The sequence below is a fragment of the Amblyomma mixtum genome, chromosome 9, assembly GCF_055824585.1.
Source record: "Amblyomma mixtum isolate Tamu chromosome 9, ASM5582458v1, whole genome shotgun sequence".
Classification (NCBI taxonomy): Eukaryota; Metazoa; Arthropoda; class Arachnida; order Ixodida; family Ixodidae; genus Amblyomma; species Amblyomma mixtum.
In genome coordinates, this window is record NC_143020.1 from 46,589,892 (window position 1) to 46,714,466 (window position 124,575).

Sequence of the window (124,575 nt, forward strand, 5' to 3'; positions counted from 1 at the left end):
TGTCGACCAGCATTTCCGCACTAAAAGCGGCATCTTGATCTGTAAGTCTTTTCCAGGTTGATTTCTCAACGCTTCTTCTCTGGCCATTAGCTTAGCCCTACTACTAACTGCAGGATGATAGGCAGTGGTGTACACTGACCTAAGGCCACTCAGCTGTAGAAAAGGTTTCATTTCTTCGCTTCTAAACGCTGTTTCATTATCAGAGACGATAAACTCGGAGCAGCATGCGTAGCAAATAGGTTGCAAGTGCAAGGACCACTGCCGACGTCTTCAGAAATTTGTTGCAAACTGTGGGGCATTACGTACAGAAGGGACAAAGAGATTCTGTTATTTCGTGGATGGGATTGAATCCCAGTACTTGGCTGATGAGAAGAGCGCGCCAACAACTGATCCACCACGTGGTTTAAAATCATTAGTGTCAAACTTTCCACTTCTTCCGTGTTTGAAACTGCAACCATTAATCAAAAATCATTAAATTTGATTCGCTTCGTGAAATGAATGCCAAGAAAGTTCCACTACTGGCCTTGTTTGACACAGAAATTCCCACGTGGCTTTCAATGTCTTTGACAGTTGCTTTGCGACGTATCACGGTTGAGAAAAAACTCTCAAATTCTTAATACAACTTTGGCTACCACATCAGCGGTCTTGGCGACGCAGTTATTGAAATATTATTGTAAATAAAAAGGTGCGGGATATTTTTTTCCCGCCTAAGACGTCATAACTCTGCTCCCAGAGAATTAATGCAGTCGCCTTGCAAGGGCAGTTCTGTTCTCACAGCATGCGCTCCTAAGGTGTTATTTAGCTTCACTGAAGGTCATTCGATTAAAGCCAAGTCTAAGACACAGGAGTGGACTTGATTCACATTCCTGAGCTGCCCGGTGGCCAAAATGCGAATCGCTGAATAGTTGACTGCGTCTTGAGGCAAGATGTGTTCTTGCGGAAGCGGTTTACCGTCGTGACCGGGAACCGAAAATCGATGCAGTACGCCAGTGTTGCCGTTTTGTGCCCACGGACGGTAGTATATTGTGTACTACAGTCGGACACCACTCAAGAAAGAAGCGCAACAAGCCCCTCTAAGGAAGACTTCCGGACAATACGGGGTCGACCGATTTTGTGACACCAAGGTTTGTCCGATTAACACGGGGTTAGCTCCTTTTCATCTGTCACACCCTGCATTTCACGCTAGCAGGCCCAGGAGATCGGTCAAAGGGGATCATCAGTCAACGGGGAGAGTATCGCAACGCCATTGACTGAAGCTGCTCTTTTGTTGGCCTCTTGCCTCTTCGTTCTTGAGTTGTAGCAGACTATGGCATGGCGCCTCCAGCAAAATCAAGAAAGGCCTACCGGGTGAAAGTAGAACTGCTCTGAGCGTCATAGTAAAGACCGTGCCAGAAGCGTTATGTGATACGTAAAAACTGTGAATGACCGCCCTGCCAAGTAATGATGGAACTCCTTGCCGTGATTGCGTTGCGTGGACCTCGGAATAATTTTTGATGGTCATATTCTATTGCAATTTATCTCTAAAGGAGGTCATTGTTGGCACTGCAGTCAAATTAAAAAGCTTTGTGTGGGCTTGACAATATAACTATGTTGCTGCTTGGAGTAGCTCGCAGTCGATCAGGGCGACCCCTTACTGAGTGCTCTTTGCCGCCTATACACGGATGACGTCAGCGGACACTCTGGGCGGGCCTTCTCATTGGTTGCGCCCAGGAAGCGAGAGCGGGATAGGGCTAGATGGAGCATGGAGCGGTACATTCCCGTCTTTTCTTTTCTTTTATTATTTTGGGGTCTAGCAGTCTGTGAGCTGCACCGGGAGAGCAGAAGCATAATTTTATAGCGCACCTCTTAAGCGCCAGTTCTTGGCTTTACCCGCGTCGCTGCCGCCAGTGTAACCAAGCTGAACAATAAATAAAAGAAAAGGAGCATTGATGGGACAGGGGTCCAAACCCACGAAGCTGCGAACAGAGTAGCGTCATTGACCGCTGCACTAGAGCACTAGGTTATTGTCGTAGTCGATAAGCCCGTAATAAACTGCAACACACTTTCGCGCTGTGCATTGCACATCGTCATCTTCATCAAGTAGCACTAATAGTTAACTGATATCGTCGCTAGGCTTGCCAATGACCCACTAAAGCAAAAAAGAAATTAGCATACAGTGCCCGAGACACCTACGGTGCTGCGCTGAAATTTCTCTTTATGGAGTATCGCAGCATTCCTCAAATCTTTTAACCGATGATATCTTTGGTGTTGATAAAACTAGCTTAAAAGTTTTCTGTTGCCACGACGATTACCAGTCGCATCAAGCCAAACGCTGCTGCCGCTGCTGAGCATGACGCCTCATTTCATACCGCAGACAAGTGAAGAAACTCAAGCTGAAATATTTCCTGGAACACCAGTAAGCACTGCCTGGCGATAAAGCACAATTCGCAACACGAAATTGGCAGTTTTGCTAGTGAGCGACTGCATTGGACAAACAAAAAATATATATTTTGTTCGTACACTTAATTCAATGTTCCGTGTCAGCCGAAGAAATAACACGGTGTTAAATAGACAATGCTTTTGTGAAGAGCATCACTGGTGATCTTTTTTGTTTTGTAAGCAAATGTTCACTTGCGTCTGCAAAAATAAACCCCCATTGAACGACGATAAGCAGGTAGACCCGAGAACTGCTGGTTACTCACAAAGCCGCCATAGTAAATAATAAATTATTATACCGGGTGTTTCAGCGAACACTTTCAAAAATTCTCATAAGTAGAATTTTCTTGGTAAAGATATGGCTTTTGCAGCATAGTATTACCAATGTTTGCGGACACCAGAAAACTGGTGAATCATATTAGGTAGTAAACTGGTTCACTAATTTTTAATAATTAACTTTTTAACTATTACAGTTAGGCGCCTAGTCGCAATTAGATATTTGTAGCCGGTTGTTAGTAATAGCCATATCAGTTTTTAGAATTTCGAAAACGCAATTACCCTCACCGCTGTGGCTCGACAAAGGTTGGCTGCATCGGGCGAAAAATACATGCGCTATCGAAAGCATGCAGGCAAAGCATCCCCTCCAGTGCACGTAACTAGTCGAAAAAGCCAAATTTTGTCGAGCCACAGCGCCGAGGATAATCGCATTTTCGGAATTCTAAAAACTGATATGGCTAATATTAACGACCAGCTACAAATTTCTAATTGCAACTAGGCGCCTAACTGTAACAGTTAAAAAATTAATTATTAAAAATTAGTGAACCAGTTTACTACCTAATACGATTCACCGGTTTTCTGGTGTCCGCCAACATTGGTAATACTATGCTGCAAAAGCCATATCTTTATCAAGAAAATTCTACTTATGAGAATTTTTGAAATTCTTCGCTGAAACACCGTGTATATGGGTGCAACGGTAAAGCACGCAATTTTCTTCGGGTCACAGTATTGATACGAAAGAAAGTGTACTGCCCTCAATACATTACTTATTAAAGCATTTCGCAACTTTCATAGGGCGTTTGCCGAGAACGCTGATCTCTTTTCATTTTGCAGGTTTTTTTACTTGACCCAGGATTCTGGAAGGCCGAGCAGACGACGGCACAATAGTCCTGCATATTAAAGAAGGTGTCACACTGAATCTAAAAAAGAGCTCCATACTTGCAAAGGACTTTGCCATCGTGTCATCTAAGGGCACGTACTTCGGCACAGCAGTTGTAAGCCACTGAGTGTGTCTTTAATACTGGCGAGGAGAGTGAGGGTGGCTTTATAATTAAATGAGCAAATAATAGCCGAGATATTATTTCCACGTTACTCTTTAATTATGATAAATCATGTACTAAACGAAACGTTATTCTTCAGGTTTTGAAGCTTTCCATTGTAATGACGTAAGGATCACGAGGTTAGAAAGAGGCAGTTTTTGTGAAGCGCGGCCATAAATGAAGCCTTAGCGGAAAATTACTTTAAAAAAGGAGTTATGTTCTAAATTTTTAACAAGGAGTGGATCTTCTTCGCGCAGGTACAGGGAGAGACCATCATGAAAACTCGAAAAAAGGCTTTGCACGGCAAACACAGCGCAAACAGGGCATGGAGAGGCACGCGTTGGGAAAGAGACATACACTGATGTGGCACAGCGGGATACGGTGGAACCTAACACAGCTCATCAGCTTGTAGGTGCTCGCAAGTGTCGCTGAGCCGCACGAGGCGGAAGCTTGTGCTCTTACTCTGTAACCCCGTGTATCTTACCAAACGGCTTCTTAAAACTCACAGTACGGTGCTGACTTTCGGCGCTAGGTCTCTGAAGGCTCGCGATACCACCAGACAGAAGTCCTGGTCACTTGGACGTTGTTGGGTGCCCGACGAAGAGGTATAGTGCTTGAGAAACTGGCGATTTGCTATGAGGTGAACCGAGTCCCCCTCATTGCTGTGGCCCCACGAGGCAGCGAAGTAGGGAACGCGAATCTTGCACTGGGGACGGCCATGCAACTTCACTCCAAAATCCGAGCCAATCTGTCGACTTCGTCGCGCGTACCATATGCAAATCGAAGTATTTATGGCTGGCCCCACCACTTCGAGAACGGTGGTGCGAGAAACAAGTCACATAGTAGGAATGAAACAAAGATAATCTAATCGCTTTTGTGGAACTCAAGATGAAAAAAAAAAGAGACGCATATCCAAAGTTCCAAACGCAGCCCGTGTAGCCTTAATTTACAAGCCTAATCATCATGCAATAGTTTCGAAGCCGTGAACACCTACCCAATGATCAATAACTATCTCCAGTTGGTTTTCCGCTGCAAGCAAATAAAGTCACTTTTCATATACTGCCCTGGGCATTATCTCTCAGTACTATATTAGTGATATTATTTAGATTGTGTCTTCTCAAAAGTCCTCTACTACGCATTGCACAATGCGCTCCACATGTAAGTAATGGCTTTGCACTGCAGCTGCTCCGGTGAAGCGGTGGTCCCGGGCTCGAAACCCGGACCAGGACGAGTTCCTCTTTAACTACGAAGTTTGTGAGAAAGCTGTATAGCTTTCCTTTGTAGCCGTAAGGCTGCGCTCGGGTGGATATCAATGAGGAATTACTCCCTTATTAAGAGTGAGAAGTAAGGATCTCTCAATTTTTTCACTGCCTCCCCCTTTAATGAAGTGAATAGCACAATAAGAAATTTAGTAACATAGACAAATTGAATTTGGGGCCAGCGATGAAAACTCCTTGGGGCGCTATGTTCAAAATTTGCAACACATTTAGCGAAATATTGACAAGCGAATGTTTTCTTGTGATGAAATGAAACAATTTGGCGACTGAAGTTGTTTCCGTTGCGAATAGTGATTTATTTTTGTACGCTTTTATTCGTGTATAAGTTCTGTGCCGTAGTGTATTGTTTAAGTTGATTGCTCTCTTCTGATTTTCTGTCTATACTTTTGGGTCCCCAGCGTTATTACCCAAAGTGAAGCAGGCATTCAACAGGAAAGATGCATTTTCGCTTTGTCGAAAAAAAGCAAAGCCGCATTAGGGCTGTATTTCACGTTGAACAAAGAGACAGACAAAATTATTGATCGCTTGTATAGCTTAGTAAGGCCAAAGAATTTAAGACTGTGTGCAGTGCGACTTTTGTCACCCAGGTGAATTGAATCTGGCACCTTTCCTCTTCTTCCAAATTTTATCTCGTACCTAATTCTGTAACATTCTATATCCCTAAAAATCTATGTCCTATTATCAATCTAAAAATTTTCTTGCTTTCTCTCGACCAGCTCAGTGGACCTGAAGTTGAAAAGAACTTGTACGTGGACACGCATCATCGTTCATCTGTTGTTTTGAATATAATGAAGGACAGAGTGGAGGTTGTGAGTACAGTTATGTGCAAGGATAATTTTAAAAAAGAAAGGATTTAAAACTAAACTTGTATAACGAAGTTCGGCGATAGTAGGAAAAAGTTGCCTTCAATAATTCAATAACTTCCGCGTCGCCACAATTGCTCAATCATTATGGTGCTTGGCTGCTAATTTAAAAGACGCGGGTTCGATCCCTGCAGTGGCGGTCGCATTTCGATGGAGGCAAAATGTATAGACCCGTGTACTGTGTGATGTCAGTGCACCTCAAGGAACCCCCGTTAGCCGATTTCATACGGAGCCCTTCCCTAGGGCGTCCCTCAAAGCGTGAGTCGCTTTGGGACCTTAAACATCATTAAAACATGCATTAAACCAAACCACTCTATCAACATCTATTGTTGCTAATTGCCATCATATCTGTAGTGGATTGTTTACTGATTGGTACAGCGAACTTCCGCACAATGTTTCAGCGCTTTTCGATAAAAATGGTTGAGGTTTGTGTGAGGAAGCTATGAGCAAAAAAGGGGCCCCAATGCGCGACTCTCAGCCAGTTGTAAAACATTTCTTTTCTCTCTTTTCTTGGCAGGTATTGGTGGAAAAATAGAAAGATATCGGTTGGATAAAAGCTTTTCCGCGTCACTATTCCTTCCAGTTCTACTTTCGCATAACTTGGACTAGCCTAGATTGAATGACCGAAACACTGGCTGTGTATTTCTTAAATGCCAGTGGTTGAAATTTCAGGGACAGTAACATAAATTTGCTAATAGCTTTATAATGCGATTACATTATCTGTCGCATTTTAGTAGTATTAAAACTATTCTACATTGTTTCATATTTGGGGATTAAAGGGTTTATTTTTAAGGCGCCTTCGAATAAGTCTGCCCTCAAAAGTGCTTCGTGCAGTTAAGTAGACAATCTACATGCATGTAGACAATTTATCTTTTGGAATGCAACCTCTCTTTATTTCTGGAAACAGGGAGGCAGTCGTCGTTTCAGAGCTAAGCCTTCTTGCAGACATTTTCCAAAGGTTAAGCTTCTGCTGAAAGTTCAAAAAAGTGTTCACGTGATTTTTCTTAAGCCAGTATCACATGAGCACTTCAATGAACTGTGCCGGTGAACATATGCCACTCGACTGGAAGATCGCTGAATATATGTGCGGTCACAGTAGCATTTCTACTCCTGAAAATGTTAACGCCTCGGAATGACCGCCTCTTTTTGCAGCGTGGCATGATCAATCACGAATTAAGGATTGCTCCGGTTGGAGCCTCCCGGCGTTCCGATGGCTCGGGAGCTCTACACGAAGTTGTGAAAGTCACTGGGAGAACGCAGCATGGTCTCTTGGATGCGCGTAAGCCATTTACCTGTTTAAAAATTCAGGGGGACATTTTGTTGATCTAAACTGCGGTGAGGCGAAAGCCTTAAGCGCGGTGTTGCCGCTTGTGTCACTGATGTGCGCTTAAGATGTTAGGTACACAACTGTTTGAGAATCTTGAATGCTGGAGACACTGGAGGGTGTTTGGGAGGCATCCGTCTAATTCGATGCCTTTCTGCAAACTCTCCAGCGTTATAGACAAGGAGAACTACATATGCGTTGGCAGGAAGTAGCGTAGCCATTAGCACGCTCGGCTGCGGAACGGAGGGATGGTATTTCGAATCCCATCGTGCACAAGGATATTTTTCTGGTCTGACTAGAAAAAGCGCGACACCACAGCTGACAACCTTCTGTCGGCAACGATAGGGCATTAAAGGCTTTCGCCTTAAAAGGGCTTGGTGCCTGCCAACCCGTTTCGAGGCTCCAGGCTGGTACTTTGTGCGGTGCCTTTACGTCGCCGGCTTAGGTAGGCTCTAGAATACCTTGTACAAATACTGTAAAATTTCGAAGAACGCAACGCGAAAAGCATTCTCTTCTGCGCCAGCTCCAATACTACACTGAACACGATAAAGGCTTCAGAGCACGACAACGCCATATTGAAATTACACTGGTGACAAAATTTACTCTCTAAATTTGTTTTCAGTAAGTCACGACTTGTAAATGCAGCATGGTTGAGAAATATAAATTAAAAAAAAAGGTTTTTCAGAAAAATTTGCCCTACTTGCTGGGGAATGATGACTCAGTAATTTGTGATTATGTGTTCAATATAAATTCAGGCAGCGAGATTAAAGTGCGATAACATGTTCATTGAGTGTGATTGGTGCTGTCCTTGCCTACGTCTGTTGTTTTCAAGGTTTCGTAGCCACCGTAGTTCTTTCAGTATGACTTCTTCAGTGATCGTGCTTAAACCTGCCGTGCTTTTCATGAGTAGCATGCATCCACAATGAAGCATTAAAGGTCAGTTTCCAAAAAACAAAGAATATATTAGCAGTGCTTCAAAACCTGATTTCAGAAAATGCAACAATCGTTCAAATTCTGTTTCTCGTGCGCACGTTATTCCGCACTACATTTGCATTGCTTATTGAATATAACAAAAGTAACAAATACGCTCCTTTCCAGACAATTGTCGTCAATATTAGAATATGTTTTTTTCTTCACTGACGTGTTTACTTTAGTTTTGCATGCTTTCCTTAGATAGATGTGTTTTCTTTCAATTTCATGATTACTGTATGTTCACGCTGTATCGCTTTAAATGAAACAAAACTAGTTATACTTGAGCGCTTGGGTTTATATTTCGATTACACATGCGCAAAAATTCTGGAAGAGTGCGTTTTTCGACGAAAAATTGTCTTTGAGCGCAATTTTTTCTTGTACCGCGAGTTTCAGTTTAAAAATTATACATGGATGCTATCGCCAAAATTTTATACATTGGTTTTCTACGGCAGTCTTATCTGCACGTTGCAGCAGATGGACAAAATTTAAAAGTTTTTGTTGCCCACCTGAAGAATGGTACATTACCTTCAATATTTCCATAATATACCTTACAGTGCTACACATTCGCTTCACTGGTGTCCAGGAATTCTGTACTTACGGTTCTCGTAGACGGCTTGTTCTGACAGTGTCTTTGCAACATAGTACGCTCTTTAGTCAAAGAAAAAGTGTTAATGCAGCTCGATTGTCACTACTTGAATACAGGACACAAACAGATTTTGTTTGGCCGGCAGCAGTGTAACTGACGAGAATCAGAAAATAATAGCTTTGTCGACAAAGCCCAGGTCCACCCCGGAAGCCGGAGAAGGTTAGGTTGTAAATTAGGGACGCCGTTAACATAGGGCTTCCATCAGGGATAAATTTTTTAAGATGTTTTTTAAAGTGTCGTAGAGAAGGTTTATTCGATTGATCACGACGCAGTAGAATTTAACTGGAAAATAGAAAATCGTTGTCCAGTTTTTTGGTCTGTATCTCGTTATTTAATTGTTTGTGTGTACATGGACACAAAAAAAATCATTGTGTATCTTTAGTGTAACAAAGCAATTTGATTATATAATTATGGTTACAACTTCCGCGGTCAGGGGAACAATACTCCAGGCTCAATGGTCTGTTCTCTCCTTTTTTAGTGTATGCAGTGAAAGAAAAGGGGAGATCACCGCACGTTAACTCTTCTTCTTCCACAGGTAAGAATTCAGAAAGCACTCGCTTTTCTATTCAGAAATACTTCGCCGACATGAAAAAGACAGAGCGTGGCCCTAACATGTCAAACACAATGTATCATGCATGCAGGAAATTTTCATGCGAGGAAAAGGCGCAACATTATAGCTTTTCCAATCGTAGCATACTGTTGGGCATAAGTAAACACATAGTGATATCAAGTTCCAGAAAAAGGGCATTTATTGGCTGATTGAATAATTTTGTTCCCTTGAGAGACAGGCACCTAACATGTATTTTGACATCTGTCGGCTTTGTAGTTGCTAGTGCGAAAGAACCTATACTCTCAAGAATGTCGACGACGAATCTCGCCTGCGTAAATACTATCAGGGACAAAGTTAGTATACTCAGCGCAGCGGGAGCCGGAGCAACGAAAAACTACCGTTGCAACGCCATGTACACGCGGAATCTGGGATCGAGACAGCCAGTGCGTGACCATTATTATCAGCCGGCATGTCGCTAGGATTGTTTCAATGTTTCCTGCTTTAGCTCGCGAAAATGTCGCAGTTTTCTGTAGCTCCGGCTCCCGCCGCGTGGAGTATATTGCCACGTTTCCACAAGCTGCCGCTGGGCGGCTGCTCTTCGCAAGTCGCGTGCACCGGCGAGTGAAAGAAGAAGAAGATCGGTTCCGGCCTGCTCTGGGTGCTCTTGGCTTCTTCTGCCGTCCACGTGCCGTCCACGTCAACACCCCATTAAAGCCTTTCGGTTACGAGCCCCAACGGCTACGTAACACTGGTGGAGGTGGATTCAAGATCCCATGTCCCGGACCTCTTCTCGCAGCGGTTCATCGAGTCCCGACCGACTCCCGCAGGTGTCTACGCCCGTGCATCGCAGCAGCCGCCGCATCCACGGCCTCTCCCCCGAGTTCGGTCTCCTTCCCGGCCGCCGCCCCGTTGAGCTTCATCCCATGGCGCAGGCGAGTTCCCCTCATCTAACGCTCCAGCAACCCCGTGTACCGACCAGTTTCCATGGTGCTCCTGCTGAAAACGTCGACGACTGGCTTGAGCAGTTTGAACGTATGGCCAACTTTAATCAGTGGAGTTCTGCCATGAAGCTGCGCAACGTATACTTCGCGCTGGAAGACGGCGCCAAAACATGGTACGAGAACCGACTTCCTGAAAGCGCGTACTACGGAAGTACCCCGTCCCTTCGCCAGAACGCACTCCTCGTTTTGTCTCCTAAACGACGTGCTGTACGAGATCAACTTTTCTCCAACGGGAAAGGATTATCTCCTCGTCGTGCCAGAGACTCTCCGCGACGAAGTCATGCAGGCATGTCATGATGAGCCCACCGTCGGTCACCTCGGTTATGCTGGAACTTTGGCTCGCATTCAAAAGAGTTTTTACTGGCCCAAACTTGCGGCGGCAGTGCGTCACTATGTACGAACGTGCCACGATTGCCAGCGACGGAAAATACCGTCTTTAAGGCCAGCTGGTTTACTGCAACCTGTCCAAGTGCCCAGAACTCCATTCGAGCAGGTTGGCATGGACTTGTTGGGTCCTTTTGCAACTTCCTCCTCGGGCAACCGGTGGATAATAGTCGCTACCGATTACCTCACACGCTATGCTGAAACAAAGGCCCTCGAACGAGGCACGGCAGCCGAAGCACCGAAATTTTTCGTCGAGCGCATCGTCCTCAGGCACGGCGCCCCGTCAATTGTCATAACGGACCGCGGCACAGCTTTCACGGCCAAGCTGGTGGAATCCGTCATGCAGCTGAGTGGCACTACCCACCGTAAATCCACCGCCTACCATCCACAGACGAATGGCCTAACCGAACGTCTAAACAAAACTCTCGCCGACATGCTATGTACGTGGATGTTGAACATTGGTCTTGGGATGACATCCTACCGTACGTCACATTCGCGTACAATACGGCGCAACAAGAGACCACGCGCATGACGCCCTTCTCTCTGTTGTATGGCCGCGAGGTGTCCACCATGCTAGAGGCCATGTTGCTCCATGACGGCCATGACCCCGAAGTTGGTACTGTTGGGTTTGGGATGCCCCCCCCCCCCCTCTGCCTGTGTGGATTAAGGCAGCTCGCGCTCACCTCCTGCCTAAGTGGATTAAGGCAGCGACCTTCCAGGACCGTGGGACCACGGTGGTAGCGGCGAAGGTCAAAGACCGCCGAAGGCCGTAGATACGGCGACGATGGCGGCGTTCCGTGGCCGAGTCGACCCTCGGGTCAACGAACAGAGTGGTGGTGTGCTGAGTGAAAGACAGCAGTGTTTAATTACTGAGCCTCTACCCTCTCCCATCAGCCGAGCTGCGAGAGTGCCCCCACGGCCCAGCGCCGCCCCTGCCGTGGGCGGTATCAACAGTATCCACAACGGTCCGTCTGATTGAACACGTCATTCTTCGAACTATTCCCCAGACAGGGATCTGGGGAATCCGTGCGTTATTTAACGGCTGTTGTTGTGAGACTCCAGAGCACTCCTGTTGACTCCTGAAGACGTTCTCTTTCACTGAGAATCCCTCTCAGTTACCCTTTTTGTAAATAATGTAAATATTCCTGCATAAACTTCTTTCTTCCTTGTTTTCTACTCGTAACCCCGTCTCCCACCTTCCTCGTCCCTTCTCCGGCCCGACCACGCTCACCCGATCCTAATAGTACCGAGGAATTTACTCAGCGCGCCGAAGAAGCACGGCAGCTTGCGCGACTGCGCATCCGGAACCAGCAAGGCCGAGACGCTCGGCGTTACAATCACCGCCACCGAGTAGTGACCTTCGAACCGGACGACAGGGTGTGGGTGTGGACTCCGATTCGACGCAGAGGACTTTCCAAGAAACTGCTAAAGCAGTACTTCGGTCCCTACAGAGTGGTCCGTCAACTGAGTGACGTCACCTACGAACTTCTTCCCGACGGCTCTTCTACTACTCATCGCCGCCAACAGAAGCCCGAAGTCGTAAACGTGGTGCGAATGAAGCCGTACTTTTCGCGCGGCCTCCGCTAGCGGCCTACCACCACGCCATCATCGCATCCTTCTTGTGTTCATTTTCTCACCATCCTTGTTTGCGAACTGCTTATTTTCCTCCATGTTTTTGTGAAATGCTTTTCTTACCTTCTTTTCTTACGAACGCATCGGGTCGATGTTTTTTTTTTTTTTAGGGAGGGGGGTAATGCCACGTTTCCACAAGCTGCCGCTGGGCGGCTGCTCTTCGCAAGTCGCGTGCACCGCCGAGTGAAGGAAGAAGAAGATCGGTTCCGGCCTGCTCTGGGTGCTCTCGGCTTGTTCTCCGGTGCCGTCCACGTCAACACCCCATTAAAGCCTTTCGGTTACGAGCCCCAACGGCTACGTAACAATATCACTTTCGTCTCCCATAGTACGTTCACCGTACCCTATTGTGCCGTTGGCTAGCAACCCGATTTGCTCCCCGAGCTTACTCGAATTAGTCTATCGAGCTTGGGTTGTAAATCGGGTAAGCTCGGGTAAGTTCGGAGGATTTTGCGGCCATTGCGTGACAGGTTGCTCGGAAAGAGCAACATGGGTCGCACAATGCCTGCCGGTGGCTGTGACAAAAACAGGCACCTGCCAGTGCAGTGGAGCATCGCTTGATCGCTGCGCCACTGTGGTGGTAGTGGTACGAGTACTTCCCGACATCTGTGAATGTTAAGTAGAGAATGACCAATTATATATACATGGTCACTGATCTAATAAAAATATCACGTTATACTCTTAAGGAGGAACTTAAGTGCTCCCTCAAATTTAAAATTTAACGCCAGCATTCCCACGTGCACTCAGTTTAACTAATTTAATCTTCAAACAATTTTTTGTTCTCAATTAACGTCCTACATTTGTATGATTGATAAGGGCAGAAACTTGGGCAAGTCGCTATCAGGGATGCAGGACACGGGGATTAGCGCAAACCAAGAAGAGGAAGGAAGACGGAACGCGGAGCACATATCTTGGTTTATTGCGTGCCTTTTCTTTTTTTTTTTGTAGTTTCAAATAGCCACGACCACCCAAAGGAAGACTGCAACGAGACAAAGTCGAGTACTGGTAAGCATCCCTATCATTTTCAACTTTCTCTCTAAAATATCTTCTTTAAGATGGAGGCTAACCAATGTTGCAGGTAGGCGGCTGTTGCACTTTGTTAGCGCTTTGGACACGGCCTGAACCGGTCCCCATATACTGACTGACCAAGAACTTGGAAATACTTTGTGTAGCAATTAAGAAAAAGCTGAGCGTGTTTTGTGTCACAGTGTGCGTACATCAGGAGACGTACATATGTTCGTCTAAGTGATGTAGGCCGCTTTTGTTGTAACCATCGCCAGCAGATGAGTTGTCATTTATCGGGTAGTGGTGAGAATGTGGTCCGAATCGCTTGATAAAGGCACGATCTTTCACACCAGTCAATTTCCTTTAAGTGTTTTAGCTCTGCAGAGCTCCCGAGAAGGTAGGCCGGTAAAGTAAAATCGAAAAGGAGGCGACATGCTCTGCATACCTGATACTATAATATATTGCAACGGCTCCCTTCGTTTTATCTTCATTTGATCCTTGCCAATCGTAATTTCTCCCAATGACATATGCAAGGGGGTATGACGTCACGGTGATCCTTCGAGAAGCACTCCCATGATGACACTTACTTTTATAAACGCGTCCCACGCACAAACTTAATGAACTGGAAGCAAAATGGAAAGTTGCAGAACGATTTCCCTGGCCTCAGATTTGTGGTCTGCAGTGCCGCACAATTTTGGCATTTATGGGCGCCCTGGCTGACAACAGATGATGACAGGTAATCAGTGGTAACGGTAAAGTGCATAGCTCTTCACCGGACTCGATGGACATTGTCACAAGGATAGAAAGTGTCCGTTTTGTATATTTTTAAGAAACTTGTTTGCCTTCCTTTGTTAGCTTACAGCGTCAATTTATTTCCGGTTATTACCTTGCAAGCTTTCTAGAAAGTTCATATTATAGAAGGCATGCAGGCGCGATTTGAATGAATGAATGAATGAATGAATGAATGAATGAATGAATGAATGAATGAATGAATGAATGAATGAATGAATGAATGAATGAATGAATGACTTAAAAAGGTAGCTGGTACGTAGGCCTAATTAACTAAAATTTCACCGTGGACTGTGCTACTTTTCCTGGCGAGAAACCACCTTGTTAGCGTTTTCTTTTCCAGGCCCGTACCGTACATATATAACATATCAGTTCCCTTAGAATGCAGAGTTAAGCTGGCCGCGGCGCGTCAGTGCTTCTTCTGACGCAAATGATTTACAAGCGGTGGATTATTCGCGGTTTCTTCTTAAAGCTGAATGACACCAGCATACTGGCAGTGATCCTTTTGTTGCGCACTTCCTTGCTTTTTGATCGTTGTGTGATGCAGCTTCAATAGACTTGGCCGTGAGTGGGGAAGAGAATGAACTGAAAAAAATTTTTTTTTTTATGTCGTATAATCTGGCTCACAGCATCTGTCGGTTCTAGAGAGGGGAGCTCTGCGTTTGTGAGGCGAAGCAGATATAAGGAAGGCCGTTTGCTCATCCTCGCGGTTTACTTGAAACTTCACTTCCGGAGAGTTTACAGACGTGAAATATTTAGAGACGATTTTTTGCATCCTGCCAGTGAGCCGCATTTAGTTTCAATTTTGCTACTGTAAGCGCTCAGGACTGTTCGCAGAAAGCAGCGCTTAATTTATACGGACGTTACGCGGAAAGGGAGATGACTAGGCCGTACGTGTATTTCGTTCTGCGTTTATTTCAGACGGCAGAATCCCAAACAATTTGTATAGAACACGTTACAGAAAGAGTTCTTAAGTTTGTCCTCAACCCTACGCAGCACTTTCTGCCATTTCTGTTCTCATTAGTTGAGCAGTTGAATTCTTGAATTACCTCCGAGGCGAATGGAGCATGGCTTGAACCAAAGTGTTGTAACCAGCATCGTGCATATTTTGTGAACAGGTCTGTCGAGCGGTAAAAGACACGCCAACTGGCTTGATTCTTTGCCTGGCATGGGATGCCATTCTGTGCTTGTCTCGCTGTCGCACAGAGTTTTCATACTGGTGAATAAATTATAAACTATCATATGGCAAGCTGGCGTCATTTTTCTCTAAGCTCGTTCCTGCTGAACAGTCGATGTCATGAAGCTCCAAGCATAAATGGGAACCCCAGGAAAGGATGGTTTATGGTTTATAGGAGTTTAACATCACAAAGCGCATCACGAAGCGACTAAGGCTATTCTCGCCGTAGTATGTCTGGACAAAGAGATGTCGAAAAGGCGTGGCCACCATGCGCTGATCCGTGGCGATGGTTACGTTGCCAAGCAACTATCGTATCTCTTTGAAGATAGCACCAGAAGAAGCGGCATTTGACAAGGCTATATTGCGACAGCTAATGATGAAGCTGTTACGAAAGAGAGCCTCGAGCCTGTGACTGAGAACATACGTGAGCTTCTGCAAGTGACACCTGATGAAGAAATAGCATACTGAGAGAGGAAAGGCCACTTTTGAGTGCTTTATTATCCATGCGAGGACGCTCCTTGTATGGCTTCTTAAATCTATCTAAGCTATTAATGGCTGTGTCGCTGCAATAGATATCCGTCTCAGTTTAACAAAGACACTCAATTTGCCTTAACCTAACGTTAATATTATATGGACTCATTAAGATTGCCAACAGAACCATACCACATTTGGTATGGAATGGTGGGAACTTACGCTGAACCTTCTTTCACAGGGAGAACAGTCCTGCAATTTCGAAGTTAATTTCAAACTAATATGTTTCTAAAGCTTGCAACCAGTGATTTGCGTCAACTTTGCCATTTTTGTAGAAACACCGAAGAAAAGAAAGGAGCGTCCTGACAAGTTCATCGTGGAAGTTTGCTTTGTGACAAGTATTGAATTCACGTGCTCGCTTAACACAACGAGTGATCTAATACTATATCTTGCGACCTTCCTCAATGCGGTATGCATTTAAGCCACCTTCTTTCATTTTATACAATATATTGCTGACTGCATATGCAAAAACGCACACCACAAGTGTTAAAAACGTGATCCAACACTCCCCAGGCTGGTAATTATAGCGAGGAGAGCTTGTGGTAATTTATTAGTAGAGTCAAGCAACAAACATAGTAATTAATTTTTTTAATTTTTTTACTTCTACTGAAAAAGAAGGCTTAGGAGATATAGGAAAGGAAACTTTTAGAACAATGATCATCAGCAGCAAAAAGAAGATAAATAGATAGTAAGAAAAGTAAAATACATAAAGATAATTAGGTATTAGAGAAGAGAAAGCTGAAAAGAAAAAGGAGGCGCAGTCCTGGCTCTATTCTACTAAGGTCAATGAAAAAAAAGCATCAGATTTTAATAAAGAAACTACGAACTTGCAGCCACATGATCAAAATAATAATATTTGGTGATTAAACTCACAACACAGAAAAATAAGAAAGGTAAAGATTTGAAACAAGCTCTCCTGTACCAATATAGCGACCAGGCCTTGTATTAAGCATGAAATGCCCTTAGATGCTGAAGTTGTTTGCACGCTGTGGCTGACTTTGCCCCCAGAACGCAGGGAAAACAGGGCGCTAAACCTAAATGAAGTTGTGCCAAACTTTAAGTCTGCCCACTGGTGTGTACATGCTGCGCCACTAATGGAGCACACTTTCGTCAAAACGCTATCGCAGTCATGTGGTGTGTGAAGCCTGAGCTCAGGGCTATGATCTTAAGCTCTGTCCTGAAGTCAGAGGGGAGCACGAGCAGTCCTGATGGCTCGTGTTGGGTCCATATGTATCAGCAGCGCGAACACAAAACAGCAAGAAAATGGAGAAGAAGGAAGGTTGCCTAAGCACCACATCTATCTTACTATCTGAAAAAGAAATCACCTTTCTCCCTATTTTTATCTGATTTTACCTGGCTTTTAGAGGCACACTTCACATGTTGCATTTTCGTTCTAGCCGTGTTAATTGTTGGCGCTCATCTTTCCTACCGCTAATCTGGTTACCGTCTTCTTGCCTTCTCATGTTTTTTAGCCAAATTCGCGCCCTCAACTCTGTTTTTCATTTTTTCCAGCTTTTTGTGATTCGCGCACATTCAACCCTGTTTTTTCCATTCTATTTTTTTTTCTCTATGTCATTCGTGCTTCATTACATAGAACTCATTGTATAGTGTAAGTCGTATCTTTTGATGCCCTGGACATCTTGTGGGTCCCATTTTGATCGCTTCTTGATGCCTTGATTACTCCCCCTGGTGGGCTTTCACCTCGTGTGTGTATATAAGTGGAGGTTCAGTTTTGTTCAAATAAAAGTTTGAAGTTCAGCGCTCTGCACTATCTTCTGCTTTTTATTCCTGTTTTGTTTTCGCGCTGCTGATACATATGGATCGCAACCAACTAGCCGGGCAGATGGTGTTACTCGATGAGTGAGGAGACAAAGTGGCTTCAGTTATCGTATTTACATAATGCGTCTACCTAGATGCGTCCACCTGGCTTCAGTTATCGTATTTACGTAATGCGTCTACAGTCTAATGCATCTAGACGCACTTGGAGCAGTCATTCTACAATTACGTTGTAATTATTATAAGCAGGAAAAATATGTCGCCGGTTCAGAACACGAACGTGAAATTCATCGAAGGAATGATGCAGCACATTCTGGAACTCCCGCCGCAGATTCTGCTTCCAGAGTTGCGCGCATTCCTCGGCTGGTTCAACGTTGGCGTGGAGAAGCAAAGGGCGTTGACCTTAGTGTAGAGCGCTAGCGTTCAATGGAACTCGCAGAACGATGGCCCTGCGACGCGTACTGTTTAGCGGTGCTAAGCACTGTTATTGTATAAATGCTCCACGTCTGTTCGTTGTTAGCCATAAGTTAGGGAGCGCAAAAAAAAAATCTTGATGCTTGAATGGACGGTCAGCTCCGGCGGGTGCGTAGCTTTCGATATGTGTGGAGAGTGAATAGCTGTAGCACGCATACACCAATACCCTTTCGCAGGCAACTCGCACAATTTCAGCAGTAATTCTAGGACTTTAAAGACCTGTACGACACCCCTGTTCATTCAACTTGTGCGCGACTAGGTGCCATACGGATGAAAGGTTTTGGAATGCTGCGCCTTTTGTTAAGTGTCCAATTGTCTGCGCTTTCCGGATGATGGTAGCCTGAATCCGCCGTAAATGGAATTTAAAACCATGTTGCTTTCAAAAATGAAGCCAGCGTGCAGGTTGCCGAGAGAGCCAAAAAAAACTGAGAAAGAACGAGCGGTACATGATGAACCCTTTCAGGGGAGAAGGCGGTGGTCACTTTGATGGGTAGGCTAAGTGCCAGCATTATTATTTCTATTATTTGCCCCGAATACCAGCCATCTGATATGTATATATCAGATGGCTGGTAAAAGCCAAGGACATTTTAGTCGACGCTACCAACACTGCTGCTCTTGTATGTGCAACGACAGTATGTGTGCCAATTTATCTGCTATCTTCGCTGCCCATCAGTTTACGCAAACGAAATTTGCGCCCGAGTAGCGTGTCTTACAATAGGGTTCTTTTTTATTTTGCAAACCAAGCTTATAAACCTTCATAATTCCTTAGAATCTTTAAGGGTGGCACCAGGAATACTTGCAGCAAAGTATACAAAATTATAATTCGGATAGGTAGGCATGGTAGAGCAGTTGCTTGTTCCGAATATTAGCCTAGTTTTTGTGTAGCGTTGTCGCCATTTTGTGTAACATTACAGAGAAAATTTATTGTCCATACTTATATAGCTGTTAGATATTGCAGTGTATATCTGATCAAAAGCAATGAATAAGCCTCCAGAATATATGTACTACATCTAGGTAGGTGGAGCTTTGGCGACCATATTTAACCGCCTATCTCAGCTGTATTAAGTATATACCACTTTATGAGCATAGCCTGAAACGGCTGAGATCGTAGTGTGGTTATGTGCGCAACATCAAGATTTTACGTTTGCCTCTAAGTAACAGCGCGAAAAAGTATTTCAAGTATTGTTTATTAAGTAGGGCATTATTGATTGTTTTGTTGCGGGATTAACACTGCGTGCCAAAATGCGCATGGGGCAAACTGCTATTACTTATTTTAAATATACGGCACAGTTACAAAATGTGTTATTAAAAGGCCACTTCTTTGCATCTTTACGCAGACTAAGTTTAGTGTACTTTGTTTTCACAGAGCAAACATTGCATTTTCGTGCCTTTATTGTGTGGCACTAATAAGCCTGGTATACTGATTTCGCAAAATTTTTTAATGTCTGATGCGATAAATGAAACAAGTCTTTATCTGTGAAGGATTTTCTTTTTTTTGCTAATGAGAAGGCACAGCTGACCAGCTCGTTACGATCGAAATTTAGCTTATTCATATAGCCATTCATGATTTTGACAGTATCCAGCTTCTGAACGCAGCTGGAAGTTCCACAAAAAATAAAGTTTTGAAGCATGCTAATTCATTGCGAACAGAAAATTGCGTTTTTATTCTTGCATCCATTATGATATTTCTCTAACAAAAACTAGTATTTTCGCTCGTTTACATTTTCGCGACTCTGTTTCTGTGTCGAACAGTTCACAAGAGCACAAAAAATAACAAGTCTTTTTCCGGACAGTTGTAATAGATAACCAAGAATGCGTGTAAAGGTGTTGATTAGACAGCGTTTAATTCATGCATGATTAACACTGTGTACTTTTGCATGCTTGAAGGCGGCACTCGCATTCCATGACATGACCCACCCAAAGATACGACTGCAACTGAACCAAGTCGTGACGAATGTGGTAAGCGCATTTTCATCTCAACAGCGTAAATACTACTGAAGGCATTTACGCTTGCCGCTTACGCTTCTTAGTGCAAAAAAAAAGGCAGGACAGGCAAGGCATCTTCTTGTGGGCTTTCTTGCCTATCATGCTGCTTTGAACTATCCTTCTATCTGGTTAACAACAATGGCGGGCGTTCTTTCATGCTCAGAAGTTAAGGTTCTTGGTTGTATACGCAGACCACATGCCGCAAAAAGCGCCTTCACTGATTTAAAATCCGAAACATATCTTATCAGGACCCATCGCGGTGGCTCAGTGGTTACAGCGCTCTGCTGCTGACCCGAAAGACGCGGGTTCGATCCCGGCCGCGGTGGCCGAATTTCGATGAAGGCGAAATTCTAGAGGCCCGTGTGCTGTGCGATGTCAGTGCACGTTAAAGATCCCCAGGTGGTCGAAATTTCCGGAGCCCTTCACTACTGCGTCCCTCATAGCCTAAGTTGCTTCGGGACATTAAACCCCATTAAACTAAACTAAACTATATTCTATCAGCCTAACCTAACAAAAAAAATGCCGGTTACTGACTTGACTAAGTTTACTGCATGCATTGAACAAAATTATATTAGTTTGCAGGAGTGAGCATTAGCAAATTATTCAGTGGCAGAACAGGTCTTGTAAAATTAGAGTTATCGTGAAATTAAATAATGCGGAATCATAAATTGGAACATAGATATTATACCTTAGGTCAGTTTTAGGTAACAGTCGCTGTCGAGAAAACTAGGAAATCTGCAGATAGTTGCAAGCACAAAACTACACTAACTCACAAATTTTCAGCGTGGCGAGTCAGTAAACATTTGTTTTCCGTGATCCTTACTGTTATTTTCAATAAGCCGCATGACATGTTCAAAAATAGTCTGATTGTGTTATTTTAATTTTTTTTCGTACTTTCAAATCTCATGCTTTACATTGTTGACAAGATGCATTCTTTTGGTTTTATTTTTCTAGAGTGATCAAGTCATTAACAAGACTGAAAACGGAGTGGACATACACACAGCTTTGTACAGTATGGAAGCTCTGGTACACAAAGGTGTCTTCAATCGCTGCGACGTTGGTTTTCTTCTCTCAAGGTTAGGCCTCATCATGCAAGTTTAAGAGATTTGCTTATTTCTTTTTTGAGGGCAATGCACAAGAATGTTCCTAGCAAATGAGAGTGTACCCCGCAACAAAAACCTTTGTTTGCTCTTGCTGAGCAGAAATTTGTGGGTAAGCTGCCAGGAGATAAGCCTGTTGGCTGCTTCACGTGATATTTGTAGAGAATGCAACTGTCAGTGTCGGCCGTGAAGCAAGCTACTAACTTTTGCAGTGCAACGTAAAGGCACACATACTCTCACAACATCGGGAAATTTGAAAAGTAACACATGTTTACGCTTAATCAGGTACACAGAACTGTGGCATGTTCCAAGATCTCGCACGAATTATGGATTTCAGATGGTTCAGTCTAGCATTCCACACATTTTAAATAAATACCACCTCACAACAGAGAAATTGCGCGCACTTTCTAAACTTGACTTGTATTCACTTTTCGTATAATGCTTGCTAATACTTCACTGTTCATTCCAACTCCTTATGTAAAAGAGTTGTTTGAATTTGATGTCTATTGTTTGCAAATAGCTTCGTAGTCGTGATATCTGTTGCGTAATACTGTGCTACTCACCTTTGTCAAAGCGTCCGCTGTGAGTTGTTGGGAGGAGGGGCTAGTCAAGCTACTAATGTGTACCTTTTTCCCACCTTCCCTACCACATCTCATGTATTAATTTTTGCTTTGTGGTAAAATAAACTTCAAACTTCAAACGCATCAACGCATCTCTGGATGGTTGTGGAAAACAAAGCGGACAAAACTCGGAATGGCTAGTCTCGACGCAAGTGCAGACGTAAAGGAGCCGTTATGTGGAGGTTTCTAAGGTCTCTGTGTTTGACCCGATTTGTGGACCAGCGGTGCGCTGGATCTCTTCACTGCGGGAATTCTTTCCACAATAAGCCAGGCTTTGCTGTCTCTAGAAATCCTTCCAAGACGCCACGATCACGGGAGGCCCCAAATGCATGTCTACAAGATTGTCATATGTCGACGCCTTTTGACCTAGACTAGAGCGCAACAACTTCGCGCTGCACCTATTTAAGATAGAGGAAGAATCCGAATATGCGAAGCGCGATGCCGCATGTATTGCGTTTGACGTTGCAGCTGGTTGTTTGTATGTTCTCGACAGTAAACGTGGAAATAGATGATGTTGTTTGTACTGAAAGCAGATGATGAAAAGGTGATGCGTTAGCTATCGAGACACAATTTCGTTGCGCTCCCACTAAGTAATCATCTATATCACTAATGCAAGCTGCTCCAACCTCCCTCCAATGTTCTCGTCCTCGATGCATCCGACTGCCATGAAATACAGCATACGAAGGAGGAAGATAAGCAGGGGCTTGTCTTTCTATGCAGAGGTTGCAAACGCCTACTTAGCCCTCACCTCCTCCCCTCTTATCTCAGCAATCCACGGTGAAATACTTTATTCAGGGACTTCAACTCGCTGCTGCCTGGAAGAGCAGAGCACCTGATATTAAATTCTGAGGCTCCCTATTTGGGCGGTGAATATTATGAGGGTCGTAGAATTCTTCGGTGGTCTTTGTCAAGGGTGCTGGTACGGTTTTTTTTTGCTTTCCTTCCGGCTTCTTCTCCATTCCTTCCTGCATTTTAACTCCAGTGGGTTAAAGTTCCGTAGGGCCGAAAATCCGCCGTCGTGACGGTCGGCCTTGGTGTAGTCCGCGTTGTCATCGTTGTGAGCGAAAAGTACCTGTAGAAGCAACTATGAAGCCACCTACGTCACGAGACCTGTGACGTCATCATAATCAGCCCACCGAATTGTGATCAAACTGACCACAGTAGCAGGTGCCAGCTAAATTAAAGATTGATCAATCAGGAAGAGCAACCCAGGCTGCACAAGCCACACCGGTGGCAACGCCTGCCATCGCATAGCAGTGGCGCATTACTTAACTGCTGCACCACTGTGCCAGGAGTGGTATGATGACCCCCAGGGATTTATGAATGTAGTGTGGAGAAGTGCCAGTTCCGCATATATGGGCATTAATTAACTACAACGCTATCACGTCTTCCCTAGATGATGAGCTTAAATATATCTTCTCAATTTTTGCTTTCCCTTTGAAGCCTGGACGTGGCGTTCGCGGAAAACTTCTTCGTATGTTTTCCTTGTGAGAAGAGCGTGGCGGTGATAGAAGCATGCGGTCAGCCGTATTGTGGGTTCGCCGCGCCCACATCCTTACTACAATTCGTGTTTACCGGGAACCATGGCCCTAAGATTTAGCGCTCTAAGTAGTCAGTTTCAGTTTACAGTAGGGTGTGCAGTATGCTTCAAGCAAAAACATGCATTGCGCTTGAAAATGCCTGATGTAGCCTAAACATCAGTAATTCCTCTTAATAAAATTATTCTGCAGGGCAGTTATAATTTCTTTAACTTTCTACCTGCGGCGTAGTTCACAGTGCAATTTCACGAAAGTTGCTGCTGCGGTTTTTCACCTGACAATAATTAAAACAAGAAAAAGTCACACAAGTTTACGGCATCTCATTAAACATGTTCAATGAATGCTGATGACAAGAAAACATTTTGAAGAACTATTTTGGGCCTCTTTTTTTCGCATACAGTGGAGTATTTCGACAATTTTTTTTTTCTGAAATCAAGCAAGTGACAAAATTTCTCCCACGTTCTAAATGACAAGTATACTATTAGGTCTCACTGCTTGACAAAAATTTCGGTTTTCTTAATTTTGTCGTAATTTATGAATGCTAGAAATCTGATGCGTGAACTAGAAAATTAGAATACATTTCGACCTAATGCAGGGCCTCAGAACACTGTTGCGTATGTGGTCACACATACAGCTGAAGAACTTTCTGTGCTGGCAATTCTCAGCTTGATTTGTGTTCACTGTGCAGATATCAAATGCACCTTTTATTGAAAAAAAAAACACATGTTAAGGAGAACAAAGTTTCTTAACAACCGGGATTATGAACATAACCCCACAATAAGTGCAGTAACCAGGCCACTAGCCTGTGCATTCCATCAGTGCTTATGAAATATTTTTTCATAGGGTCACCTAAATTTATACTCATACTAATGGCTTCGATTTTCTTGGTGGAAAACTGTATAAATATGCATGCGATTAAACATAGCGCGTCACAGCGACAAGCGAGGGCGGGATAAATACTCCTTCATGGTGGCGATGTTGAATTTATTCTTGTATCTTGATGGAATAATGTTAACACGTGCCAGAGCTTTATAAAAGTAACCTTTAAAAAAATTCTCACAAAGTGTTTTGCTCAAATTTGGTTTTTCAAAAAAAACTGCCCGAAGAGTATGTTTTAGAAAACTGTAGGGTTCGCAAAAAGTTTGTTATAGTTATACAAACGCTTTAATTGTTCGGTTTTACTAAAATTTCTACGTTCAATACATCGTCATGAGCCGAAAAAGAAAGTGTAAATATTAGAATTCGTTAGTACAAAAGAGGCTCAACTGTAACGCAAAAGGCGCACTGCGCGACTGTATTTCGCGTTGATTTCTGACCCGGAAGTTAAAGCGTGAACTACAGAATGCTGCCCGTTTCTTCCTGGAACCATAGAAATCTTAACCTTGGCATCGTTGGTTTATCGCACTGTAACATCAGTGGTAAAAACATAATATGACATTGCATTTCACGGGCAGTGAGTGTTCCAAAGTCAGCAGCACCTTCTTCAAAAAGCCGTTTGCATTACTGCTTTTTTAAGCATGAAATGCTTTTAGCCCCCGTTGTCAGCAGTGTGGTGACGTCACGCCGAGACCGAGAGCCATCATCCGGGCACTGAATTCCAGTCATCCGGGCTCTGAAACGAGAACATCCGGGCACCGTACGAGACTTAACGCGATTTAACGAGACTCTCTAAGCCCTCCTACGCGACCGGCATGCAAGCGCCGGTTGGTCTCCAAAGGAGTCACAAAAAATAACTGCTGCCAGTGCCTTCTCAATGTTTATCAAGATATCAGTCGCTGTGCGTTTGATAATGCACGGAATTATAATTTCCGATTTCTAATAACGCGTGCAAAAAGCACATAAATGCCACGATACACTTCGTTGTCATACGTGATCTCTTAGGGGCTTCGCGCATCGAAGCAAAGCCGCGCAGGCGCACAGGGGCCCGGGGGAGAAGCGCTGCGTTCAAACGGCAAGGTATCGCGCCGAACGGGTGGTGGCGTTCCTCCCTTCCATTACGGTGCGGTTCGGGTGTCCACCGAGATGGCAGACAATTACTGCGCCATTTCCTTTCCTCAAAAAACCTTGCGTTCAAATGGCAAGGCATCGCGCTGAACGGGTGGTGGCGTTCCACCCTTCCTGTACGGTGCGGTTCGGGTGTCCACCGAGATGACATTAGGCCCGTAAACATTTCATGCTTACTCTACTCTCGGTTACGGGAGAGGCAGAGATTTTTTTATATTTGTCATTTAATTCTTGTCGCTAATTTTCCTTTCCTTTTTTTTTTCTTTTATTTCACGCAGCGAAGAAATGTTTCGTGTTATACGCAACACTTTTATTGAAAGCCGAGTCATGGGTAAGTCTCGGGTTTTTTTTCGCAAATCGTAGTACTAAGAATAATACCTATTAATAGCGGTGCAAAATGTCTTGCCTCACCGTCTCTAATCACCGCAGAACACATATTCTTCTTTGTGCCCCATATTTTGGGCGAAAACACTGCTTAACGAGGTCACACGCTGCCAAGAATCTTGCGTGAAGCCTTGGAGCAACTCGGGTAAGCTCGGGTTAGTTCCGAGGAGCGTCGCGGCAGCTGTAGCCGATGGGAGGATGGCGTAGCGCCAGCTGCCGCCGAGTGGAGAGAGCATGTGAACCTTAACAGCTAGAAACAGGGCTGTGTGCAAATGTAGATGCCAGAAAGAAGAGGCGAAGAAAGAACAGATGCTTTCATCCGTCTATTCGGTTTAGCTACGTTAAAACCTTACCACATTTTCGTTGACGGCTTGCGACTGCTTGCGTCCGAACTGATGACATATTTTTAAAATGATAAGGTATTAGCTTACTTTTCGGGAGGGCGTTGATTCTTCGGCTTGTTAACATCAGTTGTAAGTCCAAGCGAATTGAAAACTTAATGCAGTCGAAAAGGGGAGGCGGTGGCGGTGGGAGTGGAAAAGATTTATTTAGGGATAGTTACAACAGAGATTGGGGACTGGCCTTAAGAGCCAGATCTTACAAATTCTAGGAGTGGTCCCTAGTCCGGGACCGGTGTGGGTTCCGCAGCAGCTCGTGCCCTAGCGACGAGGGCTCTCTGGCTCTCTAACGTAGAGCAGCAGAGCAGGGCGGTCTCTCAACTATCTCAGGTAGCTGAGGCGAAAGGGGGTAAGCAGGGTTAGAGGGGCATGCCCGCACCATGTGGCACACCTCCGAGAACGCGCATCGACAATGCGGGCACTCTCCGTTGAAAGCCGGATTAAAATATTGCAGCACTACCGGGCACAGTACCGCGTTGAAATATAAGCGAAGGAGCCAACGCTTCTCGCTTTTGGTTAGCCCTTTCGTATGGGGATGAAAGCGACTATGCTGCGTTTGATAAAATTGAATAATTTGTTTGTAGGTTCTGATTCCTAGGATTCCTAGGTTTGTAGGATTAGGTTCTGATAGCTCAGGCGGCGAGTGCCGAGGCGATGCCCGGCGGTTGAGCGCGGGCTGAGGCGCCTGCAGCCTCGTTTCGCTCGAGTCCCGCATGTGCTGGCGTCATAATGACGACACGTGTGTTTGGGCGGTCCCGGTACTCGCATCTATGCGTAAAATGTTGGCGGGCCGTTGAGATACGCATCCTTGTAGATTTCGACATTCGACAGGCTTCCCGGGAGTTGGTAATGATGACCACGGAGTCTGGTTCTACAGCAGCGAGTGCTATGGCAACCTACTCCGCGTGTGTAATGTTGGGGGCACGGAAAGTGAGTACGTACGTATTGTGATGGGTTAATGTGGCCATAAACCATCCCCCGTGGTGTGGGCTAGCAGCATCCGTGTAGAAGACTCCGTAGCGAAAGCCACAGCGGTCGTTTAGGGCCGTCACGCGCGTGGTTCGACGGCCCTCGTGAGTCTCCTTTGTCATGTTCTGTGACAGAGGTAGGACCAGTAGCGCATGGCACCACTCCTCTGGAACCGTGGTTTTTTTCCTCTGCATGCGCAGTGTACCCGGCTGGTTAAAATTGCATTGCCCAGCCTCAGGGCATGCTTGCATTGTAATCCCCCTCCCCAGTTTGTTAGATACGCGGCGGACCATGCGGCCCGCCTGGTCTCCAATCTTGCGGGTCTTCAGGAGGGTTGTATCTATCTTGCGGCTGCGGTGAATAAAGAGTCCCAACACTCTTGCCTCATCGTGTTCAGGAATAGGGCCGCTAGCAAGGGAGGGGTCAATTTTGGTGATTAACTTCGAGTTGGACCGAAGGTGCACGAATTCCGATTTGGTCGGGGAGCATTCCAGGCCACAGCGCCGAGCGTATCCATCCAAGATAGTTGTCGCTTGTTGCTGGTTGGCCGCAATCTGTCCCAACGGCCCATGTGTTGCCTAGAGCGTGATGTCGTCGGGATAAAGGGCATGCCTGATGCCTGGGACATCATTAAGCAGTGGGGGGAGGTGAGCCATGGCGAGAATAAAGAGGACAGCTCCCTGTGGAGTTACTCTGGTACCTAGATGGCACGGGCCAATCTCCTGGTCTTTGATACGTATATAGGTTTGCCGATCACTGAGAAATTGTCTGATGCACCTACACGTCTTGTGGCCACAGTTCGTCTGTGACAGACGTGTGACGATGATGTCGTGGCTGATGTTAACACACGCGCCCTTGAGATCAAAGGAGAGGACCACCTTGTCGTCACTGGGGTGTTCGACCGCATCAAAGTCTTCCTTGTGTAATTGCAGCAGAACATCCTGCGCGTATCGGTGTGTGCGGAATCCAGACATGGTGTCCCCAAAGGTGTGTTTGGATTCTAGATATGTTGAAAGTCTGTCTCTGACCATAGTTTCCATCAACTTCCACGCACGAGAAGTCAGAGAAACAGGTCGGATATTCTGAATATTGATGGCTTTCCGGGTTTCTATATGAAAGTGACTGATGCGGTTTTCCAGTCCATTGGGAGGGGTGTGCCTCCGTCCTATATGTTGTTAAAGTAGTGAAGGAGGCACAGGTATGCCGGGTCCGGGAGGTTAGCAAGGAGCTTAAGCGCTGCTCTATCCCGTCAGGGCGCTGTGACACACTTCATTTTTGCCAGGGCCGCTTTTACGTTGTAAAGCTGGACCGGTCGGTCCAGCTCCTCATTCTCAGAGCCTGCATATGAGTATGCCGACTCGCGGGAGGCCTGAATGCTGGAGAGATATTTATGTCTGAGCGCTGTAGTCAAATTAGAAGTTTCCCCGTCGAGTTTTGTTGCGTGTTTGACCCGGATCGATCAAGGCGCGAAAGACGCGCCATGTGCTCCGATTCGACATTTTTCGAGCCGCAGTGTTACAGCTGTCCACCCAGTTTGAGTGGGCGATTTGGGCGGCATACACGGCTGCCTCCTGGGTGAGTGCAGCGATACGAGTTTTGAGTTGGCGGTTGTGCTTTTATCGGCGCCATCGGTGGATGAGGCTATGCCGGGCCCCAAGAGTTACAGGAGGTGGTTGTCCATCGCCAGCGTTGCCTCTGACAGCGGCGCATTCATTTAATGCGTAGTGAGTGGGAGTGTGCCATGTACAGAGGGCAAAACGCTTGTCTAGAACACATTCTTTGTCTGTTTCGAGATGAACAAGCGATATCTAGTGACGACATTTGGTTACAAATGGTCTGCATGTAAGCATGGGCAGTAAACTTCATAGGATTCAATCGTCATTATTTGCGTTCCTCATCGCACCGGCTTTCAGATGTGCGGAACACAAAGCTAGGTCGTTATAGATATATGTTTTGCTCTCTGTACTTTCACGTCATCCACGATTTTGGTCTGTTTGGAAGCACGCGTACTCATTCTAAATTTTACGAGCATAGATTACTTCATTGCGGCGGCTTCACCTCGAGCTAGAACAACTTTCAACACCTCTTCGCTCTTCAGTCGGTTTGAAGTCATCCCAGCTTGAAACAGCAAAATTGCAAATAGGAGTGAGCACGAAGTTACTACTTCACGTTATGCTGAGCTGAGAGCCGCTTTTGAAGACGTAGAACGGTGACACACACGCAGTTTCGACTGCAACAAACATAAACAGGAACACTTTTGCCGCTTTACTCTCGGCAAAAGAAATAAGCAAAAGACTCTTGTCAAAACAATACTTTTAGGTAAGTGAAATTAAAGCAAGCTGCAGAGCAAGTATTTCTCAGGATATCGTAATGTTTGCTCTCGTTACGGACTATGTTTAGTCAATGCGCCAAGCACTGTTTAAAACTGAAAACCATGTATTTAAGCACTTCCTTGTCGCCTTAACTGCGTTAAGCTCGAATTTGTTTTCAAATATATTTTTCAACTAAGATGTGGTTTTGCTTGATTCTTTCAGCTACGATACGGAAGCGGCAATGCGCTTCCAAACTAGCCTGGTCATCGTGAAATAAAAATTGTGCGGCTCTTGCTTTCCTCCTTAGAGTCCGTTCTCCTTAATTGAGGCTACTTAATATTTTTACATAAGGCTCTTTTATTCCTTGTTTCTTCATTCTGGTTTTGAGCTTAACGTTCATGATTATTAAAATATACAGCTATGCATTTAAGTTAAGTTTCTAGTGCATTATGACAATGTATTAATTTTAAATACCCCACTTGAGCTTGCCACTTTATTATTTGCTGTTTTATGCACCTGTTCACTGTTGTTTTCTTATCGCTTATGTATCTCGCTTTCTGATTGTTTCCGCTGTTATAATACTATTATAAGATTATATAATATTATAAGCTTAATATTTTTACATTGTTTTAATTGCTAGTCTTCTAGCAAGTGTTCCAGCAAACTTCCTCTCTGCTAGCCAATATTGAGGCGCATTCGGAATCTTTTGGTTTGCCTGTAATATTTTGTCTCAACCCCACTCTCCTTTATAATCCTTCGGCTATGGAGAATGCTGTAAGAAATGATCATGCAGCCATTCATCATACTGGGCACGTAGATGCAGTTCATTTCATTATGTAGTAATATAGCAGAAGAGAGATTGTAAGTGACACATTAATATTTACACGCCGACTACAGGGCTTCTTGTGCCCTGCATCATACGAGCAATATCAATTTCAGCAAATACTGCAAGCATTCCTCGAGCGTTTCTAAGCTTTAAAATGTACCGGACCCTATTCTCTTCGACGTGTAAGAATTGACAAACATTCATCAGGCCTTTTTTGCGCAAACGTCAACTAAAGCGACAACCGCACTGTTTAAAACTGAAAACCATGTATTTAAGCACTTCCTTGTCGCCTTAACTGCGTTAAGCTCGAATTTGTTTTCAAATATATTTTTCAACTAAGATGTGGTTTTGCTTGATTCTTTCGGCTACGATACGGAAGCGGCAATGCGCTTCCAAACTAGCCTGGTCATCGTGAAATAAAAATTGTGCGGCTCTTGCTTTCCTCCTTAGAGTCCGTTCTCCTTAATTGAGGCTACTTAATATTTTTACATAAGGCCCTTTTATTCCTTGTTTCTTCATTCTGGTTTTGAGCTTAACGTTCATGATTATTAAAATATACAGCTATGCATTTAAGTTAAGTTTCTAGTGCATTATGACAATGTATTAATTTTAAATACCCCACTTGAGCTTGCCACTTTATTATTTGCTGTTTTATGCACCTGTTCACTGTTGTTTTCTTATCGCTTATGTATCTCGCTTTCTGATTGTTTACGCTGTTATAATACTATTATAAGATTATATAATATTATAAGCTTAATATTTTTACATTGTTTTAATTGCTAGTCTTCTAGCAAGTGTTCCAGCAAACTTCCTCTCTGCTAGCCAATATTGAGGCGCATTCGGAATCTTTTGGTTTGCCTGTAATATTTTGTCTCAACCCCACTCTCCTTTATAATCCTTCGGCTATGGAGAATGCTGTAAGAAATGATCATGCAGCCATTCATCATACTGGGCACGTAGATGCAGTTCATTTCATTATGTAGTAATATAGCAGAAGAGAGATTGTAAGTGACACATTAATATTTACACGCCGACTACAGGGCTTCTTGTGCCCTGCATCATACGAGCAATATCAATTTAAGCAAATACTGCAAGCATTCCTCGAGCGTTTCTAAGCTTTAAAATGTACCGGACCCTATTCTCTTCGACGTGTAAGAATTGACAAACATTCATCAGGCCTTTTTTGCGCAAACGTCAACTAAAGCGGCAACCTCAGCAATTAATTGTATGTAAAAACATACAGAAAATATTGGAGTGTATGTATCTGTTGCTGGCGTATATTTTTCAGGTATTGCTTTTATGGCTGGCGTTTGCAAAGAATATAAAGTTGCAGTTGGAGAAGACAAGCCACACACATATGAAGGGGTGTTGACGATGGCTCACGAGTTGGCGCATTTGTAAGCTCTCCGCAAACATTTATTTGAATCCAGGAGATGTGACATTTTTCCTAAAAACTGATTTTAAGTAGACTAATTGTTTCTAGATCTACAATCGGGGCTTCAACGCCGTGGTTCTGCCTGTCAGAACCCCAGAACCCTGGTGTGTTGGGTGGCACACCAGCCAAGAACCCTAGGTTCTGAACTCCCGAACGCTGTGGTTATGACAGGATGAAATGTGCGTGGTGTGTTGGCCCAGCAGTGCAGAATCATGTTTTACATACCTCCAGTTTATTCCTGCTCGTAATGAATCTTTGGTTGAATGCCCCACTCAAGGAGGCTTCAATCATCCTATAAAGACATGACTGGAGTTGGAGTTTGGTTGGAAATGAAAATTGCTATTTCCTCTTCTTCAAAGCAAAAGTGTTTTTTTTTTTTAAATCAAGAACGTACCAAGCTGCTCCGTCATCAATCAAAGGTAAAGAAAAGAATGCGACGAGAAAACGTAGCTCGTGAGCATCGAAAACTAGTTAATATTGTGTATATATACTTTACGACATATTCACGCATGATGAGATGAAATATTGCAGATGATGATGATAACATTTATTGAAAGCCGCCATGCCTTAGTTGAAGGGAAGGCTGCAGGGAAAAAAGAGGTTTTTGTTTTTAAGGTGCTTAGCAGGGGTGGCTTTGTAATAGCGCGAGAGAGTGCTTGCGCGCTGCGAAAAGAGCTAGTGCATGTATTGCAGTGGAAAGCAGTGATTGTCTAGCATGCAAATTTAGCTCCGATCATACAGGCTGTCGAGCACCTCTTAAAAAGACTTTATAGGAGCCTTCAACAAGTCTTTTCTTCATGTTAAATGGCGACATAAAGACGGTCTAGGCATCGAATTTAGACGGAGAAGTTGAAACAGTTCTGCTTGCTTTATTCAACGACGATGAAACCTAGAACTTGATAGGTTGCACGGCGCGCTGAGGTGAACCACGCATCTATGTTGCGAGTTGATCTAAGCACCAGCAGCTTGTGGCATTTGCGTAAGGGACTTGTGTAAATCCCACGTGACTGTTGTGCGCCGTGATCGGAGCGCTCTCACAAGCAGAGTTCGTGTAAAATAGACACTTCTAGCGTATTGTGTACCCTGTTACCGATAGCGGTACGGTAGTGCCGGGAGCACCCTCCGTCAGTGCTCATGCGCAGATCGCTATCAGGGCACCAGATGGCGGACACTTCCTGCATCGGGACCAATCAGGTCGTGCGCACTAGAGGTGTCTGTTTCCCGGTAATCCGTAAGCGGTAACATGGTACACGACATTCTAAAGGCTCTAATACCGCGTTCGATGCAGCTGGCATTGTGATGGGATAAAAACAGTGAAGTGGGTGCTGGCGGCAAAAATATAATTAACGCCTCAGATCCGGCAGCATTCAGTGCAAAAAATTTCAGGCGCGCCAGTTCCCGGTAACTATACGCAGAACAAATCAGTGCAGCGCTTCTAGTAGTCGGTCGGGCTTTGCCTCTCTCAGCCCGCAAAAGTTTCCTAAGGAAAGCACTGCCCCGTAATGAAAAGATGCCACATGTTAGGCACAACACACGAAATGCAGCCCCCCCCCCCCCCCCCCGCCTCCCATACAAGGCCAGCGTAGTGTTTCTGCCTGCATATAGCCACCAGTAATTAACGCGCCCAAAATTCTTTATGCGCTGCTGAACGCGGCCAGGTCACAAGTTCTACTTTCAATACAGCCACCCATGGCCACTCTATTGATTTTGCACTGTCACATCAGCAGCATCGTCGAATGCGGGTACGCTGACGAGTTCTGCGTTTGAGAGCGCTGCTGTCGCGGTGCGCAAGCGCGCGGTCACGTCAGAATTTTTCACATTTCGCGCGCTTTCTGCTCAACGCGAGAGAAATCATCTGCAGCAGACATGAAACGAAATACTCATGAATTAGAAGTTTTTTGGCTAGCTCTACGTGTTCGTGTCGGAATTCAAGTGTGAATTTTAGCATGGGCATGTTTTAAAACGTTTGCTTAAGATAGCTGGAAGTCCTTTTATATTACATCTGTAGTAGGCAAGAATGTGCGCAATTCTGGTGTCATTTCTGCTATTGCTTCATTTTTCTTAAAGGAATACCTGTATTAAAATCATTTTTTTTGTTACTGCAGCTTTGTACAATGGCAATTTCAGTTTCAGAACTGTTTAGGTTCACTGCACAGCTCAGGTCTCATCATATATCTGCAATGATGTGACCCTCTGTTCAACAAAATTAAACATATGCGTAATTCTGTCGGATGCATAGTTAGCACAAAATAAGAAATAAATCGAAATCGAAATGTTCATCTATTGTACCATCTTGTTTGGAAAAAAGCGTGACTTTTAAGATACACCCCTAATATTGTATTTGAATCTGATTTTAACAATTTTTCCAAAGACAGTTCCCTCATACATTAAGAGGTTTTAAATGCTTACTTGTTAAGATTACAGTTAGGTGCACAGATTCCAATTGAAGATTGGTCGCGCCAACAATTCACGCTGCTCTTCAAAAAGCCACACGGCGGTTGAAAGTTGTTAAGCAGGAGCGCCAACGGCATTCACGTTTTCAAAATTCTAAAAAGTGATATGGCTTTTAGCGATTGCCGTCTACGCACCTCTAATTGCCGGAAAGAGCCAAGGTGTATTAGTTTAAAAGCTGAATTTTTGCAGTTTTTATGTGCGGTTCAAGGAAACACTACTCACGTTTTTTAAGATGTTTGCAAACACTGGCACTACACAGACGCCGAAACAACTTTAGAGCGAAAATCTCTAGTCCTCCATGCGTAGCCTATAATTCAACTTGCTCTTAGATCTTTCGCTCGGCAGTCAGGTCTGCCGCTGCGTCGACCTCCACTCTGGACGTTCGCTCTCGTACTTGTGGCACTTTAATAATTGCAGTGCTTGCCGACAGATCTTTCGCTGTGTGTATATCCTGGCTCAGCTGAGTTAAGCCACAGCGACTTTTTATGCCTTAAAGCGACTAGGTTTGAACATTTTCGTCCGTCATTGCTGAACCAGGTAGTACTTTACATGTTCTTCATAGCCGCAAGTAAACCAGAGAAGGCATCGATCACATTATTTTGAAGAAAAAATCAAAATAAATGAACTGAGAGCTCAAACAAACAAGGGCGAATATAGCACCCATTTTCCCGCAACCCTGGTAACACCTTCGTCAGGATGCTCATAATGTACGCCCTTTGTTAAAGTACTATACAGGTGATATGTACACCATGCCATTCGGTTTTTCAGACTTGGGGCGGATCATGACAACGCCAGCGGGAGCGATGCAAATATGACGGGCTATCCTGATTCGCACAGCTGTCCCTGGGAGGACGGCTACTTAATGAGCTATATAGGCATCGGCAGGAACAAACACAGGCTGTCCAACTGCTCCAAGGAACAAATACGGTTTGTTTTTAAGTAAGAGAACCTATTCTATTAAATATAACTGCATTGAAGTCAATGTATATTCAGCCTTCAGAGACAAAAATGTAGGGAAGGGGGACAACAAGCTGCTCCCAGAAAATCTCGCATCGGTTCCACCCCCTGGTACTGTAGAGTTCACATCATGATTAATGTTTTCTAATTGATGTCTGGTTGCAGCTTGCGTTACTTTAAAACATTTTTTTACAAAAAATGCACATTGCCGTACACTGCATTGAACTCAGCTCTCCATGACTGCGCAGATTTTTTGTAATTAAAATATTGCTAACTTGCTTTACAAGAGGACGACACAAATGTAGACGGGACAGCCGCTAATTTGCAACTTTAGTTTAGAAAACAACGCCACGCCGAATATATTCGGCGTAGCGGCTATAACGAAAACAAAGTCATAAAAGAAAGGCATACATTATAAAGAAATTCATTGTTTTGTGGTGTTTTCTATAAATTTGTACCGTACTGACATATCTCACCAATTCGAAGCTTATCTGAAAGGCTTGCTTGAACACTGTGAAGAGCAAAAATGTTTTTCTTTCTATTGCTTCCATGTTCTAAGTCAGTATTCCCAGAGCACTATGCCTCAAGGCGTACTATAATAATTCAGTGCACAGCTATAGAATGCACCGCACTGACATCTTAACTTTCCTTCAAGACTAGAGAGAATGTGAACAGCCGTGAGCAGTCCTTAATGAAAGAAACATGGTTGCTGCAAGACAGATTTTGGAGAATGGTAGCGCTATGAAAGATGTTTCTTCGTTGGGTTCTTTCTGGAAAAATTATTTACGATCTCTCCATATGGCTTTTTGTGACAATCTTTTACTTGTAAGAGCAAGAATGGAAAACTTGTCGGCAGAAATTTCTGAGCCCTGTGGGCAGACCCCAATATTTGCAACCTTTCGTAACCTCCCTCGTACTTGTGAGAACGCCACAACTGATTCCCATATACGGGCGCCGTCCGCAAAAAGATATGCAATAATCATGGCAGTGTGTCGACAATACAGACAAGTAAGAACACAAATCCACCTTATCCTGGCTCTTTTGAATGTCGGTGAAGCTATATACCCAGGTGGGGGGTGAGGCTTGAACAAGGCCAACGGGTCTGACTACGCAACGTCTCGTCAGAATAGGATTCGGCCACCTAGCCTACTAGTTGTCTCTCACCTCCTAACGAATTCAGAAGCTAATATGCGGCCCTCACTGACTGTTGGTTGCGTAACACACACCCAAGGCGGCCAGAAAGGTGACTCAGGAGACCCTGCTTGCAATCTCTGGCTCCGGACCGGTCGCCTTTGAAAAATGAACCTTCAAAAGTTTGTCGTGTTAGCCTTATCAAGTTAGGTTTTTACAGCACTGCTCTTCGAGGAAATAGCAGGTATGAAATAAGATTTCATGGGCCTTAGCAAGGTTAGTGAGACTCATGAACCATGTAGATTGCGTAGATTGCTCCCGAACAATGCTATCGTGGTTGAGAGGACACTCAAGAATTGGGTGTGGTATTTATGAACACTAAAGACAAAGCTGGCAGCATAGAGATAGTATTAACGCGAAGGCGCCTGTTACTATAATTGATGTGATAAGCAGTGCGAATTGAAGTTCTAACAGACTTACACCCCTATATCTGGACATGACGACCACAGAAGCAAAAGCTTATACCAAGACCTGAAAACAGCAATGACTAAAGTAAAACACGATGTATTCTACTGGTGGGTGATATCAATGCAAAAGTAGGCAAAAAGGAACCTGCAATTCAGGTAGCGGGCAGCTTGTGCATAGGATATAAGAATAGCTTGGGTGCGTAATTAGTCGAGTTTGCATAACGAAATAATTTGCGGACAAGGAGTACGTTCTTCCGCAAGAGGTAGCACCTGAATTTCACCCAAAACAGCACAGATACAGAGATAAAAGATAATGTACTCTTCATATTCTGCACTCACCCTGGCATTGTGAAGGCTCTTAAGGTTCGCTGGATGGTCTGATGGAGTGACCGTTGAATGTTAACGTCTAAAATTATACTAGACTTAGAACGAGAACGGAGAAACTATTAAGGAAGAAGCGTATCAGTATCCTAACTTTAAAAACGAGAATAAAGGAATTGAGGATCTCGCTGCGAACAATTATTCCCCTTTTACTGAAGACGACGACCTTAGCACTTAAGAAATTAACCATAATTTTGAATGTCTCAAAAAGGACTGCCCAATAGAGGTAGGCGGTAAGTAATTTAAATGGTATGCACATCTATCTCTGGAGAGGACATGCATGATTTAGTGCATGAAAGCATCGAACTGAACAGAACAAATAGATCTTGCAGGAATATCAGAGTTTATAAGCTGAAGGCAACAGATATGAGGCAGTAATATATGGAGTGAATCGAGCATAATATAAACAATGGCTGCAGTGAGAAAGTGGTCAAGAGGAAAGTGGGCATTAGAAAAAATGCACGTAAGTGCGAAGAGACAAGGAGAGTAATATCAGTACATCTATAGATGAGATTGTTAAGTTAGCCGACAAGTTCTACACAGATCTATACAGTAGAAGAAGCAATCAGGATGATAACGAGAGGAAGTAGCATAAAGAAACAGGAGGTAACGAAAGAGCAAGTGAAGAAAACATTAAGAGCAATGCAAATGGATAAAAAAGCTGGTGAGGATCACGCAAGAGGAGGTCTGTACAAGGACGGTTGGGGGGGGGGGGGGGGGGGTTATGGTGTCAATAAAACAATCCACAGCCTGAACGCGAAATGCTGTGACTTCGACTGTGTGCGAATTTTCGAGAATGATAACACTATCTTGAACCTTATGAAACGGGACGTCAATGGCTTAGAACATTAAAACACGATAAGCTTACACTGTGCTCTACAACCCAATGACGTAACTGCTAATGAAACCAGAAGAGCCTGACTATTCAATGAACCAGAGGACGAGGTGTACTATCGTAAAGGCGACTGGACCATACCATACTCACAATATAATTCAGCTCATAGGGAAGTGCACAGTACATAACCAGTGCATATCTATATAGCATTCAAGGATTGCTAGGATCAATTTTAGTTCGTCTAAGCCTCAGCCTTCATGCTAGCTATATAGAATGTAGGTGCAGAAGAGCCATATGAAAAAATATTGAAAGGTATGTTAACGGCTGCACAGCTACCTCATTTTCCCATAAAAGAATGATAAAATTCAAACAAGTAAGGTGTCACACAGAAAGGAACAGAGAACTGGAGTGGAAACGGTCAGGAATAACAGTTAACAGAACTTACCTCAGGAAACTGCGATTCACTGATGGCGTTGCCTTGCCTAGTAACTCAGGGGATGAATTGCAAAGGATGACCGATGACTAGAGAGTGACAGAAGAGCAGTAATTATGAAAATATTATAGAGTAAAGTTACACAACTTCTGAAATAACGAGTAGACAACGAAGCAAGCTGCGGAACTAAAAATGATAGGCAGTGGACATAAAGAACAGTAATGAAGCAGAATGTATCATCGAACATGCTAGAGTTTATGGGATCCTAGCCGAAATAAAGAAGAAAAAAGGGGCTTGGGTAGTTCACGTACTGCGAAAGTAGGAGATACCGCTGGTCATTAACGGTACCTCTATGGAATACAAAAGACGGCAAGCAGATTAGAAGGCTTCAGAAAGTTAGATGACCCGATGAGATGTTGGAAGTTTATCTTGGAGATAAGTCTGCCGCAGCTGTCACAAGGCAGGGTTGACAGAAAGATATGGAAGAGGCATTTGTCCTGCAGTGCGCGTAGTCGTGCTGCTGCTGATAATTATCTAGGTTACAGCCGCCATGGAAGTGACTCCAGACGCTATGAGCCCCTATTGAGCTCGGTGAACTTTGAGATCGGGCTAAAGATGCACGTGAAATTTTCCACGACTTGAATTGTTCTTCTTCCAGGCCTGTGAAATATTCTCAGCCAAGGAATTGTTAAATATTTTTTACAGTTAACTTTCCATGCTCCCACATGTTTGGCAGGTCAATGCCTGTCGAAAGACAAGTATTGTTAAGATATTGAGAAGTTGCGATCACTCCAGTGGGGTTCTATATCCGAAACGAATAGTATGCTGCTGGTAAAGCACCGTTAGGTGAAAGCAAAGTCCAGACTCTTGCTGTTAACAATCCTCTTATACATGTTCCAGGGTCATCATTAAGGCATACGTAGTTCTCTATACCACTGAAACTCCAGCTTCATTGCTTGGCTACTTAAAAAAAACTACTTCTTGGGCGGGGAACCGGATGGAGCGCATAGTAAACCTCCCGTCGAATGTAAAAAAAATATTTGTCAGTATTCATGGTGCGTGGGAGACACAAATCTGAGAGTTAGATTACCTTCTGTAGGTTCAAGTGTCCAGTACATACATCAGAAGCTATATTAATAAATGCAATGTGGTATATCTGTGTCATCGAAAATTTCGTCCGTAGGTATATCAAATAATGCGAGAGGCTTTCCTAATTTCTCTATGGAACGTTAGGCTTGGGGTGCCGTAGTGTCTGCTACTCATGAGGGGCAACGACTGGGTTTACCGTGTCCAGGCATCCGGATAATAGCCTCCATCTCGGCAGGTTCTCGGAAATAGTCATCCTGTATTATCCCAAAATGATCAGGCAACCCTTAGAGATCATTGGGGAAATCCTTCGCAAGTGCATTTGATATCGTCGGGTAAAACATTCTTGTAATGTTCACTATCGTGTTATTCTTTTGTCAGAAATACATGGCGTTATAAAGCAGCTGTTAACGTATGAAGGCATTAAGCTAGCACTGAAACCCCTTTAGTTCCCGGTTCTTGCACAGTGATATGTTTATATTTCAATACGTGCGAGCCAAATCTGTAAGCAAGACTTCTGATAACGAACAATACTTCATGGCAAGCTGTTGATGAGTGATGTGAGTGCCGAGCGGCATCTTTTTGTTGTTTTTGGCGAATCTTTAGTTCAGATGAAAAGGTGTACTGAAGTTCCGGCAGTGAAGTCAAGCATGTATGATGTTACGCCACTATCGAACAAACATTTGTCGTTGGCCCACAGGTCTTCTAATCCATGCCTCGCAATCAAATTATCTTGCTTTGACTGAAATATATGAGCGGTGCTAAAATCCTATCACAAATTTTTGCTAATTAAGAGAAAAACTTACCCCTGATGATCATAAATGCATTACAAATAGCGTGTCACCGACATATTACGCATAGCGTAGCCTAGCTACATTAGGGAAAGAATAATATAAGAATCCTCAAGACCGCGAACCCTAATTTTTGCGACCGGAGAAAACGTGTTCTTATGCGCCTGCCGATGAACACGTTTTCTACGGAGCATGCCTAACACTTTTAGAACACTTCTGAGAGAATGTAGCGAATATATTAACTGCTTTCTTTTCGCAGAACATTACCGCGGTCTTGCGTTGAAGTGAGCACAGAACCATTAATTACAACTACGTCATACCCCGGACAAAATATGACACGAAGAGAATTCTGCCAAACGATGCACAGAGGACACTTTACTGCAAAGCCATTTCAGGTATGGTACTGACAATACTTGGTAGGAAGAGAGAGCAAAAAACGACAACCCTGTTGTTGTCGTTTTTTGCGCTGTCTTCCTACGAAGTATGAATTACTAACTAGCCCAGCACCATGTGTTATTGAAGAACTGGCAATTATGCTTAATTTTTTTCATGAGCTCTCTCATCGATATGCTATGCCAAAATATGTAGTTTTTACTAAAATTAGCAATTTTTATTCTGTCTGTATAGTCATGGTAAAAGCAAATAATTAAAAACCACCGTCTCTCTCGTAAAGTGTGCTAGAATACTACTTTAAAGAAGTACGTACTACTTAAAAATAGTACTTAGTACAAGTAGTACTTATTACTTATAGTTACTTAAAAGTAACTTTTAATCAACTACTTAAAAGTACTACTTAAAGAAAGCAGAGCTACCTCAGCACCTTGGTGGTACCATAAGTCAGGGTCAGTCGCGCTTTTCGCATTTAACAACCCAAAGGACACTAGCCATCCTTGCCTAACTGTGCATTCGCAATCCATCATTCAAAAATTAGCATGCTGGCAGTCGCAGGGCTTCCCAGAAAAAGGTGGAATACATGTCGGCCTGTCTGTCCAACATGTCTTGTGGTCAAACTGTCTGGTGTGTTTCTAGAATTTTTAACTAGGTTTCATGGAAGCACGCTGAAGTATTTTAAACATGCCCTTTTTTAGCTGCAGAGATAGGTCGTTAGGGCAAGTGTTGTATTTTTTGTGTGTGTTGTGTTGGGTTTAATGGCACGTAGGCAGCTAAAGCCATCATGTGCCATGCACATGTTGTAACTTTTTACAGGCAAGAGAAAACATGCCACAAACTACTAAGCCGATTAACTAGCTTCCAATAGCTATCTGACAAACGCTCACAGTTCGATGCGCGAATCAAATTAGATATTTGTAGCTCCTTCTTAGTAACAGCCCGATTAGTTTTCGTAATCTCGAAAACACGAATATCCTTGTTGCTGTGGGTCAACAAATTTTCGCACTGTCGCACACGCTAGCGAAACGGCGTGACTTCGCCGTGTGCAGAGATATATGTCACAGCAAGGCTGACGTGTTACGTTACCTTCTTTGTCCGGGATCATGCAAGGAGACAAATGCTTGAGCTAAGCTTTGTGGTTTAGTGTATTATTTCGCGAGAGATGATTGGTATCAGCGGCCGGGAGGTCTGGAGGGATGAAAGGTGCTGGTACGGCTATATCAAGGTTGTCCGCAATAAGGGCCCAAAGCAAAGGCGGCAGCTTCGCGCTCTTTCCCACATGCCGTCTTCGTAGACAAGAGCTAATTAAGGTGTCCGTAGCGCGACGACTGCACAAGCTGCTCGGTTTACGGTCGCGGTCGACGGAATCGGAGGCCCAGGTGCGAATGACTACCGCCTGTTTCCAAATAACAAAAGGCTGTAAGAAAACGACGCGGCTTTTGCCAGACGGCACTTCCCTCTATCTGACTGCCGACACGGCCTGGAGGTGGTGAGCATGGGGCGCGCACCGAGACACTCTCGCCGGCATACAAGCTGCTTACATCCGGCCACGATGTCGTCGCGAGACGCGCGGGGGTGAAGGTGGATCACCGGCAGAGCAGCCCACGGATTCGATCACTGGTGCTGCGGAAACAAGAAAGAAATTGCCTTTTAAGGACTCAAACGCCGCTAAGAGGCGTTACTCTCTCCCACTGAACTGGGTTCAGTGACCCCACTGAAGTTTGTCCCCAGGGACTACCTCATAAACCAGAAGGATATAGCGCACACTGTAGAAAGATTAGACAGCCTGGAAAAAGAGAAAGACAGCAAAAAACACATGCAAGAACTGTGTGCATCTTGTGCTTGTGTCCTTGTTTGTATTTTTTTTCACCGCGATAAATATGCATAACTCTCATTAATTCGCCCAGTTTTTGTTGTTGAGATAAACTAGCTATGGGAATGTCATGTAATGTGGCCGGAATTCAACAGACAACGCCTCTTGAAGCCAATACGTTTCCTGTTTAACCCTCTGGGCAACCCAAAGTACCTCTGCCATGAACGTCAATACCAAGCAGAGGCAAAAATCGTAACCCACAGGTTCTCACGTAGGATCGAAATTTCTCCCTCCATATTTTACGACAACGCTTCGTGACTGTCACGTAAAGTGCCTCCCGTATTTTTTCAGTGGTTACCAAAAGAGAGAACGTCGCTTGGAGCGCCCGCCACGAAGTGAACTGCACGCGTGGTCGCTGCTCTGCGCATGCCAAAGACGAGCGGTTTATGACCGGTGCGGCAGAGGGCCACGATTTGCTGATTCACAGCTCCGGAGGTGCCTCCCGATTATGAGTTACAAAGATTAATCCAGCAATTGCTAACGGCTCGCTACAAATCTATGATCAAGGCGGTGCCTTATGGTTTCAATTAAAAAGTAAACTATTGCAATATAGTAACATGCTAACATGATTAAGCTAATTTATTGCACTCCAAAACACTGCAATTACTTTTCAACAAACCAATGTACATTCTTTTAGAAATCATAACTTTAAAGATTAATACCGGGCTCTCCTGCAACACCTGGTATCATATGTACATGCTGCTCTACTGCAGGGATCAAGTGTCTTAGTATTTTGCATTTCCTTGTTAACAGAAACACCACAAGCGCCACAAGAACTGTCAAATAAAGTGCTGCTGGAGGGGCGAAGAAGGTTGGCTTTGGTGTCAAGAGCACACTATGCTAGAAGGGTTAAAATGTGCTCCTGGAAAGGTTGGTAGCGGTGTAACCTAGTACTTTCTTGTCTGCTAGAACCAGCCTTTTTTGTTTTCTGTACGCGGAAATTTTATTTTTCTCTTGATTGACAAACGATCGTTGAGGAGCCATAGGTTTCAACGTTGAATTCGTTTACGCAGTTCCTCAAGAGAAACATAGTTTAGGAATCCATGGTAGAGAGAGGGTGTGGTTGATGGTCCTTTGCGATCACAAAAATGAACAAGGGAGGGGAAAACCTCAGGTTGCTTGAGCCAACGTTTCGACAAGGGGACTTGTCTTCGTCTGGGCAAAGCGTTCATCATTGGCAGGGATTAAATAGGGCCTTCGCTCCGAGGAGGAAGGCCCCGGGGGTGGGGGAAGGAAAGTGGTGTGAGAGGGGATGCGTGTCAGGAAGGGGAGGGAGGTGAACCTTGATTCGTTAAGCTGCAATAGTGGAAAAACTTATATCCGGGGGGTGTGTAATGAACAAAGGCTTTGAAGGGGCTGCGACCGGGGGAGGCGCTGTAGGACCTCGTTGCTAGGACTCGTTGCTAGAGACGTGAATGCAAACATTTTGATACTAAGGAAGCTTGCCCATCAAAAATTAGTCCTCTAACAACATTTCTGCTCTAAAATAAATTTCCTTAGTCAACTTCATGGTCTTTTTTTTTTTACAGACCTGCAGGCGTGGAGTTTGTGCAAGCCATAAGTGGAAATGAAACTGGCCAGGCTGTGAATAGCTTAAGAGCAAGAATTTTTTGCTCATCATACAGGACGAAGCATTCTAAGCACTATAATTCTGCTCAATCGGCATGAAAACATGAAACCGAAAGAAAAGACGGGACGCTAGATTTGTCTGCCGTGTACAAACACGGAAATGGACTCAGCTGATGCAGAAAGTTTTGTGCCATTTTTTTGTTCGCCCTCGCTGTTGAACACATTTCCTTCTTAAGCTGCGATATATGAACAAATAAAGATATTAAGTTTGCAATGAAGTACCAGTTTGTGATATAAATCTGCGCAATGTTGCGAAAAAATGTTTTTAGAAAGAAAGGCTATAGACGGATTGAAAAATTTCAGCATTTATTTAGATATTTCAGAAGCGCACTGACGCCTGCTTCTCCAAATACTCTTGAAAAATCAGAAAGAACTTGCGTCAAGGATGACCTTCACACTTGGGGATAAATATTACCGAGGATGTACTTTTCATGTGCGGTTATTATGTTTGATGAACTTGTGACCGCGTAATTGATGACTTAGGATCTTTGTTAATTATCTATAAATAGAGGTTCTAAACTTTGATGTCGAGGAAAAGGTTGCATCACCCTAATAAATTAGGTTTGCGTCCTCGTTCCGCGTGACAACTGTTATACACCCGCTCGCCTTTCAGTCCTATAAATCATACGAGGGAGAAAACAAGGATCCAAAAATTTATATCTTCTGTCAATATTGCTAAATAATCGAATCAGAGCACGTTAAATGTGTGTAGAAATTTTAAGCATAGACGTTAGTCCTATAAAAATTGGGATAAATTGGAATATGACAAAAGTTGGTTTTGTTTACACTAAGTTACGTGCAGCAACAGCGGGCGGCATGCCTCAGTTAACAGAATTAATTTATGATTCCACCGTGCCAGGTCCAGGGTTGAGGCGACGACATACAGTTTAATGGATTCTTGTCCATTATCCAAAACCACTTGTCTGCGAACAAAAACATCTGACTCTTAATGCTGCGCAATAGGACTCTGCGAGAGACTTCTTTACCTCCATGAGTTAAGCTCCAAAACAGAATAATTTCTGGAGCAACAAAGTGTATACGTCACATGTACTGCGACAAAGCACACTAAAATGCTCTCCTGACACAGGCACTTCTGTGGCTATCATCCCCGTGTGTACAGTTCCGAAAGGAACTTCATGTTTTGGGATAAGCTTGATAGACCTATTCCTATGCAAATCTATCAACAAGTTTTCTCATCACGTCCAGCGTTCACATTTGCCCTGCGTCTTCTCGGGAAGCTTCAAAAATTAGCAATCAGCCAACAAAAAATTTGCGCTGAATCAATGGCATGCAATCTTATACCGGCAGCGCCCAGAATTTCTCCGTGCGCTAAAAATCTTTGCACTGAAACAATACTTATCTTTTTGCGCATAAAGGACGGTATTGAAACGTACGGGCACGTGTTATCGTTCAATTCCTCATGACATGATGAATTCCATGAGGTAGTTTAATCTCAAATTTCTGGCTTGGAACAACTTCCCAGTATGGTAATGAGGAATATGAAGACCATGATACAATAGTGTGGCATTGCGTTCATGCGCAGGCATTCCGGCGCCGACTTCATGCGAGGTTTCTGTATTCAACATTGCCGCCATTTAGCAGAAACTTACGTGAACAGTTCATTCCACGGCAATCTGTCAGCGGTCTTCATAGAATAAATTACCTCGCTTCATCATTTCCGTGATTTGGTGTGCATGTGTATGCCTCCTCTCCACATCTCATTTGCTGAAGACGCCAAGAACACGAGAGTGGCATGACATCGACCTCGAAGGACTCGAGTCCTTCGACTTCGAAGGACTGTAGGCATAACAAGCACGGAATGTCAATGCAAAACGTGTGCGCCTGACCGTTAGCATTCCAGTCGGCGAAGCGAATCGTGAAGTGGCGGGATGCTTCCACGCGCACATTCCGAAAATGGGAACGAGACTGACAAGCAGTTGTAGAATCATACCGCCAGTCGTAGACTGCTAAGATAGGTCCTGCAGGAGCTATCGTTGGCTTAAAAGCCAAGGGTGATTAACAATTTCTCCTTTCTTTTCTACTTGTCGCGGCGTAAATTGCCACTTAACAGTTCATACTTTATAGGGAAATGTTCAATATGCGGTATTTTCAGACCAAGTTAATGAGACATTGCTCGCTTGAAAATTGAAAGAATAAACACGTCAAGCTATGGGCATGACCATGGGAGGGGGGAGAGAGGTACTTGTAGTTCAGGCACAGCCGAAGCTAAAGCTACATCAAACTAGAATGCACGCACTTGAAGATGCGTACTTCACGAAGCAAAATGTGGTCACGTCCACTACTTTATTCAGTGGCACAATAGCCACACAGCCGTCTTATACATATATGAAGCAAGGGGCTAAAGTCCAGGTATGCGACTTTCTACCCTTTGCACGTCGTCTTGCCGACTCATTCATTATCCGACCTTCTGCAGGGCATCTGCTTTATGCAGATGTTGGTGAGTTGCCAAAGTGCGGGTTCCTGAGCCCCGCGGGTTTCCCACAGCGGGATGATGGTGAGCAATGCGTCACCACGGACCTTAGCACCCGCGCTAAGCCGTGCGTGGCATTGCCGTGCCCGGGAAAAGGGGGATCCTGGTGGTTGAGCCGATGCCGAGCGTCGAAGATGAGAGGCGAAGGCCAAGACACTGCTTGTCGGCTCAAATTTGCGTTTATAATGCGAAGTTTGTTTCATAAAAGTGCCCGCCGTGCCCTGAAATCTCTATCTTCCGCCGGTAATCTTTAGCATGTGGAAAAGTTACGGTGGCGGCTGTCACGCGGGCAGTGAAATGCGCTACTGGACGGTAGTTGCCACGCGGCAACACTGGTGTGGCTACCGTGGTAAGTACAGGGTAAAGAGGAAAGTGATCTGTGAATAGAAGCGCAGATAGCAAAAAGGCTTGAGGGCGCCAGATGCCACTCTTTTGTTGTATGAAAGCCACCTAGAAAACTGAGTCTCGATGGATACTGAAGATCAGACATAGAATAGAAGTCGAACTGTGCAAGTGACTGAAGTGTAAGTTGGACCAAGAAGATTAAGTTTGCAAAGCAGACGGTTGTAAAGAACTTTGTGAGGTGTGTCCTGTCATACGAAGCGGCTTTAAAGCCTAAATTTATATATTTCCGTCGGATCAGCCGAATATCGCCAGTCAATGTTTAGTGCGCAACCGCTAGGGCTTCCACTGCGCCGAAAAGCGGCTGCCAATTTTTCTGTCTGATCCCTCCGCTACTTGGAAGAGCTCGATTGGAACCATCTGATTGGCAGGAGGGCCTCGTAGGTATTGTGACGTCATAACAACCTGCCCATCAGATTGGGAGCAAACAGCTCACCATTGCAAGCGGCAATTTTAATTATTGATAGCCGTGAGACGCTCTCCGGGAAAAGCAGCCTTGGTCTCGCAAGCCCCACCGATGGCAGCACCTTTCACCGAAGGGCCTCAGCGCGTCGCTTAAGCGCTGGGTGCTATGAATGGTGAGGATTGCCAATTTTATTGCAGTACAAGAATAAAATGTTGCAATATCACACAAACTTCGTCACATGACGTATCAACTAAGGTGGTAATGTTAAATTTAGTAAGACCATAGGAAGTTAAACAATGCATAAACAGGGATAACCGTGCTACAGCATGAAACTGAGCGATCAGGATAAAAAAAACACGTGTTTTCTTTTTATATACCATATATATAACCATAAACCATATATATAATTAAGAGCCATATATAATACTATAAACCATATATATAATTAAGAGCCACATTTCTCTTCCAAATCCTTCCCAGGAATGCCGCCAGTCTTTGTCCGCATAAAAAGAAGTCGCCTAACTTCAGCAGACCCTACTGCGGCGCTGTTCAGGTTCTCCGGGGCCGTCGTATTCTCCTCGCCGAGTTCCTTGCCATCAACAACCATCTTTTGGAACGGGGTGTAACTAATCATGGTTCCAGCGTTCACGGCAACTGGTGGCAGGTCTCTCATATCAAAATTTTAGCGGTAGGGGAGGGCTCGTATATGTGGAATGGAAAAGATTCGCCCGGGCACGCAGCTTTGCGATGCCGTACGCGCGAACGAAGTCATCCGAGGAAACATCGGGCCAGTTGTGCATCAGTTATGCCTTGGCACAAGTACACATGTGCGTGATCACTTGCGTTTGCAACACCGTCATCTATCGTTCTTGTGTCCCCGAAGCAACGAAAGTAACGCAGCGCTCCTGCCACACAATCCAATGCATCGGGTGAACTGTCCACAATCTGGCGCTTCCTGCACATGGTAGCACCACAAAAACTGGAACCAATTGGGTAGGCGACACATGCCATGCGGCCAGCATGGCCAACAAAGCGTTCAAGCTTTTCAAGTCGTTGCCTTTGTTCGTTGCTTTTGTTCCACGACTATGCGCATTAGCATCGCTTTTGACACTGCCCCTACATCGTGCGCACCGCGCTTCTGTTTCTACTTGAAATGCATTGCCCACCCGGCGAACAGTTGGACAATAATTTACCTCATAGGCCATCGGCTGATAAACTGCACTCAAATTTCGCCTTAGGAAGTAACGTAATCGTCGGCAATTGTTTTCGGGTTTACACGTTCTTTCATTGGCCATTTCGCGGAGCTTAGAGACGCTGTTCGATCACCGTACTTTCTAGAAGCGCTAGGTCTTAAAAAATTCTTGGAAAAAGGGGGTGGGGCGTATTTAGGGCACCTCCATGTTGGCTATGGCAAATTTGTTTGTAGTACCTGAAACGAGTTTTCATTGCCTTAGCATAATTAGAAGTTCGTAATAAGCGAGCATTTGTAGCTTAAGGGGCCTTTATAAGTGGGCTCGACTCTGTATGTAGGTCACCATGCGCGACAGGTATCTGGCTTCGCCCTAGAATAAGGTTACAGTACAGTCAATTGGAGTTGCCATCTGGCAAGGTAGACGAGTTTTACGACGTTATGAGACCACGTGACAAAGGTTGTAGGTGGGCCACCTGCTTCTCCGTTCACAACAGCGCCGCCAACGAAGACAGAGCTTTGGCAGAACGAGAGCGATGACTTTATATGCACGCATAGAAAGACTGCAATAAACAATGTGTCATGTCTCTACTGCGCTTCATCGACGTTATGGAAGCACACACAATACACAGATTATACAACTATATTCACACAAACTATCGTAAATAATAAAGCCTAACCACGATAAAAATTGCAAAGAAATGGACACGCGCTGCCAGCAGACAAAATTCTCATTTGGCCTAACGGCGCAGATCTCCCAATAAGTTTTTATATCCAAAAGAAGGATTTAAAGCACGTTGTAAGTCTTGCGCAAAAGAACTGTCGGGTACTCCGTAAACTTTGAATAAGAAGGGGCGCATGAAATAAGCTGTGATGATTTAATGATGTCTCGGCGAAAGAGCACGATTAGCAAGCATCATTATCAGGTTTCAAAAATCTATGTAGCTAAGTAAATCCACGAGAAATGTCGGTATTTGTCCCATAGCCCACTCCCAAGTTTTCAACTTGCGTCATGGAGACGTCATCAAACCTTTATTATGTTCTATTGTCATCATCAACATCATCAGACTGAATACGCGCACTGCAGAACAAACGCCTCTCCTATGTCTCTCCATTAATCTTATCCTTTGTAATCTGGGGTCACGTATCCCCGGAAACTCATTAACCTCATTCGCCCACCTAACTTTCCGCCGCACCCTGCTACTTTTGTCATCACTTGGTATAAACTTCGTTACCCTTAATTACCTGCGGTTAACTTGCCTTCGCATTAATTGCAATGCCCAAGCCCCTTGATTCTACCTGACTTCGAGTAGGATGTCAACTCACGTATTCTCTCACCCAAACTCTTCACTTCAGTTTTGTTAACGTTTGCACCAATCATTTTTTTTTTGCATTGCGGCCACGGAAGATATTTTTCACGGCTCCTAGCATCAGGAAGCATTCATGAACTAAGCATTAGTAAACATTATCATAAGCTCACAGATGTGAAGAGCCGAGAAAAACATCTTCCAGTGGCACTATAGTAAAAAAATTAATGTGTAAAGTTCAGAGACTGGAAGCGGGCAGTGTTGGTTGCGAGAACACGTGAGTTTATCATAAGCTCATTCGGTCCGCCGCGGTGGCTCAGTGTTTATGGAGCTCAGCTGCTGCCCCGAGGGACGCGATTTTGATCCTGGCCGCGGCGGTCGAATTTCGATGCAGGCGAAATTCTAGAGGCCCGTGTACTGTGTGATGTCAGTGCACGTTAGAGAACCCCAGGTGATAGAAATTTCCGGAGTTCTTCACTACGTCGTCCCTCAAAGGCTGAATCGCTTTGAGACGTTAAACCTCATAAACCATAAGCTCACTCAATATATACAAAAAATGGGTGCGGTTCACTACACTTGGACCTGGTTAGAGAGGCAAATCTATGGCGTATCGGGCAACTATACGCGGCTTGGCGTCTCTAATGTTGACTGCGTTCAAGATAGTGGATAGGTAGCGCGCCCACCCTGCTACCCTGGCAAGTGGCAGTTAATGGTTGATCGCGAGAGTTTGCTCCAGCAATGAACGATGCGGCCTATTGCTGCAGTGCTGCGTGTTTGCCACAATGCTGTCGGTGCTAACGCATGCAGCCCACATCTCCCTCTCTCCACCCCGTGTACCTGAAAGCACGATTCAGTCGTCCGCATCCAGCGAGCCAGTTATGACCAGTTCTTTTCCTTAAAATCATCACAGTCTACAATGTTGTCAACGCCAATGCCAATGAACACTTTGCACGCCGACGGTCTATAGCTTCAGTGTCGTGTTTCTGCCAGGATGTTGTCATTGTTAACGCATCCAGCGCACATCTGTCGCTACCGCCACGCCACGTAGCTTAAAGCACGACTGAGGTGAACACTGACCCAGGGGCCCAGTTGTGCGCCTTTGCTTTGCTTTCAAAGCTCCCTCTCTTCATCGTTTTCGTAACTGTGCGACTGTGTCCATGGTTCCAGGGGACCAGTAATGCCCCTTACCTTTTTTTGCTTTATCTGTTGGTAACGCGGTATGGGCTTTGGTCATGAAGGTCGTTTCAAGGTCAAACTTACGGCCCTGGCGCAACTGCCGTTATCTAGCGAAGTGAAGCTTTCGCTTCCAAAATTGGAGGCGCACAAAACTTCGGTACTAACAATCCCTAAATTTAAGGTTTTAAAAAATTAATGTTCTGGTGTGCGTACAGAACGCGGCTATGGTTTCTTGAATATAACATTAGAAATTAAGGCGAATATACTTGTGAAACATTGTAAGCACTCTCAATGCCATCCCCTCTCCTACTATTCCTCCTACACAGAAGGGAAAGTTCTAATATGTTGCTTATTCCCAACCACCAGAGCCGATTTCAAACACACCTATCAAACTTATCCAGACGAGCCGAAACCACGCTTGAAATGGATGGGATCACAGGAGCGATGGGAATCTGTTCTCCGCGGCCAACAACCAGGGTTACAGCTTCGCATCATGGGCTGGGTCTTGAAGGTCGCTGAAACCAACACTGCCCGACTATTTGGATCTCTCCGGGGCCCGTCATTGTCCTGCTCATCCCCCTCCCTCTTCGCTCATCCTCACCTTATCCACTGAAGTGGGTCCAATAAAGTTTTGACATACCAACCAAACGCTATGTTCCGAACACGGCGCTATTCGGGAAGGTTAGAACAAGAAATATGCGATGGGTCAAACAGAAGGACATGGCCGTCGTCAGTCTCTCGCGGAAATAAAAAGATCGCCCCACATATCTTGTGAACAGAGCACAAAAATATCGCATAAGAGTTTATGATTTGAATTTTACATCGAAAATAGCGTAGCATTGTCGCATTATTGTTGTACTCAACCATGTGGCAAGATCTCGGTAAAATAGCGCTTATTCGTTGTAAGCTCAGCGGGCTTTATTATTGCAGCAACGTTCGTCACGTTTTATTATTGTTTACTCTATCTCCAGTGCAAATTCGATGAGTAGTAGCAACGCGTTCTTCGCATCGTCTCCCACGTGCTTTTTTCTTTTCCCACTAAATGGCGCCATAGCACTTTGCCCCTTTTTTCATGAGGCGGCAGTTATGGCCCACTAAAACATTCATCAGCAAAGCGTACACCATTGTGCCGCAAGAGCTTCAGGTGAGTTAACCAAACTAGACACAGTTGTATGCAGTTTTCTGATTACCGTCTTGCGGGTGCGATTTTTTTTTTGTAGTACGACACTATCGCAACCGCGCAATTATCACCGTTCTCGCAAATCATGACATCCTGCATCAGGATTCAAAAAACGCGCGCATGCACTGATTGCAAAATTCTCCGCAACTTCCAACAATGCTCTTCTGGAATCAAACACCTTAAAGAGATAGCTTTCCGTACTGCTAAAAAATAAGCGCATACAATTCAGTGTTCGGTCCTTTTGAAGGGACCGAACCATGCGTAGAACACCACGGGGGGAACTATTTCAAGAACATAATAAGTACAAGTTACAATTAGTCATTCCAAATACCATTCGTACACTTTCCTTTAGTTTCATCTTGAGAGTAACATATATGACGTATAAGAACGTTCAATGATGACTTTATATTTACATTGTCGAATCCGCTCACAGAATATTTTTAGTAAATTTAACGCGTTTTATTTCAGCCTTGAATTGGAGAATGTTTTAGGAAAATAAGACATGTTTTCATGCTTATTGAGGAAGCTAAGAAATTGTTCATACATATTTATTCTTTTTGTGTGGAGACTTCAGCAGAGGAGAATGTCGAAGAAAACAGCTTCAAACGCTTCTCACTGTTTGAGAAACGGTGCTTTCAGAGTAACACAGCCTTGGGAACATTGCTAAGGTTTTTTAGACGAATAGCTTCAAACAAGTGAGCCCAGCCTGGTCTTCATCACCTATCTTTGGTATTCGATGGCGCAGAGCGTGTCCTGGTCGTGTTCTGCGGATGTATTCCACATATACCCCGCCTGCATGTCTTCAAATAAAAAAAAATGGTGGATTCATTAGCATGCCTTTCCTGAGCGTAAGAAAATTGCTATATACACCGCGCTAGTGCTCCCCCTTCCTCTTAGGAAGTCAAGGAAGGTTTACGATAGGCCGGGAAGAAAGTACGCGCTCGGGAATTTCATTTTCATTTCATAGTGCACTTACAGGGAAATCTTAATTCTTCATTGTGTGATATAATACTGCTAAACAATTTCGTAATGTGTCGAGTATCGGTTGACTGATTTTCTGTAAGTGAGAAAAACCTGTTATTTTTTCTACGTTGATCATTCTTTAAATTTATAGAGAATAATTACACAGCGATTTCTACATAAACGCTCTCAAGAAAGTGCTTTGTAAACAGTTCAGAGAAGTCAGCATTATGATTGAGATTACGTATAAAATTGTATTGATCCATTACTCTGTGAAAATCGTTCACATTCTCTGTGCTTTCGCCATCAGTTTAAAGGACACCGTAATGGTTAATAGCTCCTCACCTTTTCCCCAATGCATGTTAGTCCTTCGGGCATGCTTCGTTCTTGACAGACATTGAAACCGTCAAGGTCGTCCCAGCAACACTTCATTCGGCAGTGTTTAAAATGGTTCTTGCGTTTCTACAGGAATTGAAGGAGAATACGATGAATGCAAAATTAAACGCATACTCTCAAACGTATCGAGAACTTCGTATTTATTCTTCTGGATTAATTAAAAGCTGGGAAGCGGCACATCCGAAGTAAGTCTGAAGTTATTCTCAAATTTGTTGGCACAGGCTATATACAGATAGGACGTCAAATGTTCATGTGTAGCGACCAGCAGATGGCAGCAGTAGCAAAACTCGTATATGAAATATTGGACACCCTGTATTCTTTCTTGTAATCTAACTACTGCCTACACTGGCATCATGTCATTGCCCCCCCCCCCCCCCCCCCCTCCGAGTTCTCGTTTCGCAGTGTGCTTCATATATAGAAATGTCCTTCTAGATTACTGAAATGCTAATGTAGCGAAGTCACCTCCGAGGCCGTCAAGATTCGGTGTCGTAGCCAGGGTAAAAAGAGAGCGGAGCTTCTTGCTCAATCTAGGAATTGAACTTACTAAGCAAGATAAAGTGCAAGCGCGGCATCCGCTACATTTTCCTCCATGGTGAAGCACACATGCCTCGAAAGAAGCTACGTATCATGCAGATCAAAAGCACTCTTCCTTCCTTTCATTTAATGTTTTCAAAGCAAACACTGCCAATTCCGCCAAGATGTAGTGCCTAAGTAACTTTAGGCATGAGCTGGCAATAATGTGTTCGAACGTTGTGCAGTAGAGAGATACAAAGCATATGAATGGCCACATAGTTATCGAACTAAACCAAAAAACTTTTTGCCTTGGGCATGGAACTTAGAAATAGATTCACGTGATCTCAGATCCACATCAAGAACAGAGAAAAATTTGAACCTAATTTGAAAATCCGCTATTGAAGGGATGGAAACGTCGTCTTTTTGCTTTAGGCGTTTCATATATCTTACTGCGACCGCTCTTACCGTCCTGCTGATTTACTTGTTGCACTAAAAAATTATTTATGTAGCTATTTTACGTAGTTTTAACTGCTCGTTAAAGAGGCCCAATCCTCTCTGAGTTTCTAAAATGTCTGTTAGAATAACACCTTATTTTATATTTCCGCTTCGCGATGTTGAAATAATGACTAGCCTACTGCTACTGGCTCTAAGGAAGTCGCGAACAAAGAGGACTGAGGTAAATAGACCAACACCTCGGAAGCAGCCCACGGAGAATACATGTAGTAACCATTAAGGAAAGGTAAAGGGTGAAAGGCAAAGATGTTGAAATTGCACGTGCTTGGCGCGCATTTAAACAACATCGTTTATAAATGGCGCTCCACATTTTTAGGACTACCAATTTCGGTTTGAGACGAAGTATATGTAGCAATCAAAGGGGAAAACATATAATGCATCTTATGTCCGGTTATTTATTCGCTACTAGAGTCATAAGTTAAGCCATCAATAACCTCACTGTGGCCCAGTTAATAGTATTGATTGCTGTTTTTTATCTCCACACTAATTCTCGAGCGTTCCAACCATTCCTGGGTAGAATAAGGAAAGATGGCAAAATATTTTTTCTGCCTCTCCTGCCTCTTCATTAATAAACTCTCATAATTGTTTATAGTTACTACTTAGTGCAAGCGTGCACTCATTAGCACCATGGCCATCAAGGTGAAGCACTAAGCAACTCTGGAGACCAAAACCTAGAATAGCCAAAATTTAGTGTAAAGAAAGCAGCATTAGCCTTGTGAGAAGCTGCTAATATTAACAACGTACGTCAGCTGCCGTCACGTTGGTCTCTTTTGGGTGCATTATTTTGCAGAACTGGTCGGCGGTCATATTTGTCCCCGGCAAAACGTTGGTGGAGTAGATTGATGTTCCATTCACTTGAATGCATGACTGCGGCAGCGTTCTGCACAAAAAAAAAAAGACCAGACCCTATAAGGTTCTTCCTGCACATAAACCCGTGATATAGGTACAGCCTTTGTCAAAAGTTTGAAGCACAGGGGTTTGCTTCTGAGCCACACTGTGTGGTTCGTAATGCATTTCCAGCGCTACAAATTTCCTGAAGGTAAGATGATTTCTGGTCCTGCCTCTTGCATGGGTGGGGCTGCCACGAATGCTTCAGGAGTCCCACTACAAGGCATAGAAGCAAGCCCCCTGGGCTCTAAACTTTTGACAAAGACTGTGCATTTTCATTAGGTCACATACTTATTTCCTTGCATTGTTCTCGAAATAAAAGGTAGTAGAGGCGGTAGCAGCTACAAAATAGCTTATTTAGCTACTCAGTAACATAAACCAATGCCTTTGTTTGCAGTGTCATTTTATCTCCGGTACTGAAAAATATTTGTCCACAGGTAAAGTCAGTCAGGCTACAAGAAATCATTAATTTAAGATTAAGAAGCGTAAATCTTTCGATGCTAGACGTCCAGGAACATTTTTTTCCAAGTTCGACACTAATTTATTTTGGAAATTTTTCGACGGATTTCTTCTTTTGCTCCGACATTTGTGCCAACCTTTCAATTCTGTAAAATGCAGCATAGCACAGGTCACAGAACTAATGTTAGTGCTATTCAGTTTTTTTCTCAGCTGCTTAGAACTGAACATAATATTTATATTGAAAACGAACTGTTCGAACGCAAATAATATAGTTGGTATAGGAAATGTTGCATACTGCCATAAAGAGGTTTTCGCTCCAAAGTAATCAATTCCGTTCATGTGTCTGCAAGAGAGATCGCGTAGTTCAGTTTCTATTGTCATGCCCAACTTTTCGTTAATAGAAAAAAGTTTGTAGACTTAAATCACGCTTCCGTACCTAGGGAAGTGCACTGAATTAAAAACAAATTGAAGCTTTCAGAACATTCCAAGTCCATAAGAAAGAAGTTTGCAGTTTCTTAATGGTTTCCCAAAAGAGACCTATCTTCTGCATTATTTTCTTTTGAGTGTTTCAATAGCTGTGCATATTAAAACTTCGGTATTGTGACTTAGAAATGTGACTTTAAGAAAGTTGACAGCGGAGAGCAATTCCTATCATTTCACGCATAAATGCGCCAGTGAGAAAAATGGACAGTTTCATTTGCACGTGTCACATAGTTGAATCCTTTGCTTACCTGAATAAAAATTGAATTTGGGCTCTAGAGCAGTTAGAAAGCCTGTACTTATTTCTGCCACCCTCCCAGTAGCCCATCAAGTAGGCGTCTTTCCAACGGCAATTCTCCGCACTGGGGTAACACTCGATATCTGGGACATCGTCGTCTCCGTCATGTGCGGCCCCCAACCTGAAACGAAACCGTAGGAGTTGGAAACCACCATGCCGCGAAGAGGTAGTGATATTGCTGAAAATGAATAGTCGCTTTGGGACGTTAAACCCCATAAACCAACCAACCAATAAAAGTTACAAATGATAGACAAAATTTGCGACATTTTCTTCGCAGTGTCTTAATTGGAAAAATTATACTATCCCGAACCACCAGATAGGCCATGCTCATTTAGTGCTCTTAGGAAGACAGGTCGCATTCTTCGCGTAGTCTGGTTCATGGCCTCTCTGAATTGGTCACAACTGTAGCGCCAGACTTGATGGTGGAATGCACAGTAACGCTGATGAGTACTCTACTGTCGTGTAACTTGGAAATTTTTGAATCACAGCTATGTTTATGAGAGATGAAAGACGACGCTTGAAAGCATTGTGCTCATCTTTAGATTCTGGCAAGCCACTGCCTCGAATTGGCAAGGTGCTAGAAGTTAGCGTTCTCTTCCATAACGAAGACCCGCTTTCCATGCCTGGGCCTATTACCAACATTGCGCCGAAGTAGAGAATGTAAGATATGTCTCTAACATAGCCCTGGGCACTGCTGAATCAGTGTCATGAACTTAAGGAGTACACACCTCACCTTGAAGTATTGACCACATCGACGTTCTTTTCGCGTTTCTTGTATTAGAGGCTCTTGCATGTGAAGACGTTCAGCAGCACGTTAGCTGATAAAATTCTGCTTGCCACTCTTTCACCCTTGTGCAGAAGATGAAACCAAGCTAATCAAGTGTTACAATAATAAGCGGCTTTCTGGCATTGTTCCAGAACACTGGATGATCAGCCGCCTGGTACCTTTTTTGTAGCGAAGATTCCTTCCTACATTCCCCCATATCGGCATGTATCGCCAGAAACAATGTTCGCAGTCTAACGGAGCTGATGGTGGTTAGGAGATTTAAATAGTTCATAGATAATAACGGCCTTTCTACGGGCTTTATGATCTGGCTCGGTTTGAACGTTATTCAGTGGATAGTGTCATCGACTTTGTGGACATGACGGAACAAGCAAAGCTTTGGCAACGATTCGTTGCGGCAGTGTGTATAGATATGGGCCGGTTTTACCCATGGACCGTAAGCTGCCTCCGCAACCACTCAGTGTAAGCGGCGATGGCTCGGCCTTGGTTTAGCGTTGTCTACCTGGTCTTCCGCAGTGTTCCATACAGTGGAGTCTTGAATGAAATCTTATTGAGCATTCCCTTGCTTGGTCTTGCGAATGAGTTTTGGGATTACGTCCACATCACTGTATGGGCTGATGAGCTTCATTTCCCGCACACCCGTAAATGCATGCAAGACTGAAACGATGTTCTAAGAGCCGCCGAGATGGCTCAGTAGTTACGGCGCTCGGTTGCTGAGCCGAAAGACAGAGGATTCGAACCTGGCTACGGCGGTCGAATTTTTATGGAGGCCAAAGTCTGTAGTCCTGCGTACTGTGCGATGTCAGTGCACGTTAAAGAACCCAGTGGTCGAAATTACCGGAGCCCTCCACTACGGCGTCCCTTATACCCCGAGTCGGTTCGGGACGTTGAAATCAAACCAATGTTGTAAGGTTGCCTTCACTTAAGAATTATTTTCTCGCTGCTCAGTAGCAGTGACCGGGATGTGAGACCATATGCCGCCCATCAAAGAATCTTGGAAATTTTCATTTATTGTCGTTCAGCATAGTCAAAGCTCGTCGTTGTGTTGAAGGAAAAGTACCCAATATTTTGCCAAGTGTTTCTTAATCTCTAAAGATATGACGGCATCCGCCCTAGTGCTCCTTTCACCTTTTTATGGGAGGCTCTTGGGATTCCGTTATTGCCTATAATCAGCATTTGCTGCCTGCGCGCGTCGGTGAGCGTTCTACTGGATTTTAAGAACATTCCAAGGATTTCGGAGATGTGCGTCTACACAAGGTACATTGGTGACCTTGTGCCTACCTGTGAGGGTCTATTTTACACTATAACCACTGGGAGTGTATTTGGGCCTGCATACCCAAACCCTTTGCCACCCGCTGTTGATCCATCATGATGATCGGAAAATAAGCAGTTTAGCAAGTGCTCCAAGATGCCATCGATCTCATTTTCTCATCAAGGTGTCCTCTCCAACATTATCTCATCAAGCGACTGAGCGGGACGAGAAGTAATTGACTTGCGCATCCACGAAATACTAAGCAAATAAACGGTACCAGCTGATGGAGTAATAAAAGCTAATAGCTCTGGCGTACATATGGTTATAATAAAACAATTAACACAACATTTATGTGAACGGAGCTTTGGCAGTATATTCTGGAAAACAAAATGACATCAACTACTACTGCGTTCGGAGCGATGCGGAAAGCGACTCACCGCATGTTTTGAGTGGTATGTCAACCGTGGTATGTACAGTCTGGGAGTAAGCTAATGCTTCTCATTCGGTAATGCTTTGCGCAATAACGCTTCTACAGATGTTTGGAGGTGAAAGTCGTTGAGTTGTATTTGAGTACTCAAGAAAAAGGCAACTTATTGTGTTTCAGTAGGTCCCTGGACACAGGAGGGTTCACGGAAAGGGGGATGTCAACGTTCTAGCAAAGAGCGCCATAAGTAATGTTCTTCGAGCGATGGTGCAGAATTGAAGATTGGGCCAAATCTGTTTTTTTTCTTGTCTTTTGTAGACCGAAACTGAGGCAATGAGATCAACGAGACACATCTGTGTATCTCAAAGGACTGATCCGACCACGTATTTTTACATCGCACCTAAAATTCTGCGCAGGTATGTTAGCCTTTTCCGGCCACTTAGACTGGGCGTCACTTTCCAGAGTAGTTACTTGCATGTTGTTGGTTTCGGTAACCTTTAAGACTGTTCGGCATGTGGGCCGAATGAGACTGTCAAGCATGCGTTAGCGGTATGCACAGCAAATTCGAGAAAGGTAAAGGCATTTCAATCTTCCTTGGTGCATATCGAAAGTAGGTCACTCTCATAGGTCATTCTATAGACATTGAAGTCGGTGCACATGGCTGGAGAGATGGAAAGTTTTCAGGCAAAACGGACACTTCTACGTTCTTGAGCTAATGAGGACTAGCGATTGAGATTGCGTGGCCTTCTCATGTGGTTGTGTATATTCCAACCTAATTCTATAGACACTGTCACCCACCATGACCCTCTTTCGGCTCCTCTTTTTCTTCCCCTGTGCGCAGTACCGGTTCCGATGATAGTCCTTCAGGCCCACTTCAGTAAAATTCCGTTAAATAAACCTGTATCGCAGATAAAATCTGGTTTCCGGTGTGCAGGCAGACATCTGGCATGAGCTCCACAGAGTGTCGTTAACTAGCGGGCGTTGGTGCGCTTGCCGAGGGCGGGTGTTGTTTGAAACGCACGCAAGGAGGCCAAAATTTGTGAAGCTGCAGCGTCCAAAATTATCATGTTTTCCAAACGGTAAACAGTGATATGGCTACTAATAACAGCAAGCCACTAACCTTCATTTGGAACCACCAGCGCACGGTAATAGTTAAAACGTAAACTTTTGAAAATATGTTGAGTCGATTATTCGACACGATTTGCTTGTTTCCTGTTGTACGCTAATAAGGACGCAAATAATGCAACCGAAACCAAGAAATTACTCCGAAAAGAATATTTTCAATTAATCTTGTTCATCATGTTGTGAGAAAGCGAGTGAAAAAAAAACACACGAGGGAAAAAAGAGAGGGCAGATAAGACGGTTGCGAGCGCTAAGTACCAGCGAGAGGGTAACAGCTAGCGCATAGATGTATGTATACCTTCTTCCCTGCTTTTCCTTCTGCTCCTCATCCTTGAAAGCACTTTGAAAATGCTCACAAAGCGGTGTTCTGTGAGTTTTTTAGCGATACCCTGATAGCACGTGGTATAAGATTAGTGTGCAAGCACAGATGGAAATAGTCGGTTGACTATAGTTCTCTAATAACAAAGGATTTTTTTCCTACAGTTTCGTACAAGAGAGTATTAAACTACAGGAAATTTCTAAGAATCTCTAATCGGCTCCTCTGTTGCTTGACAAATTCAATGGATTGAGAGAGAGACGCTTGCTGGGTGATAGGAAATTCCAAATACACTATAACCCTTCGTTTTTTGCAGGTAGCAAAGGTGACAACAAAATATCGTCCCTCAGCGTAACCGACCCAGCGAGATGCACAGCCAAGGATGAAACAGAGCGAACGCAGAGCCTAGCGGCGGATGAAAAACGGCAGTTGCATTAAGACGGGCTCCGCTTCATCGACCTCAGATGGCGCCAGAATAGCGTGCGGCGCCGACCGTTTCCCCGAGACGTTGGCGGATGGTTGTGCGCGCTGCCCAAGCCGATACCAAGAGCCAAGCGTCTGCTCGGTACTGCGTGGTGCGTATACTGTCGCCTACGCTTCAAGTACCGCATTTCTATTTGCGTGCCATTTCTAATGATGGAGAACTTAGTTTATCGAGGAAATATGGTCTTGTTCTGCTTCGAATTATTGCAGATAAATTACCGAAAAACGCACCCCTCCTACCGTCTGAACGTTGTTTTTTAAAGACGGAACTTGAAGGCATCCTGGTGTAGTTCAGACATTAGAGAACCTAATTAAAAGCAACAGTATTTAGGTCACTCCTTAGAATATTGTTTTGTTTCTTCCTCCTGAATACGACTGTATGTATATTGAAGACATTTAATGAGGAACAGTATATTTACAAATTGAGAAGTTATAGTACCAAACTCACAAGTGGCCGATCTCATGGGCTACTGTCCTCACTCCGTCGTATGTATGTGGCTGGTCGTGGACTACAGCAACTTTGTTTTCGGTGCAAACGCCGGCGAGGAAAGCAATGCCTGAAAAAAAAAACGCACAATTCAGAGCTATGCTGCCTTGAGTCTCTCTTTATGGACATATACGAGCCAAACCTACGATTTCGGTACTTCGAAACTTTCTGCACTACTTTTAAGTAAGAGCAAATAAATGAATACCTTTGTGCTATGTTTCGGCATATAAGCTGCCTCAATCATTTTTATCATAGGAGAGGCTGTAAATATATCTTGATTAGAAATTAACTCTTCGATATCTTCAGCAGTTCACAATTACAGTTTTAGTGTTCTACAGCGAAAGCTCTTTATGGCAACTATTACGCAGTAATAAGCGGTACCTCATTTAACATTTATTATTTATTATTAAACTGATACACGAGACGCCATTCGGCATTAATGTGGGAAGGGGTAAAAATGCAATGCGCTCTTCACGATGGAAGGAAAAACATGTTACGGAACACTTTTTCATCACGAGATTATGACTGCGCTGGGAAAGAAAAAAACAACGAAAACACTACTACAAATGAAAAAACACATGCACAGAAGCATTCAAAACGAACAGAAAAACTGCGATCATATCTAGAACCCAGCAAACGCGCTGCCGTAAAAAGAAGCCAATGTGAAAAAAAATTCGCAGTGGCTTAGCTCTCCTATGCCAGGATATACGTAGCGTGAGGTGAGGGCGAGGTGTCCACATCTCGGTGGACACCTGAACCAGACGGAAGGCGCATAACTGCCCTCTTGGAACCGTGCACACCTCAACCATGCTTTAAGCTAAGTGACGGCAGCGGCAGGTGTGCGCTGCCTGTGTTGGCATTGACAACGTCGTGCCAGAAACGCGGCGCTGAAACCATAGGCCGTCGGTGTTCGTTGTGTTCATTGGCATTGGCGTTGACAACCTTTTATGCGAAGTATACTACTTCAGCTACCACTTCAGCCCTTCACCGTGGTTATGCGCCTCCAAATCACGTGATACATGACGTCACACCACGTGACACGATGACGTCACGACAGTAGAGAAACGGGGGCCCACCTCGCGCCGTCGCTGTGGTTGTGCGCCTCCAAATCACGTGATACATGACGTCACACCACGTGACACGATGACGTCACGACAGTAGAGAAACGGGGGCCCACCTCGCGCCGTCGCTGTGGTTATGCGCCTCCAAATCACGTGATACATGACGTCACCTCCTACCAGTCTCCTCAGGCGTGCCCCAAGGATCCGTCCTTGGGCCACTCTTGTTTCTAATTTATATTAACGACCTACCTGAGAAATTAGATTGCCATATTCGGATGTTTGCTGATGATTGTGTTATTTACAGAACAGTCACTAACACCTTCGACCAACAATCCCTTCAAAATAATTTAACTCATGTGCAAGACTGGTGCAGTGAATGGCTAATGACACTTAACACAAGTAAATGCAAACATATGTCGTTCCATCGTCGCCGTTACCCTCTTCTGTTCCAATACAGCATATCAAACGTTCCTCTCGATCTTGTCCAATCATACAAATACCTTGGTGTTCATATTTGTCATGATCTTACGTGGAATACGCATATTTCAAACATCATATCATCCGCCAACAGAACACTAGGATTCTTAAAGCGACACCTACGCTCTGCACCTCAGCATGTCAAGCTCCTCGCATACAAATCATTAGTCAGATCAAAATTAGAATACGCATCTCCCATCTGGTCTCCAAAGCAAGCATATCTCTGTAATTCAATTGAAGCAGTTCAAAACCGAGCAACTAGATTCATTCATTCATCGTATTCTTTTGATATCAGCATATCATCCCTCAAATCACAGTCCAGCCTACCTACCCTTGCTCATCGCCGCTACATTGCTAGTTTATGTTTGTTTCACAAGTTTTTTTACTCTGAGCTACGACAGGAACCCTATGTCTGCGCACCACCACCACGCATCTCCCTCCGCACCGGCCATCAGCAGCAAGTGTCACGACCTCGCGCCCGCACCACTACATTTTCTTCATCATTCTTCCCCCGGACCGCGAACGACTGGAACGGCCTTCCCCGAAAACTTGCTGCTATCACATGCCAATCATTGTTCATCGAAGAAATCACGCGTGTACTTGCTCAGTGATAATGTTATATTTGTATAACTTTCAACTTATCTGTTATTCATTGTGTTTTTCATTGCTGTGTGCCCCACCCCTTATGTAATACTCTCTAACGAGGGTCTTTAAGGTATTAAAGTGAAGTGAAGTGAAGTCACACCACGTGACACGATGACGTCACGACAGTAGAGAAACGGGGGCCCACCTCGCGCCGTCGCTGTGGTTGTGCGCCTCCAAATTACGCGACACGATGATGCTTCGCATTCTCCAGGCTTAACCAAGTTAAGCCTCAGCCATTTTTACACTCCGGTCATTCTAAGGAAATGAGCCGCCGCGATGGCTCAGTGGTTATGGTGCTCGGCTGCTGACCCGAAAGACGCGGGTTCGATCCCGGCCGCGGCGGTTGAATTTCTTTGGAGGAGAAATTCTAGAGGCCCGTGTACTGTGCGATGTCAGTGCACGTTACAAGAATCCCAGGTGGTCGAAATTTCCGGAGCCCTCCACTACGGCGTCTCTCATAGCCTTAGTCGCTTTGGGACGTTAAATCCCATAAACCAACCAACCAACCCATTCTAAGGAAAGGAAGGCGAGCGCGTGCGGCGAAGCGCGCGAGCTGTGCGCCGTGTGACATCACTGCTCCTCGGGCATGCTCAGCACGGCTCTCCAGGAGCCACGCGAAACTGCTGAACCTCGGCCAGTGTAGCTCACGCTACAAAAATATGCGCGCGCATGGTCACAGACAGCCTACTGCCACGCCTTATACAGACAATAAAAAAAATTAGAAGAAAATCGCAAGGGACAGTTAAGCTCCCCGTTAAGCGTGAGACGTGATAGCATAGTGAGTTATTGCCCATATGTGCCGAAGGTCATTCTCTCCTTTACATTCATAGATCCCTGTGAGTAGTACTAGCACTCCTGGCGAAGTGGTGCAGCGATTAAGCGATGCGCCACTGCCCTACAGTGGCAGGTGTGTGTCCAGGTTACCCTTCACGAACGAAAAATTATTAATTTAACTGCCACCTGCCACTGTGGGCTGTTTTCGCACTATGCGGTGGACACATTGTGTTGACGCCGCAAGACCTCGTGACCCAGGTGGTCTACGTGCCTCCTATGCTGCTTTCTGGGGATCACCTGCCAGATTCATGCTCATGATTTTTCGCTCACAACGCCGATGCCGACATAGAATTTTCTGTTGAACGGGGCTATATCGCTGCGACAGGTGTAAACGCTGTCGCGTTAGAACCTGTCATTTCAGGGCTCTCAGCTTGTACAAAGGAGAATAAAATGCGACACTGGAGGTGCATGCAACGACAGACTAATGCCAATGGTTCCATTCTAGAATTTTTTGCGGGAAAAAGAGCAAAGTAATGATTCAGATTTGAAGTTATAGTCGCGTACTCTCTGGTCGTGATCTACAGGCGAGGACGCATAACGAGGGGAAAAGACATGAATTTCTCCTCTTGCTGCTTGCTTCTATATATGTTACTTGTCAGTAGAATCTCATTTTATCGAAGGTACTAATTAATTTTCTGCCATTCTGGACTAAGTGCTCTCGATTATGCCGCACAGCACGACATAGCACGCATACCCGAAGCATATTTCAAGGAACTATCGATTTCTACACAAATACGAATAGAAAACCTATTCTATTGCGTGTTTTTATGGTTAGGTTTATGGGAATTTAATTTCCCAAAGCGACCCGGGCTATGTCGGACGCCGTAGTGATGCGCTCCTGAAGTTTCGACCACCGGGAGTTCTTGAACGTGCACTGAGATAGCACAGTACACGTGCCTCTAAAATTTCGCCTCCATCAAAATTAGACTGCTACGACCAGTATTGATCCCGATCTTTTGGATTGACCCGATTGACCGCGATCAATCCCGGTCAGCAACCGAGAGCCATAACCACTAAGCCACCACGGCGGCCCTACCTTATCTATGGTGCCATACCAGCCGAAAAAGCGACAGAACCGTATCATAAACGATATATATTTGAAAGTTTGGTTGTAGGTTGAGAATTATCCGTTGTTTAAAATTTTTTTTCTTGCGAACTTCAGTTATTTGTGAAGCACTTCTCAGAATTCTATAATTTTGAAGAACTTTGTGCAGTAACTACTCCAAATTGTGCTGTTACTTTGAAAGTTTCTGTTGTTACTGAAAAATCTTGGTCAAAAACAATTCTTCAAATTTGTTGTGACCACAGAAATTTTTATTTTGCGTTTTACGACCGGGTAGTCTAATGTACTTATGGCGGTAGTCCTAAATAGAACACCACTTTCAATACTAAATGCTAAATGCTGAGTGGGATGCCACTTTCTATTATAACATTGTATCAAAAATGCGGAAAGTACGAAAGAGAAAGACCACCTGCCTATCGACTAGCAAATACTCCGAAAAAATCGAACTAGTAGCTCGTAAAGTTTTCGAATAAAAAAAATCACTTTCGGCCAAAATATTAGACTTTGGGAACGCCAGAGGGCAAAACAGTTAATCTAGTTGCGGTAAATCTACCAACGGGACAAAAATATTGCTAACGTCAAAGCTATTTTCTAAACAGCCGCTTAGTGGAGAAAAACTGACCCAAATAAAAATTTAAACAAGGCGTTGCCAAAGTTTGGTGACGAGGCAGCAAACTCAGTCACTGCTACCAATATTCCCTGCTAAAATAAACCGTTTACGCGGCCACATCACGCTATTTGCAGAGTTTCAGGCCAGCTGCCACATTATCGGATTCGGCAATCCTCAACCTCTAAGCCGCGCCGCTCTCACGGATCGATGGGTGGATGGAAAATATTTCCTTCCCCTTTGGAATGGGGAGGGCGGGAGGTGAAGTTGCCACCATGCTGGAAGTTTTTTTTTCAATTTTGTAATCATCTAATAAACCGGTCTATAAATTCTGTTTTCTTTAAATGCATATTCAATGCTAATTCACCACATTTAACCTTGTGTCACCTCTCTCCGTTTCAGGCACAATTCTTCCAATCGCTTTTCGAGTTCCACCGCAAATTAATTCACATGGCAAATGTTATCTCCAAGCCCTTTGTCTTCAGGGAGAGTAACTGTTCCTGCATTGACATCCGGATGGATATCATCTCATAAGATTATAAGATGTTCAATTTTTTCTAGAGATTTACCACACACTGCACACATGTCATCTTTGTTGAATTCCTTTTTACAGCATCGCGTTCTAAGACGCCCTGATGTAGGTTAAAACTTTAGAGCACTGTCTTTACTCATCGCCGCCACGCGGTAAAAAGGCGAACAAAAAAAATCAAATTGAAATATACCGACCTAAGTTGAAAGCAAAATCGGCATGGAGGGGTTTGAAATTGGTGTTCGCTTTCATTCGTGGGGGCTGGCGATCGTCATTGGACTTGGTAGTGAATTATTAGCCGGCGGATAAAGTCGCCAAAGTGTAAATATTTGATATATTATTCTGCTGCGCATATACCCGCTTCGGGATGGTAGTGTTGAAACGCAGTGGTCATTTTTCCCAATGAACTTGATGTAGAAGCAAAATTGGGCACGCCCTTACTGACTAGTAGGGGGCCCAAGTTATAACAATTTTTTTTACTCGAAAAATTATGCTAAAAAGAACAACCCCATGCTCAAGACTTTCGGTCACGGGACTCAAAACGTAATTACCCTGAACCTTTATAAATAGGAGATTTTAGTACAGCGTTGCGTGATAACGGACCTAAGAAAAATTACTTTAGCGTGGCGTAAGTAGCTTATCACTACTGAGAATTTTTGTATTGGGCTCCGAAAACGTTAAGATCTGCTTTACACGTAAGCGGAAGGCGCTCGTAAATGGTCGCCATAGGTGCTAATCCCGGAAAAGAATATATCCAGAAATCCTTATTTCCGCCAATTAAATGCCCAAGAAAATTGCCTGAGCAAATAAAATATGAGAAGCAATAAACTTAAGCACTGTGCCGTCATCTAGCGAGGGAAATTCAATGTGCAAATCGCTTGAGCAAGTTTTTCCTAACCAAATATGCAATGCTCGAAATACTTATGCAAATTTAAATATATTATCTCTGTAATTAATAAAATTCAGAAATCTCCGTGGCTCAGATCAAAACCTATTTCTATTGCCTTCCGAGCTGTTGAAAATGGTTGGAGCTGAGCGGGAGGCTCCATTAGGTTTGAGAGCTCCCGAATCGAGAGAGTATCTCAAATGCTGGGTGGAATTCCACCTTTTAATTTGTTATAAATGCAAGGTAAGTCATACAGAAGAGCAACCATGCTTCTAGTTATCGTTAAGCTTGCAGACTGAACCGCGAGGGTTGCTTAATCGGCTGGAGCAAGCGCCTCTCGCTTGGATGGACGCTGCTATGTTTTCACACTAAGTCCGCAAAAGCTACGGCGCTATGATCTTAAAGGTTTTTTTCCGTCAGTGATATTTATATGCGCACCCTGGACCCGCTATTCCTCTAAGCACGAAATTATTCAAGGCCCGCTATACAAAAACTCTCCGTTGCCCCGCACAGCCTTCTCTGCCCTGTGAGAAGATGAACAACTGCTACTACCTGGCAGGCATAGATGTACTTAATTTGGATTCTCTCTCTGAAAATACGAAGAAGACACAATTGAATGGCGAACAAGCAGCTGATGCTAAAGAGCGCCTTTCCTCCGATTTCAGTAGGAAATTTAGACTCACCATCTACTTTACCCCAGGCTGGGTTCACAATCTCCGTCTCAACGCTGAAAGATGAAAGCACCTCAGTTAAAAACGTAGCAATTTTTAACGAACAGTTTACTATCCCTTCTAAACTGTCATTGCTTACTCATAACACAAATAATGTCGGACAATTGTGCTTATGTCTGAAATTGTATACCGCTCATTTGAAATAAAAAACAAGTTCGTACTGGTTGCTATCCGGTGCGCAATGCTTAACCACATTGCTTCGAGTTGGTTCAACTGACAGAAAACGTCCATTGGCGAAGCGGGATTGATGGCAACGCTAGTTTTTGAGTAATAACCAAACATGAAAAAACTTTAAAAACTTTTGAGCTGCATTCCTTTGGTAGAAGATACGCTGCATTAATAGTTCAAATGCTTTCACAACTCTCCAATACCACCGCTCATTACGAGCCTGAAGATTTTTTCAAAAACGTGCCAGGAACCACGACACAAGATGATCTTAAAATTACAGTCTGTAAAAAACGCTGGCAATAAAAATGCAATACTTGCTTAATATTGATACATGCCATTGTAAACGAAGAAATGGAGCATGCATTAACAGAGCCAGAAGTTGGTTGGCTTCCTAAACACAGCACTTTTAGTACCTTTGCCACTTTCAGTCACCAACCTCACAGTGTTAGATTTGTTTATTCAAATCAGCAAATCAGCATTCATTTTTATTTATGTATTAATATTAGTGTTTTCTTTTGTTACCTTTTTAACTTTTCACATTATTTTATTTTTAGCGCTTCGAGCACCTGTCAGTAGACGCCTCTGGCTTGGCCAATCCCCCGCAGTGGGCACTCGCCATTATCTTCTTGAGGGCAACATCACCCGCACGCTCGGACCACTTTGGGACCGCGACAGGTTTTTTGCTCTGCTTCGCTGGTTATCCTTCACGTTGTGTGTTATATAGTTTGGTGGAGGTGGTGAGTACGCTTCCCGGCCTGCGAACTTCGTTCAGCATCAATACGGAACTCGCACCGGAACACCATCGACGTAGCCGCCGTCTACGCGGCTGGTCCCCTTAATTTGAGCCCCTTCCCACGTCCTCAACGACATAGCAGCCTCGACCGCTGAGTCTAACTGGCATAGCCACTGACACCAGGCCCACTGCGCCGATCCTGCCCAGACCGCCGAGTCCAACTCTCATGGCCACTGTTTTCCGTCGCCTTCCACATTACAATATAGAGGATGTTTCACCTAATACTTTACACGATTTTTAAAAACGGGCTTTTTTAGCGTAAAAAGCGTGTTTTAGGCATGGAATTTTACGCTGTGTAGTACATCAGACTGCAGCTAAGACTTCCTAACTGGCCAGTTGATTAACTAATAATGAATAACTCACTTTTTAACATTTACCGGTTGGCTCCATAATTATTGAGAAGCCTGTAGCCCACAATATGCAATATCCCTTTCAGATTTTAGATTTTCAAAAACCTGGTTATCCTCGACGCTGTGGCCCAACAAATTTTGGCTACATCGCGCCAAAATTCACCCGCTTTCGAGACACTTGCAGACAAAGCAACCCGTCCAGTGCGCGTAATTCGTCGAAATAGTCAAAATTTGTTGAGCCACAGCACTGAGGGTAACAACGTTTTCAAGATCCTAAAAACGGAAACGATCGAATATAGATACGGTGTGCTCCATGCCTCTAACTAATAAGCATAACAGTTATATTTAAAAGGTAACTATTCATTATTAGTTAAACAGCCTGTTAGCTAGCGCGTCTTTGATGAAATCTCATGTGCTACACCACTGGCAATAATATGCTGAAGAAAGCGGTCTTTTAATTCAGAAAGCCTGTTGTTAAAAATAGTGTGAAGTTTTCGTTGAAACATTCCGAATACCTCAGTAGATGCAGTCAAACAAGTTCCCGTCTTAAACGATTGCTAAAAGTCCGCAGAACTCAATGCAAAGGCACACCGCTGTGGTTCAGTGGTTTTGATGGTAGGCTTCTAATCTCATGGTGGCAGGTTGGATCCCGTTCGTAGAGAACCCATTTTATAGGAGTGATGTACAAAAACGCCCGCCGGCAGTGCGATGTCGGCGCACCGTAAACAACACGAGGTGATCTGAGTTAATTCAGGTGCCCCATGCACGGCGTCCCAATAGCCCATCTCTCACTGTGCTACGTTCAAACCCATAATTTGCAGTTTATTTTATAGCAAATGGTAGCCTTGTTTGCTAAGTCTATTGGAGTGAGTATATCCGCTGCAGCATTTAATTAGTATTTCCGTTTCGGAAAATAAATATAGTAGCTCGGCCACACCAGAAGCTGATTACCGGACGAGGATGAGGAAACTGGAATGTTTGTCTCAGCCATATGTTAAAGCGTCAAGCTATCCCCTTTAAGTTTCTCTGCTACCATACGCTCTTTATGCATTCTTTCGAACATCTTTACCACAAGAGATGTATAATCACATCGGAAAAAGTAAATCAATGCTTATGCTCGCGGGGATAAAGCTTTTGACACAGTTGCCATTGAGAAAAATAAGCCGTGGCAGTATTTTTAGGAAATCACTGTGTCTGTCAACAAACACCAGGAGAAATACATTTCTGCCGATATATTGTAAATATTACATTAAAAGTACGTATTTTTTCTAGTTTCTGATGATAAGCGCTACTACTAGCTTAATTGCCGAAAGTTATTAAAGGTTTAGAAAAAATATTCAGCTTGCATTCATAAAAGGCGCACAACATGTGCGTCTTTTTCTTAGTACCACGTACTTCGCAGCACCACATATTTGTCTGATCTCTATCCGTATAACTGCGTCTAAACGTGCTGAACTGGCATGAATAACGGACAAAGAACGCTCGAAAACAAGCCACCTCCCCCGCCCCACACACACACACCGGAAAGAGGACCTGCAAACCAGGCAAAATTGGAAAAGCAGCTAGCGGGCCTCAGGTAGATCTGCTTGGAACAGATCTGCTTGGAAGCTATCTGCTGTTTTGCTAGACAAGATGGTCACCCTGTATAGACAATATTTTATCACCTAAAGCTGAGTGGAACCGTGGGAAAACACTAACATTATCTTGATTCATAGAGAAAAGGGCGTCTAGAACTAGAAAAATTCCAAACTGAAGAGCTCACTTTCTCTTGCAAACAAGGTATTCGCGAAGGTGTTCTCTAATGATACCAAAGTGACCTTAGAAAGCAAACAACAAAAGTACCGGGCAAGCATTCGTGAAGTCTACTCAGCCATAGACCATATATCCCCATCAGCATTCAGCCGAGAGAGGAATACGCACGATATTACCAAACCAATAGTATAGCCTTCTAAAATTTCCAGACATCATTTTGCTAAGGTGAAACCTTCGCTGTCACGCAGGCAATACGCAACCATATTGTAAAACTGGCATTCGTAATATTAGTGAAAAATATCTATATCAGAAGCCCAACCACCATAGTCCCCCACAGAGCAAAGTAATGGGATCCTAAGAGTGTCAGGTTGGAAGAGACTATCGGTCCAGTACTGCGTGTCTACAGGATGCATTCGAAGATCCAGTTTCGGAACAAGTGGAGATCAAATTTAATGTCGAATTATTTAGCTTTCCGCGATTAGGTGATCAAAGTTGATGTAAAATTTCCTAGTATTCAGCGCTTCGCTAATGACATTGCCTTGTCATATAACTCAGAGGACGAAATGCAGATAACGTTCAGTTACCTAGAACAGAGGGTTCAATATGCAAAAAACTAGACCATTTTTTAACAGTCTCTGAAAGAAACGGGACTTTAGGAGGGGCAATCAAGCTTTGAAACTGGTAGGAAATACATGTACTTGATGCTGGTAGTGACCAAATTCCTGATCACGAGAATGAAATAACCATTAAAATGAGAACGAGGTGGGGTGCATTTGGCAGGTATCCTCAGACTGTGAATAGCAGCTTACCAGTACCCCTCGCTAGAAAAGTAGCCGCTGTTTCTACAGGTACTCAGGCAATGCACAGAAACGTGCAGGCTAACGACAAGGGATGAATTTAAATTCGGGACCGTGCAGTGAGCTATGGAAAGGAAAATGATAGGTGTAACATAAGAAGACGGCATGACAGCAGAGTGAGTCAGGAAGAAATGGAAGTGGTGAAAATCGAAAGTCTCTGCCTGCGCCTCCAAGGCCGGTTACAAATTTTGCTTTCATGCTGCGTGTGCAGCAAAAATAACGCTGAGAGTGCTTTATATCTTCATTTAAAACCCTGAACTCTGACACCAAGTTCTCATCTAGAGCTACAGCTCTTTTCTTTCGTCCAGTCCATGAAGTATTTTTAAATGATGTCGGTATTATCCAGATTATAGTGGTTTCGCAAGAAGCCCCTGTGCACAACCCCACAATAAACGCAATCTGTGCAAGCTATCACCCGGCACAGCACCAAGCAGAGAACGATGCAGGCCTTTTGACTGGTGGCAGTAAGGCATGTGTCTCTCTCTATCCTGAATGAACAGAGTGCAGGCTGGGGTTAATGAAAGGCCTCGCTCACACCACTAATGCATAGCGGGTACGTGTAGAAATTTTATTCTAGTAATTGCAGCTTTAGTTCTCTTTTTCTCCGCGAGCAGTGCGAGATTAGAATAAACTGCACACATCATTTGCAATTCAGCCGACACTACTGAAATTATTAAAACTTCCCGAGCCGGCCATATTGCCTCTTAACTGCTGTATTTTTTAAGCGTGAGTGTTATACTTGTTTCATTGAAGAACAAATATTCCTGATTTTTTTGTTCTTTTTTGGTTTCAGTTTGGCACATGCTTGTAAAACCGCCATTTGTAGCATTTGCATTTTATAACAGTTTCATATTCTGTAAGTCTAAGAGCTATATTTGAAATTTTTGAGCCTTTACCTCATGTGCACCCACTCCTGTAAAACCTCATTTGGGGCCTACTGTACACAAAACTAAAAATTGAATAAATACAAAAAATTGCAGGAAAAAACAAAAATGCAAATACAACTGAGATATATCGTCTCCTCCGTGTAAGTAGAAGGGCGATGAGGACTGCAAGAAAGCCATTGCGTAAGAACCTCCCTCTCCAGTAGCTTATGTCCACCAGTGCTGTAGTTAAAGCGCATTGCAGCTCCAGCTGCTGCGTACATCAACCATGATAACCAATTTTCAATTCCTTCGGAACATGAACGCGTGATGTTACAGAAGTCAAGCAAATAAGTTTCATAGTAAGTTATTCACGCCAATAATAGTGCTGCAAAAGCTAGAAAAGCGTAACCACAAAAGTGCTCCTTGAGATTTTATTGCCTTACAATATTTCTGCAACATGCTTTTAGATCATTGCGGGCGACTTTGAACTTTCTGCTTCATTTCTTTTAGGAAGCTTGTGATACTTTTTCCATGAAGGTTTTTCTTGTGTTAGTCTTTCAGAAGTGAGTACGGCTTTTGAGAAGCTCACAAGGTTTGGATAAAATTTTTTATCATGACGCTTTGTAGTGACCTTAACAAGCTGCTTCTAAAACGAAGAAACGGAGATTAAGTTTCAGGCAATGATTAATTACTTGGTGATGCAACAATTGCCGGTGGGCAAGATGGATTTGATGATTTGTGTTGGTTTGAGGTGAGCCACCGTTTCAGTATAAATGTCTAATGTGCACATATTGTCAGCAGCTTGATCTCCCGTCAGCTGTTCATGAGCTGCCTCAGTTCTTTCCATAAAACAAACAAGTGCTATTCTTCACACACGAAGCCACCAACATGTGTCGTGGTAAAGCACTTTTTTGTGTGCACACCTCACTATGCCGATAAAAAGAGATCCGTCATGCTAACGTGTCACCACATAACACAATTCGTTTAAGCGCCAGAGGCCATCGTTTCAAAAGCTAATACCCAGATTTGTTCACACCATGTAGTTAACTTCAGAGACACGCAATGTCTTACTATGTATTTTCGCACAAGTAAAGGCACCCTTCATAAACGAAAAAATTATTCATCATAGATATTTGACAGCGGTAAGGGTGTCTGCCGAAAACTACTCCCTAGTGCAAAAAAACAAAAAAAAAACATTTGAAAGTTGTTGGCGCTATTTTCATGGTGGAGCAGTACCTTGTCAGCAGCACGACGATATCGCAGTTTGGTAATTCGCATTGTTGGACGTAGCCCTTTAGTTTACTCAGAGTTGCTTCCATATCCACGCCGTAGTCATCCTTGGTAAGTGTATAGCTATCCTGAAGAAGGAAATACCATTTATGAGGCACCCTCCAGACACCCAGTGGTATGGTGCCAACAAATATCCTCGTATGCATGTTGTCAACGCAATAGTATTGGTTCTAAACTATTCACCTTTAGGTATTCATTGTAATTCTCAAATGAACACTCAGCAGAGAGATCGTACACGACAAAGTACGCTGGGAATATAGGCACTAACCATCACAATTAACATCCGACATGGAGCACGTGAACTGCAGATCATAACGCTTAAGGGAAACGTGCGTAAGTACTATACGATGTTTTATATAGGGCGATGAAAATTAAGTCGTATATATTTCTTAAATATAGGCTCTGAAAGGTCCGTCCTATCTCCCTCTAGGCACACGTTTTGCGGCTAGGGAGACGCAAAGTGAAAAACAATCGTCTACGTGAGGCTCCTGCTTAACTAAAACGATTATGAAGCATTTTATTTATAGCATTGAATGGGGATGTTTATGCTGGAAACTAAGAGGGAGTCAATTCATAATCAATTCTATTTTATAGAATTCTCACAACATAGGTATGTTCAGAGGTTCGCATCGAAATTTTCAGCTCCATCGCGTAATTGCGTATTCAGGGCGGCGGTTCAATGGTGCACAGCGACCGATGGAGTAGATAACTGTTCCTCGTTTCCTTCCGGCTAATGAAACAAAATAAACACTCGATGGTATATATTCATTGCTCAAGGGGAGAGTTTCATGCCTACTGCGACGGTTTTGCATTTGTAATTAAGCGAAATCAATGCGAAATTTCATGTACAATGTCCCTAAACACGAGGGGAATAGAAGAATTCTAAGATACGGAGTAGTCTCCAAATCAAGTGCCTCCATGTTCCCAATATAAACATTCACGCTAGCTGCAATGGGTAAGAAGCTCAATTATATGTCCAACTGAATTAAGGAGAGTGCAGCCACAATTATAATTTCATAGTGTGTTCTCCTGGACGCCTAACATGTTCCCAGGTATATTTCGCGCACAACAATGTTCTTAATTTCAGGAAGTTTGTAAATAATAATTTTTATCACCTAGTATTGCGTCTACGCAGTATCCTGTCCAAATTCGCCAGAACTTGTCGAACCGACCCACCATAATTTATTCATAGACCGCAAAATAGCAGCTAAAGCCTCCTCCTTCTACCTAGCGAAATGTCACATTTCTCACTCCCTTATTTTTTCCCACATGCACAGTAGTCGTTAAAAAGATGAGGACAAGTGATCCGAGGCGGGAGACCTCCGACCACCGCAACAGAGTCGAGGTGTGAGAAGCATGGTGTGACAATGAGTAGATAGGTGAATTACAATCTCCGTGGGGATATTCACCACGTGTTTAAACCAAAGGTGGTTCGAAAGGGAAAGAGAATAATCATTTTTTCAGCAAACTAAGTTTTACACTAGCTAGGAGATTTGGGATTCAAGGAGAATATCGTCGCAATCAGATGTCAACCGAATAAAGCAACGAAGTCCTTAAAAAAATTATTGATCCATTGTTACAGCTGACCTGCCCTTCTTGCAAATATTGCAAAAATCAGCAACTTTCTTAACCCTTAATCTGCCACTCCCGAGATAACTTGGGCTACCACATATGCACACCCCCTGCCTCTGCCGAGTTAACTCGTTTTGGCTTTTTAACTCGCCCCCTGCCGCTCCCGATAATACTCGCGTAAAAAAAAAACTATGCAAACATGTAGCGCCATCTATGGAGAGACTCCGTAAATTCATAGATCATGTAGGATACATTTTAAACAACAGATGGCGCGCATGTTTCCACATCCAAGTCACTTCGTTCTGGTCTGCGCACCTCAGCCATGAGGCTATAGGGGGTATCACTGAAGCTGCGCTCCCAGGCGGCGCTAGCGTCGTGCAGGCTAGCGCGCCATTTTTGAGGTCGTTGTTGATCGCACGTCCGTAACGCCCTCGTGCCTTCTGAAGTTCGCCGGGGGGAAAAAAAAGGCAGTCCAAAGCGATCAGCAAGCTTACTGCACGGTGTTAAATGTGTCAGCGTGAATCGTCGCTCGTGGAGCTGTCTGTGCTGCTGAAGTTTAGTGCTTAGCGCCGCGTTGTCCGCAGCATAAACACACTGAGGTGTGGGGCGCTTAACAGACTGGTCAGGGAAAGGAAAGCAGACACCCCAAGCGCTTGTGGGGTGTTTTGTGGTCCTCGTCTGTAGCGCTACCAACATTCCTGCACGTACTACAACCAGTTCACTCAATTTTTCGTTCACGCAACATGACGAAGCGGCACATGAAATAACAGCCCAGTTACAAAATACGCCCGACTGCAGCAACGCATTTTGTAGTTGCAGTAGGCTAGCTGGACAAGCTTTACCGACGCTGGTCGAGCACGATAACAATAAAGCACTTGTGCTGCAGTATTTCAGCAGCTGTAAAACGGTCGAAAAAGAGCTGTCACTTGGTAACAGCACGAATGGTAGACTGAACGAGAACGCTTTGCCGTTCCGATCAGTGCTGCGTGTACTGTGCTACTAATGCACACGACGCGGAATCGAGCTTCGGTGAAGCAGTACTGACACTTTAACAATGTGTAAAGTGGGGCTGGTTGCTGCATAATCTTTCGGCAAAAAACTGCGCTTGCGCGAAACGATGGCGGGTGGGAACAGCGCTTCCCCACCAGCGTCGTCCATCCCCGTGTGTCCCGTGTAGAGCAGTTTTTCGCTGCAGCACTAATGCGCAGCGATTCCGCTGGACCAAGCTGTAGCCCGTCGCCTACGAGTAGATCAGAATGGCAATATTTAAGCTAGCTACGTGAGCAGTCTCGCTACAGGTCACTCACCTTTCCAACAACGACGCGTCGGCTGTCGGCAAGCACTAGCTCTCACGCACGGCTCTTGAACCCAGCCGCTCGTGAGGAAATTGTGGGCTTCCATAGATTTGTACGCTTCGAATTCATCTCTCGTCACAAAACTTATTCCGTGCACAAGATAGTCCTTTATGTCCGTGAATTCTACACGCGGTAGCAGTCCCGCGTCCTGCGCCACGTCGGAGTCTCCGTAGTCGTACGGATCGACGTTTCCGCACAGCCGAACCTTTTCAAGGTATCGGTTCTTCTCTGCTCCGCGCAGATCACGGGCGTAAACACTGAGTCGCATTGTTGCACACGCGTTATTTACGGCGAGACGTGCAAAACAGTAGCAGCATCGCGGATCACAGTCACAAACTATTGCGGTGTCTGTAACAACACGGCAGCAACGACCACGGTCATGGCGAACGGCCCGCTAGCCACTAGCGCTCCTAGCGGATGACGTCACGTGAAACCCCCCTATGTGCCGCACTCGTCCGCGCTTTGACGGACGAAGAAATTCAAAATTGCTTGTGAATTCGGAGTCCAATGATAATGAGAACGAGGAAGGAGCCCACCTAAGCGCCTTGTCGAGTGATGACAGTGATGAAGTCCCCCTGCCACCGAAAAATCCGCGTAAGAAGAGGAAATCCGACAGGCCAGATTGGTGCTGGAGGATTTCATTCATTACAACTAATATCTATAAGATTATCCTGAATAAACATGTCTACATGTCCTGCAGAGCATTTTAGTGCGTTACTAGCAAAACATTTCCAGGAATCTAAACTGCAAAAAAAAGCCCGGCAGGGTGTGTGCAGATGTGAGAAAAAAAACGTGGCAGCGACACGGTTAATACCATGCTTTCGGTACCGAAACGAATCAAGTCGTGTATGCTGTGAGCCGGGGAATTTCCCATTGAGCAAGAGTATGCAATTTTTGTTTCCATGGTGATTGGACATGTGGCATTTCAAAACATTTAGTGGACATTCTATCACTATTTCTCAGCGCTTCAGCTGAGAAAAGGAGTAGAGCTTCAGCTCTACTCCTTTCGTTTCACAGGAGTAATCAGCGATGAGTAGCAGCCCGAAAAACAAGCGTTGGGCAAAAAATCCTTCTCGAAAGCCCTGTTATTAAAGATACATTGCCAAATTAGATCAACTGCTTTCCGTTCAGTGGTGCTGGAATCATTTACAGACGGCGTAAAAATCTGATCAATTAAAGGGGCTCTGTCAGTTTCAGTTCCTGCTTTTTAATAAAACAAAGCGTTTCATTAGAATAGGATGCTCTATGCTGACTTGCATAAATCTAAAAAAATGCACAGTATGGCTTATGAAAATGAAAATCTTCGTTAACTCTTGGAACAAGTAACATTTTTTGCTAAAGGTAACGTAATTTGCGAAAATCTCAAAAATATTAAGATATTAAGAGTACTCATATATTTGTCCCCTACAGCATCATCATCATCATCAGCCTGACTACGCCCACTGCAGGGCAAAGGCCTCATCCATGTCTCTCCAATTAACCCTGTCCTTCGCCAGTTGCGGCCACCGTAATCCCGCAAATTTCTTAATCTCATCCGCCCACCTAACTTTCTGCCGCCCCCTGCTACGCTTGCCTTCTCTTGGAATCCACTCCGTTACCATTAAAGACCAGCGGTTATCTTGCCTTCGCATTACATGCCCTGCCCAAGCCAATTTCCTCCTCTTTATTTCGACTAGGATGTCATTAAACCACGTTTGTTCTCTCACCCACTCCTCCCGCTTCCGATCTCTTAACGTTACACCCATCATTTTTCTTTCCATAGCTCGCTCTGAACCCTCTTTGATAGCCTCCATGTTTCTGCCCCACTGGTGAGTACCGCTAAGATACAGCTGTTGTATACTTTTCTCTTGAGGGATATTGGTAAACTGCCATTCATGATCTGCGAGAACCTGCCATATGCGCTCCACCCCATTCTTATTCTTCTAGTTATTTCCCTCTCATGATCCGGATCAGCTGTCACTGCCTACCATAAATAGACCTATTCCCTTACTCGTTCCGGCACCGCGCCATCAATTGCGAACTGCTGTTCTCCTGCTAGATTGTTGAACATTACTTTGGTTTTCTGCATGCTATTTGTTAGCCCCACCGTGCTGCTCTGCCTGTCTAATTCATTGATCATGCTTTGCAGTTCATGTCTTCAGTGACTTAGCAGGGCAATGCCATCAGCCAATCGCAGATTACTTAAATATCCTCCATTAACCTTTATCCCTAACTGTGCCCATTCCAGGCCCCGGAATACCTCTTGTTAACAGGCAGTGAATAGCACTGAAAATACATGAGGAAAAGTGATGCGTTCTGTGAAAACCTATACCGTGAAAAACCTAATATCCTATAATACAGCACTTGCACATCTTATGATGCAGCATAACCTATAGTTTGCTTTACTTCAAGAAATACGTACCTCCGGCATGAAAAGTCCATTAAACTGGAACTTTATTTTTGGTTTCCTCATATTTTGAAATCGTAGTTCCACCTACACATAAGAGAAAATATGCTGAGTGAGTTGTTCATAAAATTAACGCACCTGCTTTAGAAACTAAATGTTACGTTATCGTTATTACCCATGTGTTATATGTTGGACTATCAGTGCAACATGATCTGTTTAATTAAGAATGATATAATAAAAACTTCAATTTTATAGGCGCACTGCGTGAATCCTGCCTTGAGTTTACTAACTCGGAAGGTTTCATGCAAAAAGAATAGTATTTGCTCCCATAAGTCATTTACGATAATACAAGCTGGAGCTCCTCAGGCTCAGAAGAAAAAATTAACTTTCGCGGGTATAATTTCGTCAAACTGTTTCGGTAATTCTTGCGCACCGCGCCAGCATGTTGTGTCACAGGATGTTTCACGACTTTCTTCTGGCGTTTCTTACATCTATTTGGTTTATTGGGGTTTAACGTCTCAAAGTGACTCAGGCTATGAGGGGCGGTGTAGTGAAGGGCTCCGGGAATTTCGACCACCTGGGGTTCTTTAACGTGCACTGACCTCGCACAGTACAGGGGCCACTAGAATTCCGCCTTTATCTAAATTCAGCCGCCGCAGCCGGTGTCGAACCCGCGTCTTTCGGGTCAGCAGCCGAGCGCCGTAACCACTGAGCCAACGCGGCGTGTCTCTTACATCTGTAGTATTGAAGATCTGATAAGGCGAATGTGGGTTGAAATATAACTTATCCTTTTGGTAAACATTCTATGCGTAAGCCGGTACAGTATCGTTCCCTGTTGCATACAATACACAGCCTCTCGAAAACACACAGAATGGACCGACATTGTGAATTGATGTTTCTGCAAAAGACCGTTAAAGTAAAATGACTGTACACATAAAAATATTATATGTCCCGGACGAGTTCGAACCAGAGTGGCACACAGTATTAGTGCTGTGCTCTTAGTTGGCTTTTTCTAGTTGTTTGTTACTTACATGTGTTCTGTTATGAAACATTAGCTATGTGCTCCGCATTGAATCTTCTCTCTTGCTTGGTTGCTTAGCTGTGTTGCTCAGTGTTTTCATGTGGTTTGTGCAAAGCTCACGTACTCAAGACATCGCATCATTGCATTAAATGCCATGTAAAAAAAAAAAAAAAACTGCGTCTAGCTAGAGGTCTCGTGCAGCTGCCCTCGAAGCTTGTCTTTTTGCGCCGCCACGGATTCGGCTCCCTGTCCTAGATTTTGGTGTTATTTTTTCCCACCTCTTCTTGTTAGCGCTAGCTTGGTGCACATACAAGACACGATTTTGCTACGCTCTGAAAATCCAGATAACGACTTTCTCACTAAACGAAAATTTTAAAATTCAGCATCAGTAGGCACAGCATACGCCGGTAGACGACACTCTGTCAACAAGTACCAAATATGGGCTCTTGTGCTGGGCTTAAACAAGCGCTAGAGGTTGCCGCCTGCGGTGGTAGCTAGAAGTGCAGCGTGGGAATGCTTCAGGGTGACCTCCCAGAGGAGTTGCTAGTTCACACACTCCTTGCGGTAGCAGTGGTCGTGTGCGAATGCTAAAGGGCGCACTTTTTGCAGAAAATAACTGCAGCATTTTCGCAGCAACAGACACCATAGTATCGAGCGCCCTAAAATGATTTCAAGAACGGAACTTGCAGATCATTAAGTAGTGCTAACCAGACGATGTCCCAGAAAAAGGCTTTTTTTGCCGGCATCGCAATTTTCAGGGAAAGAAAGTGAGCCTCATAATGCCCCGTTCATAATTTATAATTTCAAGCCTGTTTACAAGAAAGATTTCGCAGGAAAATCTTTCTCACAATAAATTTTTGACTATTAGGTGTAAATTCGAATTGAAAACGAGGTTCTTCGGGGCAGATTTAAAGAAAGTATGCTTAATGCTCGGAGCATCAAAGTACTCGCAAAGTTCTACACTATAGCCAAACGGGCGAGTTGGTGGTACATGTTGAATACCAACAGCGCAAACGACGCAGACAAAGTAGAAGAACACACAGGACAAGCGCTGACTCACAATTGAAATTTTATTCAAGGAAAGTAGTACATTTTATAGAAAAAGTGGCCAACTTATCAGCTAGTAAACACAACCCATGTTGCTACGTGGCATCACGGTATGCAACCTCACTGTCATATAATGAAATAGATGGCTTACTGACGCATAACCTTGTTTTTTTTTCCTCATGTGATATGCTTCCATAATCTCACGTGTTAATCGGGACGGGTGTTTGTAGAGGATATCACAGTAAGGCAATGAACGAAAACAAGGTTGGCAGTCTCGAACATGGTCAACTAGATTATTAGATTTGTTAGCTTCCAGATTATTTGCATGCTCTTTCAAACGTGTATTGATGCAACGCCCCGTCTGCCCGATGTATATTTGTCCGCATGACATTGGGATTTTGTAAACTACCTCTTCTGCGCAAAGTGTTGTCTTCCACAAAAGGGCAGCTTTTACTCGAAGCGAAGCCAGCGTTCTTCAAAGCGAAGCGAGCGTTTTCTCTGGATTTCAGCCCAAATAAACAGAGAAGCTACATGAATACCACGAGTTTAGCCAATGGCTGACTTGTAAATATCGAATAATGTAGCCAGTCTATTTCTCAGTACATTGGGAGTTGTGACTTTTGTTTATTCTTGATAAACAGTTGATCTTTAAAAGTCAGCATTTTTGGCTGACTTTATTTTCCTAATTTGCGTCAATGGTTCGAAAAAAAAAGTAGGTAATCTTAAGATAGAAAGTTTCGCTGAATGAAGCAATTATAGAAGTCATAGGTAGTACCTTTTTTACATATTAGCGGCCTCATGTAATTATAATATTAAAAGGTCATTTGTAAGTATTTTTTGGGAAAGCTTGAGCGCGGAAAAGAAATATGCTTACCGCGTTCAGCATGATAGCGAGATACATAATGATATCGTCTGTGGAGTTGAACTCTGAAGTGTAGTTTTCAGTCGTAACGAAGCAAACTTCGACGGTAAATGTTCCAGGATAATGTTTTGGTCTCTTTGCTCGTCTGCCTGCAGAAATCAAAAGGCCCGGTAAAGTGAAACACGCACTATCAGAATATTTTGTTTCGCGTAGGTTATGCTCTCATCATATAATTCCAGTGTCTGAAATTTACAAAAGTTATTGTAATTGCAAACTTCTTAGCTTCAGCGCGCTCTCTAGGCGACTGGAAACTTTGCAGGTGATTATGAGAGTACGAGATGATGTAACAAGTAAGGATTCAGTAGAGTGAGGCGCACGATTCTCGTCCACTGGAGAGAGGGAGCAGGAGGGCAAGTGATAATTATTGCCGCTAGGCAATCGCAATAAAAAAATCTTATACATAATACATTTCTTTACATTCCCTCGATTAAAGGGCCAGCACTTTCTAGTAGCTGAATGCTTCATTACGGAGCATGTTAAAGCTGCCTGACAAATGAACTCCCTGAAATGCTGGAATGAAGCGTTATAAATGATACGCATCAAAATATTCTCCTAATTTCCCTCGGAGCTAAAATAAAGGTGTGGGTAAGATACAGAATAAGAAAACCCCTGTATTTCTGTTGCGATCTTGACGAACAGTACTTTATCTCCTCTGATGCGTTTTGAAAAATATTAGTAAACATATTTTATCACAAGCTGTCAAAACACGTTAGGCAAGGGGCCACCAGAGGCTCTCCGAATTCAGCCGCAAATACGGCAAATAATTAAACAGACTCAGTTTGCTTTTAGAATGCGTCATTAAATAAAGTTTCATCTATTTATTGAAAGCACATACGGTGAAACGCTCTCACATTTCCTTCATCCCTCCTTCTGCTTCAGCTGCATGCTTTTCGAGGCCATGGACAATTGTCATATTTTTATTCATGTAGTTATCTCCGCAGCGAAGGCATAGAGACCGAGCATTTCCCTTGCGTGCAAGAAAACCGCGGTTACAATGAAGGTGCCGCCGAAATCTTTCTCTAAAAAAAAAACAAATCTGGGTATCGATGGAATAATGAGTCCTGGGAGCGGCCTCACCCCTTCGACCACAGCCCACAGACCAACCTCTCGTCAGAACAGCGTTTGGCCAAACTCGTAAAATACTTGGAAACCAACTCCTATTTGAATGCCTGTTTTTGTCGGCAATTAAGTTATGGTTTAGAGATGGCTATATGGCCACGAGTCTTGAAAATGCGCGTCTAACTCCTTGATCAAAATAGAGATCACTGTGGCGACCTGCATTGGGAGAATGAGACAGCATTGACGCCTTCTCGGCGCTCGTCACCTCTCTTTGCCTATATTTATGATTTTCTTTATGTTCGTTAATTAATTTAACTACTCAATTAGCATCATTATATTATGCTTGAATAAAGGGTTGATTTATATACTCTGATTATACCTTCTTTTATCTCAATACACCATTTTGGCTTTTAAAATTTCTCGCCGTGGTTGCTTTCCAGTCCACTAACTACATCCTCACCCCGCCTATTGAACCGTCGAACGCTTTTGCTCATAACTAATTTAACTAGTTAATCTATGTCAATGTTTTTTGTTCGAACAGCTGTCACTCACCAAACACATATAAATTCATTTCAAACTTTATTTTTACTTCTTAACCTATTTTGTCATTACTTGGCGGCCACGGCTGTTTTCCGTCCACTCATTATATCGACGTGAGCGCTATTTCGACGTTATTTCGCTAGTTTTGAATCTAATAAATTAACTAATCATCCTATCGACAAATTTTTTCCCAGCGTCCTCTTATTATCCTCTTTTGATTGCAACCTCGTTTGAAGCTAGCTTTTTTGAGAACGTCACAACCACAGCAGACACGTTTTGGTGACCCGACAGCGCCCACATGACCTATAAATGTTTTCGCGTTAAAATCTAAGCCCCTGATAAAGGATGCAGTTTTGAGCAGGGATGCTGCTGATAAGTGATCTACAACCTTGGTCACACGTAGGCAGCCTACAGACAACTACCACAGCAGAACTATCCTGCCCACCGGATTGTGAGCAACGTACTCAACGTGGCAGGTGGCAGTTCAGTTAATGATTGGATGAGAAAGGTTGCGTGTGGAGAGCAGCCTGTGCCTTACAATCCCCACCGGTGGAAGCGCATGTCCCCAAACGACAGTGGCTAATCGCTCAACCCAAGCCGCCCCAGTTCGCCAGGAGTGGTATCAGGACTTCTTGCGATCTATCAGTGTAAAGACAGCGCTAAGTTACACGCTCACAGATTTCACCGATTTTTGTCTGAAGGCTGCTTGACCTTTAAAACCGAGCCTCGAACAAAGACCGAAATCGAAGTGACAACCGATGTGAGCGCACCTCAGTAGCACTCAGAATAACCACACTAAATCATCCGCCACTCTTTTACCACAGATATCGCATGCAATATTAAACACCAGGGTTGAGTTTACAAGGAACCAAGCACCCTAATTATTCTTCCGAACTACTTCATGTCAACGTGGCATCAAAATGCGTTAACGTCAAATTTCTTAAGCCTAAGGCTTCATCAGAGCCATGAAACATTGCGACTATCTTTGTCCACTGACCATAGCTTTACATATATGTAATTTATAGAGGTGGTAGTTATGCCAACGCTGAAATGCATACATTTGTTTTTGGCCCGCATTAGCCTATGCGGCGCAATGAACAGAGTGTATTGCTATATTTTATCAAGTGCTAATACCGGCATATTCAGGCGCGAGGTCGAGCACGAGACGAACAAAAGAGCGCCCTGCTGGGTTTCTGAGTCCTTTCTGTCCGTCTCGTCCTGGACTTCATACCTTTGTATAACACTATTCCAACTAGCGGAAATTTTTTAACAGCTGGCCCCATCATCCAGCTTAGCACTGGTAACGACAGCTACTCTTAATTTATTGTATTCGAGTATGAAATAGATTTCATTCCACGCAAATTTTAACTGCCAAACCCAGATATAGAAATACATGTATTCATCTAAAGTCGCTTGCTCTCTGAGCGCATGCCACGCTAGCCGGCGGTCACTAGGGTGTGTTGCCGAGCGCTCGCCATGTCAAGGTCGATCGGAGCCACGCGCATGCGCACATGTGGCAGGTTGGATCGCTGGCTCGCAGGCGCTTGCTAGCCTAGCGAGTGCCATCCGGTGCGCCGCTGCTGTACCGATATAGACGAATCATCTCTCTCATATCGCGGTGGATACTCGAACCGCGCCTTAAGGGCCTTAAGGGAAATGGAATGAAATGAAAATTGCTTTTAAGGAAAGCAAATGCCTGTCTCTCATACCTTGGTGTACACCCGGAAGGAATGCCCGATGGAATGGACCTTGCGAGTGACAATCTGCAACAGAAGAGCGACTCGAAAGAAAACAACGACGCCTAAAATAGGTGCGTGAAGCCGCCTGATAACAGCGCGCCCGCGACATTGACGATGTTAAACAACAGCGCATGGACCGAGAGCTGGAATCGTCACGACAAGGTTCGCCAGTGAATCAGCCTCAACAACGTCGGCAGTACGAATGAATTAAATTTTCTCAAAATAGAAAATTTGGGTAGTTGTGTTCATAGTAATTTTCCACGATACCATCGCGACGGATGCTCTCGAAGTTTATAAACGACCGGAATAGCAGTAAACCCACCGCATAAAAACTAAAGTTTTAATGGTTTGAATAAAAATGGAAAGTATTATCAGTGCTCACCATGAGTTAACGTGGAACTGGAATTTAGACTGGTGTTCACAGTGTCAGCTGGAAAAAAATAGAAAGAGAACGATCAAAACAAGCCATGGCTTAGCACTTTCTGCTAGCTTTTCAAAATTAATTTAGTTTTATTCCACCTAGGTACATTTCCGAAGGTTTAGCACATTTAAAAAACAGAAAGTTATTTTGTTCTCTTCGGTTTTGTTCGATTTTAATTAATTTGGGATTTTCAGTCCCTACCAGTGTAACACTGTAGCCGATTTTGCACCCTATTCTGCGCTAACAGCCATCACTAGTCTTACAAAATCACCCTTTTTATTAATTCACCTAATGATACATTTTAAGCAATAATTTTCTTGCAATAGTTCTTTTATCCATAAATATACTTAACATTTTAAGCCCTTTTCATAGCGATTAGTTCTTTTCTTTGTAATCATCACATTTACTTCGCCTTATTGATTGTCGCACTGTTGTTAGTATATCACGAGGCAAAGTCATGTAGTCCTAGTTCTTTTAAAAACTTGTACTAGGAAATGCAGTTCTAAAGTACGCAGAACGTAGGGAAGAAGAAGCTGCCTTCTAAAGCTAGCTTCACCCAAAGACAAAAAAAATGTCGCCTAAATAATTAAACACTCCCTGCTTCTGAATGTATTTATAAACCTGACTATTTCCTCAAATATACCGCTGTAAAATTTCTGCGAGCTTAGAATTTCTCAGATTACAGAAGCACCCCGGCGGGCGCAAACTAAAGTTAAAGCAGGTGCCAAAATTGTTTATTACGTTGTCGCCCTGAAATTCACAGGAGCAGTATTTGTGATGATGTATGCTCACAGTTTATTCAGGAAGACCGAGCTATGGTGTTGCAGCCGACAGATGGAAAACGTACAGATGACGCAATATTAAGAAGGCTTAAAGGTACACTGATGAGGATTCTGAACTTGTCTTTTTGCCGCGGGAACTCGATCTACACGTTCCTAGCGTTCTTAGAAACTGCGACTTATTGCCCTGTGTGGCCGATTTCCCTAATTAAATGGAATTAATGTCCGGCTCCCGCCTTTATTTTTTGAATTCTCCCCGTACGAGGGGCGGAGTCGACCAATGCGTGGAGTGCCTTTCAGCCAGCTCCGTGGAGGCTTTGCTTTACTTATTTTGTTTTTTAGGTTTCCATGAAAAAAGTTTCATTCGCAGATAATATAGCCGCAAAATAAGCCCGCAGAAATAAAAATACGCTCGGACTATTTGCTACTACGGACTACTACGTATTACTCCGCCGATGGCAGAGCGGCAAGCCGCCACGGGACTGGGTGAAAGGCACTCCATGCGTTGGTCGACTCCGCCCACCGTACGGGGGAGAATTAAAAAAAAAAAGGCGGGAACCAGCCTTTAATTCGATTTGATTAGGGAAATCGGACACACAGGGTAATAAATCGAAGTTTCTAAGAAAGCTCAGAACGTGTAGATCGAGTTCCCGTGGCAAAAAGGCGAGTTCAGATTCCTCTTCAGTGCACCTTTAACACACTTGCTGTCACTTGGATGCAGTTGAAAGCTAGTTAATTCTGGGAGTGAGAATGAAAGCGGTTGGCCCTTCGACAAACCTACTGCGCACCTCTTGCTAATTGTGTTTATTAACTTGCTTGCGGCTCAAATGCCCATGAAATCTTTTTCAAGGTCGGAAAAATATACACACGGCAGCTCGCTTAACAAGAACGCTCCAGCGTGTGCCTTCTACTGACATTAGCGCCGCTGGGCGTCGGCCGCTGTGTCTGGGACAATGTTAGGGTGGAAATAGGAGATGCCGCAAGTACATCATGCAGCCTGGTCTCGGATCCAGCGCTCAACGCTCAGCGGCTGTAGTGTTAGTGGAGGACGCTCACTCGAACGTTCGTGTTGAACGTGCTGTCGGTGGTGTATTCACGAAAAGAAAAGCATTTATTTTACATTGAATATTTTCGAACAATTGTCTTGAAAATCTTTCTTTCATGCGCAGAAATCTTTACTGAAAAAACTAATAACAACCGCTGCAACAAGCGGCCGCCATTATTGAAAAAAATTTGCACTGATTTCCGCAGGCCAGTAGTGAATATTCAGAAAAATATTAACTAGCTTACATGTTTCATTGCCGCCATCTTGTCTCTCCGTGACTTGATAAACCTCGTGAGGGGCGAACCCTTTTTCGTGGCTCTCAGAATGCGCAAGTGGAGCAATCCGCAGGTCATGTGTCAGTATCCCTTTCTTAAAAAAAAAAGAAACAATAAATAAGTAACGAGCTTGGTGGGCGTCGAGAAACGCATAGTCTCATCATTGGAAGATCGACTCGTCCATCGGCTACAAGAATATACTATGCGGTGGGTGTTCATCTGCTGCATTTGAAATTTTTATTTACGGGATAAAAAAGCATTTGTTTCGAGAGAATGCTTAGGGCTCAATAACTGCCGCGAGAAATTTCATAACAGCCTGCGTTTTTTTAAAATATAACAAAGAAAAACAAATTAGTTTATAGACATGAATGAAAGGTGTGAAAATAGCAGAGCATTTATTTCTTACGATTTCTATTTATATATCATTTCTTAAACTTTCAGTGGAATTCTCTGATTCACTCGGACATTTTCCTTCACTTTTCACAGCCTTTTCACACTTTTCACAGCCACTTAATTTCACAAAATAACACTTCTTGCTCCGCCTGGATATGCGCATCTCTCTTTTCATAGTAAGTTTTTCTGTTAACAACGATGTTCTTCAGAGTAAGGGCGGTCTCGGCTCAATTAAGAGCTTCCGTTGTTTAAGAGACTGAGACCATGATGTGGTCGAAGAAAAAGAAATATTCTAAATATCTTATTCCAGAAGCAGATCCGTGCGCTTAAAAGGACAGTGAAGACATTTGCATAAACATTTGATCTCAAGTAAAACTAAATTCAATAGCTCCTCCTCAGTACGTTCATCTCTGCTCAGAAAAAACAAGAAGACGGAGTACTTGCTGAAAAATGTGCGAACAAATATTTTCTCCTACTCTATTTAAGCCAGCGACGTCGAACAGCTACAAGTTCATTGTGAGCACCGTTTTGATGTGAATGATTCTATAGCCCAGACTATTGGATCCGTACACTTAGAACTGTGTGTACACACTGCCATATGCTTCCGAAATGAGAAGGTGGTGGCAACTCAAGCCTTCTCCAGGCTGAAGTAGTGTCTGCGTCCTAGATACGCGGCAGTTTATTCATAGATGCGCACCACAATTAGCCCTCATTGTTCCATTTATTATTTTTCTGTTTCGTTCTGCACCTAATGCTCGGCGGCGCAGCATACTAAGCTTAAGCAGGGGCCTTGCTCGTCGATATTGAAAAAGGGGTCCAGAATGTTATTACTATTTTGACTTTAACGGCATTTTTTTAACTACATCATTAATTATGCCGCAGAAGAAATTATGAAAGAAGTTCGAAGGCAGAGTTCTGCAGCTCCCTTCCCAGTGAAAACCAACTTAAAAGCGCGCATTGAGCATTTGCTAACTACATCAAATCCAAGACAAATTCTGTCCAACATCACTTCCATTCATCCTCTGCTAGCTCTAGCCTCCTGATTCCCGCATACTTCCAAAACTCCTCCGACCACCCTAACTCAAAGAAGCCGTGTGCTACGTTTGCCCTCTCTACGTATCAGCTCCGTGACAATGAGAGACCACATTATATATCTGTGTGCACGTATATCTTTGCATTTGTATTTATTTTATTTCATTAGTATTAAAATACTGTTTACATGCTTACGCTAAAGCATACAAGTCATTGAAAGCAGCAGAATGCCGACTACTGAACAAATTGCTCCCTTACTGCTTATTTTAAACAAGAAAAATTTAATTTTCAATTTACAGCAAACCTCAAATGAGTAAACACACAAAAATTTGGTTATGTGTTTTCTTCTTCGCGATCGTACGTTATAGGGCTGTATGCAGTCTATTTATAACTGATTTTTTGATATAGTGGTTTACAAACTATGTCAATATGTGAACTAAGGTTGCTTTTCACAGGATAAGACAAGTAACACATTAAAAACATGGTTACGGCTTTTTTTTTATTTCTCATAATACTTTAGGTCTGCCTGTGTCAACAGTCGGGACGAAAAGAAATAATGTAGAGGAGATCAGTTTGTTCCATGGCTCAAACGAAACAAATGACCCTTGACGTTACAGCAATAGTTCAGTTCCTGAAACCGAAGGAGGGCGAAAGAAAATTAACTAAAATTTTGAGTGCTCTTAAGTGAATGTGCCTTGCGGACTCGAGTAAACTAATGACTTTACATCAATACAGACACGATAGGATACCACTAAATTTTGTTTTTGTATTGCTTTGCTCTTCTGAATGGTACTTACAGCCAGCACGTTGCGGCCCACACGTGTGATGGAGAGCGATGAATGGCGCTCAGCGTCGTGGTACAAGCCTTCCTCCAGCTCTTTCCCATTAAGCTGTGAAGTACAGATTGATCAAGCTTTAAATACATTCACAATGAACGGGAAATGTTCAGTCAGCAAAAACACAACGTAAATCACCTGTCAGTTATGTTTCGTGATGAGTGATGCGCAATGGAGCTTACACCATGATTTACAGTTTTTGCTTGTCACCTATACTTTTCGCTTCCTGCTCCAAGATGAGATGGGAACATGTTAAAGCAAAATTATTGAAGATTAGATGCCACCATATTAAAACGAAAATATTCTCAGGCTCTGTCACCATAATTAGCGGTGAGTCATTTGTAATATTGCACTAAGAGCAGGTTCATCCATACTTGTGCCTTGAAACTTCGACATTTGTTGTAAGCACAAAACAAATCGATTTACTTCCTTTAGAAATCTTGTTGTGGAGATTTTTTTTGCTTGAAATGCATACCATGCCGCAGCGAATGGCAGAATGAAGGCTGGAGTAGCTAGGAGAAATGGTATCTCCATTCTTGGCACTCGCATATACCGCCACCCACGATAACTTTGCAGGTTTTCAACTACAAATTGTTTCAGCACTCGACATGTGCGAACCTATTTGATGCAAGCCCAAAAAAGCTAGTCCAACTGCGTGCAGGTTTTACACACTTGTGCTCTTTTCTGATACCGTTTCGTCTAAGGTGGGCCTTGCATAACAAGATGTTGTGGTAGGACAATCATTAGAAAATCAACATCGGTTGCAAATCGAAATCAACATGTTGGAAGCAATAAGCAAGGAATTCTAATCTTTGTTTGGCTGAGTACCGAAGTTTTCAGTATTGGGTGTGATTTCACAATGGCGGCTCCAGGGGCGCAGGGCCTCTTTATGTCCCCGATTGGTTTCCGTCCAATGGCTTGGCCTTGCGGTTACAACTGCAGCCGCTTAACATAATCTCGTTTTGTGGCGCCCAACTGATTTCTAGCCTGATATAGATTTCGTTCTTCATATACATTTTACATCAGAACATCCGTTTGTGAGGTAAAATTGCAATCTTGGTACCTTTTTAAGACCCTCAGCATCGTAATAGGCTGAACGCACTCTTCGAGGCCCACTTCAATGAACCCATTAAGGTCATAATGTTTCGCCGGCTGTGGACGTGGTATTTAGATCGATGTAAAGTGCAAACGGGGCCCTGTTTTGCGATATCGGCGCATAAAAAGAACGCCTAGATTCGGAAGCTTTAAACGAACACTGCCATAAATTTTGTATGTATAATTCTTTGATGGACACAAACTAAGCATTTTGAACGATAATATATAAATACCAACGATGACATACAGCGAGGTTTTCACAGAAACGTGGATACATGGAACAATAGAACACGGAACAATGTGCCCTACGCGAAAAGTTTTTCGTTACGCATATAGGCAATAGCAAAGAAAGCCCTGATTACAGAGAGAGAACTTCTTAATCTTCATGACAAATCTTGTATCTTGAATTTCACACAAGTTTCGAGCAGTAGAAATCCTTAAAATTTAGATAATACATTTCTATACGTTTACAGTCAATCTACACGAATGCGTCCTTACCCCTGAAAATTATTCCTGTCTTTTTTTCTATAAATATTATAACACGTTTCACGTTGCTTAGAATAAATTAGGCATTGCTGAACGCAGCTTACGTTCTCTATACCAGAAGATACAGCGATATTCTCATATGAAAAAACTAGACTTTTTACGCCCTTATTGTTTTTTAGCAAACGTATTTGGTTTAGCGCATTTCATTTATTTTTTCTTATGGCATAAAACAAAACTATTTTCATTAAATTTCCTGAAATGAAGAATTAAACATTTCCGCCCTCAGCAACGTGTGTTTAGCCCTTTCATAAATCCTGCAGAAACTTGGCGTACGGCGTGCATAACTTGAGGTAGTGTCTAGTACCTTGTAACAAAATGTGACTTGAGCAAACGCTTTACCAGAGAATTTCACCAAAGTATGTAGGTTTGAAAAGAGAAAAGTGAAATTTCTTATGTTACAGATTTGTTTTTAGCTGGATACATAGATCAATATATACCTTTTAATTTAAAATTAGATCAGGTAACTTACAATCGCTGTATCAGAATCTGTGCCTCTGGACGTGACGACGAAGTCTTCTGCTATTATCGAACTTTTTTTGAGATTCAGAGTGAGACCATCGTTAATATACAACAAGAGGTCACCATCGTCATTTCTACTTTCCAAGATACTTGGATACGCAATAAAATCTGCAACAAGAATTAGAAAAAAAAAGATATTTAATGAATTTTGTGCGTAAAACTAATCTGTCATCAATAAAACAAAGCATCGACAAACATGGCAGAATTTTTTAATTACCAGCTAAAGAAAGCGGCTGCCAAATATAAGTTAGCATATTTACATGAAATTGTAGGCATAACGCGAATACCGTTATTCATATTTGCCGGACAAACTAGTATCAGCCTGTTTTAATCCGCAATTTCTCTCTTTCTGCTTTAAAATCAAACCTGGCACTTTCGTAGCCCGCTTTTCAGTTGCAAATGCAAACGTTTTACTTCGAGAAAGATACAATTTCGTTTAATTAGTTCACATGGATAAAATAAAGTATGCCTCAAACTAATCGATCTTTTTGTAGCAGTAACCTTTCATCACAATCTGGTTGAAACATATGGCTGGAAGAAAGCCTGCAATCATTCCTAACCCCCAGAGGGCACCTTGGTGGACAAAACATGACTGTGGCAGCTATGACCCTTTAAAAATGCATTTCATATGTGCGCTGCATATAATAATCGGAATGTGTCCTCACCCAGCGAGGCACCTTTGACCAAGGTTGATAATGAAGACAAGGATTAGTAGATTCGTGCTTCGAATCCAGATACTTGAACACTAGCTTGTGAAGCATTGCAACTAGAGATCGCTGTATCTATAGCTTCAGCTTCTACTGATCTTTGAGTAGTGTGAAGTAGTGGGCAATTGAGGAATTTTATTCTTCTATTATGCCGTTTAGCTCGAAAGCTAATTGGGTTGCACCCGCCGCGGTGGCTCAGTGGGTATGGTGCTCGGCTGCTGACCCGAAAGACGGGGGTTCGATCCCGGCCGGGGCGGTTGAATTTCTGTGGAGGAGACATTCTAGAGGCCCGTGTACTGTGCGATGTCAGTGCACGTTAAAGAACCGCAGGTGGTCGAAAATTCTGGAGCGCTTCACTACAGCGTCTCTCATAGCCTTAGTCGCTTTTGGACGTTAAACCCCATGAAACAAACCAAACCTAATTGGGTTGAGGTTAGAAAAGGCCAGAGATTCTAAATGTGAACGGGATATTGTATACCAAAAGTTTATTCCCTCTCCCCCCCACCGGCCCGCAGTGCTTTTAGAGGTTGAACCACTGATTAAAGTTGCGCAATCGCAAATCCCTTGTCGACACCGACGGCTGTAGAGGAAGCGAGCATAGAGAGAAAACAGGGAGGTTACGCCAATGCTGGATTTGTTGACCGCCGTTCCTCCATAAACCATGCTAACTTCTGTGCTCTATCCTTTCCGAGCCCAGGATCAAATACAGGGACGCGATTTCTTTCTCTAAATTAAGCTTCGAAAATTGTGTGTCGGCAGAATCGAAACGAGAACAGTTTATATCTGCTTAAAGTGGTGGGCTAATGAGTGGTAAAAAAAGCGACACAGGGCCTAGTCATTCGCGCATCTCTACATGCAACGCGCTATCTACTTTAATGACAACAGTTAACTTTCATTTTCAATCTTAAAGACGCAAATACGTTGATGATAAAAGCCGTTGAATGCTGAACACCTGACAGATTCAGTATTTCTTAATCAGGGTGCATGATCACGCTTCCACAAAGGTAAACTCATTATTAACAATTAATAAAAAAACTAGAAAGAGCGATACAAACAGCGCGAAAACACGTTTACATTTTAAGGCCGATTCACACGACGGACCGTTCGCCCGCGGCCCGCGCACTACGTGTGCATACGTCAGCACTTTGAGAGGCGCGCTGGATGCATGGATGGATGGCGGCCGACAGCGCGCCCCTCAAAGTGCTGACGTATGCACACGTAGTGCGCGGGCCGCGGGCGAACGGTCCGTCGTGTGAATCGGCCTTTACGGACCTGTAGTGTGACCTGATAAAACCAGCCTTTGGCCCCACCAGTTGGTCTGGTAAACACAGTTTCTAGGAAAGGCCATCACCGAGGCCCATCTACTACGGTACCGTCACTCACACTCAGTCTTCTGTGACGAAGACGACGAAGCTGGCAGGAGCGCGGGACGGAGCGCTCGCGCTTGGCCAGTGGCCATTAAATCATCTCTTGTCCGTCGTTCATCGCGCCTCATTCTTCGGCTGGCCGGCACGTAACATTGGATGTGAGGTGCGGGGTATCATCGCCATCCTGGTCCCGGAGCATCGGCGTCCTGCGCCTACCGCGGTCATCGGCCTTGTGTGCCTGGTCCGCACCGCCCTGCTCTGCCCCCGCCCGCCAGACCTGAACGGACCTCGCCGCTCATCCTAGCCCCATACCCCACCCCGAAACAAAACACGACGAACTGAAGACGTTGCCGCGACCAGAACCTATGACCAAACCGGCCCGAGGCGCCGCTGACAAGTAAATACACTGTCCCTGCGCCCATGCCAATCTGTGCGTCTAAGAGCCTCGGCCGTTGGCTCCTGGCAACCTGCGGCCCGGATGCTTCATGGACCGGGACTCATTTGCTCATATTGTCACGTTGTAGTGACGGGAGTCCAGCGGTCAGCAAGCCACCAACCAGTCTTGGAAACGAACCTCTTTATTTGGGCTGACTTGCGCCCGCAAAAGAACTGAATCACTCGGCGGCGGCGTAAGCAACAAACGTGCTCGTCGGTCGTCGATCTACGAATGCCCGCTGCTCGCGGCATCTTTCTATTTAAAGCCGGCAAGGAAACTTCGAGATAACAGGTCGAGATCATCTAGAGTAATCTGGAAACACGTAGATGCAGCTCGGCATGGCTGTGATCAATCGAGATTAGTCACGTCGCTTGTCGCGTCACGAACACAAATGATAACACCCCTTTCCTGCGGCCTTGCGCGAACGAACGGACACTACAATGATACGTGGCATTACCCCCCTCCCAAAGAAGCATCGTCTCGATGCTTTAAACTGAAAATAAACACGAAAAATGCAAACTTTGAGTCCTTTAGAGTTCATAATATGGCTTCACGCGTACGACATGTACGACTTCCGGGCGTGTGCGGCGTCGCTGAGATGCTGTCGTGCCGTCGGGGATGACTTCATAGTCGAGGTCACCGATGCGACGGAGAACCCTGTAAGGGCCAAAGTAGAGTCGCAGCAACTTTTTACTCAATCCACGGCGGCGAACTGGCGTCCATATCCAAACACGATCACCTGGCTTGTAATGCGTGTCTCGTCGGCGTAGATTGTAGCGTCGGGCGTCCGTGTGCTGCTGGTCTTGAATGCGAAGCCGCGCAAGTCTTCGGGCTTCCTTGGCACGATGAAGGTAGGCGGCGACGTCGAGGTTGTCTTCGTCAGAAAAGTGCGGGAGCATTGCGTCGAGTGTTGTCGTGGGCTTCCTGCCGTATACCAGCTGGAATGGGGTAAACCTGGTTGTCTCCTGGATGGCAGTATTATAAGCGAACATCACGTAGGGCAGAATGGAGTCCCACGTCTTGTGTTCGGCGTCGATGTACATGAAGAGCATGTCTGCGATGGTCTTGTTCAGACGCTCTGTGAGTCCGTTGGTTTGTGGATGATAGGCAGTTGTCCTCCGATGGCTTGTCTGGCTGTAGTTTAAAATGGCTTGCGTCAGCTCCGCTGTAAATGCCGTTCCTCTGTCTGTGATGAGCACTTCGGGGGCGCCGTGTCGCAGGAGAATTTGTTCGACAAAAAATTTTGCAACTTCTGTTGCGGTACCACTAGGCAACGCTTTTGCTTCGGCGTAGCGGGTCATGGAGTCGGTGGCCACGATGATCCACTTGTTACCTGATGATGAGTCGGAAAGGGGCCGAGGAGGTCCATCCCCATTTGCTTAAAGGGCTTAGTTGGCGGTGGTATGGGGTTCAGGAGTCCGGCTGGTCTAGTCGGAGGCGTTTTGCGTCGCTGACACTCACGGCGCGTTTTCACGTAATGGGAAACGTCGGTAGCTAGCCGCGGCCAATAGTACTTCTCTTGGATGCGGTGCAACGTGCGAACAATACCCTGATGCCCTGCAGTCGGCTCATCATGACATGCCTGCATAATTTCTTGCCTGAGATTTTTGGGTACGACAAGAAGATGCACTGTCCTGTTGGGCGCGAAGTTCTTCTTCAGGAGGACATTATTGTGAAGGATGAAGGACGACTGTTGGCGCTTGAACCCCCGAGGAGGCGATGCGGTCTTGCCTTTCAAATGATCAACTAGGCTTTGCAACTCAGGATCCGAGCGCTGCTGCTGCGCGAAACTGCTGGCGCTTGGATCCTGAGTTGCAAAAGCCTAGTTAGTAGATCGACGACCGACGAGCACGTCGGTCGTCGATATACGAATGTCCGCTGCTCGCGGCATCTTTCAATTTAAAGCCGGCAAGGAAACTTCTAGATAACAGGTCGAGATCATCTAGAGTAATCTGGAAACACGTAGATGCAGCTCGGCATGGCTGTGATCAATCGAGATTAGTCCGGTCGTTTCTCGCGTCACGAACAGAAATGATAACACCCCTTCCCTGCGGCCTTGCGCAATGTCTCTCATCGTGGCGACCAGCACTTCAGCATTTCGTCACTGCTCAACCGTCCTCTCAAGACCACCACCATTTCGCGCGTCTCTGTCAACGATCGGTACGATCACTCGGTGGCCCCAGGTAATTTGACGAAGAAGGCGAAGCTGGCAATGAGGTGAGAAGGAGCGCTTGCGCTGGGGCAGTGGCCCTTAAATCATCTCTTGTCCATCGTTCATCACGCCTCAATCTTCGGCTGGCCGCCACGTAACACTTCATGCAGTGTAGAAGGTTGGACACCTACTCGTTTACAAAGCACATCTCTCGGTTGTCCATTCACTGTACATTCCAGTTGTGATTGGCTAGTGATAACGAGTGGTTATTTCTTCTCTACAGCTAGCGGGGCCCTTTATTGTCACCCGCGCTTTAACGCCCTACGCTTTGACCAGCGGAACTGTATACAAGGAACAAAAGCGGTGACACACAGTTTATGGCAACTTGTTGCCGACCGCCAGCGTTTATATCGCCGTCAGAACGTGCATAATGAGTGAGACACGCCCTCCGCGTCCCCCCCGGGGTGACCTAAACGAAGGCTCACCCGTTCCATAGTGTTGGAATCCTCCGCTCTCCACCTCCCGTGATCCCGCTCGGTAGCGATTCTGACTCACCTCCTATCTCTGCGGTCATGTGGAGAATTGGGCACAGTACTTAACGGGCTTTTTTTGGTGGCAAACACAGACGCGGCAAACACGTATAGCCCCGAAAACTTCACTGCGACCACGAAGCAAATGGCACTACGCACATAAAGCGCGCTTTGGGCGTTGTGTCAGTTCTTTCGTGTTCTTCAGTAAAGTGTAAAGCGCCTTGCATGTATGAGGGAACTGACGACTCCAAAGTTCTGCCGCGTTCTACTAGTGTATGAAGAGCAGCATCGGCGATGAAGCCCTTTTTTGCTACTTCGAGAGATAAAATGCTAAGGAGCGTAGGGGATCGCAGCTCTGAACAGGAGCTAATTCAAGCAGCCGCGAACAACCAAACAGCGACACAATGAAAGATTTTCAAAACAGCGTGCACTGGGGGCTCTCAGCCAAACTCCGTCTACTATACTACAGCCCAGCGCTCCTGCTCTTATCTAATGGTAGACGCTTGCCCCCCTGACAAAGACCAGCTTTCCGAGCTATTTGTAGCTGCCTCTCCACGATTTCGCCAGTAATTCAGGTCTCATTTAGCACAAGTTTTCGCACTACGCCTCCATTAAACTCTAACTATGACATGCAGCTAGCTGTGCACTGCTATAGTGGGAGAGCGACGTTCAACAGAATAGTACAAAACTTCGTCCGAGACTGTCTTGTTCGCACGTAGGTGAGACAAGTCGAACATGCACAACACATAGGTAGACGGGGTGTTACTGGTCCGCTCACTTTGCTTGTGTTAGTCTGCTGTGCAGTACTAATTATTACCTTAAGGCTCAAATCAACTGAGTGGCACTACGGTAACGGCGAGGTACATGGCATGCTTTTCTTGCGTCTGATTTTGTCCTTTAACAGAACACCCAAGGAGCACAGCTAATCGGCCCAATATTGGAAATGATTTGGCAAACGCCGGTCCTAAAAAGGACCAGGGTGAAACCATCTATTTCAAATATTGGGCCGAGTACCTGTGCTGCTCGAGATTGTTTTCATCGAGTTGTAGCAGAGCTAGTGCCACACCAAAAATTTCAAATATTTTTAGATCGCAGTCCTGCCGTCTTTGCCGTGGAAGTGCGTTTCCTGTTCTAACGTAGACAGCATGTTTACACCCTAGCTCCAGCAGGCATGACATACAGCAGTCGAGGCGACGACTCTTTGGCTACGTGAACTCCGCGATGACGACAGCGCAACAGATGATACGACGCAGAGCGGGATCTGTGTTCTCTGCAGCTGTCGCGTTCGCTAGTCTAGCGTATCATAAAATGAGAACACAATATGCACTTTGACATGGATAGGGCTAACTTCCAACAGTTTTGTAAAAAAAAAAGCGCAAAATGTTAATACATGCACGGGGAGACACGAGTGCCTGTTGGTGTGGGACGAAGCGGCGAAACGACATGACGGGGGAATGTTGACGTGTGCGCGTAGCCAATGACGTAGGATGGGTGCAAAGGACAAAACGGAGAAGCGGGCCCACACACAGTAGTTATGACACAGGTGTAAAGTTCGTGTATGCTTCTGATAGTTTCTCCGCGTTAGGGCAGCCCGGCTGTTAGGCTTCGTGACGTTGCGATGGCAAAGCTGTGATCAGGCGTCTCGGCATTGGCTACGATGAAGCGTCGTTGCCGCACTATCGACGGGCCAGAAAGCATCGTGGTAGGACTCGCTACCCGAGAGCTGCGCCGGTCGCTGGTCCAAGATGGCTCAAGGCCACCCACTCCTCGTGCTCTCAACGGCGTTCAACTTGCTTGTCTCGTGATAACGAGAAATCACACCACGCGCTATCGTCATCCGAGGGGCAATTTTGTTCTCAGCTTTTTTTATCGTGGATTTCAATCCGCAGACATAGCCGGCGACCACTGAAATGATGAATACAAAATGATCGACATCCGTGAATTTCGGCGAGGTCGGAAGAAAGCCCGTTCTTGATCAACAGGCAGATCGGGTGCCCAAGCGACAGATTCCTACTCGAGCTATTTTCTCAGCATCGAAAATCTCACGTGTGCTCCTGTCTTTGATGAAATAGATTAAAACTCTAATGGAGCAGCGATGGCGTAGAGGTAGAGCATCCGCCTCGCGTGCAAGAGGACCGGGGTTCGAATCCCGGTGCCACGCAATTCTCCACCGGATATAAAAAAAAAACTCCGCGTGTCGATGGAATTGCATAACCAGGCTTGGAGTGCGGCCTGATTTCGGTGACCAGAGCCGACAACGCACTTCCTCATCAGAACAGGATTTGGCCACCCTGATGTAGTACTTGGCCACAACCTTCTATGAGCAAACCAATTAACCCTCGGCCCTCAGTCCCCAGCGGCTGCGGAGCAACTGACCAAGGCGGCGGTCAGATCTGTGACGCAGCGGAGGGTGCTAAGAATCTCGCTCCGGACAGGCTGCCATTGAAAACTGAACCTGACAACGTTTAACGCAAGAACCTTATCAAGTGAGGCTAGCTTAGCAGTGCTGCTGGAGGAATTAGCCAGTATTAAATGAGATGTCATAGGGCTTAGTGAGGTTAGGAGGACAGATGAGGCGTATACAGTACTAAAGAGCGGGCATGTACTGTGCTATCGTGAATTAGCAGATAGGCGAGAACTAGGTGTGGGATTTCTCATAAATCAGGATATAGCTAGCAACATTGAGGAGTTTTACAGTATTAACGAGAGAGTGGCAGCTATCGTAATTAGGCTTAATAAAAGGTACAAGCTGAAGGTGGTGCAGGCCTACGCGCCTACATCAAGCCATGATGACCAGATAGTTGAAAGCTTCTATGAGGATGTGGAATCGGCAATGACCAAAGTAAAATCACAGTACACTGTACTGATGGGCGACTTTATTGCAAAGGTAGGTAAAAAGCAGGCTAGAGACAAGGCGGTAGGTGACTATGGCATAGGTTCAAGGAACAGTAGGGGAGAGTTATTAGTAGAGTTCGCAGACAGAAATAATTTACGGATTATGAATACCTTCTTCCGCAAACGAGCAAACAGGAAGTGGACGTGGAAGAGCCCCAATGGTGAGACTAAAAATGAAATAGACTTCATACTGTGTGCACACCCTGGCATCGTAGAGGATGTGGATGTCCACAGAATGGTAAGGTCTCGTATTAGCTTAGATTTGAAGAGGGAACGGAGGAAACTGGTGAATCGAAAGGCTATTAACGAGTTAGCATTAAGAGGGGAGGTAGAGGAATTCAGAATGTCGCTGCAAAACAGATTTTCCGCTTTAACTGAAGAAGACGACCGTAGTGTTGAAACAATGAATGATAATCTTACAGCTATCGTTAGAGAGTGCGCCGCAGAAGTAGGTGGTAGGATGGTTCGACAGGATACCAACAAGCTATCTCAGGAGACTAAAGATCTGATTAAGAAACATCAAAGGATGAGGACGTCTAACTCCACAGACAGGATAGAACTAGCAGAGCTATCTAAGTTAATAAATAAGCGCAAGGTAGCCGACATAAGAAAGTTTAACATGCAGAAAATCGAGCATGCTCTAAGGAATGGAGGTAGCCTAAAATCAGTGAGGAGAAAACTGGGCATAGGTAAAAACCGGATGTATGAGCTAAAAGACAAACAGGGCAATGTCATCAGCAATATGGATAAGATAGTTGAATTAGCCGAAGAATTCTACACAAATCTATACAGTAGCGAATGTAATCATCAAGTTACTGAGGGAGGCAGTCGAGCACAACAATGGGACATCCCGCCAGTAACGAAGGAGGAAGTAAAGAAAGCCTTAAGAGCAATGCAAAGAGGGAAAGCAGCTGGTGGGGATCAGGTAACAACAGATTTGCTGAAGGACGGAGGAGAGATTGTGCTACAAAAACTAGCCACCCTGTATACGCAATGTCTTGTGACCTCGAGAGTACCAGAAGCTTGGAAGAACGCTAACATTATCTTAATTCATAAGAAAGGAGACGTCAAGGACTTGAAGAATTACAGACCGATCAGCTTATTGCCCGTTGCCTACAAGGTATTTACTAAGGTAATCGCTAATAGAATCAGGACAACCTTGGACTTTAGTCAACCAAATGATCAGGCAGGCTTTCGTAAAGGATACTCGACAATAGACCACATTCACACTATCAATCAGGTGATAGAGAAATGCGCAGAATATAACCAACCCCTATATATAGCCTTCATTGATTACGAGAAAGCATTCGACTCAGTGGAAATCTTAGCTTTCATGCAGGCATTGCGGAATCAGGGTGTGGAAGAGTGCTATGTGAAAATATTGGAAGATATTTATAACGATTGCACATCTACTATAGTTCTCCTTAAAGTCAGCAATAAAATTCCAATACGGAAAGGTGTCAGGCAGGGAGACACGATCTCGCCAATGCTCTTCACTGCCTGCTTACAGGAAGTATTCCGGGGACTGGAATGGGAAGAGTTGGGGATAAGAGTTAATGGAGAATACCTGAGTAATTTGCGATTCGCTGATGACATTGCCTTGCTAAGCCACTCAGGACAAGAACTGCAAAGCATGATCAATCAGCTAGACAGGCAGAGTAGAACGGTGGGGCTAAGAATTAACATGTAGAAAACCAAAGTAATGTTCAATAGCCTTGCAAGGGAACAGCAGTTCGCAATTGGTAGCGGGGTGCTAGAAGTAGTAAGAAAATATGTCTACTTAGGGCAGGTAGTGACCGCAGATCCGGATCATGAGAGGGAAATAACTAGAAGAATAAGAATGGGGTGGAGCGCGTATGGCAGGTTCTCTCAGGTCATGAATGGTAGCTTACCAATATCCATGAAGAGAAAAGTATATAACAGCTGTATCCTACCGGTACTCACCTATGGGGCAAAAACGTGGAGGCTAACAAAGGGGGTTCACCTTAAGTTAAGAACAACGCAGCGAGCTATGGAAAGGAAAATGATAGGTGTAACGTTAAGAGATCGGAAGAGGGCGGAGTGGGTGAGGGAACAAACGCGGGTTAATGACATCCTAGTTGAAATCAAGAGGAAGAAGTGGGCTTGGGCAGGGCATGTAATGCGAAGGCAAGATAACCGCTGGTCCTTAAGGGCAACGGAGTGGATTCCAAGAGAAAGCAAACGTAGCAGGGGACGGCAGAAAGTTAGGTGGGCGGATGAGATTAAGAAGTTTGCGGGGATACAGTGGCGGCAACTAGCAAAGGACAGGGTTAATTGGAGAGACATGGGAGAGGCCTTTGCCCTGCAGTGGGTGTAGTCAGGCTGATGATGATGACGATGATCGAAGTCAATTCATGTTTGCGGGTGTTGAAATCTCGTATGCTAATGTTCTAAACGTGGTGGCGAGCGTACGGTTACAGTGCGCGACGCAAGTTGTGTCCTTTTACGAGACGCTCCCAATCATGCTCAAGGGGACAGCAAGAGCAGGAATATCAGAGAACAAATGAAGGCTCAAGATAAGTCCGAGACAAGAACATTATCTCAGGCGACGAAGTCGTACAGAATATTTCAAGTAAGGGTAGGGCGGTGCTTGAAGACAGTTGGCGTTACGTTTCTACATGTATGTTAAGCGTCGAAACACATGAGGATGAAGCGTGAATCCCTCCTTTCTCACTCCCTGCAGTGTTTCCGCGCTAAGCCTCCCTGTTAAAAAAATGAGATCGCGAAAATAGTCGCAAGACACTCTAACGCGCTCATTTTTAAAAATATTTCATGCGTTTTGTGCTCCCGCGGAAAAAATACAGCACGCAAAAGGTATTTAAACACGCAATGGCGGAAATGGCGAAGAATAATTCTGAATATGGAAGGAATGACACATTAGCAATCACCTCAGTATCCACTATTTTCACCATGTGGCACGCGAAAAAACCTAGAGCAGTTAATGAGAAGCTGCACCAGCTTTACACCGCCAGGCGAAAGAATGAATTCTGAATTAGGTCTATTCCACCCATAGCCCGCAGACTGCATACGGGCGCTGATTTGAGTCCTCTTCGGCATTACGTGAAATAAATGCCCGTATATAATATTTGAAAGGTACTGTTCTGTGCACACTGTAAAAGTCGTGTGTTCATGTGTGCGTGTTAGAGATCTGAGTGCTTGTAGTTTGTTTCGTCTTTTTGTCCTCTATATGTAGTAGCTTTGCCATGTAGATTACCAGCCTAGTATCTCCAGTGATAAAGGGGGAGTGGCTCCTCCTCATCTACCTTGCCACTGTTAATAGGGTATAAATGCAACCTATACTGCATTTTCAACCGTGGCCGAGCGATGAAATTTCGGTCTTGTTCTGGGATCGCCCTCCGCATCAAAGCCTCACCGGAAAAGTGGAACCCGACATATTTGCCAACCAATAGGGCTACCAATTAGCGGAAACAAGCGATAAAATTGTAATTTCTATCAAATTAGGAGAATTCAGTGTCAGAGAAGGATGTCGATTTGACTGAATGAGTACATTGGAGAGCTATAATTAAACCCGCGCGGATTACAGCGGGCCATGTAGAAGTTAATAAACTCCAGATAAAGGTACGGAATACTTAATGCGCGTGAAACGCAGTGCAAGCATTAGATTTTCACAAGTATCACAAAGCTTTTGTGAGCAAAATTTATTGAAAAATGATAGTTCCATAAAAGGAATTAGTGCTACTGATATGCTACTCTTTATAAAGTTTTTTAACTTCAGCTAAAAGTGTCTGAACAAAAATTCTACTTTATTTTGAGCAAGTAAAACGTGGCATTCCCTAGTATCGTAGGTGTGTGAACATGCAGAATGTGGGAAAGAAAGGACTTACGTGCGTAACATACACTCAGTAAAACGCTTACTAGAGCTGCTGAGAGCATGGCTTGATTTATTTCGTTGTACGGCGAGCGATTAGACGTTAGGCGAATGATAAATTATATATGTTAAGCCAGAAATTTATGCAAAACAATGCACTAGCTTTTTGCGTTTATATTCACTAGGAAAAGGGGAATAAACATTGTTAGCATATTTCATCACTGTAAGCTTGACGTGTCCATTCACATGCGCCCTAAGTTTCGTGACATGAATTTCTCATGCGAGTAAAGGTCACTGAGCATTTGGCTGGTAAGAGTTCAAAAGGCGTCATTCCTTAGAGTATGTCTAAGGGCTCTAGACAACGCTACACCCTTTCTGCTCCATGTAATTTCGCACTTTCATTTTACTTTTTTTTTGCTAGTGCGGCCCTTTCTCAGCGACGCTCTTGAAAAATATACGCCTTCCTGCGCACTCCGCTACATGCGTCCGAAAACTTTGCCTTTGGAGCTTCATTATCTTCCTAAAAAATGCACAATATTCATGTAGCTTTAGATGCGCTTCCCCCGGGTCCGATGGAGAAATACAGCTGAATATTTCTGGCAGGCAAAAATGCCGTTGTGATTTTTTCATGGCATTTTGAAAGCATGGCATTTTGAAAGCAAAAATCCTGCCCACACATGTTTGATGTTAGTTTCTCCAATCAGGTTGATAGACTAACAGGCGCAAAATACCCCCTTCATATTCTAGCATCAGTAGCAGAAGGGATTTCGAAAAAGCTGAAGGAGGGCAACGCTGTCGCTCATTCCAAACAAAGAAATCTGGCAGTTATACCTGATGTCTATGTTCTGTCCCACAATTTGAAGAGAATAGGCAAAACGGCGGGAGTGGATGTTGTTTTTTCGGCTCCTGTCAGACTGAGTGGCTAGTGTGCGAGAGTTAATGGCCCGGTTAAAAGATCGGAATCTGGTCATAATTGCAAGAAAAACCACAGGATGAAGTATGTGCCATGCCAAGACAACGTGGTGTATTCAGTCCCGTTGACGTGTGGTGGTTCATACATCGGGCAAACTGTCCGGTGTCTAAATGAAAGACTTAAGTAGCATGCAAAGAATGTTAAGAAGGCGGCCCGCCACATAGGTATTCACTGTCGTGACTGTTCATGTTACCCAGAATTAAAAAACAACCAAGTAGTTACTAAACACAAGGATAAGCTTGCACGAGATACACGAGCTTACACTAGCTTACACGAGCTTACACGGATAAGCTTACACATCTCGTTGAAAGAGCACAACTTCCTGATTTCAAATGATCGATGTACACGCGATACAGCTGCATGCGCATAGTGACTGGGATTGATACTTTCTGCTGTTCTCTGTTTCTTTTGTTTTTCTACGGTGCAAAAGAGTATATATATGCTGTTAGCATCCGGAATAAACATTTGTTGTCAGTTCAGCGCTGTGTTCGTCCCTTTCTTCCCTTTGGCCCTGTGCCATAGCGCTGCTTCACTAGATATGTCAGACCAACTCCCCCACCAGTTCATGTTGTACGTCTTTGTCCTGTGTTGCTTCCGGCGCTATGATTACGCCGTTGCAATGAATTGCCAAGCTGCCCAAGCCTATTCTGTTCTGATTGAACTAAATTGTCTATTAGAATCCCAGCCGAAAAATTTAATGTTCCTTTAAACAAAGGCGGCTTTCTGTAGTCGAGGGAGATTTATCATCTCTCGAAATGTAATATAAAACAAGCAGCCGCGTTTCTGTGTGCTGTTTGACACGGTAGGACTATCCCCCCAAGTGCAAAAGGTAGCTCCCGAAAGCCTTAGGCCTACTCCCACTGACATTTACCGGCGCACACAAATAGCCATGGACAATAGCTACAACACAACGCGACGAGGAGATCGTTTCTGCAAAGGTGGTCACTCTCGCTCGCTATCATGCCAACAACTGCAGAGCGTACGGCTCCCCCCGCTTCCCGCGGGGTCTGAATTCCCCGGCGCTGCGCAGCAAAGGTCAGTGCTTTACGGCAACCAGCTCTCAGAGACAAAAGAGACATTTAGAATACAGTGGAATACAGCGTGTTGCTGCGCTGAATGGAAACAAGGTCGAGCCAGCGGCAGGGTGTGGGGGCTTCCTCGTGCACATGTTGCGCGAGGCGACAAGAGCGTGCGGCCGCAAGAGCTTTTGCCCCTGGCCGGCTCCGAAAAGACTCACAACGTCTCCGTGCAGCTTTGAGTAGCCCGGAAGGTTGTGCTCTCGTCACTGCGACCGTCATCCTTCTCCTTTCCCTAATGATAGACTTACCTTCTCGCGAAGGTTGTCCGGTGCTATTCCCGACACATGACTGTGATGATGGCCGTCCACGGCAAGACAGATGGAGAAACAGATTTTCAACAACGTCAAGCAATTTTCTTATTCTTGACTCCCGCCTCTTCCAATTTGCCACACCTGCATAACGTCTCGCCTGTGTACAGAACTTTCCGTTCACGCCGAAATCCGTAGGTTCAGCAACGTTCACTTTTAACTTAGCTGACACGGCCGCTACTTTCCGCAGTCAGCCTTTTGTTTGCGTGCTCTTTTTACCATGAGTAAACAGAAGCAAAAGCACATTTCCTCAGTGCGAGAAGGATTAAAGCTCTGTAAATGCTTGCGTCCAGATAAACACATCGTTGCCTGGTGGAATATTTGGATTTTACAATATTCATGGAGATAATTTACGAGTGATTCAATGAAACAAATAAATGTTCAGCCACTTTTGAATAGAATTTAATAAAACACCCTTTCTGGGAAGCTGCACATAAGTTCTAACAAAGGGTGGCTGGTCAGCGCCTCATATTTAATTCAAACTTTTATATAATTTTCCCTAATCACTGGAAGAGAGCAAACCGTTCTTAGTTTTGCCCCAAAATATTTTTTCGAAGCACGCGTAATTATTAATGACGGAGAAGTGGAGTGCCGCACTACAGTGCTGTGCTGTTTTGGCCAATTTTTGTCATGAATTATATAAAATATTTTAAACTTAAGAACCTGAATAATGTTTGAGTAAATATGTAAATGCGTTTATTTGGGCTGGTTTATTTTGAGATGTCTGCAAGCTCTCGATGCTTTTATAAAATTTTTGAAACTCCACCCAAAGAACATTTTATATCTAGTTAGCGGGTTGTTATATCAAGAACGGCTTGCAGCAGACTTGCAGTAATTATGCGTTATCATCTATGCAAACAAGCTTATCAAACTGCTGAAGTTGATACTTATATGCCTTTTCGACGCCGTGACATAGTCGCGTTAACTTCAATAAAGCACATAACGATGAAAACTTCTCACAACAACTAAAAAAAAACCAATTCTATATTTTTAAACTCGGTTCACGTATTCTTTTTTATATAAAATTTTAGAATCATTAAAACCATGTTACATTTTCTGTTTGTGTAGTAGTTACGACCCTTCTAATGAGACCCTTACGCAACGTTAAATACGTCTTGCCGTCCGAAGAGCCTATGTCATTTCTGAATCGCGTACGGTTTTTTTCATTTTGGTAGGATATTGTATGTAGTCTTTATGTCTCGATGCGTAACATTAGCTATGAGAGCTACTGTAGTGAAGGACTTGGAATTATTTTTGACCGCCGGGGATTCGTTGATGCACTACGGCATCGCACAGACCCCGGACGTTTTTGGCATTTCGCTTCCACCAAAGCGCCGTCGGGATTGAATGCGCGGCTTAGTATACACACAAGGAGGTTAAAGTAAAATAAGCAAGCATCATATTTCAAATAACTTTTAACGAAATGATCAAATTGAAAAGGTCATGGTGACCTGCATCATTAGAGCAGTTTGTTTCTGGGTTGCAACTGTTTATTCGACTGATTCGATAATGCGCAATGTCTTCACTCCTGTACCCTTAGTTTCTTCCATGCAGACCCCGCTGCGCATGCCACGTACAGAGGGCAAAATGCATATCTAGAACGACCGAACTGCGTGCTCCGGGCCGCTCGGAGCTACGTGCGCGACATCTAGGGCTAAAGCGCCTGGCTCGAGACGACGGAGTGTGGGCATGCGTGGCCGGACTGATAGCGCTACCTGTCTTTTCGGGGCTCGCAGGCGGCCGCGGCTTTACCTCCTGCTTTTGTCGTTTGTAGCGCTGATTTGCGCTACCGTCTGCGAAACATCATAAGTGGCAGAGCAAACACCACTGGCTTCTTTTCTTTTTTTACTTTCTTTTTGTGCACTTGCACAGCTCTGGCGAGGAGCAGTTCACCGCATCACATACGCGCCCGTGTACGTCATCGTCATCGCGGCTACGAGCCTTAGATAAGGGAGCGAGGTTTGGCATTTTGTGTTCTCCGGCAAATGCCAAAATAGGCATGTGATTGTTAAAATCATACTGGGGCCTCAGGTGAGGTGGCTGTCGTCGCACAAAAAGAAAGTAAAAATAAGCCAGTGGCGTGCGCTCTTCCGCGTATGTCCTTTCGCAGAGGGTAGCGCAAATCATCGCTACTAAAGGCAAAAGCCGCGGCCGCCTACGAGCCCCGAAAATAAAGGCAGCGCTATCAGTTTGGCCACGCATGCCCACACTCCGTCGTCTCGAACCAGGCGTTATATAGCTAGACGTCGCGCACGTAGCTCTGAGCGGCCCGCAGCAGGCAGTTCGGCCGTTCTAGACATGCATTTTGCCCTCTGCACTGCAGGACATGATGATTCATTCCATTATTTTCAACCAGAAGTACAGTCGGGGACAAAAGTCTCCGGACCACGTGTCCCTGTAACGAAGCCGATAGCTCTGCTATTAGTCGGCGGCTCGAGACCACACTTGTGGAGGTAAAAGTTAATTTTTTGTTCTTTCATCTCCACAAGTGCGGTCTCCAGTTGCTCTCTGATAGTAAAGCTATAAGCTTCGTTTGAGGAACACTTGGTCCGGAGACTTTTGTCCCAGACTGTACTTGATCATGCATGCCCACTAAATATAGCCTGCTGCGAATGCTTTCATCAGGCTTATTCCAGAATGCGTGAAGTGCATGCATCGTACCTCAACTTGTCTTAAGAAAGAGAGGAAGGGGGAGGGGGTAGAGCAATTCTATTGCACCACTGACCGCAATCATAATGCTGGAGCTTGCCAAACTGTTGGTCGATTATACTTAACCTTTTCACCACTCATACCTTGGTTTTTGTTGCAGGAAAGGTAACGGAGATATCGATTCCGGTGAAACTCGCGAACTCCAGTCAAGGGCTGCGAAGACCCTACCTCCGAACGCAGGCCGCAGACGGAGTAGAGACGCTTGACTCTAGAGGGATTACCATGCGTTGGTGGGAAATATATAGGTTTCCCTTTTCCAGGCGCTCGATCGCACTACTGCAACACATGAACAAGCGCCCTTGAATCGAGGAAGGTGCGGCGTCGGCAACCTGTAGATATAACACACAGATGACACATAAACAACTCTTGGTAAGCACCGGCAAGCATCGACTGGGGTATAGCAAGGGAACGCAGACGATTGAGCGTGCGCATGTACAACTGTCTCGTGCTTTAGCTGAATTATTTGTGGCCTTGAGAAATAAAGCTCAATCAACCCGGCAACATGTTTTGCTAAATATTCTGGATAGCGCCCTTGCGCGTAGATTACAATCCTTCCCACATTCTTGATTCAATTTTTTTCCTTGGAAATGCACAGAAAAGGTATTTTTGCTGCCTTTTCTGAACTGAGTAGGGCTAGGTTGCATGCTCAGTGATAGCGTGTAAGCCGCTCCACCGTTTCTTCGTTTGCGGGGCCGCTTAGTGAAGCTCTAGACTGCAGGCGATTACTCTTACAGTCGGCGCAATGAAATTCAAGCCGCAAAATCAGCGTGGTCTCCTCTGATAGGCTTGAAAGAATTGCCTGAAGATCCTAAAAGTTTGTAATATAATCGAACAGATTCCGGCACATGTCTAACATTCATGTTCAAAATTTTCGAAAACTTGAAAATCTGTAAGATAATAGCACAAGAATAGTTGAGGTAATGGTTGTTTCTTTCGATATCTAACAAAATCTTTCTTTTATTATGTTTCAATCGCACACATCAAGCAGTTAAGACTGTCATAGAAAATAAATGGGGAACGCTTTTGACGAGAACAAAAACGTTAGCAGCAAAAAAAAAAATCAAGCCTGCGGACGGCAGATCTGCGGATTTATTGATTGTTATAGTCAAAGCTTACAATATCAGAAAAAATAGCGCTCATATATTTTTCCCGCTAAAAAATGCTTTTATCCAGAATTGTTGATTAAGGTGAAATATTTTGATGAGTCATCTAGCAACACAGGCCCAGCAATTAATGTCAGGGATCAATATCATAAAAAAGTTTCAAGAGGGTAGACAGCGCTTATAGCCCGCCTTGTGTAAATGATAAGTAAAGGAGAGCGGGACCTTACAAGATATTCTAGTAAGCTCTTGAAAAACAATGGCATAGTTGTAATGCAAGATATTTGAATTTTTTTCTGTATTGCAACCCTAAATCGTCAGGGCTGATGATTTCTTTAGCTCATAGGTTAGAAACTTCCCACTTTGAAGATCGCGCCACTTTATTGCAGAAATTTCGTGTTGGATAACAATAAATATACCTGATCATCTAAAATGCAAAGACTACCTAAGCGCCCATCGCAGCTGCAGATTTTCGCATACGGGCTCCGTAGGGTGAACCTTACCCCTCTTTCGTTCTACACGACTTCAACAATAAAACTGCCATATCTCCTGTACAGTCACTGCTCTGTTGTGTAAAATGAGTTCAGTTAGAACCGTGAACGCTCTCAATACTCATGAAATGTCGCCGCATACACTAAGTCCATCGCTGCAAACAACGAAGGGAATATGTAGCCGAGGTTTGCATTATATCGATAGCCCAAGTGTCGAATATTTCTTGCTAATGTGAGGGGTCACGTGTGTGATCTATGAAATGGGGTGCAGTTTACACGGCAGGTTCTCTCAGATCATGAATACTAGTTTAGCAATATCCCCCAGCAAAAAACTATACAACACCTTTATCTTAAGAGTACAAACCTATGGCGCAGAAATCTGTAGGCTAACGAAGAGGGTTCAGTTTAAGTTAAGGAAACACGGCGAGCTATGGAAGAAAGAAATGTAGGTGTAACGTTAAGAGATGGGAAACAGGCAGAGTGTGTGAGGGAACGAACGCGGGTTAATAATATCCTACTCGTTATCAAGGGGAAGAAATGTGCTTGGGCCCGGCATGTAACGCGAAGGCAAGATAACCGCTGGTCCTTAAGGATAACGGATTGATTTCCATGAGACGGCAAGCGAATGGTGGGAGGGGGGGGGGGGGGGGGGGGTTAGCAGAATGTTAGGGGCCGCAACTGACAAAGCACAAGTTTAATTGTAGAGATATTGGAGGGGCTTTTGACCTGCAGTGGACGTAGCCAGGCTGATGACGGGGATGATAACAGAGAGTTGCTATAGAGGCGATTTCGAAACATGTGCCCCGAAGCCGAAAAATGCCAGATACAGCATGCTTGCTGAATAACTTGTGCCAGCCTTCCTGCATATGATTAAATTCTGAATCATTTTCAATCAATGCTGACGACAGCAAGCAGTACAGTTCTCTCTCCTCCCGCTAGTTTTAACGTATGCGAATTTTTAATCCAGAAAAGAGCTTGCCACGAGCCCGTATGTTTGTTTACTTTTTGGCGGATACTCCATCATCAGTTGTCATTCTCAGCGCTCTGGCGTTTCTTCTGTGCTGGTCTCGTGTGACTTTAACAGATTGTCGGCTCCAGTTGTCGCGAAGAGAACAATAGACCATTCCTTAAGCAATATGTCTAGAAGGACTCCTGCCAGTGATCAGACCTTCTATCTCTTTGGTATTTACAGCCAAGTGAAATGTCACGTAAAACGTCACACATAATTTGATGGCGGGAACAGATGATATTTACTCGTTCAAACTCCGCGGCGCAGCAACAGTTCGGCTAGTCCATGCATTGTGCTTAATGCTACATGCCTAGTGTGTATCCTTTATTAAACAGGGCTTAAGTCAAAGCCCGAATTGGACATCCCATTGAAGTATCGGATGTAAAATATATGTTGTTTATTTTAATACGGTATGTTGGCTAGCTTTGCTTCTAAGTTAATCGCTTTTCTGTATAAAGACATTTAATGTACTTCTTTTTATTTTCCGCCTTGGCAACTTATAGTAATTAGGTAAGTCTTGAATGTTGAAAATCTTGGTAATCTTGAAAAAATCTTTATTCTTCAAAAAGGCCATACGATGCATATTCCAATTAAATAGAGAACAAAGCACCAGGAACTATTTCATAATTTTAAATGCACTGAACATCTTTTTCCTCTACAGCTTCCAGTTACTATCGCGCTTTAAGAAGGAAGTACGAAATAATATGCAACAACTGAAAATTTTGGCGTCATTAGTTAGAAAAAATAAGACGTATAACGCACGCAATATTTTTCCATTGCATATAGAAACTATGAGAACGAATTATGGACAGCAAATGTTATCCTATCAACTTCCAAAACACATCAATATACTGCAAAACAAAAACGATGATTCAAGTGTCATATCTTTTAAGGGCCTTTTTGTACATTATGCCAAATTACCTTTTAATTTTTTTCTCTTCTTTACTCCTTTTTTTTCATGGTTTTATTAATTGTGTACCGATTCCTGTTTTCTATTCTCATAATGTTATTTTTGTATAAACATGTAATATTGGCTTTGTGAACTCCGCTTGTGCCGTGCCAGGAAATAACTCTCCGAAAAGAAAAACCCTGCTTGCCGATATCTGTGTACCAAGGATCGAGGGCCTGTCAAGCTTTATGGCTATTTCCCTCGACTCCTTTTGATACCTGCAGGCATGAAGAAAGATTATTATTGTTATTGTTATTATTATTATTATTATAAGTGTGTAGATTGTGTTATTTTTAAAGCACTGCTCTTAGGTGCCCATTCCTGCGCTCGGCGTCGTCGTTGGTGGTGTAACAGGCCACCAGACAGGTGGCGTGTGGCAGGTAGCGTGTTGGAAGGCAGTTGGTGAGCGAAATGCTACCTCCTACAGTCAGAGCCGAGGAAAGGACACTCGAAAGTGGCTGCCGCGAGAAGATACCGGAGGATGGCTACCCGCGTAACACGCCAGATGCCAGCATGTAACAGGTGGCACGTGAAGAGCTACGGTGAAATATCGCAATACTGGACGGTGGATACTTTCCCAGACTCCCTACGCACCCATCTCTATCCCAGACCCACCGAATACTCCGATATATCGCCCTAACCTCCACCTCGCACCCATTCCACGCAACATGTCCGCCTACAGACACGCAGGCCACCGCCAAGCATGCGCATATAACCAAAAGTCACATTTGGACGCTGCGGCGGTGGCTTACACAGACGCCTGTCTCACGGATCCGCGGGCTCCAAAGCAGCCTTCTTCCTCCACCCTTCCCTCTCTACAACCAGCACTCACACAACTGGTCCATACACGTCCCCACACTCCACTCTCGCCCTAGAAATACAAGGGATCGCCGATGCCATCACACACTTTGCCACCCTACCCCCCACCCCCAATACGTTGTATATACAGACTCGCAGGCAGCTCTGCGTGCCTTCCATGAAAGAGCCCTCCCTTTCCCTGCCCGATCGGCCTTAGATGCCGCCCTCTTAGCATTAAGCCCACGACCGGTGACCCTTCGGTGGATCCCTGATCACATGGGCATCCCCGGAATGAGCTGGCTCACACCAGCTTGCCTGCGAAACTATACACCGGGCGCCGGGGATCCCATGGACGAGCCCACCGATGGAGCAGGCGGTCAGGGCTTACAAACACACTGTCGAAGAATACTACGCGCAGCAAAAATTGGATTTAGCTGATTTACCACCACCACGCCCATCCTTATCGATCCGTGAAGCTCGCATTCTTCGCCGAATACAGTTTAATCTCCTACATACACCAGCCAAACTTTACCTGTACCGGTGCACTTCCACACCTCAGTGCCCAAACTGTCCACACACATATGCAGACATAGAACATTGCCTTACACAGTGCCACGCAGCCTTCCAGTCCCCCGCCTATTGTTTCCCCTCACCCCCACCGTGGCCCATCTGGCTCGCCTCCCTGGATCTGAGACTGCAACGTGCCCTCGTCGCCTTGGCCCAGGACGTACTGAACGCCTAATAGAAAAGATGCTCTAATAAAAGATGTAACACCACAACCACCACCACCACTAGTTTAGTCGTCTTTTAATTTTTATAGTCCTTGACGTCTCGTTTCTTATAGACTAGGTTTATATCAACGTTATTCCGAGCTTCTGGCACGGTGAATCTCATTTCCTATATATGGTGGCTAGGTTTCCTAGCACACTCTTCCCTCCGTCAATCAATAAATAAGTTGTTACCTCATTGATTGAGTGTAAAACATTTATTCGCAGAAAAGAGCTTGGTAAGACGTCGCGTTAAGTGGTGGAGAGTACGCAGCCCTCGACGACTCTGTCAACCCACTCCAACGCCAAAACTTGCGTTCTGGGGTCAGAGCTAGCCAGCGTGGTCTCCCACCGCTCGAAAGAATGAGTGGCAACTAGATCACCCGGAGGTGGCTCTATTTTCCAGTCCCACAGGATGTGATTGTAGGTGTCTCGTTGACCAGAGTGTTTACAGTTTGGGTTGTAAAGACCTGGATAAATGTGCGCGAGGAGTGATGGGGTGCGTATCGATCTCGTCTGTAGACGACACCACTTAACCTCTTGTTCTTTAGTCAAGCTTTTGTCCGGAAAGAGGAAAATTCTCCTCTCTACTTTATAATGACTGCTGAGGTCATGTTATCAGATCATGGAGTCCTTCGTGAAATGCAGGGAGTCAGACTGATCCACTGCCCGGTCGACGAAACCTCTGGCTTTGTTGTGGGCTGCCTCGTTCCCCGGATTCTCCGAATGGGCTGGAGCCCATATCAGTTCTGAATAATTTGGTAAGAATTTGGTTGCGTTAAGGATTCTGAGAGAGGTGTTTGCAATTCGCCATTTTGCGAAATTAGCGATACCCATTTTCGAGTTGCTGAGGATGTTGCGCTCTTGGGTATGCGCTAGGGTAAGGGCTATAGCCGACTCTTCTGCCGTTTCAGAGGATTTCGTTTTGATTGTTGCCGAAACGATTTGGTCACCATTCTCGATCACAGCCGCAATTGCAAAGGCAATCGTATATATGTATTCGGCAGCATCTACACAAATTGTTCCAGCGCACTGTCCGTATTTATTATGTAAGGCTTTGGCTCGTGCTTGTCTTCTACCCTCATGGTGTAAGGGGTGCATGTTTTTGGAGAGTGATTTGATTAGTAGGGCCGTCCTATAGTCGTGGAGTAAGTGTACTTCAGCACATTTATTCGTAGGTTGACTGTTAATTCCAAGCCTGTTACGAATACTCATTCCAGTTCTGGAATTGGCTAATCTCACTGTTTGAGCCATTAAATGGGCTTCTTTCAGTTCATTCAAGGTGTTGTGTATTCCTAACCTCATAATCTTTCGGTTGAGGGATTTAGTGGGAGTTCTAACGCAGCTTTGTAGGCCTGCCGTATCATGCTATCCAATTTGTCCTTTTCTGCTCTCGCAAATTTGAGATAAGGGGTGACATAGAGTATCCTGCATAGCGCAAATGCCTGCACTGCATTTCAGGCAGAATTCTGCATGTCAGGCAGAATCACCTCTTCGATGCAAATACACATAAGAGAAGTTTATTTGGACTCTCTATCAAAAAGGGACATCCGTCCCTCTACAAAAACAAAGATATATTGCGGCAACTGATGTCGCCCTATGCACACACACTCACAGGGAACGTAAGTGTCCAAAAACAAAAAGTGTCCAAGAAAGTTCTAGTGGATGCATACGCGGGGGAAGCATTCCGGGTTAAAACCAGCGCACAAACGCAAATACAACACCAATAAACCAGAACAAATATTGCTTCCACCAGTTGATCTCACACACTCGCGCCCCTACGCCATGATGTAAAACACGCATGAGTGCCCCGGAATCATTATACAACCATCGAACCGCATTACAATTCATTCCTTGCAAACACACGCTGCAACTTACATCTTTCTCGTAACATTCCTGTGTGTCTTAAACAAGCCGATGCATTTTAGTGGCTACAATCATTTCTGACCTTAATCGCTGAATTAGTCGACGATAACTTTTTGGGGGCAATAACGGCCTTTTTTTAGGCAGTACTTTTAATCGTTATCAGTGTAATGGTCTAGCCTAATCTATTACAACTTGTGCACAAAAGGAAGAATGGCGTGCGTTAGTATGAATTTTGGTAACGAAAAGCCTAGGGTAGACGCGCACTTTAAATTCTTTGTTGGGTATGACCAGTACCCAGTGGAAAAGAGAATCGCTCTTTACCGGGTGCATGAGGTGGTGTTCTGACCCCGTATTACAGAGGCCCGCAGCGCCATGTTTACACCCACAAATTAGGACTGAACGTTGCGATCAGGGCTTACTGTGATGAACTGTTTTATATCGTAAATATGGCAGGATCGGAGAGATGGTACCGAGTTGATTTCGAAACCTTTGCCATTAGTCACAGTGACGCCGAGAAACGACAGAGAGAGCATTATTGCTGACTAAGCCGCCGCGGTGGCTCAGTGGTTATGGTGCTCGGCTGCTGACCCGAAAGTCGCGGCTTCGATCCCGGCCACGGGGGTTGAACTTCTTTGGAGGAGAAATTCTAGAGGCACATGTACTGTGCGATCTCAGTGCACGTTACAGAACCCCAGGTGGTCGAAATTTCCAGAGCCCTCCACTACGACGTCTCTCATAGCCTTAGTCGCTTTGGGACGTTAAACCCCATAAACCAAACCAACCTTGCTGACTAAGTTGTGCGAGCTTTTGTGCACGTGATCAAATCATGAATCCTTTTCTGCTAATGCTGACGACCGCAAGCGATACAATTCTTTCTGCTCCCGCCAGTTTTAACATATGCGAATGTTTAATCGAGAGAGGAGCTTGCTAAGAGCCCCTATGTTTCTTGATTATTTGTTGGATATTCCAACATCATTCGTCACTCTCAGCGCGTTGTCATTTTCTGTGTACTGGTCACATGTGACTATAACAGATGGTCGGTTCCAGTTCTCGCGAACAGACAATGGACAATTCTTTAAGTAAAAGGTCTAGAACTACTTCTTCCCGGGATGGGCGCTTCTTTCTATTTGGTATTTTAAGTCAAGTGAAATGTCGCGTTCAACTTCGCACATAATTCTATGAAGGGAACAGATGATATTTACTTGCGCAAGGACGTCGGCGCGGCAAAAGTTCTGTTAGTCCATGCGCTGTGCTTAATGCTACATGCCCAGTGTGCGCTCTTTATTGAACAGATCTTTAAGGCCTAACCTGAATTGGACACCCCATTGAAGTATTCGATGTAAAATATGTTTTCCCGCCGCGGTGGCTCAGCGTTTACGGCGCTTGGCTGCTGGCCCGAAAGACGCGGGTTCGGTCCCGGCCGCGGTGGCTGAATTTCTGTGGAGGCGAAATTCTAGAGGCCCGTCTACTGTGCGATGTAAGCGCATGGTAAAGAATCCCAGGTGGTAGAAATTTTCGCAGCCCTTCACTACAGCGTCCCTCATAGGCGGAGTCGCTTTGGGACGTTAAACCCTAATAAACGAAACGAAAACAAAATATGTGTTGTGACTGAAAAGCATGTGGCGAATTGCGCCAGTGTGCAATTCACACAGCCCATTAGTAGAAAGTGCGAATAGTATTTTTTTGGTTCGAAGCGATTAGAAATTTTCTTCGAGTAGTTTCCAGGAAAATTTTGCCAGTTCTTCTGGCAGACAAAAATAGAGAATGCTACAATGGCAATTTTCAAAATCGTGTCTTTTTTTTTGTACACGCAAGACTAGCAGATGGGAAAAAAAGGTGCAGAGGATATTTAGTACGTTAGAATAAGTACCGAAGCACGTAATTGCGCTCCGTAGAAGACGACGATGAGCGGGCAGTGGCGCGAGACGCAGGGCTTGTGCTAGTCAGCCGCAGAGTCAGCTATGAACAGAGAAGGGAACAGACAACGGACAGTTTTGCTTCGGGTTTGTGGCAACCAGATTTATTGTTTACGTTCTATAGCCTAGAGTACATTGAGGCTATGGCATACTCACTGAAGCTCTTTCGGCTTCGTGCAAAATTGCCCGTTGGGACTCGGGCATTGGAGGAACCTTCCTCTATGCGGTGCCGACACGTCTGTAAGGTGTGAGATCTTTATGTGGAGCCTCCGAGTGGCGCTCTTAATTATCACGGTGTCGCTGAGCCGCGGTTGCTTTTAAGCGTTGACTGCATGACATCTGCTACAAGTATACACCGTGTGCTTAGCGCAATCACGCGTCAGGTGTCGGAAAGGGACACTTATCTCCATGAACTGTAAAAGTAGGCAATGTTGAGCTAGTTGGTGCATAGCAGGATTGAACAGCGCACACAGGACGAGGACAGAGAAAAAAAGTGACAAGGCACGAGCGCCGTTAGGAGTAACATGTATATGTTACTCGGCGACCGGAACCCTTCCGAGAGGAAAACTAAATGCCGCAGTTCTGGAGGCAAGAACTGCGTCTTTTGCGAACTCACCAAGTCCTCCATTTCCTCTTGAATATGTTTCCATTTCCTCACTAGTGGCCCTGGTAGGCCACCAATGTAGGCCAACTAAGCTACACATGGCGTCAGCATGCGATCTCTGTGTGCCAACTTGTAATTCATGTCACAGTACAGCGGCGGACTACAGCGGACTTTAAGCAAACACTCTGCAATATGCTGACATTGCCTCGTGGAAAAAAGGCAGAGTGCAAACTCTGGCATTTCACACACACTAAAGTGCAAATACAGCTCCACGAAATTCACATAATTGTGCTCAAGAGCCGAATGCCAAGGCAACTAGGACACCGGTGCACGCTGCAGCGCACGGGATTTCTCAGGGAAATTACAGGCAGAGTATTTAACGTGGTGTGCCAAAATAAGAATGGCGCTTCATAACCAAGAATAGCAATAACGAGACACACAGCTCTACGTTCACTCAAGAAGCAAAGAAACGTTTGTAAAAAAATTTAAAATCACTTGGATCACGGAGGGCTTTTCGTCTTTCTCGGAGTTTAACCACTTGGTGCAGGATACCCCCTTCCTCCGATCGCAGAGCATCAGGAACAGGAGCTATCCTCATGTCTTGACTGAGCATACCTCGCTGAAAAGATAACAGAGCACTGTGACTCGTTCGCATAATGCGCTGAAGGAATACACCACAGTAGTGTAGAAAGTGAGCCATTTGAGCTAACTTACGTTAAGTTTCTTTCTGCGTTAGTGTTAGCTCTGTATATTGGCATAAAAATACAGCTGCTCAAGTATGGATGAGCCAACGAACATATTTTTTACTCTATCCGCCAAATGGCTGGATGGGGTTTTTTCTTCGGTTGCTTGGCACAAGTGTGCTTTTCAATGCTTTCATCTTATCAAGGGCCAGCCTAGATAGCTTCATTGTGCAAACTTCTGTCCTTTTAATGCAGCTGCTGTATCCTTGGAGGGGAGAGTGCTATCGAGGGCCAATTAATGAGCATGGCTGTGCCTCACTCAGCAACGGTCCATCATGTCCTTAGATTGCAACGAACTTTCATACATAAAGTACAATCAGAAACTTTCTGAGCGGATAAACTATAAAGAAGCCGCACAGTATATTTAAACAGATGAAAATATGATACCCAGTAAGGAATTGAAGGACTTCCATCAAGAAAATTGAGGCGCAGATATATAGTGAACGGCATGAATTACGAATGCATCATGCCCCAAAAATAATAAATAAAGAGTGGGGGGGCGGCAACTGAAAACTACACATTTCATACATATAGTACTGGTTAGCATATAAGTAACAGAATTTCAAAATCGTTGAATGAAGTGCATAAAATTAAAATGAGAATAACAACTTATAATACATGAATGCAAGAGTACATAGCGGTTTGTAACGTGTTGCATATTCATATGCAATTAAATAATCAATCAGTCAGCACACAAACAAACAAATATTGCTCACACCGTTCTTGAAACTATGGCGTGACAAAGAGTGTTCAACTAAATGCAAAACAAATGGCCGACGCGGTGGCTCAGTGGTTACGGCGCTGGGCTGCTGGCCCGAAAGACGCGGGTTCGATCCCGGCCGCGGCAGTTGAATTTCGATGAAGGCGAAATTGTGGAGGACCGTGTACTGTGCGATGTCAGCGCACGTTAAAGAACCCCATGTGGTCGAAATTTCCAAAGCCCTTCACTACGGTGTCCCTAATAGCCTAAGTCGCTTTGGGACGTCAAACCTCTATAAACCAAACCAAACCAAGCAAAACATATGCATGTTGATAAAAGAAATCTTGTATTAAGAATGGTAATTTTTGGGCCCCTAATTAGTTCTTACGAATGGCTTCTTAAAGAAGCCAACTTTAAGATTGTACTGATTATTCTTGCTTGCTAAGTACATGCGAAAAATGCATTTCCATGGTGGTTTGTTTCGTTAACAATATAGATACAAAATTAAGATGGCATAATTTGTAAAACTTTAGGAAAGCATGCTGACGATAAAACACACATCTTTGGTCATTATGCTGAAGGTTTTCAATGCAATGCACACCATAGTTCTGCAGTACAACTAGCCTGTCTAAATTTGATTTGGTCATTGAACCCTGCATGACATACGGTAACGCAGATGTGACCAAATTAAACCAAAATAAAGATGGCGCTTTAACCAGGCAGGAATTTTGTATCTCATTTTAAAGAAACTGGAAATTTATCTCGAGGTCATTGCCAGTAGTTTATTGACCTGAAAGGTTGAATTCATTTTTTTTACAAAAAAACTCGAAAAAAATTCGTAAGTAGAATCATGTTCAATATCAGAGTTCTGAAAAGAGATGCTTACACTGTAATCATCAAGCCTGTTTCTTGGCTTAAACCTTACGTATTTATTTTTGATGCATTTAGTCGCAACTGATTAGAGTCAAGCCAGTTAGCTTATTGAACCACGAATTTGCTGTGACACTCCTATAATATAATGATCAGCCAGAAAAAAAATCGTAGCACGGTTGAAGTATAGCACATTCATGCAGCGTGTGCAAAATTGGCTCACGCGAGTCACCTGGAAACCCATGAAAGTATTATAACTACCAGCAAAAACTAGGAGCCTGTTCATAAGCACCTGGTTAAAAGAAATGAATTGGAACATTGCGTTGAGTAAACGCTAGCATTAACAATGCCGAGGCCACCGTGCAGCGTCATTTTTTGCGCACTGCTCAATTTGTCAGTGATGCGGGCTATATCGAAAACATATGCTATAACATCATCCCACTGCAAGGCAAACAAACACCTCCGGCTTGCCTGTGTCCTTAACCACGTATTTCACGGCCTCGGTCATAGATAGGCAGTCTGGTAAACACCCATTGTTGGCTCGGACCTGGCCATATGCGCATACCTTGTCCTTTCAGAACCCAGGATGAAACTTTGGCGGCCTGTACAGCAGGCCACCGTGGCGGTCCTCACAATAGAGACTACCATGAGATTATATAGAAAACTTGCCCAAAAAATAGCAGACCAATAAATGATTCATCCTTGGAGCCGTAAACGGCGGTCTAAATATGTAAATGCATTGCCCGTGCAGTATGCAATGGGTTTACAGCTAGCTCTCTAGAGGTTTAGCCGGACACGGAAATATTAAACCCGGTTAGATCTAATTTTTCGTTATATCTAAGAATTTCCAAGCGCCCTAAAGTGACAGCGTGGATGTGTGGCGAAAGGTACGGGTACATCTTGCAAAAGAAAGCGGTCGCACATGATCGATCAAAGTTCTGACAACCCCATTCAACTCAAGAAGCTCGCCTTCAATCAGCACAAGACCGGAGTTTAGATTACCCGTAGGTCCGATCGAGCATGGCGCTCACCATGCTTCATACACCGACAGTCGACTGAAGAAGGTGGTTTTCTTTCAAGACTGATACCGGACGTTAGGTTTCTCGGGTGATTTTACTTCGTGAGTGAAGACCAAGGATTTGGAGATGACTTAGCGCGAGAGAAACAACGACGTAAGATGGACACAGGATGAGATCAAACTAGCAACTGAAAGTACTGTGATTTCGAAATCAGTTCTTGTGTCCTGTGTCCCTGTCATGTTCTTGTTTCTCTCGTGCTACGGCCCCCTACAAACTATAACATACCAACTAGCCCAAACTTCCATTTCCTTAAGACAATGATACTCTGGAACTCTCTTTGGCAGCCGCCGAGCCAGCTACCCAAAACACGTGTTCTCGGCTCCTTTCCTTAGTTGCGCCAACTTTTGTTATGTGGTTCGCGCGTACTGTGCGTCGCGTTGTCGTCGGCAATTTCTCAAGCTCTACGCCGCCTACACTGCCGTCTCTGCCTTTGAGCGATGACAGACAGAAAAACCGCAAAAGCTGCCTTCTTCTGCGAAACTGGGAATTGCAAGCCAGTTGAACGCTGTTAGAAGAAGTGCAAAGTCGCCGCAGCGCGCGTGATTCTGAAACCTGCTGAGTGCCATTCTCATGAGAAAGACTGACGTTCGGTCTGAACCAGAGAACAATCCCGTCGCTCGCAGCGCCAGACGTGTACGCACTATTGCGTTTGAATATGTTGTATTTGTTTCGTGGGCGTTCGATTATAAAACATTCCCCTCTCCCGCTCTAATACTGAGCAGAAAACATATGAATTTGCTTTTGTTCTCAACAGAGCCGACTTCTACGGCGGCTCCGGTTGAGTGCCGCGTTTTAAAGAATGCCATGGAATTGTCGCTGAGGCAATCGGGGGGGGGGGGGGGGGGGGGGGGGTCTGGGGGAGCCGGGCCATGGGCGTCAACGCCGTGAGCAATTGGATCAAGAAACTTGGGGCGACATAGAGCGAAGTACCAACCCCATAATATTTTGAGCGCAAAAAAAAACAACTTTAATAAAGCCAGCTAGATGAAACTGCGCTGTTTGACAAATACATTAAAAAAAGACGCTGGCATTTCGTGACGTCTAGTTCCGCACTCCAAAAAGGAGCAAAGCAAGAATATAAGTGTTGTCCGCCACCAGCATAGAGGGATAAAGCTTCGACCATTCGGAATCAGAAGAAACAAGCCTATGCGATTGTTGCTGCACTTAAGGTTTGAATGGCATGCAGGTGTAATTGAAAACCGTGGACGACATGCGAACTTTAGCCCAAGTGGCTTAAACTCTACAACGAAGACCGGTTGGGCCATGATCTGAACCGCTGCCACCTCTACACAACTGCTTTGCGCAGTGCAGCCACACAGGTTTCTGGAACGATTACTTTTGCTTCCTGCCGCCGAACGATACGTCGGTGGTTCAACCACTGGACTCGGTGATAATCCGCGCGATAAAGTTTAGTTACATAAAACGCCTTATTGGGGGTCTTTTACGTATCCTGAACACAGATCCAGCACTAAAAATCCTAATTTTAGAGATCCGTCTGTGATGAGTGCATTGACGTCAAATATGAAACAATG

General features: G+C 44.4%; 2 protein-coding genes across 2 annotated transcripts; one reads left to right on the forward strand and one right to left on the reverse strand.

The window, feature by feature from the left end:
• Positions 1-7,084: 7,084 nt before the first annotated feature.
• On the forward strand, positions 7,085-44,342 carry LOC149328894 (venom metalloproteinase antarease-like TpachMP_B). The gene is made up of 11 exons (XM_089559899.1): positions 7,085-7,150; positions 9,292-9,348; positions 13,326-13,382; positions 20,017-20,088; positions 21,070-21,191; positions 25,656-25,708; positions 31,555-31,663; positions 34,924-35,094; positions 40,496-40,631; positions 43,253-43,369; positions 44,029-44,342. Exons 4-11 carry the CDS (start codon positions 20,038-20,040, stop codon positions 44,068-44,070), a joined length of 801 nt encoding a protein of 266 aa, XP_089416025.1. The 5' UTR covers positions 7,085-7,150; positions 9,292-9,348; positions 13,326-13,382; positions 20,017-20,037; the 3' UTR covers positions 44,071-44,342.
• Positions 44,343-52,980: 8,638 nt separating this feature from the next.
• LOC149328895 (A disintegrin and metalloproteinase with thrombospondin motifs like) lies at positions 52,981-98,381 on the reverse strand. Its single transcript, XM_089559131.1, has 10 exons — positions 98,363-98,381; positions 93,096-93,253; positions 90,947-91,039; positions 74,510-74,631; positions 68,440-68,483; positions 61,616-61,724; positions 56,740-56,907; positions 55,406-55,541; positions 53,585-53,701; positions 52,981-53,079 (listed from the first exon to the last, which is right to left on the reverse strand). The coding sequence occupies exons 1-10, from the start codon at positions 98,379-98,381 to the stop codon at positions 52,996-52,998; spliced, it is 1,050 nt and encodes a 349-aa protein (XP_089415257.1). The 3' UTR covers positions 52,981-52,995.
• Positions 98,382-124,575: the final 26,194 nt, after the last annotated feature.

Bases quoted from the DNA above. Each gene is read 5' to 3' on its own strand.
- LOC149328894 (XM_089559899.1), top strand. From the start codon at position 20,038: ATGACCCACCCAAAGATACGACTGCAACTGAACCAAGTCGTGACGAAT. The intron at 25,709-31,554 runs GTAAGTCTCGGG...TATATTTTTCAG, and splicing joins TATTGAAAGCCGAGTCATGG to GTATTGCTTTTATGGCTGGC. The intron at 31,664-34,923 runs GTAAGCTCTCCG...TCGGTTTTTCAG, and splicing joins GCTCACGAGTTGGCGCATTT to ACTTGGGGCGGATCATGACA.
- LOC149328895 (XM_089559131.1), bottom strand. The intron at 91,040-93,095 runs GTAAGTTACCTG...TGTACTTCACAG, and splicing joins CAGATTCTGATACAGCGATT to CTTAATGGGAAAGAGCTGGA. The intron at 74,632-90,946 runs GTAAGTACCATT...TTCCTTCTTCAG, and splicing joins TGGGCCGCAACGTGCTGGCT to GATAGCTATACACTTACCAA.